Source organism: Mobula hypostoma, chromosome 17 (genome assembly GCF_963921235.1).
Source record: "Mobula hypostoma chromosome 17, sMobHyp1.1, whole genome shotgun sequence".
Classification (NCBI taxonomy): domain Eukaryota; kingdom Metazoa; phylum Chordata; class Chondrichthyes; order Myliobatiformes; family Myliobatidae; genus Mobula; species Mobula hypostoma.
Genome location: NC_086113.1, coordinates 6,873,981 through 7,018,159, shown reverse-complemented (window position 1 = coordinate 7,018,159; position 144,179 = coordinate 6,873,981). Strand labels below are relative to the sequence as shown.

At 41.5% G+C, this 144,179-nt stretch overlaps 2 protein-coding genes across 5 annotated transcripts in view; both read right to left on the bottom strand.

Moving 5' to 3' along the window:
* LOC134357816 (RNA-binding motif, single-stranded-interacting protein 3) overlaps positions 1-20,090 on the bottom strand; it is a 1,318,209-nt gene extending 1,298,119 nt beyond the window's left edge. For all 4 annotated transcript variants that reach the window (XM_063069497.1, XM_063069500.1, XM_063069498.1 and 1 more), the window contains exons 1-2: positions 19,956-20,090; positions 19,254-19,478 (exon numbers count right to left, since the gene is read on the bottom strand). In XM_063069497.1, coding sequence (XP_062925567.1) covers positions 19,254-19,460 — 207 coding nt within the window. In that variant the 5' untranslated portion in view covers positions 19,461-19,478; positions 19,956-20,090. The remainder of the gene's footprint in view (positions 1-19,253; positions 19,479-19,955) is intronic.
* A 61,420-nt stretch (positions 20,091-81,510) lies between these two features.
* On the bottom strand, positions 81,511-123,507 carry LOC134357672 (zinc finger CW-type PWWP domain protein 2-like). The gene is made up of 8 exons (XM_063069289.1): positions 123,224-123,507; positions 114,714-114,876; positions 112,401-112,515; positions 108,516-108,592; positions 107,391-107,452; positions 105,065-105,144; positions 91,569-91,702; positions 81,511-81,687 (listed from the first exon to the last, which is right to left on the bottom strand). The coding sequence occupies exons 1-8, from the start codon at positions 123,505-123,507 to the stop codon at positions 81,511-81,513; spliced, it is 1,092 nt and encodes a 363-aa protein (XP_062925359.1).
* Between the last annotated feature and the right edge of the window lie 20,672 nt (positions 123,508-144,179).

Genomic DNA, 144,179 nt, shown 5'->3' with positions numbered 1-144,179 from the left:
CATGCCTTTACTAAACAAGGACCTATCAACTTCCATTTTAAATGTACCCAATGATTTAGCCTCCACAGCCATCCGTGGAAATGAATTACCACTTGATAAGTCAGCTCATAACCAACTTTTTATGTGCAATTAAGGGTGGCCAATAAATCTCAGTCTTGGCAGTGAAGCCCACATTCTAATAATGAGTAACTTTCAACTTATTTAAATATTTCCATAAATAGTTCAAAGCAAGGGATTTTTTTGTTTAAAAATACAAAGTTGTCAAGATCCTAGGACTGAAAAGTTGCCCCTTCATGGACTGGTCATTGGAACATTACATGCCTGACCTCCATGAATCAACTGCTACTGACATCTGGGGAGATAAACAATCAGAAATTTAAAGTTAGTGCAGCCAAGCAAGGGTTTCCAAGTTTAGTCATTGATGTAGGAATCCTCCTAAAATTCTTGCACTTATTTTTATAAATGAACACACTGCAAAAAGAAAACAACGCTTTCTTCACTTCTCTTTCAGGCTTCTTTGTTGCAATTTTTAATAATCTGGTAACTTCTGTTCCTCCAACCTTTTAGATATGTATTTCTTCTCCAGGGAGAAACATTCTCTAGGAGACAACGCCAAGCTTCAGTAAATTTGACTTCGGGTAAAAAAAAATTGATTACTGCCAACTTTCACAGATGAGTGTATGTAAGTAGAAGCTATCAGTGGCCACAAGACAGAACATGCAGCCATCTTCCACAACGCAGTTTGCCATAGTCACCACATACATAGCTCCTCAGTTAGTTCAATTATGTAGGAAGGAAAAATTAGATTGATCTTAGAGTAAGTTAAAAGGTCAGCACAACATCATAGGCTAAAGGGGCTGTAATGTGCTGTAGTGTTCAATGTTCTAAGCTCTGGGTTTATCCACTGATGAACACCATAGTTAAGTACAAAGAACAGGATTAAGAGAACACGAAAGGCAATGCACCGATGAACTACAGGCAGCTATGATGTGAAGTTTTCTCAGAATAGAAAAATTATTAGCTCTGTGTTCTGAGAAGCATGATGAAGGCGGCTAAATGTCTTTACAAAAAACTGAAAGCTAAGATAACCATAAGATATAGATGCAGTATTGGGCCATTCATTCCATCAAGGGGAATTAAGGGTTATGGAGAAAACGCAGGCAGGCGGAGATGATCTTATTGAATGGCAGAGCAGGATCGATGGGCCAGATGGCCTACTCCTGCTCCTATTTCTTACATTCTTATTAAGTCTGCCCTGCCATTGAGTCATAGCTGATATATTATCTCTCTTAACCCCATTCTCTTGCCTTCTCTCCAGGAAAGAAATTCCTCCATCTCTGTTCTAAAGGGACATCCTTGTATTCTGAGGCTATGCCCTCTGGTCCTAGACACTCACACGATTAGAAACTGGATGTCCACTCTATTCAATATTCAATGAGAACCCCACCCCCCACCCCTCATTGATCCAAGCTCCATCAAGAGCAGGCCCAGAGCCATCAAGCACTCCTCATAAAGTACACTGCAAAAGTCTTAGGCACATATATATATAGCCAGAGTGCCTACAACTTTTGCATCATACTGTAGTAATTTTATGTTTTGGACTACACCGCTGCGCAAAAAAAAGACAAATGTCATGACACGTAAGTGATGATAAACGATTATGATACAGGTCTCTATTGTGGGCTCAGTGTGCAAAGAGGGCAGAGAGAGTGAAATCATGGTTCGAAAAGGAGAAAGGAAAGGGGAGTGAGCAGAAAGCACCAGCGAGGCATTCTTTAATAATCAGTAAACCAATTGTTTGTAATCAAATGACCTTGCCAGGTGTCTAAAGGCTTGGTATGTTTCCACTCCACCCCAGAACACTCCTTCTCTGCCACCTGTCACACACCCCTCCCACGGTGGTCTGCCCCCACCATTCCCAACATCCTTTCCTCCCACCACATTTACAAATTTGCTCTCTACCCCACGTTGACAAATAACGTAAGTCTAAGCATCAGACCTATACATACATGCCTTAAGATTTTGGCAAAGCACTGTCTGTTAACCCTTTCATTCCCGGGGTGACTCCCATGAACCTCCTCTGAACCTTCTCTAAGAGTATATTTAGGTCCCCATTCAGACCTCTTATCTTTTCTCACCTGCTTATCACTTCTCCCTGGGTCCTCTCCTCCTTCCATTTCTCCTATGGCCCACTCTCCTCTCCTATTCAATTCCCTCCTCTCCAGCCCTTTATCTTTCCAACCCATCTGGCGTCATCTGTCACCTTCTAACACTCCCCCTACAGTCTTATTCAGGCCTCTTTCCTCTTCCTTTCCAGTCCTGATGAAGGGTCTTGGTCAGAAACGCCAACTGTTTATTCATTTCCATAGATACTGCCTGATCTGCCAAATTCCTCCAGCACTGTGTGTGTGTTGATTTGAGTCAAGTCAGTGGTTTCATCATACACAAGTGACGAGGCTGCTGGTGCTGATAAGAAGGCAGTCAAGAAATCTCCAAAAGTGTTGGCTGAAACCATTTGTGATTTTGGAAGAGAATGCCATATATTTTTTGCCATTGCTTCAGTCTCATGGCAGACATCCCTTTACACTTCACTCTTCCTTCTTCCCACCTGTCCCTCATTTAGTGGTTTACAGCTGCTGTTATCACCACTCTGGTCTGCAACAGATCAAGAGCCAAGCTCATTCATTCTATCTCTCCTCTGCCCCTTCGCCCCAAGTGATTTTAGGTTTGTTTCATCGAGTGCAGACACTTGAAGCACAGACTGCTTCAGTCCTTCAGCTGTGGTGCATAATTTACTGCACCTGCAAGAAATGCATTGGCAATTCCCATGTGCATTAACAACACTCAGCTCCCTATCACCACGACCCTCTCTTCCCACATTTGTATTTTGTTTTGTCTCTAACTGGCTACACTGACATCTAAAAGTGGATTTCAAGAATGCTTCTGCAACTTAATGTTGGTCTCCAGCACAATGCTTACCTGTATTTTTAGATTAGATTATGAGGACATGCAGTCCTCTTTTATTGTCATTTAGTTATGCATGCATTAAGAAATGATACAATGTTCCTCCAGAATGATATCACAGAAACACAACACAAACAAGACTGAAAAAATGACAAAGACCACATAATTATAACATATAGTTACAGCAGTGCAAAGCAATACCGTAATTTGATAAGAGCAGAGATGGGCATGGTAAAAATAGTCTCAAAGTCTCTCGAAAGTCCCATCATCTCACGCATTTGGAGAAGGAAGAAAAACTCTCCCTGCCATGAGCTTCCAGCGTCGCAAACTTACCGATGCAGCACCCTGGAAGCACTCGACCACAGCTGACTTTTGAGTCCGTCTGAAAACTTTGAGCCTCCAACCAGCCCTCCAACACAGAGCACCATCTCTGCCGAGCGCTTCGACCCTTGCCCCGGCAACAAGCAATAGGCAAAGCCGAGGATTTGGGGCCTTCCTCTCCGGAGATTCTCGATCGCACAGTAGCAGCGGCAGCGAAGCGGGTATTTCAGAAGTTTCTCCAGATGTTCCTCCGTGCTTCTGACGTCTGTCTCCTGTCTCCATCAAATCAGGATTGTGCATGGTACCTACTTACAAATACGATATCATTTCGGAGCAGCCGCGCGCAATGCGTTGCGTCGCCATCTTCTCCTCCCACTACATGCATTTTCGATCGTATTTTATTAACTTACCTGTGGTAATATTTTGTTTTCTGTGCTGTGTGTGGTTTGTGTGTTGTGAATGCACTATGGTCCGAAGGAACATTGCTTCATTTTGTTGTATATATGTACAGTCAGATGACAATAACCTTGAACTATTATTCTCTGATCTAATGATTGTGGCAACGTGTAGTGAGGAGAGGCTGATGACATGGCGAATTTGCAGACAACAGGATGAGCTGCATGTTAAAGGTGGACAGAATTAAAACGGGTGAATATAGGACTGAAGGTGTTATATTTGAATGCACACTGTATACGCAATAAGGTAGATGAACCAGCAGCGCAGTTGTAGATGGGCAGGAATGGTATAGTAGATGTCAGTGAATCATGGCTGAAAGAAGATTATAGCTCAGAGCTTAATGTCCATTGTAATGAGAGGACAAGCAGGAAGACCGGGGCGGGGGGGGTGGTGCGCCATTACTTGATTGATTAAAAAATGAAATCAAATCATTAGAAAGAAGTGACATAGGGTCAGACAGTGTTGAATCATTGTGGATAGAGCTAAGGAACTGCAAGGATAAAAAGACCCTAACGAGAGTTGTATATGGACCTCCAAACAGCAGCAAAGATGTGGCTGACAAATTACAATCGGTGATTGAAAAGGCATGCCTAAAGGGCACAGTTACAATAATCACGGAGGACTTCAATATGCAGGCAGATTGAGAAAATCTAGTTGGTGCTGGATTCCAGGAGAGGAAATTTCCAGAGTGCCTACAAGATGGCTTTTTAAGAGTAGGTTGTGGTTGAGCCCACTAGGGGATCAACTATCCTGGATTCAGTGCTGTGAAATGAACAAGAATTGATTCAAGCACTTAAGGTAAAAGAACCCTTAGGGGCAGTGATCACATGATCAATTCACCCTGAAATTTGAGAAGGAGAAGCAAAAGTCAGATGTATCAGTATTACAGTGGAGTAAAGAGAATTACATAGACATGAGAAAGGAGTTGGCCAGAACTGATTGGAAAAGAACACTGGCAGGGATGATGGCAGAGCAGTAATGGCTGCAATTTCTGGAAGCAATTCGGAAGGCACAGGATATAAACATCCCAAAGAGGAAGCAGTATTCTTATGGCAAGATGGCACAACCGTGGCTAACAAGAGAAGTCAATGCCAACATAAAAGCCAAAGAGAAGGCATATAATAGAGATAAATTAGTGGGAAATTAGAGGATTAGGAAATTTTTAAAAACCAACAGAAGGCAACTAAAAAGTCATTGAGAAGGTAAAGATGGAATACAAAAGTAAACAAATGATTAATATTAAAGAGGATACCAAAAGTTTCTGCAGATATATAAACAGTAAAAGAAAGGTGGAAGTGGATACATGAACATGGAAAAGAAATTGCTGGGGAGATTGTAATGGGAGACAACGAAATGACAGATGAACTGGATAAGTAATCTGCATCAGTCTTCACTGTGGGAGACAACTAGCAGTATGGTGAAAGTTCCAGATGTCAGGGGTCATGAAGTGTGTGAAGTTACCACAGAGGGAGAATATTGTTGGGAACGTGAGAGGTCTAAAGATACACAAGTCACCTGAACCGATGCTGTACACCCGAGGGTTCTGAAAGAGGTGGCTGAAAAAAATCAAGGAGGCATTAGGAATGATCTTCCAAGAATCACTAGATTCTGGAATGGTCACAGAAGACTGGAAAATTGCAAATGTTACTCCACTCATTAAGGAGGGAAAGAGGAAGAAGAATGGAAACTATCAGCCAGTTAGTCTGACCTCAGTGGTTAGGAAGATGCTGGAGCCATAGTCAGCATGGTTTCCTCAAGGGAAAATCTTTCCTGACATATCTGTTGGAAGCCTTTGAAGAAATAACAAGCAGGATAGACAAAGAAGAATCAGCTGCTGTTGTGTACTTGGATTTTCAGAAGGCCTTTGGCAATTTGCCACACTGCTCAACAAGCTACGAGCCCATGGTATTACAGGAAAGGTTATAGAATGGATAAAGCAGCGGTTGATTGGCAGGAGGCAAGAGTGGGAATAAAGGCAGCCTTTTCTGGTTGGGTACCAGTGACGTTTGGTGTTCCACAGGGGTCTGTGTTGGGACAGGTTCTTTTTAAATTATGTCAATGATTTGGATGATGGAAATGATGACTTTGTTGCAAAGTTTGCAGACGATATGAAGATAGGTGGAGGGGCTGGTAGTTCTGAGGAAGTAGAGAGGCCACAGAAGGATCTAGACAAATTAGGAGAATGGGCAAAGAAATGACAGATGGAATACAGTGTTGAGAAGTTGATGTTCATGCACTTTGGTAGAATAAATGAAAGGATTGACTACTTTCTAAATGGAGAGAAAATACAAAAATAAAGAGGTGCAAAGGGAGTCCTTGTGTAGGATTCCCTAAGAGTTAATTTGCAGGTTGAGTGTGTGTTGAGGAAGGCAAATGTGATGTTGGCATTCATTTCAAGAGGACTAGAACATAAAAGCAAGGATGTATTGGTGACAATTTATAAAGCACTGGTGAGGCCTCACTTGGAGTATTGTGAGCAGGTTTGGGCCCCTTATTGGAAAGGATATGCTGAAACTGCAGAGGGTTAAACGGAGGTTCGCAAAAATGATTCCAGGACTGAATGCTTGTCATATGAAGAGCATTTGATGGCTCTGGGCCTGTATTCACTGGAATCCAGAAGAAACGATGGGTGGCCTCACTGAAACATATTGAATGTTGAATGGCCTCGATAAAGTGGATTTGGGGGAGTTGTTTCCTAAGGTAGGAGTGTCTCAGACCAGAGGACACATCCTCAGAATAAAGGGGCGTCCTTGTAGAACAGAGATGAAGAGGAATTTCTTTAGCCAGAGAGTGGAGAATCTGTGGAACACTTTGTCAGAGGCAGCAGTGGAGGCCAAGTCTTTATGTATACTTAAGGGAGAGGTTAATAGATTCTTGACTGGTCAGGGCACGAAGGGATAACGGGGAGAAGACAGGAGATTGGGGCTGAAAGGAAAATTGGATCAACCATAGTGAAATGGTAGAGCAGGCTCGAAGGACCAAATGGCCTAATTCTGCTCCTATACCTTATGGTCTTATGGTCTAATTCATTCCCCACACTGGCAACCATCTACAAAGAAGTTGTACTTTCACAACCTTGGCATTGTATCTGAGAAAAATACCTTTGACCATCCAGCTGCTGGTAAAGGTCTCATCCATAGCATCTGCTTTGATCTTTAGATTTGAATTTTCCAATTCTCTTGTATCATTTTCCACTTCAATAAACCTGAGATCATCCAAAACTTCAATATCAATATCCTGTCTCATGCCATCTCTATCATTTGGTATGTGCATTTTAACCTGAGTCTTCAGTCTATCTATGCTTCAACTTTTAAATTATCAAATTCTTCCACATCCTTACCCTCTGCAAGTTCTTCAGCATCCTCCAGCACACAACCCTTGTTTATATTTAATTCTAATCAGTTCTTCATGCCATACCATCACCTCGCTAAGTCCCAAACATTGTAATAAAAGAATGACAGTGCTTAAATTCAAACTCATCTGTGTTTTAATGTATTTGAACTCCACTAAATTATTACAACAAAGAAAATTCAAGTAAATCACTTCCTCAAACAGAAATACAACCTGTTCACTAAAACTCATTAATTAGATTTAATTGTAAAAAAAAACTCACTTAAAAGGTGATGCACGATATTCTCAGGCTCTCAGACAAAATGAGAATAGAAATATAGGTTGAGTACCATTATCTGAAAGGCTGGAGCCAGGTGGTTTTGGATATTCGTATACAGTATATAGTGAGATAGCTTGGGATCGCCGTCATTTCTGACGATACTTATGTTCTACCAGTAAGCAGTCTTTGTATTACACTTGTTCATCACACTCATGTACTTAACAGTAAAAATTATTGCATAACACTAATGTAATGAAAATATAAACAAAGGCAGCACAGCCACATTAGGAGAATACCTGAATCAGCTGTTAAACAACAACAAACAACCACAGGTTTTCAGTGTCCACTTATAATGCCATGTTTTGATTAAAAGGTTACGAAGAGACAATATAGGAGGAGAATTAGGCCATTTGGCCCATCGAGTCTGCTCTGCCATTTCATCATGGCTGATCCAATTTTCCTCTCGGCCCCAATCTCTTTCCTTCTCCCCGTATCCCCTCACGCCCTGACCAATCAAGAATCTATCAACCGCTGCCTTAAATATACATAAAGATTTGGCCTTCACAGCTGCCTGTGGCAAAGAGTTCCACAGATTCACCACTCTCTGGCTAAAGAAATTCCTCCTCATCTCCATTCTAAAAGAATTCCCCTCTATTCTGAGGCTATCTCCTCTGGTCTTAGACACTCCCACCAGAGAAAACATCCTCTCCACATCCACTCCATCAAGGCCTTTCACCATTCGATGGGTTTCAATGAGGTCACCCATCAATCTTCAGACTTCTAGTGAATACAGGCCCAGATTCATCTAATGCTCTTATTACGACAAATCATTCAATCCTGGTATCGTTTCTGTTAACCTCCTTTGAACTCTCTCCAGTTTCAGCACATCCTTTTGAAGATAAGGGGCCCCAAAACTTTTCACAATACTCCCAGTGAGGCCTCACCAGTGCTTTATAAGTCTCAACATTACAACCTTGCTTTTATATTCTAGTCCTCTTGAATTGAATGCCAGCATTGTATTTGGCTTCTTCACCAAAGACTTAACCTACAAGTAACCTTTAGGGAATCCTGCACATGGACTCCAAAGTTTCTTGGCACCTCAATTTTTAAAAATTTTCTCTCCATTTATAAAATAGTCAACCCTTTCATTTCTCCTACCAAAGTGCATGACTATACATTTCCCAATACTGTACTCCTTCTGCCAGTTCTTTGCTTATTCTCCTAATCTGACCAAGTCCATCCGTAGCCTCTCTACTTCCTCAAAGATTCCTACCCTTCCACCCATCTTCATATTGCCTGCAAACTTTGCAACAAAGCCATCAATTCAATCATCCTAATCATTGACATGTAACATAAAACATGTGACTAGTGGGGTACCGCAAGGCTCAGTGCTGGGACCCCAGTTGTTTACAATATATATTAATGACTTGGATGAGGGAATTAAATGCAGCATCTCCAAGTTTGCGGATGACACGAAGCTGGGCGGCAGTGTTAGCTGTGAGGAGGATGCTGAGGGGATGCAGGGTGACTTGGATAGGTTAGGTGAGTGGGCAAATTCATGGCAGATGCAATTTAATGTGGATAAATGTGAAGTTATCCACTTTGGTGGCAAAAACAGGAAAACAGATTATTATCTGAATGGTGGCCGATTAGGAAAAGGGGAGGTGCAACGAGACCTGGGTGTCATTATACACCAGTCATTGAAAGTGGGCATGCAGGTACAGCAGGCGGTGAAAAAGGCAAATGGTATGCTGGCATTTATAGCAAGAGGATTCGAGTACAGGAGCAGGGAGGTACTACTGCAGTTGTACAAGGCCTTGGTGAGACCACACCTGGAGTATTGTGTGCAGTTTTGGTCCCCTAATCTGAGGAAAGACATCCTTGCCATAGAGGGAGTACAAAGAAGGTTCACCAGATTGATTCCTGGGATGGCAGGACTTTCATATGATGAAAGACTGGATCGACTAGGCTTGTACTCGTTGGAATTTAGAAGATTGAGGGGGGATCTGATTGAAACGTATAAAATCCTAAAGGGATTGGACAGGCTAGATGCAGGAAGATTGTTCCCGATGTTGGGGAAGCCCAGAACGAGGGGTCACAGTTTGCGGATAAAGGGGAAGCCTTTTAGGACAGAGATTAGGAAAAACTTCTTCACACAGAGAGTGGTGAATCTGTGGAATTCTCTGCCACAGGAAACAGTTGAGGCCAGTTCATTAGCTATATTTAAGAGGGAGTTAGATATGGCCCTTGTAGCTAAAGGGATCAGGGGTATGGAGGGAAGGCTGGTGCAGGGTTCTGAGTTGGATGATCAGCCATGATCATACTGAATGGCGGTGCAGGCTCGAAGGGCTGAATGGCCTACTCCTGCACCTATTTTCTATAAAAAGAATCAATCCCAACACAGTCCCCTGTGGAACACCACTTGTCACTGGAAGCCAACAAAGAAAGGCTCCCTTTATACCCACTCTTTGCCTCCTGCCAATCAGCCACTGTTTTAACTATGCTAGAATCTTTCCTGTAATGCCACGGGTGTAGGATAGGTATATTCCAAAAACAAAGAAATACCCAAATGACAAAATGGTACAAATATGGCTGACAAGGGACGTCAAAGCTAAAGTCTTTAAGAAAGGAGGGAGACAGCAGAAAGGAAATTATAGACCAGTTAGCCTGACTTCAGTGGTTTGGAAGATGTTGGAATCAATCATTAAGGATGAGGTTATGGCATACTTGGTGACACAAGGCAAGATAGGACAAAGTCAGTATGGTTTCTTTAAGGGAAATCTTGGCTGACCAACCTTTTGGAAATCTTTGAGGAGATTACATGTCAGATAGATAAAGGGGATACAGTGGATGTTGTATATTTGGATTTTCAGAAGGCCATTGACAATGTGCCACACGAGGCTGCTTACCAAGTTATGAGCTCATGGTATTACAGAACAATTACTAGCATGGTTAGAGCATTGGCTGATTGGAATGAGGCAGCATATGGGAATAAAATGATCCCTTTCTGGTTGGCTGCCAGTGACTAGTGGTATTCTGCAGAGGTCAGCATTGGGACAGTACAGTACATCAATGATTTAGATGATGGAATGGATGGCATTGCTGCCAAGTTTGCAGATGATACAGAAATTGGTGGAGTGTCAGATAGTGTAGAGGAAACAAGAAGGCTGCAGAAGGACTTAGACAGATTAGGAGAAATGGGCAAGAAAGTGGCAAATGAAGTACAATGTTGGAAAATGCATGGTCATGCTCTTTGGTAGAAGAGATAAATGTGCACACTATTTTCTAAACGGGGAGAAAATCCAAAAATACGAAACGCAAAGTGACTTGGGAGTACTTGTGCAGAACATCCTAAAGGTTAACTTGCAGGTTGAGTCGGTGGTCAGGAAATCAAATGGAATGTCTGCATTCATTTCAAGAGGTCTAGAATATAACAGCAGGGATGTGATGCTGAGGCTTTATAAGGCACTGGTGAGGCCTCACCTTGAATACTCTGAACAGTTTGGGGCTCCTTATCCAAGAAAAGATATGCTGGCATTAGAGAGGGTTCAGAGGAGGTTCACAAGGATGGTTCCAGAAATGAAAGGGTTATCAAATGAGGAATGTTTGATGGCTCTGGGCGTGCACTCACTGGAATTTAGAAGAATGAGGGGGGATCTCATTGAAACCTTTTGAATTTTGAAAGGTCTAGACAGAGTAGATGTGGAAAGGACGGTTCCCATCGTGGGGAAGTCTAGAACAAGAGGACACAGCCTCAGGATAGAGCAGCATCCATTTGAAACAGATATGCTGAGAAATTTCTTTAGCCAGATAGTGCTGTATTTGTGGAATTTGTTATCACAGGCAGCTGTGGAGGCCTAGTTATTAGGTGTATTTAAGATGGGAATTGGTTGGTTCTTCATTAGCCATGGCATCAAAGGTTATAATATGAAGGCCGGGAAGTGGGACTGAGGAGGGGATAGAAGTATCAGCCATGATTGCATGGTGGAGCAGACTAGATGGGCCAAATGGCCTAATACTGCTCCTCTGTCAAATGGTCTTCTGGTCTATGGTCACTCCAGAATCTCATGATTCTTGAAAGATCATTGTTCATGCCTCCACTACCTCTTTAGCCACCTCTTTCAAAGCCCCAGGGTATACAAGTCCAGGTGACTTATCTACCTTGAGACCTTTCAGTTTCCCAAGAATCTTCTCTCTCATAATGGTAACTTCACATACTTCATGACCCCTGACAACCGGAACTTCCACCATACTGCTAAATCTCTTCCACAGTGAATACTGATACAAAATACTTATTCAGATCATCTGCCATTTCCTTGGATCCAATTACTACCTCTCCAGCATTAATTTCCAGTGATCAAATATCCACCCTCACCTCTCTTTTACAGTTTATGTATTTGAAGAAAGTTTTGGCATCGCCTTTGATATTATTCACTCGCTTACTTTTGTATTCCATCTTTACCTTCTCAATGACTTTTTTTTAGTTGTCTTCTGTTGCTCTTTAAAAGCATCCCAATCCTCTAACTTCCCATTAGTTTTTCTCTACCATATGCCTTCTCTTTGGCTTTTATGTTGGCTTTGACAGTTGTGTTATGTTTTCTTTAGAATATCTCTGCCTCTTTCGGATGTATACGTCCCGTGCCTTCTGAATTGCTTCCAGAAATTCCAGCCATAGCTGCTCTGCCATCATCCCTGCCAGTGTTCTTTTCCAATCAATCCTGGCCAACTCCTCTATCATACCTCTATAATTCCCTTTCGTCCACTGTAATACTGATACCTCTGACTTTAGCTTCTCCTTCTCAAATTTCAGGGTGAATTTGACCATATTATGATCACTGCCCCAAGGGTTCTTTTACCTTAAGCTCTCAGATCAATTATGGTTAATTGCACAACACTCAATCCAGGATAGCTGATCTTCTGGTTGGCTCAACCACAGGCTGCTCTGAAAAGCAATCTCGTAGGTACTCTAGAAATGCTCCCTCCTGGAATCCAGCACCAACCTGATTTTCCCAATCTACAAACATATTGAAACCCCCTAAGACTATTTTAACATTGCCCTTTTGGCATGAATTTTCAATTTCTCATTGTAATTTGTAGACTGCATCCTTACTACCGTTTGGGGGTCCATATACAACTCCCATCAGGGTCTTTTTACTCTTGCAGTTCCTTAGCTTTGTCCACAATGACTCAACATCCTTCCAATCCTATGTCACTTTTTACCAGCAGAGTAACACTAGCCCCTCTGCTTTCCTGCCTGTCCTTTCGATACAATGTGTACCCTAGGACTTCAAGTTCCCAGGTATCAACTTCTCTCAGCCATGATTCAGTGATGCCTACAACGTCATACCTGTCAATCTGCAACTGTGCTACATGTTCTTCTACTTTATTCCGTCTACTGTGCACATTTAAACATAACACCTGCAGTCCTGTATTCATTCTTTTTGATTTTGTCCACCTTTTACATTGCAACTCATCCTGTTGACAGCAATTTTGCCCGATTAAAAGCCTCTCCTCAATACACATTGCTTCTGTTTCCTCCGCCTTTCCTAGGATACTTCTTGCATTAAAATATAGGCAGCTCAGAACAGTAGTCGCACTATGCTCAACCTTTTGATTCCTAATTTATCTGAGGTTTACCAACATCTGCCTCCACAAACACTCCACTAACTGTTTTGGCGCTCTGGTTCCCCTCTCCCTGCAACTCCAGTTTAAACCCTACCATGCAGCATTAACAAACTTGAGTCATGATGAAGGGTCTTGGCCCGAAACGTCAACTGTACTCTTTTCCATAGATACTATCTGGCCTGCTGACTTCCTCCAGCATTTTGTGTGTGTTGCTTTCCCACTAGGATATTAGACCCCCTCCAGTTCAGGTGCAAACCGTCCCTTCTGCCCATGTTCCACCTTTCCTGGAAGACAGCTTCATGATCCAAAAATGTATGCCCTCCCTCCTAAACCAACTCCTTACCCACATATTAAACTATATAATCTTCCTGGTTCTGACCTTACTAATACATGGTATGGGTAGCAATCCTGAGATCACAACCCTGGAGGTCCTGCCCTTTAACTTAGCACCTAACTCCCTGAATTTCCTATGCAGAACCTCATCGCTCGTCCTACCTACGTCACTGGCACCTACATGGAGCACGACCTCTGGCTATTCACCCTCCCACTTAGAATGATGAGGACTCAATCGGAGACGACCCAGGCCATGGCACCCAGGAGGCAACATACCATCCAGGAATTTCATTCTTGCCCACAAAACCTCCTGTACATTCCCCTGACTAACGAATCCCCTATCACCACCGCATGCGTCTTCCCCCCCCCTACCCTTCTGAGTCACAGGGGCAGAGGTCAGTGCCAGAAACCCAGCCACTGTGACTTTCCTCTGTTAGATCATTCCCCCCCAACAGTATCCAAATTAATATCAACACACATGAAAGTTGCTGGTGAACGCAGCAGGCCAGACAGCATCTATAGGAAGAGGTACAGTCGACGTTTCGGTCCGAGACCCTTCCTCAGGACTAACTGAAAGAAGAGATAGTGAGAGATTTGAAAGTGGGAGGGGGAGGGGGAGGTCCGATTTCGAAAATCTCCCTTTCAAATCTCTCCCTATTTTCGGATCTCCCCCTCCCCCTCCCACTTTCAAATCTCTCACTATCTCTTCTTTCAGTTAGTCCTGACGAAGGGTCTCGGTCCTAAACGTCGACTGTACCTCTTCCTATAGATGCTGCCTGACCTGCTGTGTTCACCAGCAACTTTGATGTGTGTTACCTAGAGCTTTTCTTTTGCTTTCTCTGAGTGAAGGCTCTCTTCATTGAAGCCTCGAAGAGCTAAAGCTTTGCTCAAGATCACCACTCTGACTCTGTCCACTCAGATGATAGCTGCAGCGATGATACATTACACCCTTTCTATATTTCACTTTTTTATATATAAAGGTCTTATGTAAGATATGAAAACAATCAGCACTGTTAATTTGTTCTGGTGTTAGACTTTCATCAGTGACAATCTTCGCAAACTCATCAATGAATTTCCCATAGCTTCGTGATCAGCAAATGCTTTATCTTATCTTTAAAAATTTAATGCTATACATTTTCTTAAATTTCTGCAAACAGCCTACGGAATATTCACAAATACTTTTAATTTTCAATTTGTTATGATATATCTTTGCTCGTTTCATGATCAGCATATGTTCACTCTGACGCTGATGAATCCATTCTTTCAATACATGATCAAGATCTTCATTTTTCACTTCAATGCAGTTTTTTCCTATTTTTTTATTGACTTCTGTTCTTTACAGATGTGAGGTCACTTCTCGGAACTGTCTGTGGAACACATTGTCTGGGAACCTTCCACGCACCTTGCGGAACTTTCCATTTGTGACGTCATATCAGTGCTCAGAAAAATTTCAGACTTCGAAGGTTCTTGGATTTTGGAATTTCAGATAAGGAGTAACTCAACTTGTATCTTTAATTTCACATAGAGATCAGAATCAAATTTATTATCACTGACTTATTCTTGATATACGTGTGCTAGTGATAATAAACCTGATTCTGATTATGACATGAAATTTGTTTTTTTGCAGCAGTAGTAAAGTGAAAAAATATCAAATCTATAAAGTACAAAAGTAAATAAATAATGCAAAAATAAGTAGTCTCAACAGTTCAAGGAATCTGATTGTGGAGCGGAAGAAGCTTTTCCTAAATTTTTCAGTACGCCTCTTCTGATGGTGGTAACATAAAGAGGGGACTCAGAATCACGTTTAATATCACCGGCATAAGCCATGAAATTTGTTAACTTAGCAGCAGCAATAATACAATCACAATGCAATAAGTACTAATAGAGAAAAAAAACTGAATTACAGTAAAGTTACAGTAAATATATATATAATAAATTAAATAAATAGCGCAAAAATAAAACCAAAAAAGTAGTAAAAGTGTTCATGGGTTCAATGTCCACTCAGAAATTGGATGGCTGAGGGGAAGAAGCTATTCCTGAATCATTGATTGAGCACCTTAAGGTTCCTGTACCTCCTTCCTGATGGTAACAATGAGAAGAGGGCATATCCAGGGTAACAGGGGTTCTTAATGATGGACGCTGCCTTTTTGAGGCATTGCTCCTTGAAGGTGTCCTGGATACTACAGGGACCCATGGACATGATGGAACAGACTAAGCGTACAGCTTTCAGTAGCTTATTTCAATCCTGTGTGGTAGCCACCCACCCAGCCCCCATACCAGATGGTGATGTAGCTAGTTAGATTGCTCTCCACGGTACATCTGTAGAAATTTGTGATTGTTTAAAGTCTCAGATGGTGAGGATCTTTAACGATGGATGCTGCCTTCTTGAAGCACTGCCTCTTGAGACATCCTTGATGGTGGGGAGGTTGCACCCGTGAGGAAGCAGACCGAGTCTATAACCCTTTGCAGCCTCTTGCGATTTAATCCTGTACACTGGAGGCTCCATACCAGTAATCACTCAGAATGTTTTCCAGGTGACATCTATAGAAACTTGCAGCAGTTTTTTGGTGACCTATCGATCTCCTCAAACATATAATGAAGTAGAGCAGCTGGCATGCCTTCATGTTTCATACAATCAACGGGTTGGGCCCAGGATATATCCTCTGAGATGTTGACTTCCAGGAACTTGAAGCTGCTCACCCTTTCCACTGCTGTCCCCTTGATTAAGGGCAGATGTGTGTTCTCCTGACTTCCCCTTGCTTAAGTCCACAAAGAGTTCCTTGATCTTTTTGACGTTGAGTACGAGGTTGTTATTGCAACACCACTCAACTAACTAATCAAGCTCTCTCCTGTAAGTCTCCTCATTGCCATCAGAGGATTTTGCCAACAACAGTGGCATCATCTGCAAATTTTTAGATAATGTTTGAGCTGTGCCTAGCCACAGTGTAATGAATGTGGAAAGAGTAGAACTGGGTGCTAAGCACAAATCATTGAGGTGCACCTGTGTTGATAGTTAGCAAGGAGAAGTTATTCCCTATACACACTGACTGTGATTTCCCAATAAGGAAGATAAGGATCCAGTTGCAGACAGAGGTACGGAGACCTAGGCTTTGAAGTCTGGGGGAATGATGGTCTTGAACACTGAGCTGAAATCGATAAAATTGGCGTGTGTTTTACTCTAGTATGGTGCTCCAAATTAGAATGGGGTCAGGAAGATTGTGTCCACTGAGAATCTGTTGTGGTGATAGCAAATTGCGGCAGGTCTAAATACGTTTTATTATTTTCTTATATACATAATGCATTACGTATAGCAGTGTATTATGTATCTTTCATAGTATATCATGATCTAATATTCATAAGAACATGTGAACTTGAACAAGAGCACTTGGCCTTGAGCCCGCTCCAGCATTCAAAGTTCAAATAAATTTAATAAATGCCTTAACATTCATTATCTTGCAGGCATTCACTGTAGAACAAAGAAATACAATGGAATCAATGAAAATCTACACACAAGCAAAGACTGGCAAACAATCAATGGGCGAAAGAAAACAAATGGTGCAAATGCAAAAAAAAACTAATTAGTGTGCTCAATGAGTAATACTGCTGATCCAATAATCACATGAACTCCATATTCCTTAGTGATATTTCACCTTCTGTATTTGCCATAACAAAAAAATTCAAAACCTCTTCTTCCCCTGCCTTTTGTTGAAGAGTATCCATAGACTCATGACTTTCAGACAAAATCAAAATCCTCTCATCACTGTCTTTAAAGGACAACGAGGATTTTAGTCTCAAAACTTCAAAAATTACCTCTAGTTGTAGACTTTCCCTGAAAAGAAAGCACAGATCCACATCCAGCTTGTACAGCCCCCACAAAATCTATTGTGCTTCAGTCAAGTTGCCACTTACTCTTATAAACTTCAGCAAGTACAAGCCTAGCTGGCCTAACCATTCCGGATACCTGTCTAATATAACGAATAGATATCACATGATCATTGAACACAACCTATGACTCACTTTCAAGGACTTTGCAACTCATGTTCAAACCATCACTTATTTACTTGTTTATTTATTATTACTTGTTTCTTTTTATATTTGCACAGTTTGTCATTCTTTGTGTACAGTTTTTCATTGATTCTATTGGACTTTTTTGTTCTACTGTGAGTGCCTGCAAGAAAATGAATCTTAGGATAGTATTCGGTGAGATATATGTACTGTGGTAATAAATTTACTTTGAATTTTGAACCTGTGTATAGATACATTTTGTTTATATAAATTCAAAAACATTAGCTTATTCTTTCTAGTTTTGTTTCGTTAAATCTAAACATGGTTTGGAAAAATGGCACAGAAATGCTTCCTATGACCTAAATAAAACTTTTAGATAGAAAAAGTCAAATCTTCAAAGTTTAAGTAAATTTTATTATCAAAGTATATATATGTCACCATATACAACACTGAGATTCATTTTCTTGTGGGCATATTCAATAAATTTATAGAATAATAACCATAACAGAATGAAATATCACCTAACTTGGGTGTTCAGAGTACAGAAGACAACAAATGGTAAATACAAAAAAAATAAATACCCAATAAATATCACAAACTTGAGATGAAGATGAAGATGAAAAATCTTCAGCAAACGTTACAAAATTACACAATAGGTCAAGAATTCGCTTGAGTGGCCTTCACAAACAAGCAACTGATAATGTTTTGCATGCGGCCAATCATTGGGCTGTTTTACTATACAAGCACCAATTTATGTCCAACAAATCAATGCCTCTGGTGGAGATATGCCATATCAATATCTTAGGTCAAAGTCCATAGTAAATTTATTATCTAAGTACGTTTGTCACCGTACACTTTATTGAGATTCACTTTCTTGTAGATATTCACAGTAAATACAAAGGCAAACAATAGAATCAATGACAAGCTGCACACAGACAAAAAATCAATATGCAAAAGATAAAATAAAATAATAAATATTAAGAACATGAATTGTAGAGTTCTTGAGTTGGGAGGCGGGGTGGAGATACGCCTCTACCAAGGGAGGTTTAAGGCGCTCCTTCCTTCCGCTTACCTGCAGGTCACCCTTGGGCAAGGTGTAGCACCTGCTTAGCTCCCCAACCCCCGATCAGGGTCACATGAAACCATGGGGGCAGGTGATGGATGGTCATATAAACAGCTGGTGCATATCACAGTCCCAGTTATGCGACCACTGACACCAAGCAGACAATCTCTGAAGAGTATTGATAAGGCTTGGGGTCACTCATCCTGTAAAGGCACTGCTGGAAAGAAGGCAATGGCAAACCACTTCTGCGGAAAAATTTGCCAACAACATTCTTGGATATGGAAAGACCATGATGGCCCATGTCACATGGCAAAGCACATAACAAATGAGAGTTCTTGAAAGTGAGTCCATAGGTTGTGGAATCAGTTCAGCATGGAGGTAAGTGAAGCAATCCTCACTGGTTCAGGAGTCTGATGGTTGAAGGGTTAGAACTGTTCCTGAACCTAGTGGTGTGAGACCTAAGGCTCCTATACTTTTTAACAATTAACATTTCCAAATTTCCATATTCTATAATTTTGAAATTGCAACCTTAAAACAATATCTACAAATATATTGTTATTTAATGCTCACCTTGTAAAACAAAGCATTGTCATATTCTCCATAATTCATCATTCACAATTACCACATTCACTAATGCCTTTAACAGCTGGTGAAATGGGAAAAGCTGCTTGTTCCATGGGGTTTACACACAATTTTGTTATAGTCTTCATCATTTCTACTTCCTATTGATCATTCACAATCAGTAATGCCCTTAACAGCCAGTGAAATTAAATACTTCTTGTTCCACACAAATTTGTGGCATTCCCTATTCAGTAGAAGACAATGCATTTTTAAAATGTGTTTGAATCTGTAAATTAAAAGTAAGACTATCCTTACCTTCTTGTCTTCCTGCTCATTTGCTTGCCTCTTCTCCTGACTGTGGCTGTCAGTGAGAGTTGCCCTCTCCTCTTGCTGCCCATCCTGCTGCTGCTGGTGGTGGTGTTGTTGCTGCTGCTGACAGCCGCTGCCTCCAGACCCCTGAGCGTGGGGGATGGGCTCCAGGCTCCCGTTCTCCCGACACTGAGAAACTCCGTTTACATCCATCTCGGTCTCCCGAATTCACTACATGGCACAAGATTTAAAACAACAAAATCAGGATCGGCTTCACGCCACCTTTTCAAGCCACGGGCAGGACACAATGCGAGCTTCGCGCCCGGGAACCGTGGCAAAATCGCAGACTTTTGAATTTGTCCTTGTGCAATGGCCTTCAGTCGCCCTGAAGAAAAAGCAAACGCTAACTAAGCAGATGAACTCGGCGTTCAGTGGGCAGGGCTAATTTACTTTATACCATCGGGTATGGGGAACAGCTTCCACCACAGCTCTGGACCCATCCCAAAGTTACAAAAGACGAGGGGAGGGGGAGAGTGATAAAAAAAAATTCCCAGGATTATTGCAGTGTGTCTGATGGTGTGCTCGCTTTAAGAACCGCTTAGAAGAAATGACAACCAAAAGTTAAAGCCCCTTCCGAGGGAATGGCGAAATATTAAAAAAAAAGCCCACGCGACCTCGAAAGGCGGATGCAAGAAACGAGTACCCAACCTGCGAGATGCGGTGCGGGCGCTGACACTCCGGCATTTACACGGCTAGCCGGGTTCCACTGGTGCTCATCTATCCTCTGTGTGACCGTGGCTCTCGCACTCGCACTCCGCCCGCGTCGCGCCACGCAACCCCTGCACAACGAGAACCGGGGTGAAGAGAATGCAAGGGGGAAACATTCGGAGGAGGGGGGGCGGGTAATCAAAATCTTTCCTCTCCACTCCTGTCCTGAAAAACCTACTGTTCCCAGTTTCACAAATAAAAAGGGCCAAGCATTATTATCGACCTTGTAGAAAAAAATAAAACTCTTCTGAATGAGATCTAGTGAAATTGCATCAAGTTCAAAAATTATTACCCAGGGACCTAATTTCTGCATCTGTTTCATCACCAATGTATTAAAATGCAGGCCTTGTCCATTTCACTGCAATAGTTTACAAATTAAAATACTGGTGTGTAAAGTATACATTTAACCATCAAGTTTGCAATTGTATTGAAATGTCAATTACTCCAGAGTTAATTGAATTATTTCAGCAATAATTAACGCAAAAGGTAGCATTTTTTCCCAAAAATATCAGGTAGCTGTGTAGAAAAGACAGTGACTATATCTCAATCTAGTTAATATTCGAGTTTGCAATATTCGAGTCCTATTCATGTTCATAATTATTATATTGGTAAGGTCAACTGGCAAAAGACTGAAAAGTGTTGATATGCAAAAGGCACTCGGTGCCCTTGTGCTCAAGTCCTTGAAACCAAGCAAGTGAAAAAAATAATAATTGCAGATGGGTGAAATCTGAAATGAAACCGGAAGGTGCTGGGGAAAAAAACTCAGAATGTTAAGCAGCATTTGTGGAAAGAGGAACAGTTAATATTTTACAGGGGTGCCGGGTTGGGGGCTGGCCCCTACTGTCAGTGATCGCTCAGTGGAAAACAAGCTGGATTGCACTCATCTGCAGTTGTACAAGCACATTCTTGAGGAACGTGACTCCAGGACAACATCGCATGTACCATCAATCTGCACACTCAAGGACTTGGATTATGTATTTGTTTGCAACTATATGTTTTTTTCTGCTATTGTAATTATATGTGCTCTATGGTGCTTGTGCTATGTGTGACTGTTAGTTATGTGATTTGCACCTTGGCCCCAAAGGTACACTTTCATTTGGCTGTATTCTTGTCTCTGGTTGAATGACAATGAAATGTGAACTTCTTTTGAAGGGCTCCAAGCCTAAAGCATTAACCACTTCTCTATCTACAGAAGTTCCTTCACCTGTTGAGCATTTCTATATTTAAAATAAATAAATATCATTTTTTTAAGTCATGCAGCAGACAATGTGAAAGGCAAATTACATGTTCGCTTTAGTTAGTGGAGGATTTAAACACAAAAGTAAAGACTTCTTATTGTAATTTTACAAAGGCTTGGTGTGATCAGTTTGGTATTCTTACCCCTAAAAAGATGCCCTTTTTTTAAAGGAATTTCTGCAAAGATTCACAAGATGGGATCCTTGAATGGAAGGCCTAGCATGTAAGAATGATGGAGAAAAGATTAAGCTCATTTCTTAAGAAAAATGAACGTGGACTTCAATGAAATATGAAAAAAATGTTAAAAAGAGGTCAGCTGGGAAGATTTAGAGAAGATTTTGCCTCTGGCTGAGATCTAGAACTAGAGGTCAACATCTCAAAAAAGGAGCAAGCCATTTAGGACTGAGAATGAGGAGAAATTTCTGCACTGACAGTGATGAGTCTTAGTAATCCTCTTTCATAAAGTTCATTCAAAACAGTGGTCAACAGTTTCCTCCAAATTAAGGGAATCAAAAGATTAGCAAACAAAGCAAGAAAACAATATCTTCAGGTAGAAGGTCATCTTTGATCTCATTGAATGGAAGAGCAAGCTTGAGGAGCTAAATAGTTTACACCTGCTGTATTTCCTTAAGGCCTCTTGTGCCAATGACCAAGGAACAATAATAGTCAATCATGGATAATATAAATGTTTATGCTGATGTCATCCAACATCTGGACCATTACAAACTGAGTCAGAATTACAGTTGAATGACAAAGAAAGCAGCATTTTAAAAGTATTCCCCCATTTGTTTTATTTTCATCAACAACCAATCTAAACTTGAGAATGCAAGATGATTTTGACACAGTTGGAGTTAACTAATGGTGGGGAACTTTGACACTCAATCTTACATTTCATGATAGCAGAGTGGGGATGGAGGGGAATTAAATTAAATTTGGGAAAATACTGAAAATCTGTAAGTTTTTATTATAGCCATGTAAAATTTGTGTGTGTGTATCTTGCCCTGGGAAGCAGAAGTTATATAGAAGGTGAAATATTAGGCATGTCACCAAAGATTTGAGCAAACTTCTACAAATCTAACATGGAGCGCATTCTGACTGATTACATAACTGCCTGGTATAGAGGCATAGCATCAGAAAAACCTGCTGTGGGTAGTAGGCTCAGCTAACTCTGTCATAGGCACGAGTCTCCCCACCATTGAGGACATCTTCAAGTAGCGATGCCTCAGGAAGGCGGCATCCATCATTAAGGCCCTCACCTTCCTTTCTTGATATTGGACAAACAAACTCCTCTGAATTGTTTCCAATACATTTAGAGTTTCCTTTAATTTAGGTGGCGTGTGGCCAAGTGGTTAGGGCGTTGGACTAGCGATCTGAAGGTTGTGGGTTCGAGCCTCGGCCGGGGCAGCGTGTGTGTCCTTGAGCAAGGCACTTAACCACACAACGCTCCAGTCTACCCAGCTGAGAATGGGTACCGGCAAAAATGCTGGGGATTAACCTTGCGATAGACTGGTGTCCTATCCGGGGGCGGGGGAGTCTCATACTCTCAGTCACATCACGCAACGGAAACCGGCATAAGCACCGGCCTGATGGGCCACAAAGCTCATGACAGTCTTTAATCTTTAATTTAGGAGACTACACAATACACTATATTCAGATTTTATTTTTATTATTTTATTTAAGGATACAGGACAGAACAGGTCCTAATTGCCCAACGAGCAACACCACCAAGTAACCTATCTATTTAACCCTAGCCTAATCACAGGACAGTTTACAATAACCAATTAACTTACTAACCAGTACATTTTTTGGAACGTGGGAGAAAATCCGAGCACCCAGGGTAACCCATTCATTCACGGACAGGATATACAACTCTTTACAGGTATTGTCAGAATTGAACTCCAAACCTTGATGCCTTGGGCTAGAATAGCATTGCACACACTGCCATGGTGCCCCACTCACTATGGTACCACATGGTTTCATCACTCCCCTATAATCTCCTTACTTTAGTATTCAATTTCCGTGCAATAATATTCTTTCATTTTTCCTAATACAGTTCCTGAATACTAGTCTTCTGCAAATCTTGCACTTGGACAACCAAATGCCTCTGCATTTTGGAGCTTTGCAATCTCTTACCACGTACATAATATTTCTTCTTTTAAACACGAGATTTTACAGGTTCTGGAAATCGATGAGACTGACATAGGTGGGGGGCTTCTTTGTTGAGCACGTTCAATATTATTCTCAATATTCTACTACTTCACATTCCCATTCCAACGTGTCAGGCCATGGCATCTTCTACTGCCATAATGAGGCCACTCTCAGGTTGGAGGAGCAACACCTCATGTCCTGTCTGGATGGCCTTCAACCTGATGGCATGAACATCAATTTCTCTAACTTCTGGTCATGTCTACCCCCTACCACTTTTCTCTTTTTCCATCCCCCAGTCCGGCTAGCCTCCAATCCCCCTCTTCTCCTCACCTGCACATCACTTCTCTGATGTTCCTCCTCCTTCACTTTCTCCCATAGTCCTCTCCGATCAGATTCCTTCTTCTTTAACCCTTTGTCTCTTCCATCTATCACTTTCCAGCCTGCTACTTCATCACTTCTCCCCCACCCACTCACTTTCCCCATCACCAGGTTTCACCTATCTCTTGGCAGTTTGTACTCCTTTCCCTCCTCCCACCTTCTTATTTTGGCCTTTTCCCCTTCCTTTGCCGACCTGATGAAGGATATCAGCCAGAAAAATCAACTGCTTATTCCCCTCCATAGATGCTGCCTGATCCGCTGAGTTCCTCCAGCATTTTGATTTTCTTGTTTTACTTGTCATAATGGGCAATCATTTTGCATCTTCCCAAAATAAGACTTAATTTGCCAGATTTTTACCAGTTCAATTATCCTTTGTAGCCTCATTATGTCTTCTATACAACTGACCTCCATACCTACCTTTGCATCATCTACAAGTTTAGCAACTTTTGGTCCTTTCATCCAAGATATATGTATAAATGTTAATAAGCTAAGATCTCAGCATCAATCTCATTGAGATACCAATTATTGTGGGGGCTTATATGGGAGGCAGGGTTTGAGGGTCAGCACAACATTGTGGGCCGAAGGGCCTGTACTGTGCTGTACTATTCTATGTTCTATGTTCTATTCCATCTCAGCAACCAGAGACCCATTTGTACATAACTTTTGTTTCCTATTGCTAACCTATCTTCTTTTCATGCCAGTATGCATCGTTCTACAATTTTCCACAATGATCTTCGATTTAGCACCCTTTGGTGTTCTCAGTATAATTATCCACTGGCTCCCCTTTTTTCACATAAAACTTCTTCAAAGAAGTCGATAGATTGGTCAAGCATCATTTACTTTTTACAAACCCATTTTGAATTAGCTTGATTACCTTTTAGTTTCCTAGCTGCCTTGCTAGTATCTCTTTAATAATCATGTCATGCTTTGTCCCTATGACATAACTGGCCTGTAGTTTCCTCCCTACCTGATTCCCACCCCTTTTTGAATAAAGGAGTTACACTTACAATTTTGGAATATTTCCTGAAACGATTTTTCAAAACTAAAACCAAAGCCCCTCATTTTGAAAAGGGAGTCCATTGAGACACAAGAGATTTCTCAGCCTGCAGTTTTGAATGTTTCTCAGAACCACTCCCTGATGGACTGCAATTCTTCAGATTTATTCTCTCTCTTCCAATTCCTAATTTACATTTATTTCTGGAATGTCATTCGTATCTTTTATAGTGAAGACCAATACAAAATAACTGTTATTTTCATCTCACATCTCTTTATTTTCCATTTTTTGTCCTTATTATAGTCCTTTATTATACTTTATTGTCCTGATGAAGGGTCTTGACCCAAAAAAATCACCGTTTATTCATTTGCATAAATGCTGCCTGACCTGCTGAGCTCCTCCAGTATTTTGCATGTGTTACTCTAGACTTCCAGCATCTGTAGAATCGCTTGCGTTTATTTCCCATTACTATTTCTCTATATTCATTCGCTTTAGGACCAGTAGTCCCTTTGTTTTTTTCTTTTTAAAGAATCATAGAAACTCTAAATCTTTGTTTTCAATTCTCTAAATTCGTTTTGTACTCTAATTATTCCTTACATATTAATTTTTGCTTTCTTTTTTATTGTCTTATTTTCTGACCTGCCACCATTCTTTGTCAAGGGCGAAGGGCAAACATGTTCTTTTTTAAATTAAATTAGATGCTACTGTTAAATTTTATTTAAACAGAAATGATAGGTTGTCCCCTTGGAATTTTTCTTTCAAAGTTCAAGGTAAATGTATTATCAAAATACATATATGTGACCATATACTATCCTGAGATTCAATTCCTTGCAGGAATTCATAGTCATCATCATCATTATTATGTGCTGTGTCATATGACATAGGTGATCATGGTCCATCCATGACCATCATTGTTCCTGGCAATTTTTTCTACAGAACTGGTTTGTCATTGCCTTCTTCTGGGCAGTGTCTTTACTCTTCAGAGATTGTCTGCCTGGCATCACCGATTGCATAACCAGGACTTGTGATGTGCTCCAGCTGCTCAAACGACCATCCACCACCTGCTCCCCTGGCTTCATATGACCCTGATTGGGAAGGGGGCGCTAAGCGGATGCCAGACCTTCCCCAAGGATGACCTGCAGGCTAGCGAAGGAAAGAAGTGCCTTACTGCTCCTTCGGCAGAGACATATCTCCAACCCATCACTCGAGGCATTCACAGTAATGTGCAAAAGAAGACAAACTGCAAGAAAATCATAAATAATTAAATAATGCTGAGTACATGAGTTGTAGAGACCATGAAATTTATTAATTCTCATTGGATTGTATCTCTTCCACGTATACTAAAAGATCTGCTTAAATGCTTGCCACTGCATCTCGATTGATCGATCCCTAAATTTAATTTTCCAACTCACTTGAGCAAGATCTGCTTTCAGACCTTATAACAGAATTATTTGGGCTTAAAATCTAATCCTGGGCCCATTCTTCTCTACTTCAAACTGAATGTAAAGTTCATGCATATTATGACTGCTGCTACCCGGATCCATGTTCACAGAGAGGGCATTAATTAATTTCATCAGGTTGTGTAATACCAGCTCTTGAATTTGATGGTTCTCTGGACCCAGAACTTGCTATCCTAAGAAATAGAAACATAGAAAACCTACAACACAATACAGGCCCTTCGGGACACAAAGTTGTGCTGAACATGTCCCTACCTTAGAAATTACTAGGGTTACCCATAGCCCTCTATTTTCCTAAGCTCCATGTACCTACCCAAAAGTCTCTTAAAAGACCCTATCGTATCCGCCTTCTCCACCGTTGCTGGCAGCCCATTCCACGCACTCACCACTCTCTGAGTAAAAAACTTACCCCTGACATCTCCTCTGTACCTACTCCCAAGCACCTTAAATGATTCTGAAAACTCACAAAGAATTCCTGATTTATGCCTTTGCCCATCTAACTTTCTCTGCATATATGCAGATAAAAATCCTCTGATTATCACCTTACTGCTTTGACAGGCTCCCGTTATTTCTTCCTTATACTCTGTCCTTCCATTTGATTACTATCAGATGGCCTTCATACCACTTGCACAAGAGACTTCTATCTGAATGATAAACCATAACATAATTGGAGATATAGATTAACAGTAAAATTACTTTCAGATATTTATATGATAATTCAGAAAACAATGAATAATAATAAGTTATAAATGAAAATGAAGAGTTTAAAAGTTAATTATATTAAGAGAAGATATGATGTGATTATCACCCTCTAATATTATTGGATAAAAAAATCATTTGTTATTAATCTCACAAGAACCATCGTAAAGACAATTCCTTCACTTTCACTGCAAAAATCTAAGATAAGTTTGTTTTTGAATGACTTCACTGAAGATTTACACCTCTCCTCTACTTTTGCATTCTTTACTACCAAATAAATCACAGAATAATCACAAGCAATCAAACAGGCAATCTTGCAATATAATAAAAACTTCACAATTCTGTCCTATCTGTCAATCAGATATTGTGTAGAAATACCACCCCTCCTTATTTGTAAATATCTCAGAGCTGATTTCCTTAAAATTTGAAAGTTGTGAAGTGGCATGACTGAACAGGTACAGAAAGTACTAATCAGCAAACAGGAAGTAGGAATTAAAATCACTCCTCTCAAAGTGTGAAAATAAACATAACTAAGAAATGGGCATTTGGTAAACATGTGACACTGAGAAGTACCATTGCATGTAAGTGGGAAAATAAGGATTCATGATGTTTAATTGACATGTGACTCGATCAAAGACAATCAATGCAGGAGCTGGTCCGTAATTCACATATATATTGTAATCTATAAAAATAGGCAAATTAATCAAATCAACAGACACAAAATGCTGAAGGAACTCAGCAGATCAGGCAGCACCTATGGAGAGGAATGAATGAACAGTTGACATTTCAGGCCGAGACCCTTCTTCAGAACTGGTAAGGAAGGGGGAAAGACACCAGAATGAAAAAGTAGCGGGAGGGGAAGGAGGCTAACTAGAAGGTGACAGGTGAAGCTAGGTGGGTGGGAAAAGTAAAGGGCCGGAGAAGAAGGAATCTGATAGGAGAGGAGAGTGGACCATATGAGAAAGAGAATGGGGGGGGGGGCTTCAGAGGGAAGTGATAGGCAGATGAGGAGAAGTTAGAGGCCAGCTTCTAACCAAATTATTTTGTATCTAAAACACATTCATTTGTTTCAAAGCTTAACAGATATATACGCAAATTATAAGATTTTCATTGGTATAATAAATAAAAATGTGTAATTAATTAATTTGCAAAAGAAATTGAAATCTCAAATACCGGTAAAACAGTATTTTGTATCTTTGTTTACATGGCTCCCATGACACAATTTCTGTCAACAATCTGACACTTAAACTTGGCTCAGTGTTTGTCCATATTCCTAGTGAAACTACTTTCTAAAATCATGTTAAGATCCTTACAAATACCTTAGAATAAAATCAATTCTTCTTGGTAGACTAGCAAAGCTAATGACGTAACCAGACTTGTTCTGTTCCACACCATTTACTGTATGCTGGCTGATATGCCAATACAGAAATGGTAATGAAAATGAAAAAAAAAATTCCCATACTCAAATTTCTAGCTGTGAACATCACCAACAGCCTGCCCTGGTCCAACCATGTAGATGCTATGGCCAAGAAAGCTTCCTCAAGAAGCTAAAGACATTTGACATGTTCCCATCAAGCCCTACCAATTTTTATCGATGCTCCATAGTAAGCTTTCTGTCTGGTTGCATAGTTGCTTGTTATGGCAACTGGTCTGCAAGTGGCAGCAAAAAACTACAGGAAGTTGTAGGCACATTCAGCTCATTGTGCTCAGCACATTCAGGAGCCATCCTCCCCTCTGTGCACTCTGTCGAAACCTTTGGCTACCTCAGTAAACCACCCGCCCCAGACATTCTCTCTCCTCTCCTCTCTCATAGGACAGAACATACAAAAGCCTGAAAGCACATACTGTCAGACTTAATGACAGTATATCAGTCTCTTGAACGGACCTCATGTATGATAGGATGGACTCTTGGCCTCACATTCTACATCCTTATGATCTTCAGAATCAGAATCAAATTTAATATCATTGGCATATGTCATGAAATTTGTTAACTGTATGGCAGCAGTATAATGAAATACATGACAAATAAATATAGAGAAAGAAAACTGAAATACATTAAGTATATATATATGTCTATTAAATAGTTAAGTTAAAATAAGTAGCCCAAAAACTCAGAAATAAAACAGTAGTGAGATATTGTTACACAAACACGAGGAATTCTGCAGATGCTGGAAATTCAAGCAACACACATCAAAGTTGCTGGTGAACGCAGCAGGCCAGGCAGCATCTCTAGGAAGAGGTACAGTCGACATTTCAGGCCGAGACCCTTCGTCGGGTCCTGAGTGTTGAGTGAGATATTGTTCTTGGGTTCAAAGTCCATTTAGAAATCAGATGGCAGAGAGGAAGAAGCTGTTCCTAAATCACTGAGCGTGTGGCTTCAGGCTTCTGTACCTCCTTCCTGATAGTAACAATGATAAGAGGGCTTGTCCTGGGTGGTGGGGTTCCTGCACATAATATCATTTATCTGTACTGCACTTTTTTGGTAGCTTTTACACTTTATTCTGCACTGTTATTGTTTCACTTTCTAGCTCAACACTACACCTTGCAATGATTTGATCTGCATAGACAGTACTGTATACAAAACCAGCTTTTCACTGTATCTTGGTACATGTGACAATAATACACATATACCAATACCATACGTGCCCAATAGTCTTATGAGCATGTTTGGCAACATTTAGAATAATAAAACATTTTTTTAGGTCTCTAAAACCTTGGATGGCTGCTATTTCAGTCCATCAAGGGTGTACTTTTATCAAAGAAAGAAGTAAAAAAAAGATTATATCCATCACCCATGAAATACTTTGAATTGTTATCATATTTTCTTGATAGAGGTGTATATGATGATAAGAGGCATTGATGGAGTGGACAGCCAGCACCTTTTTCCCAGGGAAGAAATGGTTAATACGAGAGGGCATAATATTAAGGTGATTAGAGGAAACTATAGGCAGCTAGTCAGAGGCAAGTTCCTACACAAAGAGTGGTGGATGTATGGAATGCCCTGCCAGGAGTGGTGGTGTGGGAATATTAAGGACATTCAAGAGACTTTAGGCACATAGACAAAAGAAAATTGGAGGGATATGTTAGATTGATTGGAGTGGGTTAAAAAATTGGCCCATGATGCTGGTCGAAGGGCCTGCACTATGTGTTATACTGTTTTCCGTTTTACATTCAGTGGCCATTTTATTCGGTACACTTGTACACATGCTCATTAATGCAAATATCTAATCAGCCAATAACTTGACAGCAACACAATGCATAAAGCTTGCAGACATGGTCAAGAGGTTCAGTTGTTGTCCAGATCAAATATCGGAATGGGAAAGAAATGTGATCGAAGTGACTTTGAGTATGGAATGATTGTTAGTGCCAGACAGGGTGGTTTTGAGTATCTCAGAAACTGCTGATCTCCTGGAATTTTCGTGCACAGAAAGCTCCAGAGTTTACAGGGAATGGTGCGAGAAACAACAAAAAAAGTCATCCAGTGAGTGTCAGTTCTGTGGGTGAAAACACCTTGTGAATGAGAGGTCAGAGCAGAAGGGCCAGACTGGTTCAAGCTGACAGGAAGGTGACAGTAACTCAAATAACCATGTGTTGCAGCATTGGTGTGCAGAAGAGCATCTCTGAATGCACATCATGCCCAACCTTGATGTGGGTGGGCTACAGCAGCAGAAGGCCATGGACATACATTCAATGGCCACTTTATTAGGTACAGAAGGTATGTAATAAAGTGGCTACTGAATGTATGTTCTATGTTCTATATCAGACAATTAAGGACAATAGTTACAGCAAAATCTGTGAGTCAGACAGTGCCCAGGCTGCAGTACTAATGATCTGCACTGCTGAACCTCACTATGTAAAAAAGTGCTCACAAAAATCCAGGTTGAAAAAAGTAGACTCATCCACTCCATCTAATTATTAGTCTCAATCAACAGCAAAATGATGGCAGTTATGTTCGATGACATAATCAATCATCACTAACTTTCTAATAACTCTTACCAATAACCTCTTGTGCCAAGATGAGGCAACCCTCACACTGAAGGAGCAAACCTTATATTCCGTCTGGGTACCCTCCAACCTGATTTCTCCTTCCAATGAACAAATTCTGTCTGCGCCCCCCCACCCTTCCTCTATTCCTCACTTTGACCTTCCATTTCTTCTCACCTGCCTATTACTTCCCCTGGGTCTTCTCCTTCCCTTTCTCCTTTTGTCCACTCTCCTCTCCTATCAGATTCTTTCTTCTCCAGCTCTTGTCCTTTCCCACCCACCTAACTTCACCTACTGTATATCCTTCTAGCTATCCTCCTTCCCCTTCCCCTAACTTTTTATTCTGGCTTCTTTGTCCCTTCCTTCTTAGTCCTGAAGAAGGGTCTCAGCTCGAAATGTTAACTGTTCACTCTTTTCCATAGATCCTGCTTGACTTGCTGAGTTCCTCCAGCATTTTGTGTGTGTTGCTTTGGATTTCCAGCATCTGAAGACTTTCTTGTGTTTGTAACTCACCCAGTTTGGATTTTGCTAGGATCACACACCTCTTTAAAACCTTGGACAATCAGGGACAATGGAGCTGAGTTCCAGAGATGAGAGATTAAATACAGCATTTGACATCAGCCAATAATTGATCAAATGTAGCACTGTTCAACCTCATAGCTGGTCAACAACTTAGTCATTAATACGACTGCTGAGACAAGAGTGCAGTGAGTACTTCCACAGATTAGAAACACAAGAGATTCTGCAGATACTAAAGATCCAGAGCAAGGCACACAAAATGCTAGAGGAACTCAGCAGGTCAGTCCGCATCTGTGAAAAGGAATAAACAGTCGATATTTCAGGCCAAGATGCTTCATCAGTCAAAAGGGAAGGAGGAGGGAAACCAGAAGGTGGTGATGGGCAGGTGAGAAGAAAAGGGATAACAGAGGACCCAGAATGGGACTGGAAAAAGAGAAAAAGGAAATACTCAATGTGTTGGGCAGTATCTTTGGTGAGAGTACATTTAATAAGTAGTGGGAGCTTATCCCCACTACACCCCCAGCTATAACAACCTTAAGGAATCTGGTGAGAGTAATGGTGTTAATATTTTAGATTGGTGAACTTTCCTCAGGAGCAGTGTTCCCTTCTCCTCTCAGACAGAAAAGAGTGCGGCCTGGGTCCTAATGGCTATGCGGTTCAGCAGCAGGAAAACAAAACTGAAGGTGACCTGTCTCTTGATCTACAGAAGCATCTGCAGCCATATGGTAGATGTTGACATTTTACATAATGTAGGAGTTAGGTTAAAAGATTGGATCCTCATGGGGTTGGCAAAAGAGATGCACAGTCGGTGTGTGGAGTGGGGGAAGGGACAGATAATGTAACAGCTTACCAGAAGAAGAGATTGCACTGAAATTTTGCAGTAGATGGATCAAAGGAGCACATCTTTGGACACAACTATCACAAAATCTGCTGGCTGATTAATTCAACTTCTACTGCAGCTCAAGCAGTAGCCACCTACACTGATTCAAGGTCAGCTTCCAAATTTAAAATAAAGGTTGTGAATCATAACCATATTGTTCAATATTTTATTTTATTTACTCCTTTGCATATATATCCCATTGTAAATGAGTAGTGAAAATGTAATTTACTCCTCTCAGATTTGGGTCAAACAAAGAGGAAATCCCTGCACTTGACATACACTTCCTGTTTCTTCTTCACAAAATTCACCACTTCTGCCAACATCCAAGGCTTCCTTACCTTGCCATCCTTGTCCTTCCTTCCTACTGAAACATACCCGTCCTGCACTGTGCAGTTGGTCTTTGAACACCCAGCACATGACAAAAGGGGAAGAAGCCAGAATAAAAAGGTGGTGTGAGGGATAAAGGTTCAAACGTTCAAAGTAAATTTATTATCAAAGTATATGTATATTTCCATATGCAACCCTGAGATTCATTTTCTTGTAGGCATACTCAATAAATCCATCATAGAATAATATTTATAATAGAATCAATGAAAAACTGCACCAGCTTGGGTGTTCAACCAGTGTGCAAAAAAAAAACTGTGCAAATACAAAAAGAAAGAAATGAAACAATAAATATCGAGAACATGAGATGAAGAGTCCTTGAAAGCGAGTTCATAGGTTGTGGGAACATTCAGGGAAGGAATACAAGCTGGAAGGTGATAGGTAAAACCAGATGAATGGGAAGGTAGATGGTGGTAGGGGAGATGAAGTGAGAAGATGGGTGGGGACGGCATGGAAGAAGTAAAGGAGTGAAGAAGAAGGAATCCAGTAGGAGAGGACAGTGGACCATGGATTAAAGGGAAGGAGATGCTGGGAAGGTGAGGAGAAAGAAAGGGTTTAGAGGGTAACCAAAATGGGGAATGGATAAAGGCAGAAGGAGGGAGGGGTGATCTTACTAGAATTTGGAGAAATTAATGTTCATGCCATTGGGTTGGAAATGAAATATGAGGTTTTGCTCCTCCAGACTGAGTTTGGCCTCATCGCAGCAGTAGAGAAGACCCTTGGCAGACACATCAGAATGGGAATGGGAAGTAAAACTGAAATGGGAAACTATGAACAATTTGTTAGGAAAGGTATAGAGGTATATGGTGTAATGCAGGAAAGTGAGATTAGTGTAGATAGGCACCATGGTCCATATGGACAAGATGGGATATAAGGACCCATTTCTCTGCTCTATATTTCTATGGTCCAATTTTTTATCTCTGCTTCAATTATTTTCAGTCAGCTACATTGTCTGGGTGTTGTTCCCAATTAACTCTTCTTTGTTCCTATCTAATACTCTTGTAACTTGTCCTGATCCAGCTTAATATTCTCCAGCAAGGTCCATACTTAACCTTATTGAAAGCTAATTTATAGCCTAATGAGTTGTGAACTATTCACTAACTGTTCTGCCATTGAAAGGACAGTTATCTGACCAAGCTCATTACTCTACACCAAGTCCAGTATGGCCCTCCTCTTGATAAACTATCTACACATTGGTATAAGAAATTCAACTGTCCCATATAAACCTCTTGCACTAAGGAGGTCCCAGTGAATATGAAAGAAGTTGAGGTCACCTACCACAATAATCCTGTTGTTTCTACACCTTTCCTTAATCTGATGGTTTATCTGTTTGTCAAAGTCCTGGTGGCTGTGGGAAGAGTTGGGTCTGTAGAAAATCCCATCAGATTTTTTGCACCTTTTTTTTTTACTTTTGAGTTCTGCCCTCTGTTTTGGCCCCTTGAGATATTGAAACATTATGTTGGAAATTCACTCATTGTGGCTCAGTGCCGTGATTTCCCTTGCCTTCATCCTGTTAAGTATCTAGCTTTAGCTTCAGTAAAATGTTTAATGTATCAGCTCAGCCTGTTTTCAAGATGGTTACTTGAATTGTAAAGGTCCATGTTTTTGAATCAAGTGCCCACTTAAAAAATAATTAATCTGTTATGTGTGAGCATTGGCTTAAGAACAAATAAGCCACAGGAAATCATAAGTGTCCTCTTCACTTGGACTGCATTAGCTCATGAAGCAGTTTATTGAATATGTTTTCATTGTAAAGAAAAACTATTTATGAGCTTCTTAGAGTTTTATGAATAACATTCTGCAGGCCTGTATTCTTGTAAGTGGCAGAATGAAAGCTAGAACACTTATGGACTATCACAAATGGAAAAAGAAGAAGTACAAAATAAGAAAGGTGTGAATTCATGCAGAAATATCCCAAGATCATTTGCCTCTGAAAGTCCAACCCTACATCCTCATCATGAGAGATGGAAATGGGTAAGGCTGGCCAACAGGGCTCTGGGCCAACATCCCCCCACCCCCCACCCCTGTACAGTGGATACAATGGATTATAGAAAAATTGATGAACTCCAACCATACCATCGACTTTGGACGATGGAGATGGGAGGTCATCGATGACCAATGCTCTACAGAGGAGCTAAGGACCCAAGAAGAAGAAGAATCCGAAGATGATTTACATATAAGAACTTGCTATGAGATGGTATAAGGGTACACTTAAAGCAGAGGTTGATAGGTTCTTGATTAGTCAGGGCATCAAAAGTTATGGGATGAAGGCAGGAGAATGCAGATAATATATCAGCCATAATGTAATGGCAGAGCAGACCTGATGGGCCAATTGGCCTAATTCTACTTCTATGTCTTATAGTCTTATCGTCTTACATGGAATCCATCACTGAATTTCATTTAGATATACACTCAATGGCCACTTATTTTGAGAGGTGAATGCTAACCAAAGTCTCTGCTCTTCTTTGTTTCAAGCCATGTTGTATTTAACATCAAAGTGAATGTGAAAAAGTTGCTAAAGGAAATTAGAAGCTAATTTTCAAAGCTTTGAAGACTCGGAATTATACTTAGCAGTTTCCCTGGTCTAGGTACATGGCACAGTTACACACAACTCGCAAACTGCCAATCATGATTTATAATCTAGCTACCTAACTCAAGACTGATGTGACACAACTAGACGTGCTAGGTCTAGGAGGGGTCAGTTGTAAATTCTGTAAGTTCATTCTTGTTCAGGTTGGGTTGGGTGTTGCCATCACAGCATGCCTCTGTGCCTCAACTAACTCGGAATAATCTGCTAGGTATTGCTACATGCAACCATTATTCCTGTTCGGTGGAAAGGTTTATGCAGCATAGGAAGTTATTTTTCCTACAAATTTCTTTGAGTCAAATTGGAACAGTAATTGTTCAGTTAGTACCAACTAACTGCTAGCTTTACAGTGCTAGCAATTACCGATCAAGGTTCAATTTCCACCGCTACCTGTAAGAAGTTTGTATGTTCTCACAATGAGCTCATGTATTTAGATTAGATTAGATTAGATTAATTTCCTCTGGGTGCTCCAGTTTCCTTCCATATTCCAAAGACATATGGTTAGGGTTCGTGAGTTGTGGACATGTGGAAGCCTGGCAACACTTATGGGCTGCCCCCAGCACATCTCCGGACTGTGTTGGGAATTGATGTTTCAATGTACATGTGACAAATAAAAGGCAACTCTTTAAATCTCTGAAAGTATGCAAAATATTAAACGTTCTCAGGCTTGGATTCAGGTCACACTAAATAGAACTCACTCAAAACAAGTAAAATGCTGTTAATCTCTGTAGTGCAAATTGGCAAGTATATAAATGACAAGGTATTCACATTTAGGATTACTACAGCTGAAATCTACAGTCACAGCCATAGGTACTTCAGTAAGCAACATTTTGTTCAAAGACTTACTTTTTTAATATATTTCTTATTGTAATTTATAGTAATTGTTTATGTTTTGCACTGTTCTGCTGCTGTAAAACAAATTTCAACACATATATAAGTGATATTAAAGCGATTCTGATTCTGATTTTGATTTTCATTTTAATCCTGATCTGTTGGCACAACTTTCAACTTTTTGCAAAATATTGGAGACAAAAGCTTCCTAAATTTGTGCACATGGCAGGAAAGTACCTAAACTTGCAACACATATTCTCACTGAGTCAAGTTCTGCGGATAACCCATAAATAATCATACATCATCCCATTTGACTTCCTAAGATCACTTAAAAAAGCCTGGCAAAATATGTTGATTGAGATAACGGGGCAAACTATTCACTGCCTGCATATTTGTTTGTCAAAGTCCAGGTGACTACTGGGGGGGGGGGGCACGGAGGTCTCTAGTATAACCCCATCACCTTTTTTATTTTTCAGTCCTGCCATGCAGTCTCAGTGGATGAGCCATCTATTATGTCCCCTCTGAGTACAGCTATGATGTTGAAAGGTCATGCAGGAGATTCTCTCATTGTGATTCATTCATATCATGATTTGCTGTGTCTTCATTCTGTTAACTATTTAGCTTTAACTTCAGCAACATCAACTGCAACTATTCCACCGATTCTTTGTGAAATTTCTGTCTTGCATAGAAGCATCCCTCACACATAAAATCAATTCTCTGAACATTGCTTTGGAGTCTTATTCTCTTGGATTACTGAATGGTAAATTATAAACTTCTAACCCAAACGCCCTTTGAAAGACAACAGTCACTCATCTCCTGATGTTAGTAATTTTACGAGCATATAAATTGTCTGATAATTATCCAAGGTCCATTCATTGAAAAGGGCCTATTTTAGTGCAATTTATATGGATCAAAGTAAATTAACAATCTTCTTTTAGACCAAAAGATGGAGGGGTAGAATTAGGCCATTTAGCCCATTGAGTCTGCTCCACCATCTCCCTCTCAGCTGAAATTTTCTACATTCTCCCCGTATCCCTTCATGCCCAGACTAATCAAGAACACTTTAACCTCTTCCTTAAGTATACCCAATGACTTGGCCTCCACAGCTGCCTGGGGCAACGAATTCCACAGATTCAGCACTGTCTGGCTAAAGAAATTCCTCCACTTCTCCATTCTAAATGGACATCCCTCTATTCTGAGTCTGTGCCCTCTGATCCTAGACTCCCTCACCATTGGAAAAATCGTCTGCGCATCCACTCTATCGAGGCCTTTCAACATTCAATAGGTTTCAATGAGATTGTTGTAATGTTGTTTGGTGTGGCATTTCCACAATCAGGTAATTAACAAAACCTCAAAAAAGCAAAGGAATATCTATATTAAAATATGGTAAATGATGGAGTGCAAAATAAAACAAAACTCTGCATTGGACAGTCCCATGCCTGGCTGCGAAAGGAGGATAGGACATAGGGCGAGCAACCCCATCTCGTAAAGACCCAGTGCTACAGAAAGGCCAATACAAGCTCCAAAGACTTCATCCCTGGGAGAGGAAGGATCTTTGAAGATGGGCTACACCTGGGAAGAACTTGAAAGACTGACCCAGGAGAGAGAGGACTCTGGCAAGCCACTGATGCCTCTGTAGGGGTGCTGGGCTTAAGAAGAAGAAGATGAAGAAGATAAGAAAGGATAAAAAGATAAGTGCATTTGAAATCTGACTAAGATAGATGAATGTTAGATGAAATCCAGGGTAGATAATTCAAAATACTTTAACAGGTAAAAGATATTTGAGAAAGAGCTACAACTGAAATAAAATAAAATTGTATGGATAATGAAAACCATTGATCAACAAAACATTGAGTCTGTAGCAACGATACTTAATGACAGAGCTAAGTAAATCAATTGTGGGGATATAGAACATGAAATAGTCAATACTGAACTGAAATTGTGGATTTACTATTAACACATGGAACTCTGAGAAAAACACTCACTGCTGAAGAATCAAAACAAAGAAAGAAAAATCCAAAATAGTTACTGGATTTTGGGCGTTTTACTCAGTTGTGGGGTGAGACAGTAGCATAGGGGTTACCTCAATGCTTTGCAATACAGGTGACCTGGGTTCAGTTCCCAATGCTGTCTGTAAGGAGTTTGTGTGTTCTCACTGTGACTGTGTAGGTGCCCCCCGAGTGCTCCAGTTTCCTCCCACAGTCCAAACACATACTGGTTGATAAGTTAATTGGTTATTGAAAATTGTCCTGTGATTAGGCTTGGATTAAATTGGAGCATTGCTGGGCAGTGCAGCACAAAGGGCCAGAAGGGCCTGTTCCACATTGAATCTCAATAAAATAAAACAAATATTGCTGGCAAGGCTGGAATTTGGTATGTCAGTAATTATGTAAGTCGGCAAGAACTTACTCCATCTGAAGTGATACGTTGCAGTTTCAGAATTCTAATTGGACCAGATAATGTCAACCATGAAAAACTGGCTTGGATTGTCAACAACAGCCAAATCAGAGGATACTATCTGCAGGTAAAAGTTGGCTAATTCAAAATGGATCTGTAAAACATTATTTCAGTAAGTGAGGATTAAATATCTGAATTCATCGGATGCATTTGCAAGAACGCTTGAGAATAAACAAATGAAAAACGTGCCTGCACAGATGTTCAGCATTTTGATTCAACATAACTTATACTGGGTTTGGAGCCAGCAATAAAATTTAAATGTTAAAGCTATAACATCACAGCCTAGAGTAATACAGTCATAGAAAATTACAGTACAGAAGCAGGGTCTTCAGCCCATCTCGTCCTGCCGAACTGGAGAGGAAGGCAAATGCGATGTTACCTTTCTTTTCAAGAGGACTAGAATACAAAAGCAAGAATGTAATGTTGAGGCTTTATAAATCACTGGTGAGGCCTCACTTGGAGTATTGTGAGCAGTTCTGGGTCCCTTATAGAAAGGATGTGCTGAAACTGGAGAAGGTTCAAAGGAGGTTCACAAAAAGGATTCTAGGATTGAATGGCTTGTCATACGAAAAGCATTTGATGATTCTGCGCCTATATTGGCTGGAATTCAGAAGAAAGAGGCGATCTAATTAAAACCTATCGAATAATGAAAGGCCTTGATAGAGTGGATGTGGAGAGGATATTCCCTCTGGTGGGACAGTCTAGGACCAGAGGAAACTGCCTCAGAATAGAGGGATGTCCTTTTAGAATGGAGATGAGGAGGAATTTCTTTTGCCAGAGATTGGTGAATCTGTGTAATTTATTGCCACAGACGGCTGTGGAGGTCAAGTCTTTATGTATATTTAAGGTGCAGGTTGATAGAATCTTGATTGGTCAGGGCATGAAAGGATATGGGGAGAAGGCAGAAGATTGGAGCTGAGAGGAGAAATGGATCAGCCATGATGAAGTGATGGAGCAGACTCGATTGTCCAAGTAGCCTGATTCTGCGCCTATTATGGTCTTATGTAACCATTCAAACTGCCTACTCCCATTGACTTGCACCTGGATCATAGTACTCCATACCCCTACCATCCATCCAAACTTGCTCTTAAACATTGGAGTTGAGTTCGCATGCACCACTTATGCTGGCAGCTTGTTCCATACTTTCACAATCCTGTGAGTGAAAAAGTTTCCCTTCATGTTTCCCTTAAACATTTCCCCTTTCACCCTCAACCTATGACCTCTTGTCCCATTCAACCTCAGAGGAAAATGCCTGCTTTCATTTACCCTGTCTATACCCCTCATAATTTTGCATACCTCTATCAAATCTCCCCTCTCCCTTCTACATTCTAAGGAATAAAGTCCTAACCTATTCAATCTTTCCTGATAACTCCAGTCCTCCAGTCCTAGCAACAACTTTGTAATTTTTTCAGCATTTCCTAGATGACTATTCGAAGTACCTTAAATATCTTAATGCTGAGTAACCCCCTTGTTTGACTGGGTGGACTGGCTGGGGTGGCTCGGTAGCACAGAGATTACATAATGCCATACAGTGCCAGTGATCAGGATTGAATTCCCCCGTTGCCTGTAAGGAGTTTGTACGTTCTCCTGTGACTGTGTGTGTTTTGCCCCAGGGCTCTGGTTTACTCTTATATTCCAAAGATGTACGGACTATGGTTTTAGTGAGTTGTGGGCATGCTGGGAACTAGAAGCATGTTGACACTTGTGTGCTGCCCCAGCACATCCTCAGACTATGCTGTTTGTTGATGCAAATGAAGCATTTCACTGTAAATTTCTTTTTTTTTGTAATTCATTTTTTATCATTGTATGTGCAACAATTAAAGCTAATTTTTAGACACTTTGGCAGCACGTTGTTTGGGATTGAATGAATGATTCATATCTTAAAGCAAAAGCAATGTTGGATTTCTTATCAGAATATTTAATCAGCTACCAATATTCGGAACCTTGATGCTGCGTGTAAGTACTTTGGTTAGTGGCACACGAGTCAGATTCATCCAGGATAAATTATATAGTGCCTCAAAAATGGGTATCAGGCATTGCAATCCATGGTGAGACTGCAGTATCCATTAAGATGGAGTACTGTGTGCAGTTATGGCCATATACTGACAGGAATAATAACAAAAGAATAGAAAGAGGACAGAGAAAATTTACAATGATGTTGCTGGAACTTGAGGATTTGAGATACTGTATAGGGAAAGGTTGAGTAGGTTAGGACCTTAGTCTCTGAAGCATCAGAGAGAGCGGGGAAGAAAATATGGGCTGACATTGGAGGGGGTTCAGAGGAGGTTCATGAGGATGATGCTGAGAATGAAAGGGTTATCCTTTGATGAACATTTGATGGCTCTGGGTCTGTACTTGCCGGAATTTAGAAGGATGACAGGGGATCTCATTGAAACCTTTTGTATGTTGAAAGACCTAGACAGAGTAGATGTGGAAAGGATGTTTCTCATTGTGGGGGAGTCTAGGACAAAAGGGCACAGCCTCAGGATAGGGGGGAGTCCATTTAAAACAGAGGCGCAGAGAAATTACTTTAACCAGAGGGTGGTGAATTTGTGGAATCTGTTGCTGCAGGTGGCTGTGGACGCCAGGTCGTTGGGTGTTTTTAAGGCAGAACTTGATAGGTTCCTGATTGGACATGGTATCAAAGGTTACGGGGAAAAGGCCAGGGAATGGGGCTGAGGAGGGGAAAATAGGATCAGCCATTATTGAATGGTGGAGCAGACTCAATGGGCCAACTGGCCTAATTCTGCTCCTATGTTTATGGTCTTATGGTTTATACAAAATTATGAAGGGTATAGATAGGGTAAATGCAAGAAGTTAATGCCTTTTTCTACTGAGACTAGAACTAGAGGTCATAGGCTAAGGGTGAAAAGTGAAATATTTCAGGTGAACTTGAGAGGAAACTTCTTAACTTAGAGCAGGGGTTTCCAACCTTTTTTATGCCATGGACCAATACCATTACACATGGGGTCTGTGGACCCCAGGTTCGGAACCCCTGACTTAGAGGATGGTGAAGGTGTGGAACAAGCTGCCAGTGGAAGTGGTGGATGTGGGTTTAATTGCAACAGTTAAGAGAAGTTTAGATACGTACATGGCTTCTGAGGGAGTTGGAGGACTAGGGTCCAGGTGCACATTGGTGGGACTAGGCAGAATAATAGTTTGGCATGGACTAGATTGGCTGAAGGGCCTGTTTCTATGTTGTAGTCTTCTATGAATCAGTGATTAACATGAACCTCTTCACCATAATGAAAGCAGTATCCCAGCTTTGTGCTTTCTAATCATTGTTAGTATTACTGCATACAGCCTGAATTATTCATAAACAGGAGTGCATAATTGTGAGGACAAAGAAGACATAAAGCCAGTTTACTCCATTGAATCTGGGCTGTACCCTTTACATGGAGGTTCAAAGTTCAAAATACATTTATTATCAAAGTATATATACATTATATAACCTTGAGATTTGTCTCCTTAAAGGCAGCCACAAAGCCACAAAACTAGAAACCCATTAAAAAAAATTGACGAACAACCAATGTGCAGAGCGAAACAAAACAAAACCCAGAGCAGCCAGAGCAGGCCTACAGCCTCAGCCTGGGTACAGCAAAGAGCAGTGTAAATGTCGCACAGCAGCAAGAAAACCTGGCCCAATCTGAGCCTCAGGTCCTTACACCCTGCCTTTTCAATCCATTTGGTCCAACGTCTAAATCATCCGAACTTCGGGTGGTTCCTTGCTCTAGGACCCGGGCCCTGTTGTTTCAATATGCTCTGTGTCTGGACCCTGCCACCATATTCCAGGCTGATAATTCCAAATCAGCCTGGCACTCAGATCGATTAAGCCTCTTCCCTGCTGCACTGTGTCTGCAGTCTATTCTGGAAATCTGAAATATGAGGAAGGGTTAACGATGACTAGGGTTGCCAACTTTCTCACTCCCAAATAAGGGACAAAAGTAGCAGTCAAATACGGGACACTTGTGTTTACCCCGAGAAAGACTACCATGACCATGAAGCCTTGTGCGGGCACATGTATGTGCCGATTTTTTTCTACAAATCGGTTTTGGCTTAATCTTCCCAATTCTGCTTTTACTATATGTTAGTGTTATTTTAGGTTTTATGTATTATCTGGTAGGATTTGGCAGGTTATTTTTTGGGACTGGGAACGCTCAAAAATTTTCCCCATATAAATTAATGGTAATTGCTTCTTCGCTTTACGCCATTTCGGCTTACAAACGGTTTCATAGGAACACTCTATGTTAGCGGGGGAAATACGGGACAAGGGCAGTCCCATATGGGACAAACCAATTTAGCCCAATATACAGGATGTCCCGGCTAATACGGGACAGTTGTCAACCCTAACGATGACTGATCTCAGAAGAGCTCAACACCTAGAATTTCAGCTGCTTCACTGGAGGCCTAAGTTGAAGACATGGAGTAAGAAAGAGGTCCTGCACCTTACAGAGGCAGCAAGGCCTCCAGGCATTTGCTCAAAGTGTAGTGCCAAGAGATATTCATAGTTACCAGTTCTGGAAATCTAGCTCTAAGAACAAAGTGTAGTTTAGAGTGAATGTTAATGATCTCACACAGTGGCAAAGATCAGTGAACTTATTATTAAATGACATACAGGTATCATACCAATTAAACCTTGGACACTGCTCAAATACCTCTCACATATAGCTCAGAGGCCAACAATCTCTGCAAAATCAGTAGTTACTCCAAATATTTAATGTTCTATAATGTCATCAGGCACTGAACACTACTCCAGTGTCAAAACCACAGCCAATTCTTTGTACACACTTCTTGCTATTTAATCCTGATTCTCACATTGTCCAAAAATTCAAAAAATACAAAAAAAAAGTTATGAAAGACTCTGTTAAATTTCTATGTTTGACTGGTTGCATCACCTTCTGGTATGGAGGTGTCAATGCACAGATTCAGAAAAGGCTGCAGTGGGTTGTAAACACAGCCAGCAACATCATGGGCACTAGCCTCCCCACCACTGAGGACATCTTCAAAAGGTGAAGCCTATTTTTGTGCAATGAACCAGAATTGATTAGAGAGTTTAAGGTAAAAGAACCATTAGGGGAAACAGGTCATGTTATGAATGGATTCACCCTGAAATTTGAGAAGGAGAAGCTAAAGTCAGATTACAGTGAAATAAAGGGAATTGCACAGGGATGAGAGAGGAAAAGAACACTGTCTCAAATGACAGCAGAATAGTATGGCTAGAATTTCTGGAAGCAATTCGGAAGGCACGGGATATATACATCCCAAAGAGGAAGAAGTATTCTTACAAGCAAGATGACACAACTGTGGCCAACAAGAGAAGTCGAAGTCAACATAAAAACCAAAGAGAGGGCATACAATAGAGCAAAAAATTAGTGGGAACTTAGAGGACTGGGAAGCTTTCAAATACTAACAGAGGCAGCTAAAAAGTTGTTAAGAAGATAAAGGTGGAACCACTGGAAAACGATGCTGGAGAGGTAGTAATGGAGAACAAGGAAATAGCAGACAAACTGAGTAAGTATTTTGCATCAGTCTTCACTGTGGAAGACAGTAGCAGTATGGTGGACGTTCCAGGTGTCAGAAGTCATGAAGTGTGTGAAGTTACCATAACTAGATAAAAGGTTTTTGGGAAACTGAAAGGTGTGAAGGTAGATAAGTCACCTGGACCAGATAGTTTACACCCCAGAGTTCTGAAAGAGATCTGGGAGATCATGGAGGCATTAGTAATGATCTTTCAAAAATCACTAGATTCTGGAATGGTTCTGGAAGACTGGAAAATGGCAAATGTCACTCCACTCTTCAAGAAGGGAGAGAGGCAGAAGAAAGGAAACTATAGGCCAGTTAGTCTGACCTCAGTGGTTAAGAAGATGTTGGAGTCGATTATTAAGGATGAGGTCTCAGGGTACTTGGAGGCACATAATAAAATAGGCCATGGTTTCCTCAGTGGAAAATCTTGCCTGACAGATCTGTTGGAATTCCTTGAAGAAATAACAAGCAGGAAAGACAAAGGAGAATCAGTTGATACTGTGTACTTGGATTTTCAGAAGGCCTTTGGCAAGTTGCCACACATGAGGCTGTTTAACAAGCTTCGAGTCCATGGTATTACAGGAAAGATTCTAGCATGGATAAAGCAGTGGCTGATTGGCAAAAGGCAAAGAAGGGGAATAAAGGAAGCCTTTTCTCACTGTCTGCTGGTGACTAGTGGTGTTCCACAGGGATCTGTGTTGGGACTGATTCTTTTTACGTTATATATCAATGATTTGGATGATGGAATTGATGGCTTTGTTACAAAGTTTGCAGTTGATATGAAGTTAAGTGGAGAGACAGATAGTTTTGAGGAAGTACAGAGGATACAGAATGACTTAGACAGATTAGGAGAATGGGCAAAGGAATTGCAGATGAAATACAATGTTAGGAATTATATGGTCATGCACTTCGGTAGAAGAAATGAAAGAGTTGACTATTTTCTGAATGAAGAGAAAGTACAAAAAACTGAGGTGCAAAGGGACTTGGGATTCTTTGTGCAGGATTCCCGAAAGGTTAAATTGCAGGTTGAGTCTGTGGTGAGGAAGGTAACTGCAATGTTAGCATTCTTTTCAAAAGGACAAGAATATAAAATCAAGGATATAATGGTGACACTTTATAAATCACTGGTGAGGCTTCTTTTGGAGTATTGTGAGTAGGTCTGGGCCCCTTATCTTAGAAAAGATGTGCTGAATCTGGAGAGGGTTCAATGGAAGTTCACGAAGATGATTCCAGAATTGAACAGCTTGTCAAATGAACAGCATTTGATGGCTCTGGGTCTGTATTCACTGGAATTCAGAAGAATGAGGGATGATCTCATTGAAACCTATCGAATGGTGAAAGGCCTTGTCATACGAATATCATTTGATGGTTCTGGGCCTGTATTGACTAGAATTCACAAGAATGAGGGGTGACCTCAATGAAATCTAGCAAAAGTTGAAAGGTCTTGATAGAGTGGATGTGGAGAGGTTGTTTCTATGGTAGGAGAGTTAAGACTAGGGGACACAGCCTTAGAATAGAGGGGGGTCCTTTTAGAACAGAGATGAGGAGGAACTTCTTTAGCCAGAGAATCTGTGGAATTCTTTGCCACAGACAAGTGTGGAGGCCAAGTCTTTATGTATATTAAAGGCAGAGCTGAAAGATTCTTGATTGGTCAGGGCATGAAGGGATACGGGGAGAAGGCAGGAGACTGGGGCTGGGAGGAAAATTGGATCAGCCATGATGAAAAGGCAGAGCAGATGTGATGGGCTTAATGGTCTATATTTTATGGTCTTATGCTCTTAAGAAGGTGGCATCCATCATTAAGGATCCTTACCATCCAGGACATGCCCTCTTCTCATTACTACCATTAGGGAAGAGGTACAAGAGACTGAAGACACACAATCAACTTTCTCGGAATAGCTTCTACCCCTCCACCATCAGATTTTTGAGTGGACAATGAACCAACCCATGAGCACTACTGACTATTCTGTTCTCTTTTTGTACTACTTATTTACTTCTTATATTTCTTATTGTAACCTAGAGATTTTTCAGTAACTGCACAGTACCGCTGCCACAAAACAGCACAACAAATTTCTTGAACATCAAGTCAAGTTGTTCAAGTTCAGGTTTAAGTTTAATTGTCATTCAACTATACACATGAAGACAACCAAATGAAAATATGTTTCTCTGGAGCCAAGGTACAAAACACAGTATCAACAATCATACACAGCACAACGCACATATGGCACATATAAAATAGTAGGAGACATACAATCATACAATAAAGTATAACATGGCCCCTGAGTGACATGTCCTGTAGACTGAAGGTGCAAGGATGTTATCAGCAAGAATAAGCCCACAGCAATCTACAGACGAGCGCAATACATCTTACCTTCCACCAAACCAACACTGGGGGGCAGTCCCCAAAACAGCATGGACAATGTGCCACACAGCCTCCAGTATATTTCTTCCTAGACTGCTGCAACAGGTGAGCCTATGGCATGAGGCCTAGTCCGTGCTATAACCAAGGCCATTCAGCTCCCCTGCCATCGGTCATTGCAATAAATCAGGTAACCAGGCTTGCACTATTCTACATTACCAATGTCCAACAGGGTCTTATGATCCCAAGGAAAACATCATTGTTAGATTGCACACTGCTTTCGCCCACAAACTCCATGCCTTTCTGCAGCAGGCAGCAACATGGTCCAACCAAGTCCAGCTCTTCCAGCTCCTCCACTGGTGGGGGTGGACCTGCAGCAATTGAAGTTCTTAATATCGAGCAATATCTTGCTATAGTAAAAGACATTTTAAAAAGACAGTAACACCTTTGGTTGGACCTGGAGAGGCCTTTGCGTCCAAGTGGCCATCTTGCCAGAAGGGGATATGTCCTCTGTCCTCTATTCTCTAAGGGGACAGTGAAAGACTGGAGCAACTAACCTGCTTGTTTCAGCATCATAAAGATGGTACTGAACATCATGGAACAGGCTTTGCAGAAGCTGTGCCTAGAGATTGAATTGTTTCTCAACCTATTTCTCATTCACCTGAAAACCTCTTGCAACTGAAAAGCTGCTACTAATCTAAGTACACACATAAACATACTACTCTTCCCTTGCACACTCCTTTCTTCTTTCAGATACTCCAGCATCAGAATCTGGGCAGCAATTGAAGGATGATGAAGAAGGGGGATGATGAAGTTGTGCCATCACTTGATTTAATTACCACAACCATCAACATAGTTGCCAGCATGATTTAAAGGATAGGTTCAAGACAAAATCTATAAGTAAATTGATATGTGGGAATAAAAATACTGCAGTTGCGAAAAGGGACAAAAGAGGATAAATTCAGCTCAGTTCACCAGAGTGTGAGAAATCAGATGAAAACTGATGAGAGTTCGCACAAAAATTTGTTGTCACTCAAAATATTTTCACAAAGCTTCTCTCAAAGACAAGTAGCATAAAGATAAAGAAGGTGAGTATTAGCTTTATTTATCACATGCACATCGAAGCATTGAATCATACAGTGAAATGTGTCATTTACGACAAATTAAATCAGTGAGCGTTGTTCTGGGCTCCCATAAGTGTCACCATGCTTCTGATACCAAAATAACATGCCCACAACTCACTAGTCCTAACAATACATCTTTGGAATGTAGGAGAAAACTGGAGACACCCAAGCAGTCACGGGGAGAATGTACAAACTACATAGACAGTGGTTGTTGATGCTAAGTGCTACGTTGCCTTGCTATGAGAGTAGACGATTCCAACATCAGTTTGGTACAGGAGTTTACACAGAGTCAATACTTTGCAACATGTAATGGATGGCTAACTCCAGCAACAAGGGCATGGAAACGGTGCACCATCTGCTGGCTGATAACTCAGGTGCCATTCCAGAACAAGCAACAGACACATGGAAGTACAAAGTAAATTGACTATCAGAGTACATATATGTCACTATATAACAACCCTGAGGTTCATTTTCTTGTAGACATACTCAATAAATCTATAATAGAATAATAACCATAATAGAAAAAGACCCCACCAACTTGGGCGTTTAACAACAAACTGTTCAAATATAAAAAGAAAGAAATAATAATAATAATAAATAAGCAATAAATATTGAGAACATGAGATGAAGTGAGTCCATAGGTTGTGGGAACATTTCAGTGATGGAGCAAGTGAAGTTGAGTGAAATTATCCTCTTTGGTTCAAGACCCTGATGGCTGAGGGATAATAACTGTTCCTGAACCTGGTGGTGTGGGTCCTATGGCTCCTGTACCTTCTTCCTGGTGGCAGCAGCGAGAAGAGAGTGTATCCTGGGTGGTGGATGTCCCTGATGATGGATGCTGCTTTCCTGTGACAACACTTTGTGTAGATGCTCTCAGTGGTGGGAAGGGCTTTACCTGTGATGGGCTGGGGTGTATTCACTACTTTTTGTAGGATTTTCCATGCAAGGACATTGGTGGTTCCATGTCAGTCTGTGATGCAGGAACTGTCCACCACACATCTATAGAACTATAATACTGGAATGCCGCTGTTGAAGTCAGACAACTTCCATATTGAATATCAGTTTCCAAAGAAGTGCCCAGCTGTCCCAATGCTCCAGGAATATGTACTACAGTATTAGCTTTGGATTTCTGAAGACCTCAATGGTAAAGTCATACCAGCTTCATGGATCACAGACCTGCTGTCCTTCCTTGGGAAGAATGTGCTTATGTTCCTGCCATTGTCACTATGAGCCATATAGCCCAGGCCAAATGGTGCAATCTATTACCAGACCTTTTAGTGAAAGGTCTGCTTAGGGCTTCTCTCCAAAGTGATCTTTCTGTGGATACTCAGCAGCTTTCCACAAGCCATGAGGTAGTGATTAGGATAGCACTTTTTCTGGAAACTTGGATAGCCAAGTACACATGGAAGAGATGCGGGAGCTTCCATGGTTTGAATGAGCTGACACAGAAATCTGACTTTATGCAACTTCTCGCATTTATTTTTAAAATATTTTCAATCTTGTGATGATAATAATAAAAAGTCTCATGATATTCTAAAGAGATAGAAGAGATTAGCTTAATTAGTCACATGCGCATCAAAATGTTGAAACTTGGAGTGCCATTTGCATCAACAATCAAAACAGTCCAACGATGTGCTGAGGGCAGCGCACACATTTTGCCATGCATCCTCACCAACATAGCATGCCCAGAACTTACTAACACTTTGAAGTATGTAAGGAAACTGGAGCACCTAGAGCAGTTTATGCCATGGACCAATACTGTTAAGCAAGGGGTCCATGAACCCCAGGTTGGGAATCCCTGACCTGGAGGAAACTTATGCGGTCATGGGGAGAACATACAAACTCTTTACAGACAATGGTGGAAATTGAATCCAGGTCACTGATGCTGTGAAGCATTGCATTGACCTCTATGCTACCATGCCATTCGCGGTATTCATTAATGGCTGGATACAGTATATTTTTTATTTGTTTAATTATGGGTAATGCTAAAGGAAATAAATGAAATACATAATATGGGTTATTATAAAAATGATAAACACAAGAGATTCTGCATATGCTGGAAATCCAGAGTAACGGCATCCATGGAAAGGAATAAAGAGTCAACGTTTTGGGCCAAGACCCTTGATCAGGACATTAGTGAGTCTTTAATTCCTCTCCGTAGATGCTGCCTGACCTGTTGAGTTCCTCCAGCACTTTGTGTGTATTATAAAAAATGGATATTTCTGCAAACAGAGATATCAACTTCTGGTCAGTTCTCAGGAACATAACCTGAGAACTGCCTGTACCAAGGAAACGTTCAAGAATGATGACTCATTCTTTGTGTACATTGTGGTATTACTTAATTTATACATTTGGAGAGGATTGCCATTTCTATTTTAGGCCTATATTTATTTCTGTATTGTAAGAAGGAAGATGTTGCGATGCTCAGCAACAGAGAAAAGGTCAAGAATATAAAATAGCCAGTGAAAATGGAATTAGGATTAAGATTACTGTTTTCTGTCATTATATATTTGTTCCCAAACGGCCTGAGCAGGAATATACAACCAAAAAGCTAGCCTTTTTTTTCTTCCAACTTTCCTCCTGCTTCACCTCAAACATCTCTTCTGTGAACTAATGTCTACTGCCTGTTACATTGCTGAAGTTTAGGGCAGCAGTGAAGGTCCTCCATCCCTGGCGGTGTTCAGGACTTCCTTCATTGTGTCAATAGCTCGGTTTTCACTGCTGTCAGCCTTGCAAGTCCTGGGTGGAGACATAAAAATACCATTGCACTCAAATGTAGAAGGATTCTTTGTTTGTTTGCACAACATTTCTGTTTTACCACTAGGGTTGTTAGCCCTGAGCTGAATCCTCAAACCTGGAGGACCGGTGAACCACTCTTAGTCTGTCCTCTACCTTTTGACTTGTTTGATATGGGTGACCTTACCAAGAGCCAAAGCATAAAATGCCAACTCCAGCCAACAAATGCAAGCCTCCAAATCATGACAAGTTTGTTATCCTCTTGGAGGTGTGAACCAGTGTATTTGTAGCCAATCTACATATTATTGATGATTCTTTTAAATATTGCTGATCCTTCAAGTTTTTCAAGGTCAAATTCAGCGACACATCATGGGCACTAGCCTCCACAACATTGAGGACATCTTCAAAATGTAATGTCTCCAAAAGGCAATATCCATCATTAAGGACCCCCATCACCCAAGACACGCTCTCTTGTTATTACTACCATCAGAAAGGAGGTACAGGAGCCTAAAGACACACTCAACATTTTAGGAACAGCTTCTTCCCTACTCCATCAGATTTTTGAATGGACAATGAGCCCATGAACACCACCTCACTATTTTTGCTCTCTTTTTGCACTACTTATTTAATTATATGTGTGTGTGTGTGTGTGTGTGTGTGTGTGTGTGTGTGTGTCTGTTATAAACATGCGTTCAGAAAATATTATCAATTGCAGTAAGAAATATACTATTAGTGGCCACTTTATTAGGAACCTACTGTACCTAATAACGAAGCCTCTGTGTGTAAATTTGTGGCCTTCTGTTGCAGTAGCCCATCCACTTCAGGGTTCAAAATGTTGTGTATTCAAAGATACTCTTCTGTACACCAGTATTGTAAATACATGGTTGTTTGAGTTACTGTCGCATTCCTGTCAGCTTGAACCAGACTGGCTATTCTCCTCGGACCTCTAAACGAAGTGTTTTCACCCATAGAACAGCCATTTTGTTCCTGTAAACTCTAGATACTGTTGTGCGTGAAAATCACAGGACATGAGCAGTTTCTGAGATATTCAAACCACCCCGTCTGGCACCAAGAATCATTCCACAGTCAAAGTCACTTAGATCTCATTTCTTCCCCATTCTGATGTTTGATCAGAACAACTGAACCTCTTGATCATGACTGAATGCTGTTATGCATTGAGTTGCTGCCACATAATTGGCTGATTAGATATTTATATTAACAAGCAGGTGTACAGGTGTACCTAATAAATTGGCCACTGTGTGTGTGTGTGTGTGTGTTTTTCTTATTGTAAATTTAGTTTTTTATGTATTGCACTGTACTGCTGCTAGAAAACAATAAATTTCATGACATGTCAGTGATATTAAACCTGATCCTCATTCTGATTCTGGATCTGAATGCAAGTTTAAGGCCAAAACTTCAAATTAGCACTGCATGTTGATTGATGTCATGATCTGTCTATTCTACATTCTGCCAGCATGTTTCAAACAAGCTCACTAACCCTTTTATAAATCTAGCTTCCAGCACACTTCTTGTCAGTAATGTTTGAAGTATGAATGCCATTTTAGATGTCATGTGACCTTGTAGCCACAAAACACCACTCAGCCCTGTTGTTCTCATATCAATTTGACCTATTGTATCTTTATCTTTCTTGATAAACTCATTTAATATTCTGCTGAGGATCTTCCATATATTTACTATTGTTATCTCTTTTTGACTGCCAGGAAATTTTCAGCAATCGCTTCAAAATACACTTCAACATCATGAGTTAACACAGATTGTACAGTATGGTGACAGTTTATTCTTCCCTGATGGATTTTGAATGATTATTAGAGGACACACCTACGAGCCCAAAGAAATATCAATTATTCTTAATTAAGTTATCATGCCTTCCTTTCTTCAATCATTCAACTCATATTTATTCTCTGCCTCACTCTCGACTGCAGCTTCTGAATTTTTCCACTTCATCCCTCACTGTCATAACCCCAATACGTTCAGACCAAATATGGCAATGGGAGTAGTCTCCACTTTCTCAACTCAATTTGCAGACATACTGGTTTGATTTCATTTGCCATAAAATAGATTGGAGAACTCACAGAGAAAATCCCAAACTTATTATTCAATTTATTTATTGTTTGACATTTATTCACAAGTTAATTCAATCTGTCCTTGAACAATATAGAGTAACAATACAGGCTAAATTATTTTTGGCTATCATACATTTTATCATTTCAACTGTGGTGGAATAAAAGACAAGGAATTGTGAATTTCATTTTTTTTAGTTTGCAATTACCTTTGTGGGACTGTAGCTTGACTTTTAGGAGCTCTCCTCACAGTTTGGATCCTCTATCTATTACCGATTTGTGCCTATTCATCTAGGACATGTGTGATATCAAGTAAGCAGTCTGATGATTTATTAAACATACTCATTAATTGCATGAAGCCTCTGTCTAATTTCCCACACCTATCTCTATAGGAAAACAATTCTTGGCATTTCTTAAAACAGTTCCTTTGATCTGTAAGATGCCCAACATACTTAGAGACAAAGCATGCTACAGGAAAATCCAATAATGGAACAAATTTTATTTGTCTGATATGAATTATAGAAAATACCCTGATAATAAAAGGAAGACAGAGTTAAAGTTTGAAGTAGTTAATCAAGCCTCAAGAATTTTGTGCTTAATTTATACTGTATATTCATCAAAACATTAATACTTTTCTTTACCTTTATTTTTTTTTTATTTTCCATTTTCTTTATTTCAGGTGAGACTAACCTGTTTTATTTCACTCTCAGCTACATCCTAATGTTTTTCAAATAATAGTCAGTCATTGGAAGATCCCTTTTCTGTGTAAGCTAACAAATAGTACATTATGGATATTATAAATACACTATGTTATTGCATATTTCATCATGAACTGTTCTACAAAAAACTGATTCTTTCCTCTCTACCAACTTCTATTGCTCTGCTAAAAATTTCCTCACAGAAATCTCATGAACTTCTTCAAGTAGAAAAAGTTCATTATATTTTTGACTCCATTAATTATTTTATTTTCTTGTTCCTATTCATTATCCATTTTCAGTTGAATTCAGTGTGAAGTTTAAGAGGGGTATAGATAGGGTAAATACAAGGAGACTTTTTCCACTGAGGTCAGGTGAGACTAGACTAGATGTCATAGGCTAAGGGTGAAAGGTGAAATATTTAAAGGGTACCTGAAAGAAACTTCTTCACACCCGTTATGGTGCTGTGGTGCTCTATGACCTTCTATGACTCCATGAAACAGCAAAGATCTTATAGAACCCACATAAAAGTTGCTGGTGAACGCAGCAGGCCAGGCAGCATCTCTAGGAAGAGGTACAGTCAACGTTTCGTGCCGAGACCGTCTCGGCCTGAAAAGTCGACTGTACCTCTTCCTAGAGATGCTGCCTGGCCTGCTGCATTCACCAGCAACTTTTATGTGTGTTGCTTGAATTTCCAGCATCTGCAGATTTCCTCGTGTTAAAGATCTCATAGAAATACTTTCAGTCTTTTTCTTCTCTTTAGTGTCTGATAAACAGAAAGGATTTAATCCCATTTCTATATTCACCCATTTCAACATTCAATTCATGCTTATGGTTCTATGTCAAGTCTGTTTGTTTGGTACTACATTCAAAATCAAAGCCATACATGGACCTACATGTGTCATGAAAAAGGCATAACAGTGCCTTTTTCACCTTAGATGGTTAAGGAAGTTTGGTATGGGCCCCCAAATCCTAAGAACTTTCTACAGGGGCACAATTGAGAGCATCCTGACTGGCTGCATCACTGCCTGGTATGGGAACTGTACCTCCTTGAATCGCAGGAGTCTGCAGAGAGTGGTGCAGACAGCCCTGTGCATCTGTCGTTGTGAACTTCCCATGATTCAGGGCATATACAAAGACAGGTTTGTAAAAAGGGCCCAAAGGATCATTGGGGACCTGAGTCACCCCAACCACAATCTATTCCAGCTGCTACCATCCGGGAAACGGTATCGCAGCAGAAAAGCCAGGACCAACAGTCTCTGGGACAGCTTCTTCCACCAGGCCATCAGAATGATTAACTTATACTGATTTGAGTGTACTTCTATGTTACATTGACTGTTCAACTTATTTAAATTATTATAAATTACTATGATTACACATTACACATTTAGACAGAGATGTAATGTAAAGATTTTTACTCCTCATGTATGTGAAGGATGTAAGAAATGAAGTCAGTTCAATTAAATTCAAATCAAAGTAAGTTTATTATCAAAGTATCTATATATCAACATATACTACTTTGAGATTTATTTTCTTGCAGGCATTTACAGGAAAATGAAGAAATACAATAGAATTTATGAAAAAAATTATACATAAAGACTGACAAGCAACCAATGTGCAAAAGATGACAAATAGTGAAAATAAAAAAAAGTAATATTGAGAACATGAGTTGTAGAGTCCTTGAAAATGAATCTGTAGATTGTGGAATCAGTTCAGAGCAAGGTGATTTCATACCGTTGAATACTTATGCGGCCTTAATGTTAAATCAGTGTTTTTTTCTGTTAACCTTCCTAATTCATTGGAAACTAGGTGGTTTCCATATTTATATTGTTTCCATGTATTTTTGCCTGTGAAATGTTCAAGGATTAATTCTGAATGTACATGATAGTTCCAGTAAGATAGTGGTATGTTCACATGCAGCTGCCTCTCAAGGGCCAACCAAAGGTATTTTTGTCTTCTTTAATGTTTTTTTATGATCGCTAGACAATGCTGAACATTAAGAACATTAAGAACTTCAAGTGCTGCAGGTTGGCAGAGGAGCTAAACTTCCAAGGAAACTTCAGTGACTGTATGGGAATATAGAACAGTACAACACAGTATGGGCCCTTCGGGACACACCCATTTAGTGAGACATTACCACCAAGGAAGGAATAGGGAAGACTATCTTCAATGGGATCCTTTTTCTACAAAATACCTTGTCATAAGGAACCCCTCATTTCAATAGAGACATTAGAAACTCAAGACATAATGGGAATAACCCCATTATGTCCAGAAGAACTTGCATCTGGATTATATCATAATCCAAAGCAAGAGACCATGAGGATGTTTTCATCATCTGGGTCATCACGCACACCAATGAATCTTGGACTGACCACCGCCTAATCAATTCTAGTTTCTCCATTGAGCCCCAAAATACTGAGAAAAGGTGCAGAGGGGATTTGCCAGGATGCTGACTGGAGCACGTCTTATGATGAAAGGTTAAGCAAGTTAGGGATTTTCCCTTTGGATCACAGGAGAATGAAAGGCAGCTTGATAGCGGTGTATAAGATGATATGAGGCATAGATAAAGTGGAGAGTTAATCCTTTTTTTTCCAGGACGGCAAAAGTATAGAGAGGATCACATTCTGAAGCTGACGGAAGAGAGAAGGAAGCACAAGAAGGACATATCTAAGTACATGCAATTGGACCAACAAATAAGAGCAGAATGAGCAAAAGCTAAAGAACAATGGTTTATCAAATGGTGTGAAAAGATACAGACCATGGACATGTTGCATCATTCAAGGGATATACACAGGGAGATTGCAGAGATGACCAACAGGAACAAGAAACAATCAAGGACTGGCATTATTCAAGACATGGACGGGAACATACTCTTTGAGAATGAGAAGGTGGAAAGTAGATGGATGGAATACATTAGGGAATTGTACTACAATGCTAGAAATGATCAAGTGAGTGAGAAGAACATAGAAGGTCTGGAAATTTTGGTAGTGGAAGTAAGAAGCAGCCATTGGAAAGTTAAAAACTGGTAAAGCTTGTGGTGTAGATGGTATTATTGCCGAAATGTTGAAATGCCTTGGCAACTCGGAGGTTGAGGAGATCACAAGGCTTTGCAATACAATCTACTCAACAGGAAAGTGGCCAACAGATTTTGTAGTGTCAGAGTTTGTCATGATTCCAAAGAAAAGTAAGAGCACGAGATGCTCAGACTTTAGAACTATGAGTCTTATAGGTCATGCCTCCAAGATCTTGTTATTAATACTTCTAAGCAGAATAAAAAGGACAGTTCTTAATGAAATTAATGAGTGCCCAGAGCGGATTTATACCGGGTAAGGGCACCCATGAAGGGATTTTCAATTTGCGAATGATGTGGAACGAGGTCTAGAGAAAAAAAGACATTTACATGTGCTTCCTGGATTACGAGAAAGCTTTTGACCGAGTCAATCATGAACAGCTGGTCAATTGCCTGAACTCACTGGGGCTGGATGGGAAAGATGTTCGACTGATTGCGAGTCTGTACTGGCATCAGAAAGCAGTAATAAGAACTAGTGGTGGGAATTCACCCGAAGTTGAGATCCAAAAAGGGGTTCACCAGGGCTGCATTATCTCCCCTTTACTATTTAACATTTACTCAGAGGTAATCTTCAGGATGTTGAACAATGAAGCTGGTGTCCAAATTGGTGGAGTGACGGTGAAAAACTTGAGGTATGCAGATGATTCAGTGTTGTTAGCCGAGACTGAGGATGAGTTACTCAGAATAGTAGATAAGATAAATGCTGAAGGAGAACGATTTGGAATGAAAATAAATGCTGCAAAGATGAAGATGATGGTAGTATCACGGAAGAAAGAAGTCCCCAAAATCAATATCAAAATTAACAGCGTAGGCATAGAGCAAGTCAAGAAGTTTGTGTACTTGGGACAGATGGTCACAGAGGATGGGAAATGTGATACAGAAATTAGATGAAGAATTGAGATTGCAAGATCAACGTTCTGGAGCCTGAGTGACATGCTGTGTGGCAAGGGGTTAGACTTTGGGCTGCGTTGTAGAATTTGGAAATGCTACGTCTGGAGCAGTCTGTTGTATGGAGTCGAATCGTGGACCTTATGCAAGGAAGCGCAATGACGACTGGAGGCATTTGAAATGCGGTGTTTAAGGAGAATGCAGAAAATTAGATGGGTGATGAAGGTCAGTAATACGGAAGTGTTGAAGAGAGTAAGGAGAGAAAAGGAGCTGCTGAAGAATGTGCAGAAAAGGAAGCTGGAATATGCCAGGCACTGGTTAAGAGGTGGTGGGCTGCAGAAATTGTTATTGGAAGGGATGATAGAAGGAGAGAGGGAAAGAGGAAGGCAGCAAACCACTTGGTACGATAATGTGAGGCAATGGACTGGGTTGAGTCTATGCTGAGGCCAGAAAAAGAGCGCAAGATCGAAAAAGATGGAGGTACATAGCCGCCAACCCCGGATTCGTGACGGCACCCACTGACTGACTGATAGAGAGGATGTCAGAGGTATGTTTTTTACACAGAGAGTGTTAAGTACATGGAATGCACTGCGGGTGTGGTGGTAGAGACAAATACATTAGGGTGTATTTAAGAGACACTTAGATAGAAACAAGGATGAAGGGAAAAATGGAAGGTTATATGGGAGAGAGGGATTAGATTGACCTTAGAGTAAGTTAAATAGTCAGCACAACACTGTGAGATGAAAAGTTTTTAATATGCTGTACTGTTCTATGTTCTAGAAAACCCATGCACTAAAGAACAGTTAGTGGATAGAGATTGCAGGGGGTGCAGCAACTCACTGACGGCCATGACCAACAAGATTTCTTTTGTACTGCAGAAACAATCTATAGTCCAAACAACCAGGCTCCCACTCACCATGAGGGTAGAAGGGAGAAGACCTCATCAGAAACAGTGAGGCAATCAATACCCACTGGAAGGAACACTTCAAAGGTTTCCTGAACTGCAATGCTGTCCTAGATGTGAGCATCATTGACTCCATCCAGCAGCAACGCATTCTGTCAGCCTTATCACCACTCCTTACATACAGGGAATTGAGAAAATCTTTTCACATCTTTAAGATAACAACATCTCAGGAGTAGATAACATTGCAACTGAAATCCAAAACTTACAGGTGATGTCCTTCTGTCAAAAATTCAAAAACCTCATTGTACTCATCTGGGAGAAGAAGAATATTGCAACAGATTTCAGAGAGTAGTTCATTCAGAAAATACTGAATGAACTACTCTCTGAAATCTGTTGGAATTTTCTTCTTCTTGTCACAAGTGCAGAGCACTGGGTAGACCCAAATGCAAGACACAAACATGTTTTGTAGCATTAACAAGAATAGAGCTTATTAATCATTACTAGGAAAGCAGGGAAGCAAGGATTGTTCAGAGGAAGATCAAGGAGTGAGCAAAACAGAAGCAGGAATAAGCGTGGCTAGACTCAGACTTGGGCTTGGAACTTGGAACTTGGAACACCACAGCCTGGACTTGGAACTCGCAACATCTGAAACCTGGACTTGGAACTCGGAACATCAAAGCCTGGACCTTTCTTAGACACAGAACATGGAACATTGAGCCGGGGCTCCTCCTTGGGTACAGGACATAGAGCCGGGACTCTTCCTTTAGATGCAGGACGCAGAACACTGAGCTGGGGCTCCTCGGACACAGGACATAGAGCCGGGACTCTCCCTTTAGACGCAGGACACAGAACACTGAGAGACAAGATTCTCCAACTCAGAATAGCGGCAAATGGCTGGACCTACTCAGTGGAGATGAGAACACGAAGAGAACACATTGACACGAAATGGCTCCAAGTAGTGGCCAGCCCTTGGCATGGCCCAGGAACTACAGACAGCAGCTCTAGTCTCACTCCGGCGGGTTAACTTGATGGACCCGCTCAGGCGAGGTAGGTTAGTGGCTCGATCAGGCAAGGTAACTTAACAGGCTGGCTCCAGCGAGGAGAGGCGACTTACTGACACTTGCTTTGGGGAGAAGACTTGAGTAGCTCCAGTGATGTAACTTGGCTCGTTCTGGCAGGGTGACTTGCTCGCGCTTGTTTTGGTGACGTCCGATGATGATCTAGCGCCGAGTAGCTGTAAGCCCGACACTAAATACTGCTTGTTCAGCTGAAACTCAAGTGCCTTTAATTACAGAGCCTAAGAAACACAGGGAAACAATGAATTAAGGAAAAACAAGGAGTCAACAGTCCTGATTGTAACACAAAGTAAATTTAAAGGGACCCAGGGAATAACCGATCAGGACCGTGACACTTCTCCCAGATGAGTACAATGAGATGTGGTTGAGTGAGAACAATTAAAGATACTAACAAGTTTGAAATAGAGAATAATCATCAGCTGAATGACTACAAAAAGAAAGACAAAGTTACCCTCTCATCCTTTCTCTTCTCCCCATCTCCCTCTGGTTCCCCTCTTCCATCCGTTTCTTTTATGATGCACTGTCCTCTCCTATTAGATTCCTAATTCTTCAGTCCTTTATCTCTTTCGTCAATCTCCACCCCTTTTTCTCACTTCAATCCCCTCTGCCATCCACCTTCACCCCCACCTGGTCTCACTTATCACCTACCAGCTTGTACTCCTTCCCTCCCTCCACATTCTTATTCTGGCTTCTGTCCCCTTCCTTTCCAGTCCTGATGAAGAGTCTTGGCCCTAAACATCAACTGTTCATTTCCCTCCATAGATGCTGCCTGATTTACTAAGTTCCTCCAGCTTTTAAAATTCAGATTCATTTATTCATTAAACGAACATCGAAACATAACATGAAATGCCTTGTTTGCATTAACAACCAACACAGACTAATGTGGAGGGGACAGCCAGCAAATGTCGCTGCATGTTCCAGTGCCATCACAGCATGCCAACAATGCTTAGCATAACAACACAGAACACACCAGTGAACCATAGTAAAGTAGTGGTTAGCACAATGCTATTACAGCTCAGGGAGTTGGAGTTCGGAGTTCAATTCCGATGACATCTGAAAGAAGTTTGTATATCCTTCCAGTGAGCATATGGGTTTCTTCCACATGCTGCAGTTTCTTTCCACAGTCCAAAGACATATCAGTTAATAGGTTAATTAGTCAATGTAAATTGTCTTGTGATTAGGCTAGGGTTGAATAGGTGGATTGCTGGACAGGGTGGCTTGTTGGAAGGATGGCCTGTTTTGCAATGTATTTCTAAATAATTAAAAATAAAATAAACAAAACAACAACAGCAAAACAGGTTCCTTTCTTCCTTTCCACCCTTGCACAAATGCGGTCAGTTCTCCTACCCCAGGCTTCCAGTTTCCAGTCTCCTGCCTTTGGCCATTGGGCTTTGACCTCTAGACTTCAGGTTGTCTTCCGGGCTTTGATTTTTGGTATCATCACGTAGACTAGCTGATGATGCTGTTTGTGTGTGTTGCTCAAGATTCCCAGCATCTGAAGAATTTCGTGTGTTAATAATGCGTCATTTACAATATGGGAGGAAACTAGAACACATGGAAACCCATGCAGTTATAGGAAGAATGTACAAACTCTACACAATCAGCACAAGAGATCAGGATTGAACCTAGATTTCTCAAACTGTGAAGCACCAATACTATCTGCTACACCACTATGCCGCACATTTTGTTTGCAGAATACCTAAAATTTAATAAGGAAATCCACAAAGAGATGTGAATGCATTTGGAGTCTCACTTGAACTGCTTCTCTCTGGCAAGAGGAAATTAAATTCTCTTTGAACTGTTGGTACCAGTAACTTCACTGATTCAAAAGTACACTACAAAAGCATGGTGGTACAAATATCTGTTACTTAATGCATAAAAAGTCATTGCCACGATGGCCTGCAGAAAGAACATGGTCTTTGTTCTGTTTTCAAGTTGAAGCACTCAATAGAATAATTAAGGGTGATCTTACTGAACTACAGATATTCCAAATGTTTGCTCTTTGAGGTGGAGGCTTTTTTCTGAACACCTCAGGAAGAAATATCATCATATGAGAATGTTTTCCCATTCTCTCTTTCTGATTTAAATAGTTTAGCATACTCAGATACTCAGTTTTCATTCAGATTATTCTCACAATCAAGCCATCTGCCAAGGATGATGTACTGGGTAGTAAAGGTTCGTGAGTTCTGGGCATACTATGTTGGCACTGGAAGTATGGCAACACTTCCCCAGCACATCCTTGGACTTTGTTGGTCATTGATACAAAGCAACACATTTCACTGTGCATTTTGATGTTTCAATGTACGTGTACAAATAAACCTAAGCTTTCCTATTTTTCTAAGAGGAATCCACATATTGGGCTTAAGAGCAGCTGGCTTGTATACCAAGACAATGTTGTTCAGAAGTTACCATAAATAAATAAAGGCATCCGTTAGTCTTGCGAGACCATGGATCTGCGCCTGGAAAGTCTTTACTCTCCAGGGCAAGGTTGTATGGAAGACCAGCAGTTGCCCATGCTGCAAGTCTCCCCTCTCCACGACACCAATGTTGTCCAAGGGAAGGGCATTAGGACCCACACAGCTTGGCACCAGTGTTGTCTCAGAGCAATGTGTGATTAAGTGCCTTGCTCAAGGACACAACACGTTCCCTCGGCCGGAGCTCGAACTCACGACCTTCAGGTCGCTGGTCCAATGCCTTAACCACTTGGCCACGTGCTCACACATAAGACCATAAGATATAGGAACAGAATTACCATAAGACCATAAGATATAGGAACAGAATTAGGCCATTTGGTCCATTAAGACTACTCTGCCATTCCATGATGGCTGATTTACTTTCCCTCGCAAACCTATTCTCCTACCTTCTCCCTATAACTTTTGCTCTGTTTAAATTTAAGCAGGAGTGTCAGCAGGAGAATAAAACCTTAACTTGATAGTGTCAATGCCAAATCAATGTGGCTAAATGTCTAACATACTCACCTATTTTATTTTATTGTATTTAAAGATTAAGTGCAGAACAGGCCCTCCTGGTGTCCAAGGAGAACCACAGCAGTTTCTCTGATCTAAGAGACATTCCAGTGAATCCTGTCTGTACTCTCCCCTGCAGCAATTCTACCTCCATCTTTCTTCAGAATGCACCTCATCTGAAGAGTAGTTAGAGTCCTACAGTAGACCACTACAGCACAGAAACAGACCCTTCAGCCCATTTAGTCTATGCCAGCCTGGTTTTCTCCCTAGTCCTGGCTACCTGTACATGGACAAAAGCCGTCCGTACCCCTATCCAAATTTCCTGAGCAGACTCGTTGTGCTGAACGGCCTAATTCTGCTCCTATCTCTTATGCTCTAAATATTGCAACTGAATCTTCATCAATCACTTCCACTGGCAGCTTGTTGCACACTTAAACCACACTCTGAACGAAGAAGCTCCCCCTCAGATTCTCTTTAAATATTTTACCCTTTACCTTTAACCTATAACCTTAATCCGGTCAGTTTGGATAGGCAAAAACATCTCCTCCACAATCTCCATTAGCGCAAAAGCACTGCAGGGATGTGTACTTAGCCCCCTGCTCTACTTGCTTTACACCTATGACTGTGTGGCTAAGTACTGCTCCAACGCCATACATAAGTTTACTGACAACATCACTGTTGTGGGCTGTATCAAAGGGGGTGATGAATCAGCATACAGGAAGGAGATTGAAAACTTGGCTGAGTGGTGTAGAAACAATAACCTCTCACTCAATATCAGTAAGACCAAGGAACTGATTGTAGACTTCAGGAGAGGGAAACCAGAGGTCCATAAGCCATAATCATCAGAGGATCAGAGGTGGAGAAGGTCAATAACTTTAAATTCCTGGGTGTCACTACCTCAGTGGACCTGTCCTGGACTCATCATATAAATATTATCGCAAAGAAAGCATGACAGTGCCTCTGCTTCCTCAGGAGTCTGCAGAGATTTGGCATGACATCAAAACCCTTGACAAACTTCTATAGATGTGAGGTAGAAAGTGTGATGGCTGGTTGCATAGTCATAGTCATAGTCATACTTTATTGATACCGGGGGAAACTGGTTTCCGTTACAGATGCACCATAAATAATAAATAGTAATAAAACCATAAATAGTTAAATAGTAATATGTAAATTATGCCAGGAAATAAGTCCAGGACCAGTCTATTGGCTCAGGGTGTCTGACCCTCCAAGGGAGGAGTTGTAAAGTTTGATGGCCACAGGCAGGAATGACTTCCTATGACGCTCTGTGTTGCACCTCGGTGGAATGAGTCTCTGGCTGAATGTACTCCTGTGCCCACCCAGTACATTATGTAGTGGATAGGAGACACTGTCCAAGATGGCATGCAACTTGGACAGCATCCTCTTTTCAGACACCACCGTCAGAGAGTCCAGTTCCATCCCCACAACATCACTGGCCTTACGAATGAATTTGTTGATTCTGTTGGTGTCTGCTACCCTCAGCCTGCTGCCCCAGCACACAACAGCAAACATGACAGCACTGGCCACCACAGACTAGTAGAACATCCTCCGCATCGTCCGGCAGATGTTAAAGGACCTCATTCTCCTCAGGAAATAGAGATGGCTCTGACCCTTCTTGTAGACAGCCTCAGTGTTCTTTGACCAGTCCAGTTTATTGTCAATTGCAGCCTGGTATGGGAACACCAATACCTTTGAGCGGAAAATCCTACAAAAGGTAGTGGATTCAGCCCAGTACATCACGGATAAAACCCTCCCAACTATTTAGCACATCTATACGAGACATTGCCGTAGAAAAGCAGCATCCATCATCAAAGGTCCTCACCACCCAAGCTATGTTCTTTTCTCACTGTTGCCATCAGGTAGAAGATACTGGTGTCGCAGGGCTTGCACCACCAGGTTCAAGAACAATTACTACCCTCAACCATCAGGCTGTTGAACAAAAAGGGACAACTACACTCATTTAAGTTCTCTGTTATATTGTTATTTCACGCTCATTGTTTATTGCTATTTCGTTATATCTGCATTTGCGCAGTGTATTTACAGTTAACAGTTCCTGATTTTCACCATTTACAGTTACTGTTCTATAGATTTTCTGAGTATGCCTGCAGAAAAGGAATCTCAGGGTTGCATGTGGTGATATGTTTTACTCTGATAATAAATTTTACTTTGACTTTGACTCTAATTCTCATCTTACCCACTCTGAGGGGAAAAAAACCTGCTTGCATTTACTCTATCTATACTTAAAATTCAAAGTTCGAAGTACATTTGTTATGAAACTACATATATGTCACTTGGAGTACTTTGCTCAGTTCTGGTCACCTCACTACAGGAAGGATGTGGAAACCATAAAAAGGGTGCAGAGGAGATTTACAAGGATGTTGCCTGGATTGGGGAGCATGTCTTATGAGAATAGGTTGAGTGAATTTGGCGTTTTCTTCTTGGAGTGACAGAGGACGAGAGGTGATCTGATAGAGGTGTATAAGATGATGAGAGGCATTGATCATGTGGATAGTCAGAAGCTTTTTCCCGGACCTGAAATAGCTAGCATGAGAAGGCACAGTTTCAAAGTGCTTGGAAGTAGATACAGAGGAGATGTCGGGGTAAGTTTTTTAGGCAGAGAGGTGAGTGCATGGAATGGGCTGCCGGCAATGGTAGTGGAGGCAGATACGATAGGGTCTTTGAAGAGACTCCTGGATGGGTACATGAAGCTTAGAAAGATAGAGGGCTATGGGTAACCCTAGGTAATTTCTCAGGTAAGGGCATGTTCGGTACAGCTTTGTGGGCTGAAAGGCCTGTATTGTGCTGTAGGTCTTCTATGTTCTGTGTTCTATGTCACCATATACAGCTCTCAGATTAATTTTTCTACATTTACATTCAGAATTTATGATTACTTCTTTTTAAAAAGAAAAACAAGATAAAAATATTCATCTTATTGCATTAGTTCCATACTTAAGCTCCTTTAATTTTCAGCACATTTTAATTTCCAGCATTTGCAGAGTTTTAATTTTACTGTGGACAAATGCAGTACTAAAGAGAACTTCCTACTGTTTAGCAGAGAATTTACATCCTGTACTCCCCTGTGTTCTAATTGAGCAGGTAAATAAGTCAAGTCAAGTCAATTCAAGTTTATTGTCATTTAACTATATGCATGTATCCCGTCAAAGAAGACATTTTTCCGGGACCAGGTTGCAAAGCACAGTAGTACACATAACACACATAGCACACAATGACTTAGGAAAGTAAGGATACAATCTACAAATGAATTTCACATAAATAAACAAAGTAAAGTGCATAAATTAAACATTGTAAAGTACAGAACAGATTAACCAGTGACACTTCGAATGTGATGCAGCAGGGAGTTCAGAAGCCCAATGGCCTGAGGGGAAAAACTGGTTCTCACCCTGACTGTTCTTGTTTTTATGCTTCAGAGTCTGCTGCCTGATGGTAGAAAGGAGCTGAGTGAAACTTACGTGCATGTGTTATATACCACTGCAATTCATCATTCCCAAAATAATACACACTAAGGATCTGTGCCTCATATTTCTCCTGTCTAAATCCAAAATTTCCAGAGTAATGTTAAAACACTTTGGAGCTCACTCTCTTATATAATGCATTATTATTTTCCAAAGTAGATAAAGTTACAGCATAAAGACAGCCACTGGCTAAAACGGCAAAGCATCTCCTATTGAAGAATTGCAAGCTATATTAAAGCACCGCTGGCCAGCTTTAAATGATGCACACCTCTCATGATTTTGGTCCAATCCTGAGTATTTCATCCACTTGTACTTGAAATATGTCATCTACATAGAACAGCTTGCTCTAACTCTGCAAACTAAGAGTTGCCAGCAGGCTCCAGAGTTGGAATTCCATGTGGACAGGAAGAGGAATGAGGTCCAATGACACCCTGGGTTTGCGAATTGGTGAGAACAAAGTTCAAGGGCTAGTGTTCAGGGTCCTGTCATTGACATGCCCGGAGTTCAAGGCTTAATGTTTGGTGATCAGTGAGTCCAAGGGTCGAAGCCGAGGATCATATTGGAAGCTCGGAAGTCAAAGCCTATTGGCCAGTAGTTTGTGAATCTCTGCGAGTCTGCTGGGACAGCCAAAGGCCCAATGTCAGTGCATCCAATTCCAAAACTGAATTCGCTGGAGGCTGAAGAAGATGGCCTGTCTTCGGGTTAGAGGACTAATGCGTTGGGTGGAAGGGAAAGAGGAAAGAGGTTTGTTTTGCTGTTGTTGTTTTATTTCTTGCTGCGTTCTGTTTTGTTGTGTTCCGTGTTGTTTGGCCGAACGTTAAGGGCATGCTATGCTGGCGCTGGAATGCATGGCCAAACTTATGGGTGGCCCCAGGTGTGTTGGTTGTTCACACAAACAACACATTTCACTGTCCAGTATGTTTCACTGTATACATGATAAATAAACTTGAATCTTGAATCTTGAAAATAATCAGGTTAAGTAAGTTGACAAAGGCTGCATAAAGTTGATAAAGCAGGCATGGGGCTACCAAATGTTGAGTGAACTATATCTGCAGAATGTTATTACTTCAAATCATCCACAAAATAATTTACTAGTCATGTAATTTAAGGAAAGCATTATTGAAATCCCTAATCCAAATTTGTTCCAGATCTGCTATCTTTATATCTTGCCTGGGTGAGTTCTTGTCACTTTTCATCTGAGTGCTGGAAGATTAATATTGTCCTGGAGTTAAAACAAGTGATGTTATTCAACTTCCCTGTTTGGCCAATCATTTAAGTTGTGTAATTTATTGCATTTTTAATAGAGTTCTACCTCACACTCTTTAACATGTGATGGGCAATATCCTCCCTATGAGAAATGTGGAACAGCCGAAGTGCTATATTGGTTATTATAAGACCATAAGATATAAGATTATAAGACTATAAGAAGTCGGCCATTTTGCTGAAGGATCCACATATTCTGGTGCAGTGTGGGAAAAGCTGGGTCTTTTGCTTGTTCAGTCTCTCCTTTTGCAGCTGCTGCTTATTCTCTGCAACACAGCAGAAGTTGTTCTCATGTAGCACAGCTCCCTCTTGAACAGATTTCCACCAGGTGTATCTACTGAGTACAATGTCTTCACAGATTTTAGATGTAATGTCCGTACAGAATACATGACTATTTTGTATCATAGGAAGTAGGAACAGAATCAGGCCTTTGGGCCCATCAAGTCTGCTCCACCATTTCTTCATTGCTGATCTATTTTTCCTCTCAGCCCCAAACTCCTGCCTCCACCCCACCCCCGCCCCATTTCCCTTCATGCCTTGACCAATCAAGAATTTATCAATTTCTGCCTTAAATATACATAAAGACTTGGCCTCCACAGCTGCCTGTGGCAATGAATTCCACAGACTCACTATTATTGTAGAAGCAATATAAAGAGAAATCCCATGGACAGCTATCAGAAGTAATCCCTCACACCTTCTGAAGCAGGGATTCTCAACCTTTTTTATGCCATAGATTCTTACCATTAACCAAGGGGTCCATGGACCCTGGGTTGGAAACCCTACCACAATGTATGTGCAACACCAAGTGGCAAGAAATAATGGAATTGCACAATTGGACGTAGACAAAAAAATCTGAGTGGATAAATCTCATCCTGATTATAAAAGCTTGTAATGCCAAATCATTCATTAGAATTTAATTGTGACATTCTGTGAAGTCTTCAATTTAGATAAGTTGTAACTACTTAGAAAATGTTAGGAACAAATGTTATCAAAGGAAATATTGTTCCCAATATATTCTCAATCTAAAACCCATATATTAGCCAAAATAATCCTTTGTGTTAACTGATGTTCCACATCACTTCATTTAAATAATAAAAGTTGATGAATAAAAATTGTATGCAAGTTGTATTACCAACTCTGCTAGGAAGCATGTATTTTGTGGGTGTGGTGTTGAGAAAACAATCTTGCAATAAAAAGGTATACAAAATCATGAGGGGTGTACATAAAGTAAAGGCAAGCAGGCTTTTTCTACTGAGGTTGGATGAAACTAGCACCAGAGGTTATAGGTTAGGGTGAAATATTTAAGGGGAACACAAATGGGAACTTCTTCACTCAGAGTGTGGTACCAGTATGGAATAAGCTGCAGCAGAAGTGGTGGATATGGGTTTGATTTCAACATTTAAGAGAAATTTAGATAAGTACATGGATGGGAGGGTATAGTCTGGGTGTGGCTCAATGGGACTCAGCAGAATTACAGTTTGGCATGGAATAGATGGGCTGAAGGACCTGTTTATGTGCTATAGTGCTCTATGACTCTATTACTGTTGCAACAAGGGGCTAATTTTCTACTTTTGTACATCTAATCAGAATCAAATCACAAATTTCTTCACTGAGAAAAATAAGGTCAAATGAGCAGACTATCTGCATTTGAGAAAGCAAAAAATGTGCAGATACTCGCAACATGAAATTGAAATGAAAATGCTGGAAATATTCAGTATGTGAGTGTAACATGCATTTAAATAGTCAGGACAAAGCAGCGTTGTGAAGATTGAGCACTGTGTCATCAATGTATAGGAGCAGATGCCCAAAAGTAAGATTATAGCTCTGTATTCTCAGTTAACACCTAATATCTCATGCTTGCTGAGATTACTTCTCTGGTAATGTCAGAATTTTCATATCATATTGTGCTTTGTAGACAGGATTAAAAAATATCAGAACCCCATTGTTGCAATCCATACTTAATTATATCAAAATCATTGGCTCAACGCAAAACAGATGATTAGAAATATAGCATAAAACTAACTTCTATTGGCCAAACCTCGTCAATAAACGTTACCAGGCGTGAAATGAATTGTGGCACTTACCTCCACAAATGTGAGTAAATGCAGGGCTCCAATGCAAATATGGAAACCCAAACTTCTTGACGGACTTCAGCTGGCAAATCTAAGTATATTGCTCCTGTCCTGAACTTGGCATGAAGCCCAATGGCATGGGATGAAATTGCTGAATTTGTGTTGAGTTGTTCTCCAATCTTGGCAATTTACTTACAAACGTTTCGTCACCATATGAGAAGACATCATCAGTGCATTGTTGATTGTGATATGTCCTCTGAATATTTGGCCTTTATATACTTATCAATCAGCTGATTGGACATCATTTCGCAAACTCATTTGTGATGTGAAGAGGAAATCTTATCGCTGATTCGCTATGTGTCGAACTTCATGTGTTGTGGCCTGGAATTTTGCAAGCATTGGCACGTAAATAAGACCAAGGTCTACATGTTTGTTTACAAGATTTTTAACTGAAAACCACACTTCTAGGAATTCTCTTGCATACCATGTGTTGACTTACACCATGACTTCAGCTCAAGATGGCACTTGCGTACAACGTTCCTTTGGTCAACAATTTCTGGATAGATCATGAAACCATCTTTTTCACTTTTTTTTTACATTTGATTCTCATCTTGAATGTGATTCTGGAACTAGTAGAGCCTCTGTTTTGTGGTTTGGAGATCATTTGGGTGCTTCAGTGCTCTGCAATCTCCAAGAGCATTCCAAGAAGCAGAGGCAGCATGAGAAAAACTCGTGGCAAGAATGCTGCAGGATGGTGTGCAAGCCAATGTTTGACCCATTTCGCTGATTAGAGCTTCCACTGTTCACCAATTAAAGCAACGAGGGCGATTGAAACATCAAGGTGAGTGCAGGTTTGTAGATCGTTCAGGTGTTCGAGTGCTCCACAGTCTCCGAGAGGATTCCAATTCTGGGAAGCATAGGCAGCGTGCGCGAACTTTGTAGCAGGCAGGCTGTAGGATGGGGTGCAAGCTGATGTTTGGCTCCATTTCACCAATTAAAGCTCCCATTGTTCGCCAATTAAAGCGATAAGGGAGATTGAAGCATCGAAGTGAGTGTAGTGGGTGAGTGCCAGCTGCTTGCCTTTTGATCGGTTGCACTGTACCAGAGAGGTGTGAGCCTGCTGCTGCACCTGGAGAGTGTGGCCAGGTTGTTTTCTGCATTTTGGATTCAGACTTGAGACTATAGACTCTTTTTTTCAGTCATATAGTTTTTATATTCTGCGTTTTCTCACCCGGTCTTCTCGTTTTGTTTTGTGCAGGTGGAAGGATTTGGGGGTCGATGTGCCTGATCCATTTTGTTCATTTTTTTTGTGCAGAAGGAAGGATTTGGGATTGATGTTCCTATTCCATTTTTGTTTGGGTTTTATGTGGGGAGGTGGGATTTTGGGGTTGATGATCGTGCTGCCATTCTTTTCTTTCTTGGTTTCATGGCTACCCGGAGAATTAAAGAATTTTAGAGTTGTATACTTTGATAATAAATGAACCTTTGAACCTTTGAAACTTTGATGTCCAGTCCAATTTGTATTCTTAATCTACATGGCTATAGACTAGGGAGTGTTGGTCATGCTGCTTTACAGCCAGTTTATGTTCATGGATCCTTATGGATAGTTTCCTCCCAGTTTGGCCGATGTAATATTTGCTGCAGTCCCCACACTGGATTTTGTAGACCACGTTGGTCTTGTTTTATAGCTTGGTCCATTCTTTTAGTCTGCAAAATATTCTACTCAATGTTGCTAAGTTTAGATTTGATTATGGGATCTGCAAGCTTAATAAGTTCAATGAGATATTACAGTTGTGGGGAAGAAAGGTACGAATAAAGAAAGCTAATATTTTAAAATTATGTTTGCAGTATTGCTTTTATTCAATTACCAATTTATACGGGAGTTATTTTCACTGTAAATATGTTCATTACCCCACACATACTAATAAACAATTAAAATGTTAAATACTTCTGAGGCCCTCCATTAGTCAGGGTTGACCATGGATGTTGCAACACAGCTGAACACTGATGCCATCTCATCAAAACATTTTACTTTTGCCATTGTGCCTGTCAGTTGTTTTGACTGTCTGCTATCACTTACTTGTTTTGTGAGTTGTGGTTTGAGATTGCTTGATGTGAAAAATTCTATATTCTAACTTGTTTGGTAAGTAATCTATCAAAAAAATCATTAACTAATAAGATTTTTTTGATTAATGAATTGTTAGAACAAAAAAAAGTCATTTAGAGTGCCATGTAGTTTTTAGGTCATGTAAAAATTTCCTCAGAGCAACGGATGGTCTGTGCAGCTGTGAAAAAAAATAGAGGGAATGTTGACCTAGGCATAGAAAGCTATGGGCCAAATACAGGAAGATGGGATTAACATTTTCAGATGCCTGCTGAACACATGGGCTGAATGATCAGGAGGGTTGAATGGTCAAAATCTGATATGTACCATGATTTAAAACTGTGAGTAGAATAGGGTAACTTTGACCTCAAAGACTTATTTCAATATTCAGGTTGGCATTTACAAAGCAAAATACTGCCTATACATGCATATTTCCATGCTGGATGCAAAAACCCAATTTTGTATTCCAGTTACGTAACAGAGCTTTGACCAGTGGCCCATCCTGACGTCAGTAGTTTGGAGAGGAGGGGAATTTAATCAGGTCCACGGCCCAAGGATAAAGGGCAGGAGTGGGTGATGGCAGCGTAATAAGAGTTTTGACCAGTGGGTAATCTGGACATTAGAAGTTTGGAGAGGAGGGTACTTGGCTGAGGATAAAAGGGAGCAGCAGCAGCAGCAGCAGCACATTGCGGCAGTGTAATAGACCAGCCACCAGTCAGTGTCTGGGATTGATTAGTTAGAGCAAATTAAAGCGCAGCAACCATTGTCGCAGCGGCGGTCATTTGAGTGTACATAGTCAGAGTGGTGATCTTGAGGCTTTAGCTTTGACATGTCAGCAAAGGGAGGCTTCACTCAGAGAAAGTAAAGGAAAGGAAAGCTCAAGATTTTTCGTTCTCTTCATATCTGCTCAGCAAGGGACAGTGGGGATGACAGGCAGGATAGCGAAATGCTCCTCTTGCAGGATGTGGGAAGGCAGGGATGACTACAACTGCAAGAAGTGCATATAGCTGCAGCTTCTAACAAACCTCGTTAAGGAGTTAGAGATGGAATTGGATGAACTCCAGATCATTCGGGATGCTGGAGTGGTGATAGATACAACATAAAGAGAGGTAATTTCACGCAAGGTGCAGGACACAGGAAACTGGGTGACAGTCAGGAAGGGGAAGAGGGCTAAGGAGCCAGTGCAGAGTAACCCTGTGGCCATTCCCCTCATCGAAAGGTATATTACTTTGGATACTGTCGGTGGGGGGGGGGGGGGTGCGGATGACCTAACAGAGAAGAGTCACAGTGGTTGGGTCTTTGGCACAGAGTCTGCCTCTGAGACTCAGAAGGGAAGGGGAGAGGGCATGCTATGGTGGTAAGGGATTTGTGAGGGGAACAGACAGAAGGTTCTGTGGGTGAAATCCTGGATGGTATGTTGCCACTCGGGTGCCAGGGTCTGGGATATCTTGGATCGAGTCCTCAGCATTCTTAAGTAAGAGGGTAAAACAGCTCTCTTTCTATCTTTAATATCAGTTTTTTTCCTTTTCAGGGTTCTTTTGAAGACACTGATCTGGAGTTATACACTGACTTCAGTATGGTGGAAGCTCCAGCTGTCAGTGGGCATGAAATATGTGAAGTTACCATAACTAGAGAGAAGGTTCTTGGGAAACTGCAAGGTCTAATGGTAGATAATTCACTTGGACCAGATGGCGTACATCCCAGAGTTCTGAAAGTGGTGGCTGAAGAGATCAGGGAGGCATTAGTAATGGTCTTTCAAGAATCACTAGATTCTGGAATGGTTCTGGAAGACTGGAGAATTGCAAATGTCACTCTATTCTTCAAGAAGGGAAAGAAGCAGAAGAAAGGAAACTATATGCTAGTTACTCTGATTGTAGTGGTTGGGAAGACGTTGGAGTCGATTACTAAGGATGAAGTCTCACGGTACTGGGCGGCACATGATACAATAGGTCATAGTCAGCATGGTTTCCTCAAGGGAAAATCTTGCCTGTCAAATCTTTTGGAATCCTTTGAAGAAATAACAAGCAGGATATACAAAGGAGAACCGGTTGATGTTGTATACTTGGATTTTCAGAAGGCCTTTGACAAGGTGCCACACATGAGGCTGCTTACCAAGCTAAAAGCCCATGGTATTACAGAAAAGATTCTAGCATGGATAAAGCAGTGGCTGATTGGCAGAAGGCAAAAGTGGGAATAAAGGGAGAGTTTTCTGGCTGTCTATCTGTGACTAGTGGTGTTCCAGAGGGGTCTGTGTTGGGACCAATTCTTTTTACATTATATGTCAATGATTTGGATAATGGAATTGATGGACAGGAGTTAGATAAGTAAGGAGAATGAGCAAAAAACTGGAAAATAGAATGCAGAGTTGAGAAATGTATGGTCATGCAGTTTGATCGAAGAAATAAAAGGGTTGACTATTTTCTAAATGGAGAGAAAATACCAAAAAATACTGAGGTGCAAAGGGACTTGGGAGTCCTTGTGCAGGATTCCAGAAAGGTTAATTTGCAGCTTGAGTCTGTGGTGAGGAAGGCAAATGCAATGTTAGCATTCATTTTAAGAAGACTAGAATATAAAAGCATAGATGTAATGTTGAAACTATAAAGCACTAGTGAGGCCTCACTTGGAATATTGTGAGCACATTTAGATCCCTTATCTTCAAAGGAATGTGCTGAAACTGGAATGGGTTCAAATGAGATTCATGAAAATGATTCCAGGATTGAATGGCTTGTCATATGAAGAGCTTTTGATGGCTTTGGGTCTGTATGCATTAGAATTCACAAGAGTAACAAGTGACCTCACTGAAACCTATAGAATGGTGAAAGACCTTGATGAAGTGGATGTGGAAAGGATGTTTCCTACGGTGGGAGAGTCTAAGACCAGAGGACACACCCTTAGAATAGAGGGCTGTCCTTTTAGAATGGAGATGTGGAGGAAGTTCTTTAGCCAGAGGGCAGTGAATCTGTAGAATTTTTTGTCACAGACAGCAGTGGAGGCCAACTTTTTATGTATATTTAAAGCAGAGATTCTTGATTGGTTGGGGCATGAAGAGATATGGGGAGAAGGCATGAGATTGGGGCTGAGAGGAAAATTGCAACAGCCATGATGAAATGGTGGAGCAGACTTGATGGGCCAAAAGGTCTGATTCTGTTCCTAATTCTTCTGGTCTTTGAATCAAAATAGTCATGTATTCTGTAAGGACATTACATTTAAAATCTATGAAGACATTACACTCGATAGATACACCTGGTGGAAATCTGTTTAAGAGGGAGCTGTGTTACATGACAGCAACTTGAAGACCCACCAAAAGTCAACCCCTTAGAGATCATCATACTTGATTTGACTGATTGCTCTACTGCACAATATGGACATATTCTAAGAATATTCTGCTCAGTTCTGGATGAACTTGCCAAATACGCTTAAAATTAAAAACACCAGAGAATGCATTCATGAAATTTCAAGCTTATATTTTTAGCCCTTCTCTTGAGCGCCCCCCCAATCAAATTCCATCTTACTGTTCCCTAAGAAAATAAAGCATACAGAGCATATGCAATTAAATGGAACAACAAAAGAACCTTGTACAACCTGTTAAGTTTGCAGATAATGAAACACCGGGACGAAGGGCTATTTCAAAAAATCAAACTCAACCATATGTGTAGAACCATGAAAAGCCAGAGAGTGTGCCACCTGAAGAGTCAAAATCAAAGTCAAGGTAAATTTATTATCAAGGTATGTATACTTTAAACAACCCTGAGATTCAACTTCTTATAGACTGCTACAAAACAAACCCAACAGAACCTATTAAAACAAAAGACCGTCAAACACTCAACATGCAAAGAAAAAAAAGAAAGAGAAAAAGACAGTGCAAACAATAAAAGTGGACCATAAGACCATAAGACATAATAGCAGAATTAGGCCATTCAGCCCAACGAGTCCACTCCGATATTTCATCATGGCTGATCCCGGATCCCATTCAACTCTATACACCTGCCCTTGCACCATATCCCTTGATGCCTCCACCAATCAGGAATCTATCAATTTCCACTTTGAATATACCAATGGGAGTCGCAGAGTATTCCACAGATTCACCAATTTTTGCTGAAAAAAATTCCTCCTTACCTCTGTTCAAAATGGTCGCCCTTCCATTTTGAGGTTGTACCCTCTAGTTCTGGATACTCCCAACAGAAGAAACATCCTCTCCACATCACCCTTATCTAGTCCTTTCAACATTCGGTAGGTTTTGATGAGGTCCCCATGCATTCTTCTAAATTCCAGTAAGTACAGGCCCAAAGCTGCCAAACACTCCTCATTCCCGGAATCATCCTCGTGAACCACTTCTGGACTCCCTCCAATGACAATAGGTCCTTTCTGAGATAAGGAGCCTAAAACTGTTGGCAATACAACAAGTATGGCCTGACCAGTGTCTTATAAAGCCTTAGCGTTATCTCCTTGCTTTTCCTCTTCAAATAAATGCCAACATTGCATTTGCCTTCCTTATCACAGACTCAACCTGTAAATTAACCTTCTGGGAGTCTTGCACGAGGACTCCTAAATCCCTTTGCATCTCTGATGTTTGAACTTGCTCCCCATTTAGATAATAGTCTGCACTATTGTTCCTTTTACCAAAATGTATTATCATACATTTCCCAACACTGTATTCTGAACCTTTTTTGCCCATTCTTCCCATTTGTCTAAGTCCTGCTGCAATCGCATTGCTTCCTCAGCACTACCTACCCCTCCACCTACCTTTGTATAATCTGCAAACTTTGCCACAAAGCCATCAATTCCACTATCCACATCCTTGACAAACAATGTGACAGTAGTAGTCCCAATACTGACCGATGAGGAACACCACTAGTCACTGGCAGCCAACTAGAAAAGGCCCCCCGTATTCCCACTCGCTGCTTCCTGCCTCTCAACCATTCCTCTATCCATGCCAGTATATTTCCTGTAACACAATAGGATTTTATCTTGTTAAGCAGCCTCATGTAAGGCACCTTATCAAATGTCTTCTGAAAATCTAAGTAAATGAATTTATCATTAGTCTCCAAGTACCCCGAAACCTCATCCTTAATGGACTCCAACACTTTCCCAGCCACTGAGGTTAGCTAACTGGCCTGTAATTTCCTCTCTCTTGCTTTCCTCCCTTCTTAAAGAGTGGAGTTGCATTTGCAATTTTCCATTCCTCTGGGACCATGCCAGAATCAAGTGATTCTTGAAAGATCATGACCAATGCATTAGTTATCTCCTCAGCAACCTCTTTCAGGATGCTGGGATATAGTCCATCTGATCCAAGTGACTTATCCACCTTGACCTTTCAGTTTTCCTAGCACTTTTTCCTTTGTAATAGCAATAGCACTCATTCCTGCTCCCTGAAACTCACGGATCTCTGGCATACAGTTAGTGTCTTCTACAGTAGAGACAGATGCAAAGTACTTAATAAGCTCATCTGCCATTTCCTTGTCCCCATTACTACCTCACCAGCATCATTTTCCAGTGGTCCAATATCAACTCTCATGTTCCTTTTATTCTTTATATACCTGACAAAATGTTCAGTATCGTGCTTTATATTATCAGCTAGTTTGCCCTCATATTTAATCTCTTCTCTTCTTATAGCTTTTTAGTTGCCTTTTGTTGGATTTTAAAAGCTTCCCAATCATCCAGCTTCCCACTCACTTTTGCAACCTTATCTGCCTTTTCCTTGGCTTTTATGCAGTCCTTAACTTCCCTTGTCTGCTACGTTTTCCTAGCCCTGCCATTTGAGAACTTCTTCTGTGGGACAAATCTATCCTCATCCTTGTGACCTATTCCCAGAAACATCAACCACCTCGGTTTTGCCATCATCCCTACCAGTATCCCCCTCCAATCTACCTGGGCAAGCTCCTCTCTCATGCCTCTGTAATTCTCTTTATTGTGATACTGATACATGTGACTTATGCTTTTCCCTATGAAATTGCAGTATGAATTGAATTATATTATTATCACTGCCTCCTAAGGTTTCCTTTATGTTACATGGACTTATAAAATCTGGGTTATTATTCAACACCCAATCTAAGATAGTCTTTCTCCTAGTAGGCTCGAGCACAAGCTGCTCTAAAAAGCTATCACATAGGCATTTAACAAATACCTCTCTGCAATCCAACACCAACCTGATTTTCCCAATCCCCTTGCATATTAAAGTCCCCCATTACAATTGTGGCATTACCCTTTTTAGATCCCCTTTCCAGCTAACTTTGCAATCTCAACCCCACATCTTGGCTACCATTTGAAGGCCTATATACCGTATGATTCCCATAATGGTGTTTTTACCTTTGCAGTTTATTAACTCTACCCACAAAGATTCAACATTCCTTGACCCTATGCCACCTCTTTCTAAAGATGTACATAAAAACATAAGAAATAGGAGCAGTAGGCCATCTGGCCCATCGGGCTTGCCCCACCATTCAATAAGATCATGGCTGATCTGTCCGTAAACTCAGCTCCATCTACTTGCCTTTTCCCCATAAGCCTTAATTCCCTTACTATGCAAAATTCTATCTGACTGTATCTTAAATATATTTAGTGAAGAAGCCTCAACTGCTCCCCTGGACAGAGAATTCCACAGATTCACCACTCTCTGGGAAAAACAGTTTCTCCTCGTCTCCATCCTAAATCTTCTCCCCTGAATCTTGAGGCAATGTCCCCTAGTTCTAGTCTTACCTACCAATGGAAACAACTTTCCTACTTCTATCTTATCTATTCCTTTCAAAATTTTGAATGTTTCTATAAGATCCCCTTTCATTCTTCTGAATTCCAGAGAGTATAGTCCCAGGCAACTCAATCTCTCCTCATAGGTTAACCCCTTCATCCCTGGAACCAACCTGGTGAACCTCCTCTGCACTGCCTCCAAAGCCAGTGTTTCCTTCCTCAAGTATGGAGACCAGAACTGTACACAGTACTCCAGGTGCGGCCTCACCAGTACCCTGTATAGTTGCAGCATGACCTCCCTGCTCTTGAATGTAATTCCATCTCTTACCAATAGAGCCACACCACTGCCTATGACTTTCTGTTTGTCCTTTTGACACAAAGTATATCCTTTGACGTTAAACTCCCAACTATGACCTTCTTTCAGTCATGACTCAGTCATACTTACCAATAGAACATAGGACATAGCATATAGAAATCTACAACACATTACAGGCCTTTCAGCCCATAATGTTGTGCCTAGAATTTCCCTACTACATAGCCCTCTGTTTCTCTAAGCTCCATGTACATATCTAAGAGTCTCTTAAAAGACCCTATTGTATCCACCCCTACCACCGTCACTGGCAGTGCATTCCATGCACCCACCACTCTCTGTGTGAAAAACTTACTCTGACATCCCCCTTGTACCTACTTCCAAGCACCTTAAAACTATCCCCCCTTGTGTTAGCCATTTCAGCCCTGGGAAAAAGCTTCTGGCTATCCACACGATCAAAGCCTCTCATCATCAAATACTCCTCTATCAAGACACCTCTTATCCTCCATCACTCCAAGGCAGAAAGGCCAAGTTCACTCAACCTATTCTCACCAGGCATGCTTTCCAATCCAGGCAACGTCTTTGTAAATCTCCTCTACACTCTCTCCATAGCATCCACTTCCTTCCTGTAATGAGGTAACCAGAACTGAACATAGTACTCCAAGTGGGGTTTAACTAAGGTCTTTAACATTACCTCACGGCTCTTGAACTCAATCCCATGACTGATGAAGGCCATCACACCATAAGCCTTCTTAACAACACTGTCAACCTGTGCAATAGCTTTGAGTGTCCTTTGGACACGGACCCCAAGATCTCACTTATCCTCCACACTGCCAAGAGTCTTACCATTAATATTATATTCTGACTTCAAATTTGACCTCCTGAAATTAACCAGTTCACACTTTATCTTGGTTGAACTCCAGCTGCCGCTTCACAGCCCAGTTCTGTATCCTATCAATGTCTCGCTGTAACCTCTGACAACCCTCCAGACTATCCACAACACCCCCAACTTTTGTGTCATCAGCAAACTTGCTAACCCACCTTTCTACTTCCTTATCCAAGTCACTTATAAAAATCACAAAAAGGAGTGGTCCCAGAACAGATCTCTGTGGAGCACCATTGGTTACTATCCTCCATACAGAATACAAACTATCTACAATCACCCTTTGCCTTCGGTGGGCAAGCCAATTCAGGATCCACAAAACAGGGTCTCCATGGATCCCAGTCCTCCTTACTTTCTGAATGAGCCTTGCATGGGGAACGTTATCAACTGCCTTACTGAAATCTATATACACCACATCCACTGCTCTAACTTCATCAATGTGTTTCATTACATCCTCAAAGAATTTGACTAGGCTCTTAAGGCACGACCTGCCCTTGACAAAGCCATGCTGACTATCCTTGACCAGATTATGTCTCTCCAAATGCTCATAAATCCTGCCCGTCAGGATCTTTTCCAACAACTTGCCTACCACTAAAGAAAGACTCACTAGTCTAACCTAAATAACCCTCATTTCCTGGGTTATCTCTACTCTCATTGTTGAACAAGGGAACAACATTTGCAATGTTCCAGTCCTCTGGCACTTCTCCTGCCCCTGTTGATGATGCAAAAATCATAGCCAGAGGCTCAGCAATCTCCTCCCTCACTTCCCACAGTAGCCTGGGGTATATCTTGTCTGGTCCCAGCGACTTACCTAACTTAATACGGTTCAAAAGCTCTAGCACATCCTCTTTCTTAATGTCTATATGCTCAAGCGTTTCAGTCCGCTGTAAGTCATCCCCACAATTGCCAAGGCCCTTCTCACTGGTGAATACTGAAGCAAAGTATTCATTAAGTACCTCCGCTACCTCCTCTGCACGTTTCCACTTTGGCTCCTGATTGGTCCTATTCTCACACGGCTCATCCTCTTGCTCTTCACATACTTGTAGAATGCTTTGGGGTTTTCCTTAATCCTACTAATCAAGGCCTTCTCATGGCCCCTTCTCGCTCTCCTGATTTCATTCTTGAGCTCCTTCCTGGGACCCTTCCAATTTTCTAGAGCTCTAACAGCACCTAGTTTCTTGAACCTTTTGTAAGCTTTTCTTCTTTAACTAGGTTTTCTACATCCTTTGTACACCATGGTTCTTTTACCCTACCATCCTTTCCCTGCCTCAATGGAACATACCTATGCAGAACGTCATGCAAATGTTCCCTGAACATTTGCCACATTTCTGCTGTGCATTTCCCTGAGAACATTTGCTTCTAATTAATGCCCCCAAGTTCCTGCTAAAAGCATCATATTTCCCCTACCCCAATTAAATGTTTTCCCAAAATGTTTGCTCTGATCATTCTCCAGCACTATGGTAAAGGAGATAGTGTTGTGATCACTACCTCCAAAATGTTCTCCCACTGAGAGATCTGACACCTGACCAGGTTCATTTCCCAATATCAGATCAACTACAGCCTCTCCTCTAGTTGGTTTATCTGCATATTGCGTCAGGAAACCTTCCTGAACACACCTAACAAACTCCACCCCATCTAAACCCCTTGCTCTAAGGAGATGCCAGTCAATATTAGGAAAGTTAAAATCACCCATCACAACAACCCTATTATTATTGCACCGTTCATGAATCTGCCTCCCTATCTGCTCCTCGATGTCTCTGTTACTATTGGGGGGTCTATAAAAAACACCAAGTAGAGTTATTGCCCCCTTCTTGTTTCTGACTTCCACCCACAATGACTCAGTAGACAATCCCTCCATGACTTACTGCTTTTCTGCAGCCGTGATACTATCACTGATTTGTAATGCCACTCCCCCACGTCTTTTGCCACCCTCCCTGTGCTTTTTGAAACATCTAAAGCTTGGCAAACTCAACAGCCAGTCCTGCCCCTGAGACATCCAAGACTATGTAATGGCCACAATGTCATAGTTCCACGTCTTGATACACACTCTTAAGCTCATCCACCCTGTTTATGATACTCCTTGCATTAAAATAGACACATCTCCAACCACATGGCTGAGTGCATCTCTGCTCTATCATCTGCTTATCCTTCCTCACAAACCCCCTACAAACTATCTCTACTTGTACGCCAATGGCCCCATCCTCTGCCTCTTCACTTTGGTTCCCACTCCTTGCAAATCTAGTTTAAATCCTCCCCAATAGCATGAGCAAACTTTCCAACCTCACAATCTCTAACTGTGCCACGAGTAAGCAAACAGCATTCAAAACTGAAGAATTAACAAAAAAATTAACAAAATAAAAGAAATTGTTGCAAACATGGTCAAAATAAATATTTTAACAAGATTTATAGTTGTGTGCTATTACATAACAACAAGGTTTTATTATAATTTGGAATAGTATAGCAAATGAGGATATCCTTGGGAGTGCATGAAGGATCTCATGTCGACACGGAGAAGGAATGGTATAAAAGATGATATTTATTTCAAGAAACAAAGCAATCAAACCACTAACTACTTTAACTATTTTTAAAATTGTAGTCAATGAAACCATAACCAGGTTTATGTGCTACAAAACTCACAAAATGGAAAGAGTGAATTAAGTTAAATTAAATAAACTTAGCTCTTTAGCAAAGAGGAAAACATTAGAAGTTAGATTAAAGATAACCTTCCATCTCAGCCATGATTACATCAATTTCTTTCAGCTGGTTTGCAATTTCTTCAATGTACTTCCCAGTCCTGAATTCTATTCCATCTATAACAGTGCAATCTTCAGCCCCAGTGAAATCCTGCAGTTCTATCTCTTCAGAAGCTGCCACATTCCAGTTGGATAACTGAAAAAAAACTTGATTGATCAAACAGAATGTTACATAAATGCTAAAATCAACAAAAAAATTAATTTACATTCATTTGTGAATATACAGTAAGGCAAGCACAGGCTTCAGAGTCCCTCAAACCTGCTCAACAATTAATAAGATCATAGTTGTGTTTCCAGTTCATTTTCCCACCAGATTCTCATATCACTAAAAGTCTTTATGTACAAAAATCTACTTACATTAGGCTTGAAAGCACCTACTGACTGAGCATCCATGGTATCTGAGGCAAAGAATTCCATGGAATTACAAACTTCTAAATCAGAAATTTCTCTTCACCTCAACTCTAAATATCCAGTTCCCTATACTGAGATCATGTCGCCAAGTTTTATTTTGTCCAGCTCGAGGAAATGGCTTCTTAGGTTTTGTCTCTCTCAGAATTTTAGATATCTCAATATGTTCATTCCATTCTACTCAATTTTTCGTTGGGAAATCAATTTAGCAAATCTATACTATACTGCTTCCAAGGCAAATGTATCCTTCTTTAGGTACATAGTTCTCCAAATGATGTTTCCCCAAACTCCTACATACACAGCAGCACCTTCTTACTTGTGTACGCTAAATCTCTTACAATGAAGGCGAACTATTTTCTGAACAGCGAGAAAGTCCGGAAATCAGAGGTGCAAAGGGACTTGGGAGTCCTCATGTAGGATTCCCTAAAGGTTAACTTACAGGTTGAGTCAGTGGGGTGAAAGGCAAATGCAACGCTAACATTCATTTCAAGAGGACTAGAATATAAGAGCAAGGATATCATGTTGAGGCTTTATAATGTATTTATCAGACTGTACTTGGAGTATTGTCAGCATTTCTGGGCCCCTTATCTTCGAAAAGATGTTCTGGCATTGGAGAAGGTCCAGAAGAGGTTCATGAGAATGATTCCAGGAATGAAAAGGTTAACACCTGTGGTGTGTTTGATGGCTCTCGGCCAGTACTTGCTGGAGTTTAGAAGAATGAGGGGATCTGATTGTAACCTGTTGAATGTTGAAAGCCTAGATGAGTGAATGTTTCCTATAGTGGGTGAATCTAGGGACCAGAGGACACAGCCTCAGAATCGAGGCACGTCCATCTAGAACAGAGATGAGGATGAATTTCTTTAGCTCGTGGGTGGTGAATCTGGAATTCATTGCCAAGGATAGCTGTTTTGACCAAATCATTGAATACATTTAAAGAGGATGTTGATGGTGTCTTGGTTAGTAAGGGTCACAAAGGTTACTAGGAGAAAGGAGGAAAATAGGATTGAGAGCGCTAATAAATCAACCATGACGGAATGGCAGAGCAGACTTGATGAGCCAAGTGCCCCAATTCTGCACCTATGTCTTATGATTTAAATCAGCCATGAAAGGATGGTGGAATAGACTTAATGGGCCAAATGGCCTGATTCTGCTCCTATGACCTACAGCCTTATTATACCATTTTCCATTTTCATAATGTAAAAGTGTTAACACACCATTTTCTTTCTTTTGCACAATTACATTTTAAATCTTCTAAATTAACATACCAGGATCCCACTGTATTCAAATATTTATCAGTTTTTCAAGAATGAAAAATTACTTTGTTGTTTTTGTTCTTCCTCTTGCTTTGCCACATTATACACCATCTGCTACATACTGATTATTCTGCTTAACTAGCCTATATGATTTTCCAGTGAGTGGTGGGTGTGTGGAACACCCTGCCAGGGGTAGTGGTAGAGGCAGATACATAAGGGGCTTTAAGAAACTCTTAAATAGACACATTGGTGATAGAAAAATGGAGGAAGAGGTTAGAGCGATCTTAGAGTAGGTTAAAAGTTTGGCAGAACATCATTGGCTGAAGGGCCTGTAATGAGCTGTAATGTTCTATGTTCTATGAATTTGTAGATTTTTGTATCCTCCTCAGTGCTCACTTTTTCATGCAGATACGAATCATCAGTTTAAATTACACTGACTTATCGGCAAAACAGTCATCATGCTGAAAGTTTAACTCTGTTTCTGCCTCCACAGATTCTATTTAAGCAGAAAATGTAGAGCATTTTCTGGTTTTAATTTTGGTTACAATACTCCGTCTTTTTATTTTAGGCATCACTTTAATTCAGGCAAGTGGAGCACATGTGTGCGCATTTTTGACTTCTTCCTTGGCCAATTATGAAATGATTCACTCATTGCAGGATATTCAGCCTCGGACCAACTCCAGAAGATCAGCTGTATTTAAGTGATTAGTCCGCTTACATTTGTAGTCTATGGAAACCCCCAGTATATCAATGGTGGGTCTCTCAACAATGGGAATGTCACTGAAGATTAAGGGAAGGCAGCACCATCCTGTTATGGCTGTAATGAGATCCCTTCAATTGAGAGGCTCTGAAACCATTGTTAATTTCTGTTAATAATTCCAAATATATATCTTTTTAGGAAAGGTTATTGTTATAAATGGCAGAAGATTTTGATATTGGGCATTGGAATTTGGTTTAATGTCTTGGAAACCACTAGCAGTATTGAAATGGAATTCAATGTTGTTTTAGTAATAACCTCCTTCACCATTTAGTAATAAGACTGCTGCCACTGCAACAAAATCATTATCATTACTTTTTATATTCATGCTTAGGATTTTAATAAGAAAGCATCCTCCTCTTAACTGCAGCACAAAACAGAAACTGAGAATTAATGTTCTGTGATCTGGAATGTGATGAGAGTACTGCAATATCTTCCAACAAAATAATTCAAATAAATAACACCATATGAAACATTAACTTTCTTTGTGACATATTCAAGCTATACTAATTCTACACACAACAGATTCTACAGATGCTGAAAATCCAAAGGATTTCCCGGTGGCCATTCTGACATGTTGGTTCGTGGCCTCCTCTACTGCCACAATGGGACCACTCTCAGTTTGGAGAAGAACATTTCATATTCCGTTTGGGTAGCCTCCAAGCTGACTGCATGAACACTGATTTCTCCAATTTCTGGTAATTTCTCCCTCTTCCTCTCCCCCTTCTCTCCCTATAAATTCATTTCACTCAAACTGTTCCCATATCCTACAGACTGACTTTCAAGGACTTTTGTTTTTCTTTTTTTTTTGTATTTGCACAGTTTGTTGTCTTTTGCACATTGGTATTTTGTCTGTCCTGGTGGTCTTTCATTGCTTCTATTGTGTTTCTTATATTTACTATGAATGCCCACAAGAAAATGAATCTCTTAGTTGTGTATGGTGACACAGGTGTACTTTGATATAAAAAAATTACTTTGAACTTTGAAATTCCTCATTCTGGTTAGCCAGAATTCTGCCTATCACCTCCCTCTGGTGCTCCTTCTCCGTTCAGAATCAGAATCTGAATCAGGTTTATTATCACTGGCATGTGACGTGAAATTTGTTAACTTAGCAGCAGCAATTCAATGCAATACATAATCTAGCAGAGAGAAAAAATAATAAATAAAATAAAACAATAATAATAAATAAACAAGTAAATCAATTACATATATTGAATAGATTTTAAAAAGTGCAAAAACAGAAATACTGTATATTAAAAAAAAGTGAGGTAGTGTCCAAAGATTCAATGTCCATTTAGGAATCGGATGGCAGAGGGGAAGAAGCTGTTCCTGAATCATTGAGTGTGTGCCTTCAGGCTTCTGTACCTTCTACCTGATGGTAACAGTGAGAAAAGGGCATGCCCTGGGTGCTGGAAGTCCTTAATAATGGACGCTGCCTTTCTGAGACACCACTCCCTGAAGCTGTCCTGGGTACGTTGTAGGCTGGTACCCAAGATGGCGCTGACTAAATTTACAACATTTTGCAGCTTCTTTTGGTCCTGTGCAGTAGCCCCTCCGTACCAGACGTGATGCAACCTGTCAGAATGCTCTCCACGGTACAACTGTAGAAGTTTTTGAGTGTATTTTTTGACATTCCAAATTGCTTCAAACTCCTAATGAAGTATAACCACTATCTTGCCTTCTTTATAACTACATCAATATGTTGGGACCAGGTTAGATCCTCAGAGATCTTGACACCGAGGAACTTGAAGCTGCTCGCTTTCTCCACTTTCGATCCCTCTATGAGGACTGGCATGTGTTCCTTTGCCTTACCCTTCCTGAAGTCCACAATCAGCTCTTTCATCTTACTGACGTTGAGTGCCAGGTTGTTGCTGCGGCACCACTCCACTAGTTAGCATATCTCACTCCTGTACACCCTCTCGTCACCACCTGAGATTCTACCAACAATGGTTGTATCATCAGCAAATTTATAGATGGTATTTCTCCTATGGTCTGCTCTCCTCTCCTATCAGAGTGCTTCTTCTTTAACTCCTTACCTTCCCCACCTATCACGTCCCAGTATCTCACTGCACCCCACCCACCTTCCCCCTCACTAGATTTCACTTATCATCTTCCAGTTTGTAGTTCTTTCCATCCCCCCCCCCCACCACATCTTCTTATTCTGGCTTCTTCCCCCTTCCTTTCCAGTCCTGATGGAGACCTGAAACATTGATTCTTTCTCCATCACTATAGATGCTGCCTGACCTGCTGAGTTCCTCCAACATTGTGTGAGTGTACTAATTCTAAATTGCATACACCCACCAGAAATTATCTTCAAAGGTCTTTAATTTATATAACCAATAATAAAGCTAATTATAACTTAATGAGAATGCAAATTGCATCTTATTTTATTCCCAGCTATAAATAAACGATTGATTTAAGATGCCATCACAGAGAAAAATTGCCTTTTTACTTGTGCTACATGCTGCACTCATACCAAAGTTAAATTATTACTATTTTTAAACATAAATATTATATAGATTTTCTTAATTTAAGAAGTTTTCTTCTGTTTAAGAAAAGAATTAAACAGCTGTAATGTACTTGCAGATATATTACACTGAAGGTTAAGTAAAAGTTGGTTGTCGAAAGGATTGGTTCTTAAATCTTATTCTTCAAGCCAGAAGTTTATAATATAAAAATTGATTTGTTACAATTTGCAATTGTTCTCATATTCATGGACATGGATGGCTGCGGGGGATCAGACCTGGGAATTGAATGTACAAGGGTATACGTGCTATCGAAGGGACAGAAAGGTGGGCAGAGGGGGTGGGGTGGCCCTGTTGGTGAGGAATGAGATTCAGTCCCTTGCAAGGGGGGACATAGAATCAGAAGAAGTAGAGTCAGTGTGGATGGAACTGAGGCACAGTAAGGGCAAAAGGACCCTAATAGGTGTTATCTACAGGCCCCCAAACAGTAGCATGGATATTGGGTGCAAGTTGAATAGGGAGTTAACAATGGCATGTGGCAAAGGAAATGTCGCAGTAGTTATGGGGGATTTCAACATGCAGGTGAACTGGGAAAATCAGGTTGATACTGGACCCCAGGATAGGGAGTTTGTAGAGTGCCTACGGGATGCATTTTTGGAGCAGCTTGTATGAGAGCCGACCAGGGATAAGGCTATTCTGCATTTAGTGTTGTGCAATGAACAGGATTTGATAAGTGATCTTGAAGTAAAGGAGCCATTAGGAGGTAGTGACCATAACATGATAAGTTTTTATCTGCAAGTTGAGAGGAATAAGGGCAGATCAGAAGTGTCAGTATTGCGGTTGAACAAAGGAGACTATGGAGCCATGAGGGAGGAGCTGGCCAAAGTTGACAGGTCGGATATCCTAGCAGAAAAGACAGTGGAACAGCAATGGCAGGTATTCTTGGGAATAATGTACAAGGTGCAAAATCAGTTCATCCCCTGGAGAAGGAAGGATTCAAAGGGGGGAAAGTGGCCACAGTGGTTGACAAAGGAAGTCAGAGATAGCATAGCATTAAAAAAGAAGTATAACAGAGCTAAGGTGAGTGGGAAGACGGATGATTGGGAAATTTTTAAGGAGCAACAGAACTTAACTAAAAAGGCAATACGGGGAGAAAAAATGAGGTATGAATGCAAGCTAGCTAGGAATATAAAGGAGGATAGCAAAAGTTTTTTTAGGTATGTGAAGAGAAAGAAGATAGTTAAGAACAATGTTGGGCCCTTGAAGAATGAATTGGGAGAAATTGTTATGGAAAACAGAGAAATGGCAGACGAATTTAATAAGTACTTTGGATCTGTCTTCGCTAGGGAAGACACAAGCAATCTCCCAGATGTATGGATGGGCCAAGGACATAGGGTAACAGAGGAACTGAAACAGATTGAAACGGTGATGAGTAGACTGATGGGACTGAAGGCTAACAAATCCCCAGGTCCAGATGGTCTGCATCCTAGGGTACTAAAGGAGGTGGCTCTGGAAATTGCGGATGCGTTGGTGATCATTTTCCAATGTTCCTTAGATTCAGGATCAGTTCCTGAGGATTGGCTAATGGCTAATGTTATCCCACTTTTTAAGAAAGGAGGGAGGGAGAAAACAGAGAACTATCGCCCTGTTAGCCTAACATCAGTAGTGGGGAAGATGCTAGAGTCCATTACTAAAGATGAAATAGTGGCATATCTTGATAGCAGTGATAGGATTAGGCCGAGCCAGCATGGATTTACCAAGGGCAAATCATGCTTGACTAATCTATTGGAGTTTTTCGAGGATGTAACCAGGAAGATAGACGCAGGAGATCCAGTGGATGTGGTGTACCTTGACTTTCAGAAGGCATTCGATAAGGTACCACATAGGAGATTGGTGGGTAAAATCAGAGCTCATGATATTGGGGGGAGGATATTGACATGGATAGAAAACTGGTTAGCAGATAGAAAGCAAAGGGTAGCAGTGAATGGGTGTTTCTTGGAATGGCAGGTGGTAACTAGTGGGGTGCCACAGGGCTCGGTATTGGGACTACAGCTGTTTACGATTTACGTCAATGAGTTAGAGGAAGGCATTGTGAATAACATCAGCAAGTTTGCTGCTGATACTAAACTGGGTGGCAGTGTGACATGTGATGAGGATGTTAGGAGAATTCAAGGTGACTTGGATAGGCTGGGTGAGTGGGCAGAAACTTGGCAGATGGCGTTTAATGTGAATAAGTGTGAGGTTATTCACTTTGGGAGCAAGAACAGGAAGGCAGATTATTATCTGACAGGTGTGGAGTTAGGTAAGGGAGAAATACAAAGAGATCTAGGAGTACTTGTTCATCAGTCTCTGAAGGTGAATGAGCAAGTGCAGCAGGCAGTGAAGAAGGCTAATGGAATGTTGGCCTTTATTACAAAGGGAATTGAGTACAAGAGCAAGGAAATCCTTTTGCATTTGTACAGGGCCCTGGTGAGACCACACCTGGAGTATTGTGTGCAGGTTTGGTCTCCAGGGTTAAGGAAGGACATCCTGGCTGTGGAGGAGGTGCAGCGTAGGTTCACTAGGTTAACTCCTGGGATGTCCGGACTGTCTTACGCAGAGAGGTTAGAGAGACTGGGCTTGTACACGCTGGAATTAAGGAGATTGAGGGGGGATCTGATTGAGACCTATAAGATTATTAAGGGATTGGACAAGATAGAGGCAAGAAATATGTTCCAGATGCTGGGAGAGTCCAGTACCAGAGGGCATGGTTCAAGAATAAGGGGTAGGTCATTTAGGACAGAGTTGAGGAGGAACTTCTTCTCCCAGAGAGTTGTGGAGGTGTGGAACGCGCTGCCTCAGAAGGCAGTGGAGGCCAATTCTCTGGATGCTTTCAAGAAGGAGCTAGATAGGTATCTTATGGATGGGGGAATCAAGGGTTATGGGGACAAGGCAGGAACCGAGTATTGATAGTAGATGATCAGCCATGATCTCAGAATGGCGGTGCAGGCTCAATGGGCCGAATGGTCTACTTCTGCACCTATTGTCTATTGTCTATTCCAGTTCAAATGATAGCTAATACATTAAGTATGAATGAAACTTTAATCAAACAAACATTTATAAAGCATAAACTCAAAAGCAGTTTATGTGGATATCAAATCAAATAACCCACGTTTTTTATGCAAGGTGCAATGATCCCTTTGAGAATGACTAACTAATCAAATAAAGAGACATCCAGTAGACAATAACAAATCTTAGATAAATAAAGTTAGTTAAGAGAGTAATGAGTCATCAGTTGTTTATAGTGAATAGTTATCATTGGATCAGCTACCTATTATACTTGCCTTCTGAGACTGTATTTCAATGATGGAACAGCAAGGCAAGAGATGAGTAAATTCATCTAATGTACTTGCTTCTGTTTACCCCTAATAACACTGGAGAGCAAATTTTTCTTTTGAAAGTGTTGCTCCGCCAGAAAAGTTTTGTGGTTATGATAGAGCACTTGAAGCTGAATACAAATATAATGTCAGCCTACTTCCATCACACCCAAATTTGGAGAAACCAGAAATCAACTTTTATTGATTGTAATGCATTTAATTGCATAACAGTGCTGATGCTTTGCAATAGTCCAAGTAAGCTAAAAGTGATTTCCAGTTGTACTCATCCTGAGGCTTCTCACTTAAAGTGCCAACAATAATTAGCCAGAATTGATGGATTCCAGTTGCCCTGATACCATTTCTCCATGATCGCAATGTCCTGGTGAAACCTTTCACCATGTTCGTCACTGACAGTGCCATGATTTGCACACACGTTACACTTCATGGCTTTGTATGCTCAAAGCATATTGTTAACCAGTTACACATAGTCTGGTGCTCTGTAGTTGTCAAGAAAATTTTCAACAACATATTTGAATGTCTTCCATGCGATTTTCTCCGGTCCCATTAGAAGTTCTTAAAATTGCCTGTCATTGATGAATTGTTTGATTTGTGGACCAACAAAAATTCCTTCCTAAATCTTGACACCAGTAATTCTGGGAAACGTCTGACTCAAATATTGAAATCCTTCAGATAAATTTTTGTGCCTAGTGACCACATAATTCTGCTTTTGCCTTTGACAAACCCAAGTCTCTGACCAGGTTATTAAACTCAGATTGAGTTATCAGATGAGGCTCATTCAACGTATAAGAAACCGTGTCGCTTTCCATTTCTGGCTCGTGCATTATGGTCTCTTCATCTGCCTCCTCTAGACTCCATGTCTTGGTACTGGAAGACTATCTTTATGCGACATAGGTCTCATGGCTGAATGAAGAATGGGGTATTCAATAGATATCTTGTTTCTAGCAGAGAAACCAGACACATTGGTCATACAGAAATAGCAGTCTGTCACATGATCCTTCTGCTCTCGCCATATCATCAGGACAACAAATGGCACTGACTTCCGAGTACCTCTGAGCCACACTCTAAGATCAACAGTGCATGTTGTGCAACGAATATGAGACGCCCTGGCTTTGTTTTGGTTGCCAGTTTTACAACCAAAGTAGAGCTCATAGGCTTTCTTAATAAGAGGAGTCATGCTTTGTCTTTTGAGATTTAAGTGTATACTTGTCACAAATACAATAGAAAGTATCGCGGCTGTGGCAACTTGGTGAGACATTTCGCTATCACAAATACTCCTGAAAATACAATTACTTTATTATAATGAGTACATACAATATGCTAAACATGTAGACCACATGCATCAATATGAGCACAAACCGATATAGTTATAAACGCAATGCATAGAACAGTGAGTGTGAGTTGCTTTTATAGCCTTTCTAAAACCTGTCCTGCCGTGCAGCATCCACCCTACCTAAGCATGCCCAGGCATGCCTGAATAAGACAGAAAATTTTTCGGCTGACATTATGGGCAACATTTTATTTAACTTGAATTATGAATTGAAATAACAAATAAAGGCGATTTTTTTTTAAAATGGAGAGTGATAGGGAAAATTCAAGGTGATTTTCATGATAGCAGCCCGAAGTCCATAAGATGCAGCCCAAAGTCCATAAGATACAGCCAAAAGTATTCAACAAAAATCTTTGTTGTCCAGTGTAACCAAACTCAAATATCTGTCCAAGGACGTTTTATTGGTTTGTAATGTGTACTGTGAACCTACCTTGTTTTTCTGGCCTTGAATTTTGCCACCATCTTGTTTTTCTAGCATAAATGAATGAGCAAGTTTGTCAGAATCATTAATTTGCTTCAGCATTTTTTCCAAATCCTGCAATAAATTTTCTGCCTGAAAAATATCTGAAGAAAAAGATTTTGATTTAATCTTATATGACAATAGAATATCTATATGCTTGTACTAATATATTTGAATAAAATGCACATATGAGGATGATTCAAGAGTATGGATAAAAATAAGAATTGTTTTTGTATTTTTAACTGTTAACTGCATTTCATTTTTAAAATATTTAATTCCATGAGTAATTGCATTTTATTGTGAAACATTATAATACATTTTGCCAGGCCATCACCTCCACATGAGAGACAAAGCAGAAATTAATTAGTGTTTGCAGACAAATATTAGGCTCACGCATAGGACTTGAATTTAATAAACTATGTATAGAAAGCTCTTTCTCACATTTGGCACAATCCCGGAACAAACCATGCAATATATTTTGATAAATACTGTTCAATCCTTACAGAAGACTGTATGCATTTTCCATGCACTTCTCACCTTTTCCTAAATTATATGAAAGGAAGAAGTCCCAACAAAAAGAAAGCAAGTCAACATAATGGCAGGAAATGAAGTTTTTGTTAGAAAATACCTGTCTTCTGGTTTATAACTGCCAAACTAGAAATAAGTCTCTATAAGAATTACAGGGAGAGTTTCCTAAGTTGATAAAGCATGTCACCGCTATGCCCAGTGTTCTCACGCTCACAAAATCATTCAATGTATTTTGTAATGTCTTGTGTTTATGAACTGACATTCATACATAGAAGCCAGTCAGAATTACCTCACGGTGGCATTCTTTAATTTACCACAATGTCTGCAAGCACCGAGACATCAGGAGGTAGATTCAGAGATTTCACAGTGCATAATCATGTTGATGACAGTACCAAATTCTGTTAGCAAAGGTCTGGCTCTGCACTGCTATCCCTATGATCATTTGGTTGCCATCATTGACTCTTACAACGTTAACTTAGTGTGATGACTTTGTCTGCTTGTTGTCTTTATTATTCTGTGGAAAAGGAAATTAAGATCTTGACAACATTGACTGATATCAATCTTTGTTGTAATGCATGTGTGAAAAGTATTTTGGTTGAGGTATCAGCTGATCATTATGCTAATCTAAAAGGAAATAAAAACAGAAAGACTTAAGGAAGTAATGATCTTGATGGCAAGTGGTCATCCTATCTCCATTTTACTGATTAGCTGAAGATAATCTTACAATAGTTTCTGTAACTCTGTAGTAATACACAAAAATGTTGGAGGAACTCAGCAGGTCTTGATGAAAGGCTTTGACCCAAAAATTCGACTGATTATTCCTTTTCATAGTTGCTGCCTGACCTGCTGAGTTTCTCCAGCATTTTGTGTCTGTTACTCTGAATTTCCAGTATATGCAGAATTTCTTGAGTTTCTATGACTATAACTGGCTGTGTGCTGATCTGGAACCTCCAGAGGTAGCTCTCCTTAATTGGGTCAGTATGCATAAATCTGAAGAGGACAACATATTGATGGGAATAGAGAATCTGACAATGGCACATTAAGTTTGATGTGACATGCATTCTTTCATTTTCAGGTATAATACTTTAATGAAGTAATTTGGTGTATATTTCATAGAAAAAAGAAAAGTATAACACAGAAACTGACTCTTCAGCTTAGCTTGTCCGGGCTCACATGGCTGATACCAATTTATACTAATTCCATCTGCTTGTACATAGTCTATATCCCTTCATTTTCTCTATGTTCACATGTCTGTCTAAATGCTTTTAAAACATTGCTATCATATAAAGGAAAATGATTCCTTTTTTTCGATAAGGAGGATTACAAAATTAAACTAGCCTTTAATAAGACCATAAATTTACAAGACCAGATTGATCAGAATAGATAACCCCAGGAGATCCATGAATAAGTGGCAAGTTGGATTCAAAATTGATTCATTGGCAGTTGCCTATATGACCAGTAGGTTATTTGCAATGTTTTTCCACAGGGCTCAATTCTAATATCCTTGTTATTTTTGAACATGTAACCAACTTAGACTTACATTCAAGAAGCATGATTAAAAGGTTTGCTCATGCTATAACTAGCTGTGTGATTAACAATGAAGAGATAAGCCTGAGGTATAGGAAGAAATAATAAACTGGTTCAGTGGGCAATGAAACATAATCCACTGAGAGAAGCATGAGGTAACACGTTTGGGGGAAGGAAAACAAGGCAATGGAATACAAAATAATAGGATATTGATAATAAGCATGAGCAGATGTAATCCATAGAAGTAATCTATTGTCACAGAATCCTATAATTTCCCCCAAAAGAGGATTTGGATCCAATTCTTGGGTGGTGTAAGGAGCCAAGCAACCTCCTTTCATACCATAAAATTTTAATGATAAGAGACTTATGCTGACAACATGTTCTATGGGGTTCAGTGTTAATTTCCTATGAGAAATTAAAAACATTTCTTTGAAGAAGTAACATGCTGTGGATAAAGATGAATCACCAGATTTTCAGAGGTAACATATTGGCATGGAGTGAAGATTGGCTGGCAGTAAAAAAGGCATAAATGATTGGTTGTGACTGATAAGCTACTGTAAAACGAATTGTAAACTTCTCAAGGTTCACATCAATGACTTGTATGAGGGCACCAAATTGGCTAGGGACTCATGATATGTCAGAAAGTAAGCAGTCAGGAGGCCACAAAGTATAAAATTATGTTAAATAAGTTGAGCAAAGATCTGGTAAATGGAGTATCATGTGGAAAAATGTAAAATAGTTCATTTTGTTAAGAAAAATAAAGAAGCAGAAGCACATTATAAGTAATCCCCATATTATTAGGGAAGAGGAATCAAAATCAGAATCAGGTTTAATATCACTGGCAGATGTCATGAAATTTGTTAACTTATCAGCAGCAGTACAATGCAATACATGATAAATAAAAAAATAAATCAATTACAGTAAGTATATATATGTATAGGAAAGAGTTCAGTTAAAAATAGTGCAAAAAAAAATTAAAAAGTGAGGTAGTATTCATGGGTCAATGTCCATTTAGAAATCAGATGGCAGAGAGGAAGAACCTGTTCCTGAATCGGTGAGTGTGTGCCTTTAGGCTTCTGTACCTCTTTCCTGACAGTTGCAATGAGAAGAGCGCATGTCCTGGTGATGGGTGTCCTTAATAATAGACACTGCCTTTTTCACACATCACTCCTTGGAGATGTCTCGAATATTACAGAGGATAGTGCCGATGACGGAGCTGACTAATTTTACAACTTTCTGTAGCTTTTTTCTGTCCTGTGCAGGAGCAACCCCCCCCCCCCCCACACCGCCCCATACCAGACTGTTACGCAGCCTGTCAGAATGTTCTCCATGATACATTTGTAGAAGTTTTCGAGTGCATTAGGTGACAAACCAAATTTCCTCAAACTCCTAATGAAATATAGCCGCTGTCTTGCCTTCTTAATAGCTGCACCGATATGTTGGGACCAGGTTAGATCCTCAGGGATATTCTGATCCCTCTATAAGGATTGGTTTGTATTCCCTTGTCTTACCCTTTCTGAAGTCGTAAATCAGTTCTTTGGTCTTACTGACATTGAGTGCAAGGTTGATGCTGTGACACCACTAAACTAGCTGGTATGTCTCACTCCTATATGTCCTCTCGTCTCCATCTGAGATTCTGCCAACAGTGGTTGTATCATCAGAAAATTTATAAATGGCCCCTGAGCTATGCCTAACCACAGCGCCATGGGTATAGAGAGAGTAGAGCTGTGGGCTAAGCACACTTCCCTGAGGTGCACAAGTGTTGATCATCAGCAAAGAGGAGGTGGTATTATCAATCTGTGTTCTTCCGGTTAGGAAGTCAAGGATCCAAATGCAGGGGGAGATACAGAGGCGCAGGTTCTATAGCTTTTCAATAAGGACTCTAGGATGGTCGTGTTAAACGCTGCGCTATAGTCAATGAATTGCATCCTGACATAGGTGTTTGTATTGTCCAGATGATCTAAGGCCCCATGAAGAGTCTTTGCAATTACATCTGCCATAGACCTATTGTGGTAATAGGCAAATTAAAGTGGGTCCAGGTCCTTGCTGATTCAGGAGTTAATTCTCGCCATGACCAACATCTCAAAGCATTTCATCACCGTAGATGTGAGTTCTACTGGACGATAATCTTTAAGGCAGCTCTCACTACTCTTCTTGGGCACTGGTATAATTGCTGTCCTTTTGAGGTACTTAATGAATACTTTGCCTCAGTATCCACCAGGGAAAAAGACCTTGGCAATTGTGGGGATGACTTACAGTGGACTGAAACACTTGACCATATAGACATTAAGAAAGAGGCTGTGCTGGAGCTTTTGAAAAGCATTAAGTTAGATAAGTCACTGGGACCAGATGAGATATACCCCAAGCTACTGTGGGAAGCGAGGAAAGAGACTGCTGAGCCTCTTCTGATGATCTTTGCATTCTCAACAAGGACGGGAGAAGTACCGGAGGGTTGGAGGTTTACAAATGTTGTTCCCTTTTTCAAGAAAGGGAGTAGAGACAACCCAGTGAGTCTGACTTCAGTGGGTGGTCGAGTTGAAGATCCTGAGAGGCAGGATTTATAGAAACAAAGAAACATAGAAAATAGGTGCAGGAGTAGGCCATTCAGCCCTTCAAGCCTGCACCGCCATTCAGTATGATCATGGCTGATCATCCAACTCAGAACCCTGTACCAGCCTTCCCTCCATATCCCCTGATCCCTTTAGCCACAAGGGCCATATCTAACTCCCTCTTAAATATAGCCAATGAACTGGCCTCAACTATTTCCTGTGGCAGAGAATTTCACAGATTCACCACTCTCTGTGTGAAGGAAGTTTTTCCTAATCTTGGTCCTAAAAGGCTTCCCCTTTATCCTCAAACTGTGACCCCTCGTTCTGGACTTCCCCAACATCGGCAACAGTCTTCCTGCATCTAGTCTGTCCAATCCCTTTAGGATGTTATACGTTTCAATAAGATCCCCCCTCAATCTTCCAAATTCCAACGAGTATAAGCCTAGTCAATCCAGTCTTTCCTCATATGAAAGTCCTGCCATCCCAGGAATCAATCTGGTGAACCTTCTTTGTACTCCCTCTATGACAAGAATGTCTTTCCTCAGATTAGGGGACCAAAACTGCACACAATACTCCAGGCAGCATCTCTAGGAAGAGGTACAGTCAACGTATCAGGCCGAGACCCTTCGTCAGGATTAAATGAAGGAAGAGTTAGTAAGAGATTTGAAAATGGGAGGGGGAGGGGGAGATCCAAAATGATAGGAGAAGACAGGAGGGGGAGGGATGGAGCCAAGAGCTGGACAGGTGATTGGCAAAGGGGATACGAGAGGATCACGGGACAGGAGGCCCAGGGAGAAAGACGGGGGGGGGGGAACCCAGAGGATGGGCAAGGGGTATAGTCAGAGGGACAGAGGGAGAAAAAGGAGAGTGAGAGAAAGAATGTGTGTATAAAAATAAATAATGGATGGGGTACGAGGGGGAGGGGGGGCATTAGCGGAAGTTAGAGAAGCCACTGTTCATGCCATCAGGTTGGAGGCTACCCAGACGGAATATAAGGTGTTGTTCCTCCAACCTGAGTGTGGCTTCATCTTTACAGTAGAGGAGGCCGTGGATAGACATGTCAGAATGAGAATGGGATGTGGAATTAAAATGTGTGGCCACTGGGAGATCCTGCTTTCTCTGGCGGACAGAGCGTAGGTGTTCAGCAAAGCGGTCTCCCAGTCTGCGTCGGGTCTCGCCAATATATAGAAGGCCACATAGGGAGCACTGGATGCAGTATATCACCCCAGCTGACTCACAGGTGAAGTGTCGCCTCACCTGGAAGGACTGTCTGGGGCCCTGAATGGTGGTAAGGGAAGAAGTGTAAGGGCATGTGTAGCACTTGTTCCGCTTACAAGGGTAAGTGCCAGGAGGGAGATCAGTGGGGAGGGATGGGGGGGACGAATGGACAAGGGAGTCGCGTAGGGAGCGATCCCGGCGGAAAGCCGGGGGGGGGTGGGGGAAGGAAGGATGTGCTTAGTGGTTGGATCCCGTTGGAGGTGGCGGAAGTTACGGAGAATAATATGTTGGACCCGGAGGCTGGTGGGGTGGTAGGTGTGGACCAGGGGAACCCTATTCCTCGTGGGGTGGCAGGAGGATGAAGTGAGAGCAGATGTCCAGCTCTTGGCTCTATCCCTCCCCCTCCTGGCTTCTCCTATCATTTTGGATCTTCCCCTCCCCCTCCCACTTTCAAATCTCTTACTAACTCTTCCTTCAGTTAGTCCTGACGAAGGGTCTCGGCCTGAAATGTCGACTGTACCTCTTCCTAGAGATGCTGCCTGGAGTATTATGTGCAGTTTTGGTCCCCTAATCTGAGGAAAGACATTCTTGCCATAGAGGGAGTACAAAGAAGGTTCACCAGATTGATTCCTGGGATGGCAGGACTTTCATATGAGGAAAGACTGGATCGACTAGGCTTATACTTGTTGGAATTTAGAAGATTGAGGGGGGGATCTTATTGAAAGGTATAAAATCCTAAAGGGATTGGACAGACTAGATGCAGGAAGATTGTTCCCGATGTTGGGGAAGTCCAGAACGAGGGGTCACAGTTTGAGGATAAAGGGGAAGCCATTTCACGCACATCTGCTCTCACTCCATCCTCCCGCCACCCCACTGTGAATAGGGTTCCCCTGGTCCTCAACTACCACCCCACCAGCCTCCAGGTCCAACATATTATTCTCCATAACTTCCGCCGCCTCTAACGGGATCCAACCACTAAGCACATCCTTCCTTCCCCCACCACCCCCCCCGGCTTTCCGCCGGGATCGCTCCCTACGCGACTCCCTTGTCCATTCGTCCCCCCCATCCCTCCTCACTGATCTCCCTCCTGGCACTTATCCTTGTAAGCGGAACAAGTGCTACACATGCCCTTACACTTCCTCCCTTACCACCATTCAGGGCCCCAGACAGTCCTTCCAGGTGAGGTGACACTTCACCTGTGAGTTGGCTGGGGTGATATACTGCGTCCAGTACTCCCGATGTGGCCTTCTATATATTGGCGAGACCCGACGCAGACTGGGAGACCGTTTTGCTGAACACCTACTCTCTGTCCGCCAGAGAAAGCAGGATCTCCCAGTGGCCACACATTTTAATTCCACATCCCATTCCCATTCTGACATGTCTATCCACGGCCTCCTCTACTGTAAAGATGAAGCCACACTCAGGTTGGAGGAACAACACCTTATATTCCGTCTGGGTAGCCTCCAACCTGATGGCATGAACAGTGACTTCTCTAACTTCCGCTAATGCCCCACCTCCCCCTCATACCCCATCCGTTATTTATTTTTATACACACATTCTTTCTCTCACTCTCCTTTTTCTCCTTCTGTCCCTCTGACTATACCCCTTGCCCATCCTCTGGGTTCCCCCTCCCCTTTCTCCCCGGGCCTCCTGTCCCATGATCCTCTCGTATCCCCTTTGCCAATCACCTGTCCAGCTCTTGGCTCCATCCCTCCCCCTCCTGTCTTCTCCTATCATTTTGGATCTCCCCCTCCCCCTCCCATTTTCAAATCTCTTACTAACTCTTCCTTCAGTTAGTCCTGACGAAGTGCCTTGGCCTGAAACGTCGACTGTACCTCTTCCTAGAGATGCTGCCTGGCCTGCTGCATTCACCAGCAACTTTGATGTATGTTGCTTGAATTTCCAGCATCTGCAGAATTCCTGTTGTTTGCACAATACTCCAGGTGTGGTCTCACCAAGGCCTTGTACAACTGCAGTAGTACCTCCCTGCTCCTGTACTCGAATCCTCTTGCTATAAATGCCAGCATACCATTCGCCTTTTTCACCGCCTGCTGTACTTGCATGCCCACTTTCAATGACTAGTGTATAATGACACCCAGGTCTCATTGCACCTCCCCTTTTCCTAATCGGCCACCATTCAGATAATAATCTGTTTTCCTGTTTTTGCCACCAAAGTGGATAACCTCACATTTATCCACATTAATTTGCATCTGCCATGAATTTGCCCACTCACATATCCTATCCAAGTCACCCTGCATCCTCTTAGCATCCTCCTCACAGCTAACACTGCCGCCCAGCTTCGTGTCATCCGCAAACTTGGAGATGCTGCATTTAATTCCCTCATCTAAGTCATTAATATACATTGTAAACAACTGGGGTCCCAGCACTGAGCCTTGCGGTACCCGCAATTATGGGTAATTGGAAAGACATAATCTGATTAGGGATAGTTAGCATGGCATGCCTTACGAGCCTGATTGAATTCTTTGAGGATGTAACAAAACACTTTGATGAAGATAGAGCAGTGGATGTAGTGTATATGGATTTCGGTAAGGCACTTGATAAGGTTCCCCATGCAGAAAGTAAGGAGGCATGCGATCCAAGGATCCAGAATTGTCTTGCCCATAGATGTGGAGGTCGATGACCAGTGGTGTTCTGCAGGGATCTGTTCTAGGACCACTCCTCTTTGTGATTTTTATAAATGACCTGGATGAAGAAGTAGAAGGATGGGTCAGTAAGTTTGCTGATGACATAAATGTTGGGGGTGTTGTGGATGGTCTGGAGGGTTGTCAGAGGTTACAGTGGGATATCGATAGGATAGAGAACTGGGCTGTGAATTGGCAGATGGACTTCAACCCAGGTAAGTGTGAAGTGGTTCCTTTTGGTAGGTCAAATTCGAAGACAGAATATAATATTAATGGTAAGACTCTCGGCAGTGTGGAGGATCTGAGAGATCTTGGAGTCTGTGTCCATTGGACACTCAGAGATGCTGCACAGGTTGACAGTGTTGTTAAGAAGACTTATGTTTTGTTACAGCTATATAGGACCCTGGTCAGACCCCATTTGGAGTACTGTGTTCAGTTCTGGTCACCCCACTACAGGAAGACGTGGATACTATAGAGAGTGCAGAGGAGATTTACAAAGATGTTGCTTGGATTGGAGGGCGTACCTCATGAGAATAGGTTGAGTGAACTTGACCTTTTCTCCTCAGAACGACGGAGGACGAGAGGTGACCTGATAGAGGTGTATAAGATGATGAGGGGCATTGATTGTGTGGATAGCCAGAGGCTTCTTTCCAGGGCTGAAATGGCTAACATAAGGGGGCATAATTTTAAGGTGCTTGGAAATCGGTACCAAGGGGTTGTCAGGGGTAAGTTTTTCACACAGAGAGAGGTGGGTGCGTGGAATGCTTTTCTGGCGGCGGTGGTGGAAATGGATTCAATAGAGTCTTTTAAGAGCCTCTTAGATAGGCGCCTGCAGGCAGTTACAAAGGTGCGAGAGACTGTCATCAGAGACTTCTTGTTTGCTGATGACTGCGCACTCAACACCAGCACAGAGCAGGAGATGCAGCATGAAATGGACTGCTTCTCACAAGCCTGCGACAACTTCGGTCTCACTATCAGCACCAAAAAGACCGAAGTTATGTACCAGCCTGCCCCAGGAAAGCCATACCAGGAGCTGCGCATCACGGTGAAGGGCCAGAACCTTCAGGCAGTCGACAACTTCACCTACCTGGGCAGCATACTCTCTCGCGCAATGAACATAGACGCTGAGGTCAACAACAGGATTGCCAAAGCCAGCGCCGCCTTTGGGAGACTCCGTGAGAACGTCTGGGAGGGGAGAGGACTCAGCCTTACCACCAAGCTGAAGGTCTACTGTGCAGTGGTCCTTACCACCCTCCTTTATGCCAGCGAGACCTGGACTGTCTACAGCAGACACGCCAAACAGCTCAACCACTTTCACCTGAGCTGTCTCCGCAGACTCCTCCACATCAGGTGGCAGGACAAAGTCCCCAACACGGAAATCCTGGAACGAGCTGGGCTCCGCAGCGTCTACACCCTCCTGCTGAAAGCCCAAGCCAGGTGGGCTGGACATGTGGTCAGAATGCCAGATAGCCGATTGCCTAAGCAGCTGCTGTACGGAGAACTGTGTCAGGGCAAGCGCTCAGTCGGGGGGCAGAAGAAACGTTACAAAGACTGCCTTAAAGCGTCCCTCAAAGGCCTGGGTGTCAACATCAACACGTGGGAGACGCTTGCCCTCGACCATCCAGCTTGGCACAGAAAGATCACCACAGGAGCCCATGCAGCTGAAGTCAGGTGTATCATCGAGGCACAACGAAAGCGTGCTGTGTGCAAGGCCCGAGCAGCATCCACTGCCACGACAGCACCCACCCACTTGTGTCCCACATGTGGGCGAGCCTTCAGGGTCTGGATTGGCCTCATCAGTCACCTCCGGACCCACAGCCACCAATCTCCCATTTGACTTTGAAGCCATGGTCATTTTCGACTACGAAGGACGAACAACAACAACAAGAAGATAGGTACATGGAGCTTAGAAAAACAGAGGGCTATGCGGTATGGAAATTCTACGCAGTTTCTAGAGTAGGTTACATGGTTGGCACAACATTGTGGGCTGAAGGGCCTGTAACGTGCTGCAGATTTCTATGTTTCTATGTTTTGAAGCAGCTGAGAACTACCAACTATAGCAGTGAGAGATTGAAAATATCTTTGAATACAGTGTCTCTGTTCATAGAAAACAATCCATATTGCAATTTTATGTTATCTGCACATATGCCAAGACAATGTGGATTGGAGAAAAAAAATAAACTTTGCACTTATTAATTTTACTTGTCACATAAATTCCATGACAGCAAACTGGGTCGTAGACTGAATTACGAATTCTGTAAAGGCAAATTTCTGTTACCCAAATGGTGGTATTGCAGGAATCACTTGTTTCTAACTGTTGAAAGATTGTTGAAAGTCACCCCTCTAGGATGCAGAGAGATCCAAATGCTTCAGTACAAGATTCACAAAGGGATAAGACAAATAATTAGGAAAGCTAGTAGGATGTTTTTATTTATTGCTAAAGGAATTGCATACCTTGTTAATTGAAGAAAGGTTGGATAGTTTAGGGCTGTATCTGCTGGAGTTCAGAAATGAGGACTTTATTAAATCTTGAAGGGTCTTGACAGGGTCGATCTGGCAAGGTTGTTTCCTCTTAGATAAAACTCAGGTTTAGAGGCCACTGGTGTCATGAATCCTTGGAACTCTGAATATGTAGGGATAGATTATATACTGGGATGAAAGGTGAATGGTGAGTGCAAATGCATGAGAATATAGAGTAGAAGCTATTAATAGATCAGTCGTGATTTCATCAAATGGCAATGAGGCTTGAGGGCTATGTGCTTATGTTGGTATGAATATGAAATTGAATAAAATGAGACCAAAACACGAGTTACATGCACTAATTTTTTAAGGAATTAAATGCACTAGATATAACTATTTCATTTATCTATTAGGAAAACATTATCAAATATAATATCACAAGCTCTGAAAAAACTAACTATGAAATGAAGAGGAACCAGAAGGTAATTTCTTATTTTTACACCATTAAACCAGCATTGTGTGTCATCCTAATGGTATTTTTAAATTCTAATAAAGTTCACAATACACTATTGTGAGATTTCTAGAACACCATCATCAGGCTGTCCTGGTTAAGGCTGTACTGTGTCACTTTCAGCATGCACTATAGATCTTAAACATAATTTCAGGCTCACTTCACAGCTGCAGACTCAGGAACCAATGTTTAAGAGGATGCACAAAACCAGGAATACTCTTCTACTTAACAGAGTGTTGCTAGTCTAAATGTGAAAGCTGTAACAACAGTAAATGGAAGGGTGATTCCAAATAAAAATAAAATTAAAAAAAAAAAGAAAATAATGCCTGCAGAAGGCATGTTTTGTGTGAAAAGGTGACCTCCAGGAATATAGGCAGATTTCTTGCCATATGCCAAGGTTGGTAATTTTGCATAATATTGCTCTACTACACATTAAGTTTTGTTTTCAACAGCACTGCACTTTTTTTGGGGGGGGGAAAGGATTTCTGGGTAAGATTTTCTATAAGACTGAGAGTTGAGTAATGGAAACATCTCACAGTAAAAGGTCAATCCTTACTGTTCCAATGCAAAGGATTACAGGTTCTATCCATTCTGCCTTGTATGGAATGAAAATTAAACCACCTACTTTGATTCCAGGCAAGAAATCTAGGAGTAAACTTTGGTTAGTTTTCTAATCAAACTCCCACACTCTGACCTGCTTACTTTGAAGTTCAAAGTATGTTTACGAGGGGTGATTGATAAGTTCGTGGCCTAAGGTAGAAGGAGTCAATTTTAGAAAACCTAGCACACTTATTTTTCAACATAGTCCCCTCCTACATTTACACACTTAGTCCTGCGGTCGTGGAGCATACGGATCTTAGACCTCCAAAAAGTGTCCACAGATGGGTGATTGATAAGTTTGTGGCCTAAGGTAGAAGGAGATGAGTTATACAGTTCTCGTTACATGCACATGCAGGTCAACTCTTTGAGTGATTATACAGAAAGTTTGAAGTTAGTAACTCATCTCCTTCTACTTTAGGCCACGAACTTATCAATCACCCCCCCCCCGATGAGTTATTAACTGATGAGTTATTAACTTCAAACTTTCTGCATAATCACTCAAAGAGTTGACCTGCATGCTCATGTAACGAGAGCTGTATAACTCATCTCCTTCTACCTTAGGCCACAAACTTATCAATCACCCCTGCTGTGGACACTTTCTGGAGGTCCAAGGTCTATATGCTCCACGACCGCAGGACAAAGTGTGTAAATGTGGGAGAGGACTATGTTGAAAAATAAATGTGCTAGGTTTCCTAAAATTGACTCGTTCTACTTTAGGCCACGAACTTATCAATCACCCTTCATATTTTCAAAGTACATACTATATATGTCACCATATACAACCCTGAGATTCATTTTCCTGTGGGCATTCAGAATAAATACAAAGAAACACTACAGAATTAATGAGAAACTGCACAAAAGATGACAAACAACCAATGTACAAAAGAAAACAAACTGTAAGTACAAAAAACACCCAAAATAATAATAATGACTATATAAGCGATAAATATCGAGAACATGAGACGAAGAGTCCTTGAAAGAGATTCCATAGGTTGTGGGAACAGTTCAGTGATGGGGTGAGTGAAGTTGAGAGACGTTATTCTCTCCTGTTCAAGAGCCTGTTGGATAAGGGATAATCACTGTTCCTGAACCTAATGGTATGGGAGCTGAGGCTCCTGTACCTTCTTCCTGATGGCAGCTGCGAGAACAGAGCATGGCCTGGATGGCCTGTTTACCTGATGCTTTACCTGGGTCAATTCATTAATTCTCTTTACCTTATCCTCATTTTCATAATGTGATTTGTCGCATTTTGAGAAGGATTTTCTGATCCTCTGGTTCCTCTTTAATAATATTTAGATATTAGATATAAAATCAGAGACTTGTCTCCAAAAGAGAGGCTGGAGATGAAAATCCAAAGACCTAATAATAAACCCTCATAAATTTCACTTAATCTTTAGTTTTTATTTGCTAATACTCAAAAATGATACATACCATTGGTTTCATTTGCCAATGCCAATATATCATTTTGTCCAATTGTTAATGAAGATTCCTGTGTAGTCCTTCGAATTTTCCTGAAAATAACAAGTAACACCATATCCATGAAAATTTGGTATGTTATAAAGTATAAATCTAAAATATGTTCAAAATAATATGAAATACCCTTTTATTTTATAGTAGTTACCGAATTTCAAAGTCATCAATCCATTTCCATCAATAATTAATGAATAATAACCAATTATACTACTTGATTTATTTAGAAAGTTTATAACAAACACAGAAAAATCTCTAAATGTTGGACATCCAAAGCAACACACAAAAAATACTGGAGGAACTCAAGTTCACTGGTGTTCCTTCTGGATTTTAACAAGTAGTCTTTTTGTAATGCTTTAGGTCCCTGATGTCTAAGTTACCTAATCATTGTAAACACTTCAGTGGATTGACTACATATGTGGAAGACATTGGAAAACAAGCATATAAGAAACAAATATGGATGTAGGTCATTGAGCACCTTGTGCCTGTTCTGTTATTTAATTCAATTATGGATGATATTTTACCTGTGCTACTTTGCTGCACTAACCACACATTCCTCGATTCTCTTAATATCCAGAAACCCATCAATCCCTGTCTTAAACATGATCAGCAAGTAAGCCTCTTGGCTCCCTTGGGAAGGAAATTGCAAAGATTCACCATCTTATGGGTAAAGGAATTTCTTCAAATCTGAGCCCTAAATGCCTAACTCATTTTCAAACTGCATTCTTGATACCCAGCCAGGGGAAGCATCACCTCTGCAATGACCCTATTGAGCCACAAAAAGGTTCTGTATGTCTCAGATAAATCATCCATCATTCTCCTAACCTCTAGTGAGAATCTGCCGATTTTGGTTCTTACATTGGCTTGTTGCCAAAGACAAACACTTTCCTTGCAACACAGCTGATCAGAATGAACAGATGTTTGGATTTGTGCCTATGGCCAGCTTCCAATAGGTGTGGATATTACTGAATACATCCATCTGCCAATTAAGGCAGACCTAAATCATTGAAGAGTGTTCAGCAACTGCTACAGTTTTCATGTCATCAATATGTAACTGAGTCCACCACAGAAAGAAGCTTATGCAAATGTGTACAAGTTTCCTCGGTAATTGTCATGACATTGTCATTCTGAATAATTCTCCAACCCTTATCTCTTCTTACTTTACAGCAGAACTGCAGGGAAGCTCCTCTGATACAAGATAACCAGAAAACGAGATTGATGATTACAAAAAAGAACCCCATCAAATGAAGCCAGGAGCAACACCACAAATGACAAATGACAAGCTGGTATATGACAGGGCAATCTTTCAACTTGTTAAAAATGATTGAACAAAGCCTATATACACTCTCCCAGAGTAGCCAAGTGGTCATGGTGTACTTTGTCATGCACAACATAGCACAGACATCAGCCTTGGGGCCCATACGAGAAACAAGAATACAGGGGTTTATAGATGAATCAAAAAAGGAGGCTGAGGAACTTGATCCCACCCAATCACATTTAGGATGACATAATTAAAATAAGCACTTTAACATTTGGAGTCCTATGTCTAAAATATACAATCCCCAATTCTAAAATACATGATTGTTAAAAGGGAACCTTTAAGTTTTGGGCTATTATCCCATTTCCATTGCTAATTCCTAATGAAACCTCAAGTGACGAGTAATGTGAAAGGAGTGGATTATAAGGACTCTGATACATGCATTTTACTATCTTCCAGGATTCCCACATACTGCTTAAAATGGTCATTCTTAACTCATCAAGAGAATAAAATCCAGCCTCAAAAGGCTGTAAAACTATTCACACTTTCAGAATATCAACTATAAATGGCTTGAGAAGATTGAGAAATACTTCAAGTGCCTGCTATATGAAACTTATTCAAAATATGTAAGATAACCCATTGTCACAATTCTCTTTGTCCCCTTTCACCTAGATCCAAATGTTGCAGCTCCTTTTAATTGTGCCATTCTAGATGTAATGTGGTGGGATCAACTTCCTCAGCCTCCTGATTCCTTTAACAGGTTCTGCTCTCTGCAGAAGGCAGAAATACTGCTCAATCTTCTCATCCACCTGGCCCAAATAAACACATACATATTAAGCTGAGTAATAAGCAAAGGCTTATTAGTACTATGGGGGTCCCAGCAACATATGTTTCTTGTACTCACATGAGCAAGGATGGGTGCCATATTTCCTTACATTGCACACCTACTTTGAATGTAAACAATTTCTAACCCTTTACCTTTATTATTATATAATCAAAATTAATCCAATTTCATGTGCTTCAACTTACCTTTTATGTTTTCTTGATGTAGGTTGTCTTATCCATCTTTTAGACTTCTGATGGTCTTTCACCTAATTTTTTCCATTAAAAATTAATTAGTATTTTCAATTTATGGTAATACTGAGTTAGAAGTTTTGGTTTTATTTAGGACCGCACATATGAAAATGAGTTATTTTATGGGATTAGTTTCTCATTTCTATTGTATCATTCCAGATTTAGCCTGACACCTTTCAGCCACACTTTAATGTTGTACTGCCAATACAATTTCATTGATAGGCATGATAGAACAGTCATTTTGTAGTAGTGTTACTCCCTGAACAGAGTCCTGCATGAACTGAGAATCCTATCCAGGCTTCAAATGAAAATAGTAGATTGAGCCCCAATAACAAGAAGAAAGAAAAAAGCCCTTAACTCTGGGTGGAGTCATTGGGACGCTATCATGACAGTGTTTTTTTAGCAGGCTTTCTTATTTTTATGAGGCCGAGTTGCTAGCTCGACGCTCAACCCAGCACGGATGGAAAGCGTGCAAGGGAGCCGGCTGGATTCGAACTCAGGAGCCTTCACTCTGAAGTCCGGTGCTGATGCCACTACGCCACCAGCTGGCGGAGCCCCAATAACATAGTCTAAAAGTTTTTAAATATATCAATATGCATTAATCACCCATCTAACCAGAAATTAATTGAAAGCCCTAATCCAACGTCTGTTGAGGCAGTGCTGTACCAGAAGTACTAACTACAGTGACTTTCAGTGTGAAAGTAGACAGAGAGCTTCCAGGCAAGTATAAGAGATTTGAATAACTAGCACAATCCTTTTGCCATCGTTAATAAAATTTAAGCCATTATTTAACTTCAGTGAAATTAATTTTTCACACAAATACAATATGTATACAGGTTTCACTGTAGCATTAATTCTTCAAACATTTATTTGTAAAGTTATAAGAGATTTATACTAACATGAAGTTCCAAGCAACTAAGAGAACTTTGAAAATGGAACATAGAACATTATAGCACAGTGCAGGCCCTTCATCCCACAATGCTGTGCTGATTTTTTAACTTACTTCAAGATCAATCTAACCCTTCCTTCTTCCATAGCCCTCCATTCTTCTATCATCCATATACCTATCTAAGAGCTCACCATTTTCTCTTTTTCCCCTGAAGTTGATTTATTTCGCACAATTTTTCTACTCTTTCTACTGTCTGATTTCTTCAACGCTAGAAAAAAAATAGCACACAATATACATGGTTCATACAATGGAGATATGTGTTGACTGCTCCTAATCTTACACAAGATAGGCTAGTCAAAGTAATATTCAAAGTAAAAGCTAATATTATCAAAGTACACAAATCTCACCATACACTGCCTTGAGATGCATTTTCTTGCAGGCATTTATTGGAAAACAAAGAAATATAACAGAATTTATTTAAAAACTGTACATAAATATAGATTGACAAACAACCAATATGCAAAAGAAGACAAATTTACTATATATATGTGTGTGTGTGTGTGTGTGTGTGTGTGTGTGTATTATAAATAAATAATAATGAGAACATGAGTTGTGGAATCAGTTCAAAGTTGTGGTGAGTAAAGTTATCCATGTCAGTTCAGGAACCTTATGGTTGTAAGGTAATAACAGTTCTGAACCTGGTGGTGTGGGACCTAAGGCTCCTGTACCTATAATATTGTACAAATATTATGCACCTCTTACTTAGTATTTGGAATCCTCATTGCAACTTAAGTCACTGAGAATCAGTGGATAAATAGGATCCTTGCTATGATTTTCCCTGTGGCAAATGACAGGAAAACCTGTTACCTGTGGTAATAAATTCCACAAATTCACCGCCCTACGACTAAAGAAATTTCTCCTCATCTCTGTTTTAAATGAATGCCCCTCTTTCCTGAGGTTGAGCCCTCTTGGCCTAGAATCCCCCATCATGGGAAAAATCCTTTCCACATCTACTCTGTCTAGGCCTATCAACATTCGCAAAGTTTCAATGAGATCCCTTCTCATCCTTCTAAATTCCAGCTGGTACAGGCCCAGAGCCATCAAACATTTCTCATATACTAACCTTTCATTCCTGGAATCATCTTTGTGAACCTCCTCTAAATCCTCTCTAATGCCAGCACATCTTTTCTTAGATGAGGAGCCCAAAACTGTTCACAATACTCAAAGTGAGGCCTCACCAGTGCCTTATAAAGCCTCAGCATCACATCCTTGCTCTTATATTCTAGATCTCTTGAAACGAATGCTAACATTGCAGTTGCCTTCCTCACCACTGACTCAACCTGCAAGTTAACCTTTAGGGTGTTCTGTGGTATTACCGTTTGGTCATGATTCTCTGGCATGCCCTCCTCAAATTTCTGAAGAAGATAAGGTTATAACAAGCAAGATAAGGCCTCCATATCAGACTTCTGCCATGCTGGAGTAGCACTGAGATTAGACTGCATAGGTAAGATAGAATCAAGGACATACAGTATATGTTAAAGATAGAGCTGTAGAGATCTTCGAAAAGCCATGGCTGGCTCTTGTACTTCATAATGCCTCTTCCTTTTGTGTGTTTCAGGTCTTTGGGTGTCTGTGCTGCTGGTGGTCTTGGCAGCACTGAAAAACACCTTTGACACAATGAAATTCAAGCCTTTAGTCCATCACAGACCCAATCCTTGTGTTGACCAGGGTCAATCTTGGCTTTCATTGCACTCACCCTTATCTCAGTCCTACACCTCAGATCCAAACTCCATGCTGCAATAAAGTCAATTTACACAAGGAATAGCAAACTGTTCAAACTTCGCTATCTCCATCCCAGAGTCAAGATCATCCTAATTCTATTTACTGATCTATAAAATTCAGATGGTTCTTCCATATGTGCATAGTAGGAAGACAAATTCCAAGTAATATTGAATCTTGCATACAAATGTGAGGTGTTGTATTTTGAAAGCACTAATGAGGCTCAGGCATATATTGGTAATATATTAGAGACTACTGAGGAAAGCAGAAACCTTGGCGTACAAATCCATATATTATTGAAGGCAGCATTACAAGTAGATAACATGGTTAGTAAGGAACATAGGATAGTGCCTTTCAATAGTCAAGGCATTAAATACAATTCGTGGAAAGGTTTTGCAACAACTTAGAAAACTTAGTCAGACCTCTACTGGAGTATTATATGCAGTTCTGGTCATAAAGATATAGGAAGGATGTGATAGTGCTCGAGAGATTTCAGGAGTTCAAGCAATTCAGTTATGAGGAGAGACTGGAGAAGCCTGGTCTTTTCTCGGTGAACCAGAGGAGGTTAATGGGGGCCATGACTGAGATGCAGAAAATTACGTGGGGCAGGACACTTTTCCCCATATCAAAAATAGATAAAACTAAGTAGGTTGAATAACATCTGTTGGGGTCAAAATCCTGCATCAGAATTTTTATAAACCACCTTAATTTTTAAATACAATTGTTTCGGAAGACTTCTTCCTGGAAATCTTCAAAAAGTAATGTGAATCTTTAACCCTCAAATACGTGAAATGCCGTGAACTTTGAATATGGAATGCTCCATCACTGGGAATAACTGATCTAAGGTCATTTGCTCTCTTAAGGCAGAAGTGGGAAATATATTCAATACAAAAGTGAATACAAAGCATGGGAAAGTGGAGAGTGACTATTTTTGTTATTTTCTGAATATTTTAGCAAAGTGCTTACACTAAAATAGTGGGTTAAACAATCTGATCTGGCATTGCCAACATCAATGAATTGCTAATTATGGTATTAATCTCAATTTTTTTTCTTCAGCAGTTTACCTTTATTTAAATACATTTCAGGATTTGTATCTTATGAATATTGGAAGCAAGAATAGTATAGATTAAAAAAATCTGTATGTATATAGGAATGTAACCAATCAGTTCTCAGTGAGCAGTTCATTTCCATTTATTCCTTAAGTTGCAAAGGTGCTTTGTTTAAGTAAGTTATAGTTCAGCGGAAAGAGTTGCTGAAAAAGAATGTGGCACTGTTGTCGCAACAGAGCAGGGAAAAATGTCAAAAAAAAGTCTAAGGGCATCATTATCAATTACCTCCCAGGACTATGATATATCAAAGCTTCGCTGGACAATACTAAATAATTTAGCCTGTACCAGATTCTTAATGTTCACCATTAATAAAATTGCAATATGAATGCAATATGAATGCCATAGTTGGATGCATCAGCAAGGGAGATGAGGCTGAGTACAGGGCTACGGTAGGAAACTTTGTCACATGGTGTGAGCAGAATTATCTGCAGCTTAATCTGAAAAAGACTAAGGAACTGGTGGTAGACCTGAGGAGAGCTAAGGTACCGGTGAACCCTGTTTCCATCCAGGGGGTCAGTGTGGACATGGTGGAGGATTACAAATACCTGGGGATACGAATTGACAATAAACTGGACTGGTCAAAGAACACTGAGGCTGTCTACAAGAAGGGTCAGAGCCATCTCTATTTCCTGAGGAGAATGAGGTCCTTTAACATCTGCCGGACGATGCTGAGGATGTTCTACGAGTCTGTGGTGGCCAGTGCGATCATGTTTGCTGTTGTGTGCTGGGGCAGCAGGCTGAGGGTAGCAGACACCAACAGAATCAACAAACTCATTTGTAAGGCCAGTGATGTTGTGGGGATGGAACTGGACTCTCTCACGGTGGTGTCTGAAAAGAGGATGCTGTCCAAGTTGCATGCCATCTTGGACAATGTCTCCCATCCACTACATAATGTACTGGGTGGGCACAGGAGTACATTCAGCCAGAGACTCATTCCACCGAGATGCAACACAGAACGTCATAGGAAGTCATTCATGCCTGTGGCCATCAAACTTTACAACTTCTCCCTTGGAGGGTCAGACACCCTGAGCCAATAGGCTGGTCCTGGACTTATTTCCTGGCATAATTTACATATTACTATTTAATTATTTATGGTTTTATTACTATTTAATTATTTATGGTGCAACTGTAACGAAAACCAATTTCCCCCGGGATCAATAAAGTATGACTATGACTATGTATATGTACCATCATTGCTTAGCTTGCACATTTTTAGTCGTTCTTCAGTTGTAAGTTCTGACAACATTCTTGCTTCTTCCAATGCGCTTTTATACCACTGTGTGGATCTTTTGAAGTGTTCTGCCTGCAGATATAAAGAATATATAATAATAGAAGTTTTCTTGCAACAATTTTGACAAGATTCTAGATTTTTTTTAACAAAGAAGTCACACATGCTTCACAAAGATTCAGAAAATAACTGCTAGACTCATCTAAATACAAGCAAGGTGGTTACGGTGAAAGACTGTTGAACAGCAATTTCAAAAGCAACAGTTAAGATATATAAGAGATATCATTATTCGAACTGATTACTGCCAAGTTAACTCCAAAAAACGAGAAAAAATGCTGCACACATCAAAGTTGCTGGTGAGCGCAGCAGGCCAGGCAGCATCTCTAGGAAGAGGTACAGTCGACGTTTCAGGCCGAGGGACTAGTCCTGACGAAGGGTCTCGGCCTGAAACGTCAACTGTACCTCTTCCTAGAGATGCTGCCTGGCCTGCTGCGTTCACCAGCAACTTTGATGTGTGCTGCTTGAATTTCCAGCATCTGCAGAATTCCTGCTGTTTGCAAGAAAAAATGCAAATGTTTTTCTGAAAAGGAAAAAGAAACTTAAAAGAGAATTGATAAAGTCAATTTTAGTGGGAGTACAATAACATGATAGGCAGGGGAACCAAAACAAAAAGATCCAATATATTTTACTGTATAAATTTTGTCTGTGGACTATGTTTAAACATATGGTCATAAAGGCTAGAAGTTCAAGTAGTTCATTCTGCCTCTTGTCCCTCTTTAACCAAGCATGTGGATATATTTCATTCTCTTAATAGCCAGAAATTATTGATCCCTACTTCGAGTAATCCGGCAACAGACACTCCACAGCCCTTTGGCATAGAGAATTCCAAATATTTATCATATGCTACATGCAGAAATTTCTTATATTGCAATTTTGAATGGACAGCCCTGAATTTAAGACAGTGATTCCAGGTTCTAGATCAAATTTTGTGGAAGAAATTTGAGGACTTGTGTGAATCATAAAGTACATGATGGTCTTCCTATGTCTTCTGTGCACCTGACATGCAAACACATGGGGGTATGAGGATATAGGCGTAAATCATCCAACAGGTGTCTACTGTAAAAGAATCTTCCTACAGCAAAGGTCTCCATATATAAAGCTGATAAATTACTTAACATTTGATCAGGAGTATGAGGGATTGTTCTTTTTTATAATCATTAAACTGTTTTGGAAAATATTCTTTGCACTTTTCCTTTCAAAGATGCATAAGGAATATGGACAATGGATCATCAACAGTAATACATTTCCTCGGTTGGCAATAAGTGCACGTCGACATTCTTCAGCACCAAGGATACCCGTTTCCTTACTGACTTTCCCCTTTTGATGTGGCATTTTAATATTCATACAGATGAACACTGAAAGATTTTTTTGTCCTGACTAGTATAGCTGTTAACCATGCTTAAAGATTTAACCATTTTCTCTTCTTTCCAATTCGTATTTACCAAATGCCACAATAGCGTAGTGGTTAGTGCAATGCTATTACAACAAGGGTCGTGGGAGTTCAATTCCAACATCATCTGTAAGGAGTTTATATATCCTCCCTGTGGAGTGCATGGGTTTCCTCCAGATGCTCCGGTTTACTCCCACATTCCAAAGGCATACCAGTTAGCAGGTTAATTGGTTATTGTGAATTGTCTGTGAATAGGCTAGGGTGAAAGCGGGGGTTGCCAGGCAGCATGGCTCAAAGGGCCAGGCCTATTCCACATTGTATTTCAATCACTCACTAAATAAATAAACAAACAAACCTGCCTTGAATCTTTATCCAAAATAGCAAATGAAAATAAAAATTGTAACTTGACATTAAAATATGTATTTTAATGTCAAAATTAATTCCAATAAAAATGGTGAGATATTGCATGAACTTTACATATTTTAAATGGCATCTCTGAAATCTCTTCTGATATTTGATATAAAGTAACAGAGCAGACGTAAAGAAGTAAACACTTAGCTAGAGTTCCAAAGATGTTGCTTGGCATCTTGAGCACTTACAACATTTTTTGTTTTGTTTTGGATTTCCAACATCCATTCTATTCAATTTGAACAATACAAACAACTTTGAAAGATATTAACTCCAAAATTTTAATCTGTGTAAGTCTTGGATGCCAAAGTTAGTACACAATATAACTGATACTGAAATTTGGTAAGATAATTGTCCAAACAAAGTAAATCTTTGAGACTTCTACAATTTAAATTTATTTCAGACATTTGCTTACCAATTTGCCTCTTGTGTAATAAGGCTCAACTTGTCCCACTGAAATCCAAGACCTGGTATGTGGCTTTCCCAAGAATTCTGTATGATATTGTTCCACATAACCATCTTTGTCATATATTACATATTCTCCAGTCAAACCTTCGGTACAGAGGATGGAAGGCCATCTGATGAAGTAAAGTTAACTATTTAACAACATGAAATTATACAAGTAGAACTAAATAGTACTGTGGTATAGGGAAACTAAAGCCTGAAGACCAACTATATTCACAGAAATACGTTCAATAATGGTTTAATGGTCAATAACATAAGTTTATAATCATGGAAATTTAAAAAACCCATTGAGACATAAATTCCTGTTAATCATAAGAAATCCAATATAACTCGGTTTGGTGGTAAACAATAACAATACAAATAAGACCATAACATATAGAAGCAGAACTAGGCCATTTGACCCATCCAGTCAACTCCACCATTCAATCACAGCTGATCCTTTTATCACCTCTTCAGCCCCTCTCCCTGGCCTTCACCCCGTAACCTTTGATGCTGTGGCCAATCAAGAACCTATCAACCTCTGCCTTAAATACATCCGACGACCTGGCCTCCACAGCTGCCTGTGGTAATAAATTCCACAAATTCACCACCCTGTGGCTAAAGAAATATCTTCTCATCTCTGTTTTAAATGAACGCCCCTCTTTCCTGAAGCTGTGCCCCCTTGTCCTTGAGTCCCCCACCATAGGAAAAAATCCTTTCCACATCTGCTCTGTCTAGGCCTATCAACATTTGAAAAGTTTCAATGAGATCCTCTCTCATCCTTCTAAATTCCAGCGAGTACAGGCCCAGAGCCATCAAACATTTCTCATATGATAACCCTTTCATTCCCAGAATCATCTTTGTGAACTTCCGCTAAATCCTCTCCAATGCCAGCACATCTTTTCTTAGATGAGGAGGCCAAGCTGTTCACAATTCTCAAAGTGAGGCTTCACCAGTGCCTTATAAAGCCTTAGCATCACATCCCTGCTCTTATATTCTAGATCTCTTGAAACAAATGCTAACATTGCAGTTGCCTTCCTTACCGGTGACTCAACCTGCAAGTGAACCTTTAGAATATTCTGCACAAGGACTCCAAGTCCCTTTGCATCTCAATTTTTTGGATTTTCTCCCCTTTTAGAAAATAATCTGAACGTTTATTTATTCTACCAAAGAGCATAACCATGCATTTTCCAACATAGTAGTTCATTTGCCACTTTCTTACCCATTCTCCTAATCTGCCTAAGTACTTCTGCAGCCTTCCTGTTTCCTCAACACCACCTGCCCTTTCACCAATCTTTGTATCATCTGCAAACTTGGCAACAAAACCATCTATTCTATCATCTAAGTCACTGTCATACAGCATAAAAAGAAGCAGTCCCAACACTGACTCCTGTGGAACACCACTAGTCACTGGCAGCCAACCAGAAAAGGATCCTTTTATTCCCACCTGCTGCCTCCTATTAATCAGCCAATGCTCTAACCATGCTAGTAAATTTCCTGTAATATCATGGGCTCTTAACTTGGTAAGCAGCATCATCTGTAGCACCTGGTCAAAGGCCTTCTGAACATCCAAATATACAACATCCACTACATCCCCTTTATCTATCCTACTTGTAATCTCCTCAAAGAATTCCAACAGGTTGGTCAGGCAAGATTTTCCCTTAAGGAAACTGTGCTGACTTTCTCCTATCTTGCCCTGTTTCACCAACTACTCCATAACTTCATCTTTAACAATTTACTCCAACATCTTCCCAACCATTGAATCATTCCTAAATGGTCTATAATTTCCTTTCTTCTGCCTCCCTCCTTTCTTAAAGAGTGGAGTGACATTTGCAATTTTCCAGTCCTCCGGAACCATTTTGCCATGATTCAGTGATGGCCACTGATGATATCACACCTAACAATCAGTATGTGTAACAAGATCATCCACCTTATTTCTTCTACAATGTGCACTGAGATATAATAGTTTGAGTACTGTACTTGCTACCCTTTTTGATTCTGTATCCCTAATGCACTGATACACCCCTGCCGGCTGCAAATTTGTCTATCATCTGCTTGCCCTTCCTGATAGTCTGACTGCATGCTATCTTTGCACCCTCTCCTCCTCCAAAATGTTGTGGACATGATCCAAGACGTCCCTGACCCTGGCACCTGGGAGGCAACATTTGTTCCTCTGACAATCTTTACATTTATTTAATAAACATTTTAAATGCCCAAGTAAAGTTAAGCTACTTACTATTATACTGTTCCTCTCTTTTTTCAGCATGACATTTTTTCCTCAATATATAAACAGGGCATCATCTGAAAAGGAGAATCTCACACCATCCTACTGCTTTCCTGACCCCAGCCTGCATATCATGCTATAATGAGGTCTTTCTCCTCTTTAGAAAAATGTTATACCTCATTTTGTAAACATAAGACCATAAGACATAAAAAAGGCATCCGTTAGTCTTGCGAGACCATGGATCTGCACCTGGAAAGTCATCACTCTCCAGGGCACAGGCCTGGGCAAGGTTGTATGGAACACTAGCAGTTGCCCATGCTACAAGTCTCCCCTCTCTACGACACCAATGTTGTCTAAGAGAAGGGCATTAGGACCCATACAGCTTGGCACCAGTGTCGTCGCAGAGCAATGCGTGATTAAGTGCCTTGCTCAAGGACACAACACATTCCCTCGGCTGGGGCTCGAACTCGCTAGTCCAATGCCTTAACCACTTGGCCACGGGCCCACACAAGATTTAGGATCGTAAGACATAGGATCAGAATTAATGCCCATAAGACATAGGATCAGAATTAATGCATTTGGCCCATTGAATCTGCTCTGCCACTCCATCATGGTTAGTTTATTATTCTTCTCAATCCCATTCTCCTGCAAAGTTCCTGCCTTTAGACTGAAAAGTCACTAATATCATTTTACTCTATAAGAATAGAGGTAGGCAGAAGAAAGGAAATTATAGGCTAGTTAGCCTGACATCAGTTGTTGAGAAGATATAGGAATCTATTATTAAGGATGAGGTTTCAGGGTACTTGGAGGCACATGACAAAATAGGCCAAAGTCAGCATGGTTTTCTAAAGGGGAAACCTTGCCTGACATATCTGTTCGAATTCTTTGAAGAAATAACAGACAGGATAGACAATGGAGAGTCAGTGGGATTTGCTTATTTTGTTTTCAGAAGTCCTTTGACAAGTGCTACACATGATCTTGTTTCACAAAATAAGAGTCCGTGGTATTACAGGAAAGATAGTAGCATGGATAGAAAATTGGCTGACTGGCAGGAGGCAAAGAGTGGGAATAAAGAGCGCTTTTTCTGAATGCCAGTGACTAGTGGTGTGCTGCAAGGGTTGGTGTTGAGACCGTTTCTTCTCATGTTATATGTCAATGATTTGGATAATGGAATTGATAGTTTTGTAGTCAGGTTGGCAAACGATATGAAGATAGTGGAGGGGCAGGTAGTATTGAGGAAGCAGTGTATCTGCAGAAGGACAGGAAGATTGGGGAAACTCATTGAGAGGGGATTTCATTGAAACATCGAATATTATAAGGCATAGAGTGGATGTGAAGAGAATGTTTTCTATAGTGGAGGAATCCAGGACGAGAGGGCACAACCTCAGAATTGAGGAACATCCATTAAGAACAGAGATGAGGTAAAGTTTCTTAACCCAGTGGGTTGTGAATCAGAGGAATTCATTGTCACACACAGTTGTGCAGTCCAGTTCTTCGGGTATATTGAAGGCAGAGGTTGATTGGTTTTTGATTAAACAGGGCATCAAAGGTTACGGTGAGCAGGCAGGAGAATGGGTTTGAGAGAAATAATAAATTAGCGGTGAGGGAATGGCACAGCAGACTCAATGGGCCAAATGGCCTATTCTGCTCCTATGTCTTATGGACTCACTCCCAACAAGACTTGTTCTTTTCAAATGGCTCCTGCCTTGCAACGATGACTCTCTCTTTCTTATTTGCTATTTCAAATTATGATTCACTCCCAATTTTGAGACTTGTTCTTTTTCAAATGGTTCCTGCCTTGTAACAATGTATCTCTCCAACTAATAACATGGATCAGTTCTTTCAATAAGAGTTAATTGTGAGCAAATAAGGTTGACATTGCATGCAACCAAACACTTCAAACATCAAGCTTTGTATATGGATGAATGAGTAAATTCACACTTCAGAAAGACAACCAAATATTTATCATTCACTCTGCATCTTAGAATGGAGTAAAGAAATAGATTATGCTCCTCGAATTATGGTTGAGACCAGCTTGTGGCAATGGTATCAAAGCAATTTTCAGTTTGATGTGCCAAATTGAAGCAATAATATTTTGGAAAAGGATGCAAATTACTCTTGAGTCCAAATCTTTACAAGAAAATATTTGTATAATGCATGATCACTGCAAACCAGTGGTGCAGTGCTAGCCAGAGCGCACCGGAGTGCGTCCGGCACATCTTTAAGAAAAAGCTGAAATAAACAAGCTAATTAATTAGGTGCCGCCCAGGGTGATTTGAGTATCTCAGGAACTGCTGATCTCCTGGGATTTTTATGCACAACAGACTCTGAAGTTTACAAAGAATGGTGCCAAAAACAAAAAAAAATCCAGCGAGTGGATTTAACAAGATGTTTTCGCTCACAGAACATTCACTCGCTGGATTTTTTTTGTTTTTGGCACCATTCTTTGTAAACTCCAGAGTCAGTTGTGCGTAAAAATCCCAGGAGATCAGCAGTTTCTGAGATACTCAAATCACCCTGGGCGGCACCTAATTAATTAGCTTGTTTATTTCGGCTTTTTTCTTAAAGATGTACCGGATGCACTCTGGTGCGCTCTGGCTAGCACTGCACCACTGGTACGAACTATGTTCATTTTTTCTGATGCTACGTAGCCAATAAAAATAATGAATAAAGTTCGATTTTGCAAGCATATTCATCTGAATATATATTTAATTCAAAATAGATTTTGTTTCTTTCCAGGAGACCTAAAATTTCATCTATGAGTAGGCAATGCTGAACCTGCTTTCCCTCACGCTGTCTTATCCTTGCACTATTTAAGTGATTAACTTGTTCAGTAAATGAAATAGTAGTACTCATCTTCTTCCTCAATTTTATTTTAAAAGTTGAGGTAGAATTTGAGCCTTTAAGCTCTTCATTAAAAACCTATTTTGCATACACACCTGTTGCCATCCTTACTCTAACCAACCTGTGAAGTAAGCTTGATTTTATATAGTTCAAAGTTGAAAGTAAATTTATGATCAAAAAATGTATATGTCACCATATACAACACTGAAATTCATTTCCTTGTGGGTAACCACAGCAAGTATGAATTGCTTGCACTGGGGAAAAAAATCTGCTAAATACGTCAAGAATAGAGTCTAAAAATCCTTGAAATATATTACACTTAATTTTAACCAACTTTTCTCTCTGAACAAAATAGCTGAGAAATTCAAATGCAGCAAGTTTCAACTCCAAACTAAATCTACCTTGCAAATAAAAGAACAACAGACGACAGATATCATAAACACTTGTACATCATGTAGCATCTATGGAAAAAAACAGTTAACTTTTCAGGTTGAAGATCCTACATCAAGACTGCCCAAAACAATCCAGTGCCAATTTTTAAAAAGTATAATCTTGCCTTTTGCAACTCTGAACAGCTTCTTTACAGGGTAAGCTGATTTTAATGTATGTGAGGATCTCTCTTGCCTCTCTCTCACTGAACTATTGTCATTTTACCCATTACAAATTTGTCCAGTCTGATTATGTTAGTCAGTCTTATCCAATCTTAGTGACTGTCACGTTTTCTCCTTTCAAATATGAAACTGAATTCAATCATAGATTAAATAAATATTTGTGAACTATTTGTTAAATGAATAGTGTTAATTAGTCATTACTAAATCTAATATGACCTGATTTGTTGTAAAGATGCATTATCATCCCTGTTGTTTCTTGCACTCTTTCAAAATAGACATACGGCTCACCTGCCCTCAAGTGCTGGAAATTTAGAAATATCCTCCAAATAAATAACGAAAAAGCCATTGTCTTTGATCCAGTAGACAAGCCTGGCCAGCTATTCTATCATACTCCCTTCTATCCCCAGCAAACATGAGAATTGGAACCAGCCTCTTTGCAGCTTTGCTGTCAATGTTCAAGATAACTCTGCCTAACCCAACGCAGATTGGGGGACCGCTTCGTTGAGCACCTCCACTCCGTCCGCCAACCCGTCGCAGATTGGGGGACCGCTTCATCGAGCACCTCCGCTCCATCCGCCAAAACAGACAGGATCTCCCAGTAGCCACCCACTTCAACTCTGCTTCCCACTCCCATTCAGATATGCCCATACACGGCCTCCTCTACTGCCATGATGAGGCTAAACTCAGGTTGGAGGAGCAACACCTTATATACCGTCTAGGTAGTCTCCAGTCCCTTGGTATGAACATAGAATTCTCCAACTTCTGGTAATTCCCTCCCCCTCCCTTCCTCTATCCCTATTTCACTCTGCCCCCTCCCCCAGCTGCCTACCACCTCCCTCTTGATTCCACCTTCTTCTACTACCCATTGTGTTTTCCCGTATTCTTTCTTCATCTTTCCTGCCTATCACCTCCCTGCTTCCCCTCCCCCACCCCTTATCTTTCCCCTTACTGGTTTTTCACCTGGAACTGACCAGCCTTCTCCTTCCCACCCTCCCCCCACCTTCTTTATAGGGCCTCTGCCCCTTCCCTCTACAGTCCTGACGAAGGGTTCCAGCCCGAAACGTCAACCGATCTTTTCCACGGATGCTGCCCGACCTGCTGAGTTCCTCCAGCGTGTTGTGAGTGTTGCTTCGACCCCGGCATCTGCAGATTATTTTGTGCTCCTGGTTCACATGTCTGTGCCAACACTTATGAACACCTATTTCCACCCTTGTAACAAAATTTGATTCTGCCACTATCCATGCTGAATATCAACATTTGGCTCCACACAAGCGTCTCAATTTTAAAATTCTCCTCTTTACAAATTTCTCCATGGCCTTATTTTTCCAAAATACATCACTGGTCTAAACCTCATATCCATTTAACTAAACTAGAAATAATTTGGAAAATGAGTAGCTCGGGTAATTGATGGTTAGTTCTCCAATTTACTTAACTGCTCAAATACCATCTATAAATTTGCTGATGATACAATTGTTGGCAGAATCTCAGATGGTGATGAGAGGGCATACAGAAGTGAGATATACCAGCTAGTTGAGTGTTGTCACAGCAACAACCTCGCACTCAACATCAGTAAGACCAAGGAGCTGAATGTGGACTTCAGAAAGGGTAAGAGGAGGGAACACACACCAATCCTTATAGAGGGAGCAGAAGTGGAGAGAGTGAGCAGTTTCAAGGTCCCGGGTGTTAACATCTCTGAAGACCTAACCTGGTCCCAACATACCAATGCAGCTAAAATGAAAGCAAGACAGTGGCTATATTTCATTTGGAGTTTGAGGAGATTTGAAATGTCACCTAAAACACTTAGTTTCTACAGATGTACCATGAAGAGCATTATGGCTGTCTGTATCACCATCTGATATGGGAGGGTTATTGCACAGGATCGACGTAAGCTGTAGTGAGTGATAAAATTAGTCATCTCCATCATAGCTAGTATCCAAGACAGCTTCAGGCGGCATCCGATTATTAAGGACCCGCACCACCCAGGACATGCCCTCTTCTCACTGTTACCATTAGGAAGGAGGTACAGAATCTTGAAGTCACATACTCAGCGACTCAAGAATGCTTCTTTCCTTCTGCTATCTGATTTCTCAATAGGCATTTAAATCATGAACACTAACTCTCTACTTTTTTTATTTATGTTTTTGTACTGCTTATTTTAATTTAACTATTTAATATACATATTTATACAGTGTAATTCACAGTTTTATTCCTATATTATTGTGTATTGCATTGTACTACTGCCTCAAAGTTAACAAACTTCACAACATATGCCGGTGATATTAAACCTGATTCTGATTCTGAAGATTGGTGAACAACTCAACCCAACCATAAACTAAACTTTAAATTTATTTATGCCATCATTGGTGCCAATGCATCACTTGACAAGGCTCAAGCTGAATTTATAACTCAATGTCATTTTAAGCCATTTATAAATCTACATCGAACTTAACAACTCATATCTCATCAACAAATCTGTAAACTGAACCTATGGCTTTCGTAGAAATACTGTTTTTATATATCAGAACTACAGCTCTTTAAAAACTACTCCCAATGTTACCTAATAAAGCAACAATTCGATAAATGTTATTTTACAAATTTCACATAACTTTCCCAAACCATTTTCCATGAATTTCATTTCTGAAATAACCATATAGTCAGTTTCAGGATTTGTTGCTTTGACATTGTTGACAGACTTTTAAACGGAAACATTCAATACTGTGCATATACCATGAAGCACTGTATAATTTTGAATAAAAGTATGCAATTTGAAAAATACCTCCTGACTCCAGAGGTGTGTCTCACCTGGGCCATCCTGGCACTTTTGTTTTAACCAGACTTCCCACAGGAAGTTGTGAGTAGACAAGTTTCAATCCATGTTGGTGGAATACATTTTTCTTGGGGAAACTCTCTTCAAGCACAGAACAGCAATTAAAGCTAGAATCACTATTCATGTCACAGTACCAGGGCAAACTTAAATCCACACATGCAGCATCTTCCTTTGTCAAAAGCCTCCACTTCAAGCAATCTTCATATTCACACTGAATCCACACCTTGTCTGCATACGATCCTTTATCAAAAAGATCCATTATTTTGATTTACTGTTTATCATTCCAAGCTCTGGAAAACCTTAAAATTAAAAATGAAAAGAAAATAATAAATATCTCCATCAATTTATTTAGAGCAGGATTTATCTAGAAAAAAAAACTACAGTATTTTTGGATGTCTTTTTGGGCAAATTCCCTCACTGGAGTAATCCAACTTGTTCATTCACCAAAGAGATGTAAAGCTTGATCAAAGATTGAGGAAAAATTTATGCAAATATATTGCATCAAAATTAAAAGTTATTAATGAATCAAAAGTAGAATATAAAGAGAGTATTATTGATATTGGAAGTATTGTGCAAATATCTACAAATAATGTAACACAGTATGCAGTTAATTAATCCCAACTTCCAGGTTGATGTACCATTTCTATTTTTATTATTATTATCATGTCTGAATGTGTCTGGAATACTCCAGATAAAGCCTGAGCTCAGTGATTTTCTAACCAGACAGGCCAATTTAGAAAAAAAGACTAATAAATGAATATTCCTGCAGCTGAGCAGTGAAAAATAAACCATAAACGAAATGGCTTTCATAAATGTAGTTTTGCTTTACCTACCAATGCAACATATGCAAAATACATTACAGCACACTTCAGAAATGTAACATCACAATTGAAAATTACGTGTGAAATGTGTCAACATATATGAACTACTTAAGATATAGATGTCGAAACATCAATTCAGATCATTAATTGGGGATAGTGAATTTAATCCAATTAGGCAGTCAATAGTACCATTTCAGCTTCATTAAGAATGTGGATTGTAGTCATTAAGTTCCCCTTACAGCTGGCCATGTGGGGCTAAAGTACTTGCAGAGCCAGTAGGAGCATATCATGACAAACATTTGTTCAATTGTTAGATATTAATGAGGGTGGCATTTGCAAGAAGTGCATCATAAATTTTTACTGTAACCCATTTCAGGTAAAGAAGAAGCACTGCTCAATATCTGAAATGCAACCCTAGCTATCAGCAGAAAACAAAAACATTTTGATCAAAACATCAAAAAATATGGCAATATTATAAGGCTGAGTATGAAACTGAAAGATAAGACAGTGTCAGGAAAGTTGTTTCCACTGGTAATTGAGACTAGAACTAGGGAACATAGACTCAAGATTCAGGGGAGTAGACTTGGGATGGAGATGAGGAGAAACTGCTTTTCCCAGACAGAATCTGTCTCTCTGAAGTGAATTCTCTCTGCCAAGGATGCAGAAGAGGCTAGCTCGTTCAATATATTTAAGACACAGTTAGAAAAGAGCTTGGCATAGCAGCGGAACTAAGAGTTATGGAGAAAAGGCAGGTAGGTGGGGTTGAGTCCACAGCCAGATCAGCCATGATCTTCATGAATACTGGAGCAAGGTTAGTGGGGCAGATGGCCGACTCCTGCTCCTACTTATGATCTTATTGTCTTGTGAAAACAGAAGTCAATAAGAATTTTAATAACAGTTAAAAGGTTCAAAGGTTCATTTTTTTTAATCAAACTCTGTATGCAGAATACAAATCTGAAATGTGCCTCTTCTCCAAATAGCCATAGATTACAGAAAACCATATAAGTAGCTGAAAGACATCAATCTTCCTCCCTGCCCCACACAAAAAGAAAAGGAACAAAATCTCGCAAACCCCAAACACCCCCCACCCCTCCTTTGCACAAAAACTAAAAGATCACCCAAAACCCCAGTCTGCCAATTTGTAACAAGCAAGAATGGGTGAGCACAAGAAAAAAAAACATATAACTAGTAGAGGCCAATATGAACTACTGTTAGTTTGAATTACAGTCCAATCCATAAATCTCAGAATTTCGATAACATCTCCGAGAGCATCGGAACCCAAGGGCAGTGATGCATACCAGCAGCCTCTCTGAGGGCAGCAAGTTGAATCAGCAGACTCTCTGAGGAAAGCGATTCAAACCAGCAGCCTCTCCAAGAACCACTCGCTCTCCTCTGCACTTGCCTCGATGTTTCAATCTACCTCAATGCTTTAGTTGGCAAGAAATGTAGTTGATCATGGCCCCTAGTCTCATCCTGAGCTTCTCTTCATGGTAGTTTGTGCTCGCATTTCTCTCTTGGGGTATTCTCAGAGACAGCAGAGCACTAGCTCACTTGATCAATCTACAGACTGTAAGTCACAGGCTCCGACAGTTTCAAAAACAAAATTAAGATAAAATGATTAAGTAGAAGATGTAGAAAAGCTGAAATAGGAACAAGAGACTGCATTTCAGCCATTGCCCAAAGTATTCTTAGGTACTAGGAGTGAGCATGACGGAGGATTTTCTTAATCATCTCAAAGTTCAAAGGCACTGTAATCAATCAATTCTCTTCTAAAAGAAACACCAATTCCAGAGTTTGTGAACATATGAAACAAAAGCAGCTAATTTAGCACTACAAGCCTACTTTTCAATATTATTGCTGATCCATTTTCCCACTTAATCTCCACAACCTTTGATCTCCAACCGCACTCCCTCTAACAGAAAGTATATTCTTTGCCTGATAAGATTACAATTGTACAACAATCCAAGTGTGATATCATAGAAATCCTATGAATCCACTCTGTACTCAAGTCATTCTTCAAAAGGGTAACAAACCATTTTTCCTTCATATTTGCTTGCTGCACTTGTAAGTTACCTTGCAGTGACTTGCGTACAAGGATATCAATGTCCCTTTGAATGTAAGCATTTCTCAATCTCTCATCGTTCAAAAATACTTGGGATTTTTTTCTACTGAAATAGAATTCATTCTTCCACATTATGCTTCATCTGTATCTTGTTGCCCTTTAAAGTCTATCCCTTTGAAACTTCTTTGCATCCTCACTGTTACTCAGATTTCCACTTAACTTTGCATCAAAACCAAACTTACATTTGGTCCTCTCACACAAGTTGCTTCTCAGGTTATCAAATCAAATTTTTAAATGTATTACTCAAAGATTTTAGGCAAATGACCAAACCTTTTCTCACAAGGGAGGTTTTGAGTAGCAACTTAATGGAGAAAAAGTGGAGGCAAGAGAATTTACAGAGGGTCCTTGGCAGCTAAAGACACGGTCACCAGAGGTAAAATAATTTAATTGATAATCTTCATGAAGCCAAATTGAACAAGTGGCGATATCTCACCACTTGTAGGACTGGAAACAATTTTTCAGACTGTGATGCATGAGGACAAGGATTTGAAAATGAAAAAGAAAATTTTAGCATTTAAGTGTAACTTACTGGAATCCAATGCAGACCAACAAGACTGGGATTAAGTCTGGACATAGTGGAAATTTGGATAATGGAAGGTACAGCAAGGGAAGCACTGGTAAAAGGAAAACATGGAGATAATAAAGCTATGGCTAAGGATTTCTACAACAGAAGTAATGAAGACTCAGCATGAACATCTAAGAGTTTATTGACTGCTAGCATCACAGCCTAGTATGAAAACACCAATGCCCTGGAATGGAAAATCCTACAAAAAGTAGTGGATATGGCCCAGTCTGTCACTGGTAAAGCCCTCCCCAACACTGAGCACATCTACTGTACATGGAGTGCTGTTGCAGGAAAACAGCATCCATCATCAAGGACATGCACCACCCAGGCTGTGCTCACCTCTAACTGCTGCCATCAGGAAGAAGGTACAGGGGCCTTAGCACCCACACCACCAAATTCAGAAACAGTTATTAGCCCTCAGTCATCAGGTTCTTGAACAAGAGGGGAAAACTTCACTCAACTTCATTCAGCTCAACATTGAACTGTTCCCACAACCCTTGGACTCACTTTCAAGGACACTTCATCCCATGTTCTCGATTTATTGATTATTTATTTATTATTGTTCTCTTTCATATTTGCACAGCTTTGTTGTCCTTTGCACATTGGTTGTTTGATAGACCTATTAGGTGAAGTCTTTCATTGATTATATTGTGTTTCCTGGAGTTATTGTGTATGCCCGCAAGAAAACAAATCTCAGAGTTGTACATAATGACATATATGTACTTTGAAAATATATGTATTTTGAACTTTGAGATTGAATGGCACCTGGCAATCTAATGGAAGTGGAAATAACCAGACTAAAAATGTGTATATGTGATCCGAAGTTCTTCTCAGGGATAAATAGGCATAAGGGATCAACCTCAGATTTACAGTTGACAGGGAGAGAAATAGAACATTCAAACACTGATGAAACACCGTAGAAAATCAATGAAGATTACATGTCTCATTATTACATTCAGTTCTGGTCGCCTCATTACAGGAAGGATGTTGAGGCTTTGGAGAGGGTGCAAAAGAGGAGTATCAGGAGGCTGCCTGCATTAGAGAAGCTGTACTGTTCTGTGTTCTATTTCTATTCATGCTGAACCAGTATGATTATGGAATGACCACAGGAACTGCTGAAACGGCTATCTCAGTCTGTACGCTTTCTAACCAAAACCATAATTTCAGCAAGGTGATTAACTGTTTCTGATGAAGCTTTGCTTGGAGAGGTATTTTTATTACTCATGCCAGTTCCTGCCAAAACTCTGTTATGAAGTACTTCTTCAAAATGCCAATTAATCTGTGTTAGAGAAAATTGCTGGATTACATTGAGACTGCTGTAATGGATATCCTAATCTATTCACCAATATGGTCACTTTTCTAGCAGACTGTAAATAAAACCTACACTCTGAAAAGTCTAATCTGTGAATTTATTATACTGAGTATGCTTGATATGAAATGTACACACAAGAGATTCTGCAGATGATGGAAAACCAGCATCTATGGAGCAGAATAAACCATCAATGTTTCAGGCTGAGGAGATTATTTATTCCCCTCTATAGATACTGCCTGACCTGCTGAATTCCTGCAGCATTTTATGTGTGTTGATATGAAATGTATTTGATTCAACCATCTTCTCTGGCAGCAAGTTCCAGACTTCAATCATTCTCTCTATGAAAATATCTCCCCTCAAATCCTCTTTAAAACTAATAAACTCTTCTCAGGCTTCCAGCTGGGTACAGGTATTGACTTCAACTGACATTTCGATGACAAATTCTGCCATCTTCACCAGGGTTGATACCCAGATATGTCTGGTCCAATGGTATTTATACCCCCATCGTCCATCCCTCCCGATTTGTTAGTCCTCATCCAATCAGGTTTCCGCTGTCCTACCTTGTTTACAATTGAATTCCAGTTCTTACTTACAGGGAGACCTTCGTCTTTGGTAAAATTCTTTTTCTCTAGTTTTATTTCAATGGCTTTCTTCACCAGGCAGTCCTAAAAGCCATTGGCTCAGTACAGTAGTTTTGTGCCATCAAAGCCGATGGCCATTGGGAATGCAATATTCTGCTACAGCCTATTTCTCTGGGTAGCCCAAATGGCTATACCTCTTGTGCTCCTTGATGTGGATTTCCACCATGCCGATATACACTGCTCTGCATTCACAGGGAATCCTGTACACACCCCTGTCCTGAGTCCCAGGTCATCTCTGATCCACATAAGTGTGATTTGAACTTCCTTACAAGAACATAAGCAAGCTGAACGTAGAACAGTTCTTCCTACTGTGATTAACCAAGCAAAACCTATTTTGGACCCAGAAAATCTCCATGAGAAAAATAAGATGATTATTCATGACATTCGTACGGCTATATATGGCTAATACGATATGGGAAATTTTTAAGGTGACTGGAGGAGAATATGGGGCGGGGGAACGGGGTGTCAGAGGTAGGTTTTCTCAAACAAAGTGGTGGGTGAGTGGAACGCTCTGTCATGGTCCCGTCCGGCAATTCCCCATCTTGCTATTACCTCCTTAATTGGGCCTTAATCCCCTCGTCTGATTTCCAATCATTCCCAGTTCCACTAATTACAGTTCATTGGTTGACTCTTTTGTGAGTAAACCTCGTTTCCTGATTCCTTGGGACTGTCAGTTCTAAGCATCGCATCATTTCCTGGATACTCTATGTAAACCTTGTCTCCGTGTAAAGACTCTCCTGGATACCGGTTCCTCATTCACGGCGGTGCTAACACCTCATGACTCTGCCTCCGCGCCTCTGTCCTGCACTTGGGTTCATCCTCAGCCTCGTCCTTGCAACAGAACGAATTGGCCAAAATGAACCCAGCGGACACGGACCCCGTGCAACAGGCTCTCACCAGCCAGGGCTACCTACTGGGCGCCCAGGACCAACTGCTCAGAGAGGTCACGGAAAACCTTCATGCGCTGTCCACGAGTGTGAGGAAGGTCAATGAGCAGGTTGACCGGGTATCCGCTTCCCTTACTCCATCCCTTCCAAGAACCCCGACTGACCAAACCGCACAGCCTGGGATGGCTGCGCCCCTTGGATCAGCAATACAATCTCCTCAAGAGACGTATGTACCCAAACCGGAACCCTATGCTGGGGCCTAGGAAAGTGCCAGGCCTTCTTATTACAATGCTCTTTGGTCTTTGAGCAACTGCCACATACATACACCTTGGACAGGTCAAAGATTTGATACATCACAGGGCTGCTACGAGGGGATGCATTGGCGTGGGCCACCGCAGTCTGGGACAACCGACCAGAGGTCTGTTCCTCCTTCCCTCCGAAATGAGGAAGGTCTTTGAACAGCCCATTCGCAATAAGGATGCCGCTAAGCGCTTGCTAACTCTCTGTGACGGTTCGAGAAGCGTAGCAAAACACTCCATCAAGTTCCGAACATTAGCAGCTGACTCTGGGTGGAATGACGAGGCACTATGGGAAGTGTTCCGACAGGGCCTCTCAGATAAGACAAAAGATGAACTGGCAGTGAGGGATGACGCGGACAGCCTGGACTCTCTGATCTCTCTAGCCAGCAGGCTCGATAATCAACTTCTAGAGCATCTGAGAGAAAAGACCAGTTGCCCCGCTCCTCAGGTCAGCCCAAGTCCCACCTTACCATCTTCAGCCAGCCTCCATTTCCCTGCCGCTCCAAGTATAGCTCCTGCTCCGACCCTCCCCACTACCCTGGGGGAGGAACCGATGCAGCTGGGATGGAACCATCTCTCCCCTGCTGAATGACTTCGGAGATGGAGAGGTGGGGATTGTTACTATTGCAGCCAGCTGGGACATTTCCGGGATACCTGTCCTCTGCGGCCAAAGGGAGGGCTCACCAGTAGAAAGGGGGACCCTGGTGAGCTGGACGACACTCCTTTCAGTCCCCCAGACCCGGATGCAGATCCCGGCTACCGTGAATTATCAACAACAGTCTCTGTCCCTATCTGCCTTGGTGGATTCCGGTGCTGAGTGAAATCTGCAGGACGAGGGCATAGCCTCCTGGGCCAGAAATACCTTGGGAGCTGTTAAGTACTCCTCTAGAGGCCTGGGCGCTGGACGGAAAACTGCTGGCTCGGGTTACCCACTGTACACCACCCCTGACCTTGATTCTGTCCAGAAACCATCGAGAGGAGGTACGATTTAATCTCATCCATTCTCCTCAAGCCCTTGTAGTTCTAAAATATCCTTGAGTGAACCACCACAACCCCTACATTGACTGGTCTACCGGGAGGATAGCCAGCTGGAGCCCGTTTTGCCACGCCACCTGTCTGTGGTCGGCTCCATCCCCTACAGAGGCTACCACAACCCCGCCTGTCTTGGAACCCCTCGACTTGTCCGGAGTCCCCGCAGAATACCATGACCTGGGGCAGGTATTCAGCAAACAACAGATTCTTTCCCTGCCTCTGCACCGCCCGTATGATTGCGCTATCCACCTTCTCCCCCGGGCCTCATTACCCACCAGTCGTCTTTATAACTTATCCCGACCGGAGAGAGACGCCTTGGAGAAATACATCAGTGAGTCCCTCGCGGCGGGCATTATTTGACCTTCATCCTCCCCGGTGGGCGCCGGTTTCTTCTTTGCAGAGAAGAAGGATGGGTTGCTTCGTCCTTGTATTGATTACCGAGGCCTAAACAATATAACAGTTAAAAATAAGTACCCACTACCCCTCATTAACTCAGCATTTGAACCACTTCACGGAGCCACCATCTTCTCGAAGTTGGCCCTTCGTAGGGCCTACCATCTAGTCAGGATGAGGGAGGGAGATGAGTGGAAGGCGGCCTTTAATACACCTTTGGACCACTTTGAATACTTGGTCATACCGTTTGGCCTCACCAATGCCCCGGCTGTTTTTCAAGCCCTAATCAATGATGTACTGAGGGACTTTATTAATCGCTTCGTGTTCGTCTACCTAGATGATATCTTACTATTTTCTAGCAGCCCCCAGAAACACATTCACCATGTCCTCCATGACTCTCGTCCTCCAGAGACTGTGGAAGAACAAGTTATTTGTGAAGGCGGAGAAATGTGAGTTACGCGTCCCTCTGGTCAGCTTCCTGGGCTACATCATCAAGAGCGGGCAGGTGAGGGCAGATCCCAAGAACATCTGGGCGGTGGAAGAATGGCCCTGACCCATGACCCACAAGCAACTTCAGCGGTTTTTGGGGTTTGCAAATTTTTATTGCCGATTTATCAGGGATTACAGTCAATCACCTGAAGAGGTGGTTCACAACTGCTCTCATCCTGGTCCAACCGGACCCCTCCCATCAATTCATTGTTGAGGTTGATGCCTCCGACTCTGGGGTAGGAGCAGTCCTGTCCCAACGATTAAGTCCAGACGAAAAGCTTCATCCCTGTGCCTTCTTTTCTCGCCGACTGTCCCCCGCCGAGCTCAATTACAACGTTGGGAATTCGGAATTACGGGCAGTCAAGCTAGCATTGGAGGAGTGGAGGCACTGGCTGGAGGGGGCGGAACACCTGTTTATGGCTTGGACTGATCATAAGAACCTGGGATATATTCAGACCGCCAAACGTTTGAACTCCCGTCAGGCCCGTTGGGCATTATTTTTTGTACAGTTCAAGTTTTCCTTCATCTACCATCCAGGGTCCAAGAATGGGAAGCCGGACATGCTCTCCCGCCAATACAACTCCAAGGAGGACACTTCCAGCCCAGGGACTATGCTCCCACCTTCCTGTGTGGTGGCAACCCTCACTTGGAAGATTGAGTCCATAGTAAAGGAAGCCCAACGGGATGACCCTGACCCTGGCAATGGACCCGTCGATCGCCCTTTGTGTCTGATTCCGTCAGATCTCAGGTTCTCCGGTGGGGGCACACATCTCGGTTTGCCTGCCACCCGGGAGTGATCAGACCCTGGCTCTCCTGAAAAGACACTTTTGGTGGCCTTCCATGGAGGCGGATACCCGTTCCTATGTCTCTGCATGTTCTGTCTGTGCCCGTGGAAAAGCCTCCTACTGGCCACCTGCAGGATTACTTTGTCCCCTACCTGTCCCTGGTCGTCCTTGGTTGCACATTGCCCTAGATTTCGTCACTGGTCTACCCCCTTCACACGGAAACACCACAATACTCACCGTGGTAGACCGGTTCTCCAAGACAGTGCACTTTGTAGCCCTCCCTGAACTCCCTTCTGCTCAGGAAACCACAGACCTTCTCGTCCACCATGTCTTCCACCTCTACGGAATCCCCGTGGACATCGTCTCTGATTGAGGACCCCAATTCATCTCGCAGGTGTGGAAGGCCTTCTGTCAAGCCTTAGGTGCCTCAGTCAGCCTGTCATCCGGCTTCCACCCACAGACAAATGGGCAAACGGAACAGGTCAACCAGGACTTGGAGGCGACGCTACATTGTATTACAACCAACTAACCGTCTACCTGGAGTGACCACCTCGTGTGGGTTGAGTACGCCCACAAGTCTCTGGTTAGTACCGCCATCGGAAGGTCTCCCTTCGAGTGCTCCCTTGGGTACTAACCCCTGCTGTTCCCCGCGCAAGAAGAGGAGATTGCGGTGCCGTCTGTTTAGGCCCATATCGATTGATGCCGCAAGGTTTGGGAGGACACATGCATGGTCCTGCTCAGAACAGCCGATCACAATAGGAGGATTGCTGATTGACACCGGACTCCTGTGCCTGAGTATCGACCTGGGCAGATGGCGTGGGGCTTTCATCCAAAGACATCCCTCTCAAAAACGAGCCTAAGAAACTCGCCCCTCACTTCCTGGGAACTTTCAGGGTCAAAAGTATGATCAACCCCACAGCAGACCGACTTAAACTACCAAGATCTATGCACATCCACCCTACTTTTCATGTTTCCCAATTAAAACCACTTTCCGTCAGCCCCTTGTGTCCTCTGACCGAAACCTCTCCACCCACCCGGATCATCGACAACCATCCGGCATACACTGTCTGGCGGCTACTAGTTGTGCGCCGTCAGGGCAGGGGCCTCCAATACCTGGTCGACTGGGAAGGGTACAGCCCAGGGGAACGTTCCTGGGTTCCCCACTCCTTCATCCTGGACCCCTCCCTCATCCCTCATCCAAGACTTCCATCGGGACTATCCCAACAAGCCTGGAGGATCGCCTGGAACTCCCGTTGGGGGGGGGGGGGTACTGTCATGGTCACATCTGGCAATTCCCCATCTTGCTATTACCTCCTTAACTGGGCCTTAATCCCCTCGTCTGATTTCCAATCATTCCCATTTCCACTAATTACAGCCCAGCTAGTTCCCATTTGCAAACATAGGATAAAACTCAGGCAGCCCAGCCACGCCTTGCCAGTTTGTTGGTTGACTCTGGCGTGAGTAAACCTCGTTTCCTGATCCCTTGGGACTGTCAGTTCTAAGCTCCGCATCATTGTCTGGCTCCCCTACGTAAACCTTGTCTCCCTGTAAAGACTCTCCTGGATACTGGTTCCCCGTTCGCAGCGATGCTAACACCTCAAGACTCTGCCTCCGCACCTGTGTCCTGCACTTGGGTTCATCCTCAGCCTCATCCTTGCAACACGCTCTGCCAGGAATGGTGGTACATTACGGTCATTTATGAAACTCTTTGATAGGCACATTGATGACAGAAAAAAATTAAGGGCTATCTATGTAGGAGGGAAGTGAGTTTGAACTTAAGAGTATATTAAAAGGTCAGAACAACATCGTGGGATGAAAGGCCTGCGCTAAAGATCAATGTTCTAGGTACTGCTGCAACAAAACAAGCAATTTCACGACGTATGTCACTGGTAATATACCGGATTCTGATTGACATGTGTGAGAATATTGGGCTCGGCTAGGAGCAGCAGGTTTCATCGCTGTGTGTGTGGGGGGGGGGGGTGGTTTGCCACTGTCTGCAGGTTGAAGAACCGTCCCATCCTCCGGGCGGCTGCCCACCGAGGGGCGGCAGGGGGCCGAGCCTCTCCCCTGGGAAGGTGCCGTGCTGCTCCCTGCCTTTGTAGCAGACGTGTGCCCCTACCTTCCCGAGCGCCGGACTAGTTCAGAAGCCGTTCCCCGGCGCTGGGATGTGGTACCGTTGAAGCGGCCTCCTTTTCCCCCAACCTCGCTCGCCCGAGTCTGTCCGTTGGTTTAACGTCGCGCGAGCTCTCGGATACCACCCCGCCCCGTTCCCGCCGCAATCGGAGCACGAGGGCTCTCGGCTCCCGGCGCGGAGCGAGCGAGCGCGACGGCTCCCGGCACCCGCCGCAGTCCGAGAGCGGGGACTCCCGGCTCCCGCCGCAGACAGAGAGCGGGGACTCCCGGCTCCTGCCGCGGAGCGAGCGCAACGGCTCCCGGCTCCCGCCGCACGCCGCATTCCGAGCGCGGGGACTCCCGGCTCCCGCCGCAATCCAAACGCGTGCGGTCCCAGACCCCGCCCGGCTCCCACCACAATCCATCTATTTGTTGATATAAAACTTGTGCAGTGGAACTGCACCTTTCAATTATTTTGTATTCTGAACTAATGTTATTTCCAATTCCATAGTAGGGAAGAATATCGGAGAACTTACTGCTAAGAATTTAAAACTTCTTATCCCCTGGGAGGGGGGAGAAGATGGCGGCACGACGATAGCGCCCGTGGCCACTTCGGTGATGATGTCTGTTATCTGTCAAGTAGGGGACCGTGTACAATTCTGATTTGATGGAGACACACGTGAGAAAACGAAGGAACATCTGGAAAACTTCTGAAATGCCTGCTTCGCTGCCGCTGCTACTGTGTGGTAACCGGAATCTCCGGAGCTGAAGGCCCCAAAATTTTCAGCATTGCTTGTTTCAGCAGCCAGGGCGAAGTCGAAGGCGCTCGGCAGAGGATGGTGTTCGGGAGGCTGTATCGGAGAGGCTGGTCAGAGGCACAAAGTTTTCAGATGGATGGACTCAGGGTCAGCTGTGATCGGCTGCTTCCAAGGTATTGGCAAGCTGACAGTGCCTGGAGGTTTATAGCAGGGAGTTTCTCCCTTTGCAGCCTGCTATCAGGGACTCGGGAGTTGATTGACTCGGGACTTTGAGACTTTTTTTTACTGTGCCCATGGCCTGTTCTTCATCAAATTATGGTATTGCTTTGCACTGCTGTAACTATATGTTATAATTATGTGGTTCTGTCAGCGTTAGTCTTTGGTCTGTCCTGTTTTCTGTGATATCACTTCGGAGAAACATTGTATTATTTCTTAATGCATGTATGCATTTCTAAATGACAATAAAAGAGGACTGAGTATTCTCATAATCTAAAAAAAATTACTGTATATGCATCATTGTCGGGACTTCAATCAAGCTAGCCTGAAGTAATAGCTATCCAATTATCAACATATCACCTGAAGTTCCAGGGGTCCCACTGCATTTGATACTATGGTATTAACATAAGGAATGCCTACCATTCCATCTCTAGACGCATTTTGGGAAATATCACCTGGTTGTCCTCCTCCTACCGGCATACAGGCAAAGGCTAAAAACCAAGGCAACAGAGGTAAGGATGTAAAAAGGATGGTCACATGAGGCAAAGGAGTGGCTACAGGAATGCTTCAAGTCAGTGGACTTGTCCATGTTCAAAGATTCATCAGATGATCCGAATAAATATGCCATGTTTGTCACAGACCTTATAAAGACACTCATGAATGAGTGCGTCCCCACAAATTCACTCAGTCTTTCCCAACCAGAAGCCCTGGATGAACCAAGAAATCCACAATCTGCTGAGGGTTAGATCAGTGGCATTCAGGTTTGGCGACCAAGGAAAGTACAATCTTCGGAAAGCCAGCTCACATGCAAATTGGCAATTCCAGACCAAACTTGAATCACTAGCGTCAATGCTTTGAGATATTGGTCATGAAATATGTCAACTCCTGCTTGTTGAGTGACTTAGATCCACTTCAATTTGTCTATCATCACAAGAGGTTCACAACAGATGCCATTCATTGGCTCTTCACTCAACCGGGACTGAAGATGCATGCATCAGGATGCTCTTCATTGATTACAGCTCTGTATTAAAAACTATCATCCCATCAAAACCAAGCTCCAAGTCCTCGGCCTTGATATCTCCTTGTGCAATTGGATCCTTGATCTCCTCACTTGCAGACCCCTGTCAGTTTGGATTGGCAACAACATCTCCACAATCTGCATTAGTGCAGGTGCACCACAAGACTGTGTGCTTAGCCCTGATCTACTCGCTTTATACTCCCAGGGCATGCCCTTTTCTCACTGTTACCATCAGGTAGGAGGTACAGAAGCCTGAAGGCACACACTCAGCGATTCAAGAACAGCTTCTTCCCCTCTGCCATCGGATTCCTAAATGGACGTTGAATCTTTGGACACTACCTCACTTTTTTTAATATACAGTAATTCTGTTTTTGCACGTTTTTAAAAATCTATTCAATATACATAATTGATTTTTAAAAATATTTTTATTTCTCTGATAGATTATGCATTGCATTGAACTGCTGCTGCTAAGTTAACAAAATTCACGTCACATGCCAGTGATAATAAACCTGATTCTGATTCTACCTATGAGGCTAAACACAGCTCCATTGTCATATTCAAATTTGCGGACAATATCACCATCGTTGGTCAAATTAAAGGTGGTGAGGAATCAGCATATAGGAGAGAGATTAAGAACCTGGTTGAATAGTGCCACAACAACAACCTCTCATTCAATGTTAGCAAAATCAAAGAGCTGTTTATTGACTACAGGAGGAGGAACCAGAGGCCTATGAGCCAGTCTTCACCAGGGGATCAGAGATGGAGAGGATCAGTAACTTTAAATTATTTGCCGTTATCATTTCAGAGATCTGTCTGTCAAAATCACGGACTCTGCTGTAGGGTCTGCACACCCTTGCAGGTAAAAGAGTGGCATTTATTTAGTGTTAAATTACTGCTTCTGAGCAACAGTGTCGCACCTTCAGTTTGGGAGTTTTAGTTAATGGCCCTGTAGGCCTATTGTTCATTGTTTTATCATTGATCGTGCATAATTCTCACTAAAAGTTAGTGAACTGTTCATCCACTTCAGTGTTATTCTCTCTACCTTTGGATTATCACCACACGTTCCTGTCGGCAAAGCTCGATCACAAAAGTGGACCCAGCAGAGAGGGTAAAGCTGACCAAGGCCCTGAAATTCATCGATCAGATAGCAGAGAAGTCAGTGGAGGCTGCGTTGACAGTGGTGACTCGCACAGTGCAATAGCAGCTTGCAGAATGACAAGCTCAGCCCAAACCGAAGTTTGAGGAGGAGAAGCTAAAATCAGTAGAGTCTGGGTTGGCAGAAGTGTCTCGTGTAGTGCGACAACTACTTTCAGAGTGGCAAGCCCAGTCCAAGCAGAAAGAACCAGTGTCAGCATTCATAGCAACAGTTCAGCAACTCACCACAGACAACCAGAATTAGGAGGCACTGATTACTGCTCTCAAGACCAGGGTTCAGCAGCTTACTACCGACAGCCAGAATCAGGAGGCAACCATCCCCATTCTTGCTGCCATAGTTCAGTAGCCTTCAGCCAGGTCAGTCCCACTCCCAGCATCTCCCACATTCTCCTTTTTGAAAGTCTTATCAGGTTCAGCCACTAATGCCCGATTCCCATGACCAGAACTGAACCGAGGATTCCTCCGCCAGGCAAATATTCTGGTGACCCCAACGGCTGCAGGACTTTTATTACCCAGTGTGAACTGACTTTCCAAGCCCAGCCAGGTCTGTTTGGTGATAATGCATGGCTTACATGGTGAATCTCTTAGACAGACCCGCGCTCAGCCTGTTCAATGCTCCATGGGAACAAGGTTTCTCAGCAGTCCAGTCATTCCGGCAATTTGTCGTAAAGTTCAAGAGAGATTTTGATCTCCCAGAACTCAGTCAGGAGGCTACCCACAGATTCCTGGACCTGCCCCAAGGGAAAGGTACAGTGAGGGACTATGCAGTAAAGTATCGCATGCTTGCGGCTGAGATGGAGTGGATTGAGAAATCCCTCATTACTGTCTTCCGTCATGGGCTGAGCACAGGGATCTCAGTGCATGATGATCAGGACAGCCTGGATGACCTGATTAATCTGGCCATATGAATTGAGAACCGGGCTACTAAGTGGCACAGAAAAAGATTTCCCTGAGCTTCCTACTCCTTAGATAACCATCTGTCTTCACCCCCTTCCACTTTACCCAGTACACAGTCCACAGAGGAGCCTATGTAAGTGGGGCACATTTCCAGAGGCATGAGATCAGCGCAGGAGAACAGATTCCTGCCTGTACTGTGACAATCGAGGACACTTCTGGGCATGGTGTCCCAAACATTCCTGTGTACGGGGTCTTTCCTTTGTATGTTAAATTTAAAATGGCTTCTTTGTTATGTTAGTCTTTTAAACTGCTGCGTGTGTGGATTAAAATGGCTTCTATGTTATGTTAAACGCTGAGAAAGTCTTTAGCTAGAAATTTGCTTGGGTTAATACAGACAGCAGAGTGCTATTAGCCAATGGGTGTTTATGTTATCATTTCTTGGGGTGATAATGCTGTCTCATATGACTGGGAACGAGGTTTTTGGCGGGGAGTCGGACGGGAGACGGGAGAGACGACGGATGTGCGGGGACGCTCCGGTCGATCACTCTGGGTGGTCCTGAGCCGTGAGTCGACGGGGTCCGGGTGGTCCCGAGCCATGTGTCCACAGGGTCCGGGTGGTCCTGAGCCGTGTGTCCACAGGGTCCGGGTGGTCCCGAGCCGCGAGTCGACGGGGTCCGGGTGGTCCTGAGGAACTTTCTGAACTCCAACTTGTGCATGAAGAACTTGAACTTTGGTAAGTCTGGCGCCTTTTTCCATTACTTCTTTTTCAGTATCGAACTTATATTAATTTCATAGACTTACTAATATCTATAAAGTGTACTTGGTGAAACATACTGTGTGTGCTGCCTGATGGTTGATGTTTGGGACTGACTTGGGTGGCAGTGGTACAGCAACCGATCCAGCGGGAAGCGTCCAGGTGGGCGCCGGGCGGGATTTCCCTTAGATATATACGAGCCAATATAGCGGAGCTTTACACCTGTAAAAGAGGATACCAGTCGGCAGGAGGGGGAATTGTGACAGGTCAATTCTCCTGCAGTCATCTTCCCCTCAATGTGAAATGCTCACAGCTTCCTTGTCATGGGGGGGGAGGGGTTTTCTCAGACTCATGGGCTTTAGGCATTCATTGACTTTGGGGCATCCAGGAACCTCATGGATATGTCTCTGGCTCAGAGATGGAAAGTTCCGGCTCAGCAATTGAGAGAAAATATCGCTGTCAAGACTCTGGGTGCTCAGTCTCAGGCTGCCTTTCCTCAGATCCCCTTCAACTTGTGCGAGAAGACAACCATAGGGAGTAGCTCTCCTTCTGGATTGTCGGTTCGCTTGTGTCACTGGTGCTTGGCTTTCTTAGGCTATCTCCACACAACCCACAAGTTGATTAGTCCCTAAAGGCACTGCAAGAGTGGGGACCAGCATGCCTGTCTATGAGTTGGGTCAAGTTCAAGCCCCTGTCAGCATTTCCCCTTCTGTGTCAACTGCTAGTGTGGACCTGTCTGGCATTCTGTTGAATATGTTGACCTTCTTGAGGTCTTCAGTAAGAAGAAAGCCTCCTACTGCCTCCACACCGGCCATAGATTGCGACATTGACCTCTTACCCAGTACTAGTCCTCCCTGGGGCTGGATCTTTTCCCTCTCCTCCTGAAACTATGGCCACAGAAGAGTACATCAAGGAGGCATTGGCCTTAGGATTTATCAGTCCATCAACCTTGCCAGCAGGAGCGGGCTTCTTTTTTGTGAGCAAGAAGGATGGCAAGCTCTATCCTTGCATTGATTTTTGCAACTCAACGACATCGCAATGAAGAGCCACTGCCCTCTTCATTTTCTTGCCTCTGCTTTTTAATACTGGTCCTCTCAAACATTGGCTGTGCTGCTTAAATCTAGCTTCTTTTTATTGGATCTTGCTAATTATGCACAACCCAATGTCTCCTTGGGAACTGTGGTGCGCAAAATTGTGTTGACTGTCCCCACTCATTTCTTTTAAACTCTCTTCCTCTACACAATCTAATGTCTTTTTGAGAACTGTGGTGTGTGAAACGTGCTGATTGTCACAATTTACTTCTTTTAAACTACCCTCTATGCAATCCAATATCCCCGCAGAAACTGTGACATGCAAAATTATGCCGACTGGCCCTGCTCACTTTTTTAAACTCTCTCTTCCTCTACACAATCCAATGTCTCCTCGAGACTGTGGTACACAAAATGTATTGTTCAATTGACTTTATAAACTTTGTTTAAGATATGAGCTATTTAATTTTTGTTGCAATTACTTATCTAGTTCATCTATAAGTGTAAGTTGCATCATCTCACATTGCGAGTGAAATGTTCATGTTTAATGTGACTACAGTCTTGTATCACAATGTCAATAATCCACCTCTTGAATATAGTTCTTTGCCTGAATTATGGAACTGAGATATTCAATCTTCATTATTTTGTTCCACATTAATTTTCATGATTATTAATTAGATTTGCCATCTGTAATATCACCTTTGTTAAAAAGGTGTTTGACAACTAATAGATTCTATTTGAAGAATGATGAACAAAGTTTAAAAATGGAGATGTAGTACAAGTGGTGTTTATTACCTTCATTAAGCAACCACTCAGGTTCCACACACTAGTGAGTTAGAGAAAGCTCAGAACATGAAATGTAGATATTGCATAAAGACCTGGATAAATGTGGAATTACCCATTCTTGCTCATCTGTCTTAAAATTACATGGTCACTATATACTTGATTCAAAATGAGCCCAAGTTGCTGATGCCTTCCCAATGGCCCCTATGCAGACACCAGAACCTTTCATAATTCACCGGAGTTTTTCTTGACATTCATCGATCAGTTGTCATGCAGTGCTTTTTTTCAGTCAATTAATTGAACCACCACCTGGATGATCCAATGCACAGGGTAGCAAGAAGCTGTAGAGTCAGCCAGCTCCAACACTAGCACAAGTCTCCCCACCATCAAGGAAATCTTGAAAGAGTGATCCCTCAAGCAGTTGACATCCATGATGAAAGACCTTCAACACCCAGGCATGCTGTATTTTCGTTATTACCATCAGGAAGGGAGTACAGGAGCCTGAATATGCTATAACTCAATGTTATAGGAACAGCTTCTTTCCCTCCACCATCAGATTTCTGAATGACCCATGAACCCATGAGCACAACTTCATCATTCCTCTTTTGCACAACTTATTTACTTCTTAATAGTAATGCACTGTACTGCTGCCACATAACAACAAATTTTGTGACATATATTCAGTGGCCATTTTATTATGTACACCTGTATGCTTGCTTGTATTGCAAATAACTTATCAGCCATTCACATGGCAGCAACTGAATGCATAAAAACATGCAGACATGGTCAAGAGCTTCAGTTGTTATTCAGACCAAACATAAGAATGGGGAAGAAGTGTGATCTGAGTGACTTTGACCATGGAATGATTGTTGGTGCCAGACAGGGATGTTTGTGTCATGGTCCGGTCCGTGAAGTCTGCACTCCGGTTCACGGTCCGGTCCATCGTTCTTTATTCCAGGTTTTCCAGTTTTCCCTTGTTCTGTTGGGTGCTGTAATTGAGGCACCTGATTCACATTTTGGGCTGGCTGCATAAATAGCTCCTTGGTTCAGCTTCATGGGATGGCTGGCACTGGATTCACCATGCAGCAGCTGCACTGATGGGGTGGATGGACGGCTGTTGAGGGCTGGGCTGGAGAGGCTCATTTTGGAGTGGGCGCATGTGTATGCGTGAATGTGGTTTGGAACTTGTTGAGGGAAAGAGAGTGGGGAAGTAGTGGGAATTGCTGGGGGCGGGGTCGTGTGGGTCCAGTAATGGTGGACAAGGTGAGAGGGGGGGTTGAGGGAAAGAGAGTGGAGAAGGAGCGGGATAGGGATTTGGGATCAGAGGTAGGCAGCTGGGGAGAAACGGATTATTGTGAAGGAAGAAATAAAGGGAATGAGGAGATAGTGAGGGGATGGATGATTGAAAACCGAGACAAAGGGAATAAGAAATGACAGTGGAGAGAGCTCTGAAAGTGAGGAAGGTGAACAAGTTTAGAGAGAAGGTGTTGTCATAATTAGGTTTAATGAGAAGGCTCAGGGACACATGAAGAAAATTAACCCATTTGTGCTAACAACAACTCTGGCAAATAAGATAGGGAAAATAGTATTGCGAAAGTCCTTAATGATGGCAACCTATTGGTAAGATGTGTGAATGAGAAACAACTTGAGAAAGCACTCAAGCTAAAAGAGATAGGAAAATGCAAGGTGGAATACACAGGGAGGGTGGGAGCACGAAATGGTGGTTGTAAAGGAGTGATCACGGGGGTATCAATGAGTACAAATATGGAGGAGTTAAAGAGGAATATCAAAGGAAGAAAAGTGATGAATGTTCAAAGACTGAAAACAACAAAGGAGGGAGTGAAAAAGAAAAGTGAAACAGTATTGATTGAATTTGAAGAAGAAAGAGTGCCAAGGATGGTATTCCTGGGTTTCATGAGTTACCCAGTAAGGGCGTATGTACAAAAGCCATTGAGGTGCTATAATTGTCAAAGGTTTGGACACATTGCTAAAAACTGTAAAAGGCAGAGGAGATGTGCTAGATGTGGGGGTGATCATGAATATGGAAAGTGCAGAACAGGAATGCAACCAAAATGCTGCAATTGTGGAGGAGCTCATAACGTGGCATATAGTGGGTGTGAGGTTATGGGACAGGAGAATAAAATTCAAGAAATAAGAGTGAAAAGAAAGATCACTTATGCAGAAGCTTTAAGAATATCAAGAGAATAGAATAATGCTCCTATTGAACAGGGAGCAACAGTGATGCGAGAGATGCAACAAAGAACAAATAACAGGATTTATGTAGACAAAAAGGCTCTAGTAACATTCATTGCAGGAGCGTTTAAAAAGAGGACCTCCCTATCCGGTGGGCAGCGGAGTGAGTGGTAGCAGAGTGAAAGGGCTTTGGCTCTGCAGGCTTTGGATGAAGTGTGCAGAGGCTGAGGAGGAGCTTGCTCCCAGTGAGGCCCATACCACTCCTAAGGCAGTCGGCAACATTCCACATCCACATTTCAAAAGTTGAGGCAACGTATTGGGTAGGTCATGACAGCTGAGATCGGCCCCGTGGTTTGTTCATCCTGCAGCATGTGGGAAATCAGGTCCCTGACGACTATATGTGCAGGAAATGTGTCCAGCTGCAGCTTCTGGCAGACCACATTGAGCGGCCGGAGCTGCGATTGGATTCATACTGGAGCATCCGCGATGCTGAGAAAGTTGTGAATAGCACGTTCAGTGAGTTGGCCACACCGCAGGTAAAGGCTACACAGGCAGAAAGGGAATGGGTGGCCACTAAACAGCGTAGCAGTAGGTGGGTAGTGCAGGAGTCCCCTGGGGTCATCTCCCTCCTAAACAGATATACTGTTTTGGAAACTGTTGGGGGAGATGTC

What these genes read in the sequence shown, in the direction of transcription:
- LOC134357672 (XM_063069289.1), bottom strand. Translation starts at nt 123,507, where the DNA reads ATGGATCTTTTTGATAAAGGATCGTATGCAGACAAGGTGTGGATTCAG. An exon ending in ATTGGCAAATGAAACCAATG is followed by an intron (nt 91,703 to 105,064) that starts GTATGTATCATT and finishes CTTTTTCTTCAG; the next exon opens with ATATTTTTCAGGCAGAAAAT. An exon ending in TTCAAGGCCAGAAAAACAAG is followed by an intron (nt 81,688 to 91,568) that starts GTAGGTTCACAG and finishes GTTTTTTTTCAG; the next exon opens with TTATCCAACTGGAATGTGGC.